Consider the following 144,179-nt stretch of genomic DNA (forward strand, 5'->3'; position numbering starts at 1 on the left):
AGCTTTACATGGGGGAAAAAGAAGCTTTATGCAGGTCCATGAGGCCGAGAGAGGAGCGGCAACTAGTCATCTAGGAGGGGAGCTGCCTGGGACTAGTCACAGCTCTCTGGCTGTCAACGTGTTCTGCAGGCTGGATTGACAGGCAGAGAGGCCACTAACAGGTAAATGGTGAGCTCACTATTTGCAATAAAATCTACCCCATTTATATATATATCTCATCCATGGACACGTTCCATTGACTTGATGACAAAATCTCTAAATAAACCATATTTTTTTTGTAAAATAGAACATCCTTGATAAGTATTTAGGATTCTCCGGCCTCTGTTGGCGGGGGCTATTTGTTATAGTGAGTATTGCAACATGAAAAGTACGTGGATTACCTCTTCATTTACAGTCCATGCATGTTCACTGTGTGTCCTCTACTGGACTCTACCCTATACTTTAGTATGGTCTTCCACAATTCTGAGCTTTATAACCCCATTTTTTACTATTGAGATTGTCTTAATTACAACCTGTCAGTCAGCGCTCAATTAAAGAGTCCAGGAAACCGAAATCTCAACCGATTGCTGGAGAAGCAGTGACTTACATGAGGAATCCCTGTTACACCTCCTTGTAGCCCCAGGGAAATTTCCCTGGCCTCATAAAACTCACCACAACACAGAGCTATTGGCGTGTAATCTAGGACACTCGCTTTTACATTACTAGACAAAAGGAATGTGATTAGTGTCTCAATAAGACAGATTTCCTAAATGTCCACCTCTAGAATTGTGTCCATAATGACCAACTCTTCTCCAGCACGACATGTAAAAATCTGCGAAACTATTAGACCTACTGATTGTTACTATCACACTGAAAACACAGGAAACTATTCCATTTTTATAACAAATACATGTGCAAATAATATATAGTGAAAAAAAGTTAGCTAACAATTGTTAAAGGGGAACTATCAGCAGTTAGACGAATCAAACCTGCTGATATGTCCCTATTGCACAGGAGATGCTGAGGAGGAGGGTATGTCTCTTACCTTCCTCCTCTGTGTCGTTAGTAGTTGCATCACAGTCCAGTAAGACCATTAGGAGCACTGCCCTCATAGTGCCGATCCGGCCCACCCCCTGTCGACCGCTCTATTGATTATAGTTAGAAAGTGGCTGGGGGCGGATTGGTGGTATGGGGACGGGCAGTGCTCCTAGCGGTCTTACTGGACAATGGAGCACATGACTAACTGGGCCAGAACAGCGCTGAGGAGGCAGATAAGAGACATACCTTCCTCCTTGGTGTCTCCTTTGCAATAATCTATTTTCCTATTCACCCAAAGTCAAGCAACATGCACAATATATGGATTGTTTCTAATATAATTACTGATGCATACAGATGAGATATACCATTAGAGCCGTAGTAGAAAAATTATGTTTTGTAACCACTTTATGTTATGCAATTTTTGAGAGAATTGATAAAAAAAAGATTAATATATTGCAGGGAGAAATAGGGAAAAAAAAAAGATACTTACCTAGCCCTGGTCCCTTGGTGCTTCCTCGAAACTCCTGTTCACCTCCTTCCACCTCCAACAGAAAATTCAACAGTTTCTCATTCGGTCCAGAAGAGTGGTGTACATTGATAAATAAGGCAGCCTAAAACCATATATAAATTTTTACACTAGGGCCACAATACCTAAAGGTTATTGTCCGGCTTGGTAAATAATTTTAAGAAGAAAAATAAACTTGCCCCTTTGCTTCCTCCTGGTCTGGCACTGCTTCTGCAGCAGTGGTGCCCCTATGACACACTGTGCACCGGATGCTTGAGTTAGTCAGTGGCCTCAGCAATCTCATGCATGAGGAATTGCAGCATTCCAAGAAGAGGGATGTCACAGAGGCCCTGAAGAGGCAAGAACTCTGGAGAGGCAAGAGCCTGACCAAAAGCAAATGGAGAGGTGAGTACTAGGGATGGTCCGAACCTGCCGAGGTTCGGGTTCGTACGAAGCCGGACTCTCAGCAATGATTCCCGCTGTCTTAATCCTCCGTGCAGAGGGTGGATACAGCGGGAGGACCGCCTGGAAAACCGGGATACAGCCACAGCCTTAGGCTGTATCCCAGTTTTCCAGGCGGTCTTCCCGCTTTATCCACCCTCTCCACGGAGGTTTAAGACAGCGGGAATCATTGCCGAGAGTCCTGGTTGTACGAACCCAAACCTCGGCAGGTTCGGACCATCCCTAGTGAGTACATTTTTCTTACTATCATAAAGTCAGAAAACTCTATTGGTAGTGAGGGAAAAGGCTGGTCCCCTTGGGCACCTCAGGGTGACGTTAATTATTAAGGTGTAAGATCAATAGAATGTATTTTACCTCTACGATGTCAGTAAGTACTGGTGCCATTTGCTTGAATATAGTGCTGATTAAAATTTATCTCTTAGCTGCAATTCACATTCCAAACTTCTGACACTGTTAGATTGTTGTTAGGACGAGGGATACATTGTACTTCTCATATATCTGTCTGTGCTTCCATTACTTTGAAGAAACTTTTATTCTCTGGTGCCAAGTATCAAAGAGGTTTTCCCAAACCCCTGAAGTGCTGAGGGCCACAATGACTTCCTCACATCCCTGCCCTGGCTTTATTGACGTGTCAGAGCTCATCTTCCAGTGCTGAACCCTGCATCCTAATCTTGTGTCGGTGCAGGATTTGGAGGCAGGGCTCAGCAACCAGCTGACTGCCATTTAAGCAGAAATAGGAAGGATGGATGGGGGACCAAGGAGGGATTTCATCCCTCAGAACTTCAGGGGCTTACAAAGAGCTCTTTGCGCTATAAATTATAAGATACAGTCTGGAAAACTGGGATATAGCCATACAGTAGGTCATATGCTGTATCCTAGTTTTCTAGGCGGCTCTCAGGCTGTATCCACCCTCTCCACAGAGTGGGCAGACAGCGGGAATCAGAAGCCGACAGTTCAGGCTCCTACGAACCCAAACCTTGTCCGACTCACACATCATATATATGTGTGTGTATATATATATATATATATATACAGGGTGGTCCAAAAGTAGGTGGACAGTATGTGTAATAGGGTTATGAAGGGGGAGATTTATCAAAAATGAAAGTGAAAAAAGTGGAACTGGCCCAAAGCACATTGTAAACATAGAGAAAAGCTTTGAGTAAAAGATCTGAGTATTGCCAAGGTCTGAATTATAGGCCAGATTAATCCCAGCAGACTACGCACTGTTAGGCCATGTTCACACGGCGTATGACACCGTCTGTTCTGTGACCCAGCCATGTCACAGAACGGCTGGTGTCAGATATAATCTTCATTTCTGTTGAATTGGGATGCGGGCACACGCGTGGGCACCCACCCGTGTGTCCGCATCCCAATTCACCATTGCACACATTGCGTACGGCCAGAACCGCATGGTCCATTGCGTGAACTGACATGTCTGTAGGGCTGCTATTCAATGAATAGTGGACGCACAAAACTGACATGTCAGTTTTTCATTCGGCCGTTTGGAATGCCGGCCGGAGGGTATACTGTTCATCCACATACAACATATCTTCTGCATACATCCGTGGCCGTGATTTATGCAAAAGATACATTTGTGTGAACATGGCCTTATGCTGCGTTTAGACGAAACGATAATTGGCCTGATCGTACGATTAACAATGTCGGAGTAACGATTTTTTTTATAACGATCAGCATTTAGACGGTACGATATATCGTACGGAAAAATCGTTTTGCGATCACGCGCCCGCACCCGGCTCCCCGCTCAACCGCAGCCCCCTGCGCCGCCCCGATCGCCACCCCCGCCGCCCCGATTGCCACCCCCGCCACCACTCCGATCGCCACCCCCCTGCCGCCGCTCCGATCGCCACCACACCGCCGCTCCGATCGTACGAGTAACGATGTCGGAGTAACGTTTTTTTTTTATAACGATCAGCGTTTAGACAGTACAATGTATATCGTACGGAAAAATCATTTTGCGATCGCGCGCCCGCACCCGGCCCCCCCGCTTGCAGCCCTGCCCCCCGCTCATCCGCAGCCCCCTGCGCCCCCCCAATCGCCGCCGCCCCCCTGCCACTCCAATCGCCACCCCCCCCCCCCGCCGCCGCCGCTCCGATCGCCACCCCACTGCCGCTTCGATTGACCCCCCCGCCGCTCCGATCGCCCCCGCTGGCCCGTCCGCTGGCATACGTTACCTGCTCCGCTCTTCAGTGCACTGATTGGCTGAAGAGGGGAGCCGGGAATTTCAAACTGCTGCCTTGCACTGATTGGCTGAAGAGTAGCCGTTTGAAATTCCCGGCTCACCTCTTCAGCCAATCAGTGCACTGAAGAGGGGAGCCGGGGATGTCGCAGACCTGCTACGTGGAGTCGGTAACGTATGGTCGCGGCCGGGCTGGCAGGGGCGATCGGAGGGGGGGGGCAACCGGAGCGTTGGGGGCGATCGGAGCGGCGGGGGTGGCGATCGAGCCGGCGCAGGGGGCTGCGGATGAGCGGGGGGCCGGGCGGCTGGACTATCGCGCGACGACTGTTTACACGGAACGATCGGCGAACTTTTTGCGAACGACGATTTGATAACATGTTGAAAGATCAAAATGAACGATTTCTCTTTCGTCGTTTGATCGTTTGCTGCGTTTACACGTACGATTATCGTTCGAATTCGATCGTATCGCGCAAAATCGCACACGAATCGTTACGTGTAAACGCAGCATTAGGCAGGACAGTAACCCATCTATGGGTTGTAATTGACAGCAGCTTTCAGATCAGGCTCATCTATATCAGCCGGCATTATTAGCTAGCATCAGGTTTTTTTTGCTATAATAAATTGATTCGAGGAGGGGGGTGATATTTGTACCCTGTTATTGAGGACAGCCAGGTATAGCATCCCCACAGAGAGAAGCAGTGAAAGAAATAATTACTGTTTGTCTTTTTAATTAGGTAAATTCTACTTTGGGAATTGGTTTATTTGCTGCTATTTTCTTTGTGGAAACCTTATGGTACCAGTACTTACTGAGTCATCTCGGAGGTAACATCTTCTGCTTTAGTAGGAGACAAACTGCTCCCCCTGGGCACAGAGCATTTTACACCGGGTAAAAAACAAAAAGAGAAGTGATCAGCGCTTAATGATCTAAAACAGAAACAATTGCAGGTGATTATGGGGAGAGATTCTGTAAAGAGCTCTTTCTCTCTTTTTCTGCTTCTTTGATGTGAAGTTCAGCCCATCTTCATCCCTCGGGCAGCCGTCCTCTGATTTATTGGGCTGTTACAGCTCAGACACTGAAATTATTTTCTTCTTCAAAGGGCTGAGAAAAGGGAGTGGGATAGACAATTGTCCGATCACTAATTGTACCTGCGGATAAAACTATATTTTAGATCATCGGATTGTGTTAATAAATTTAATCTGGCTTTGATTTCTACACTCTTGGGAAGGATGTAATGAAGAACCAATTTGTCAAGATCGGCAATGGCGTATTTCATAATAACACCTAATGTAAGTGAAAGCAAATAAATCAAATTGTAGGGTATATAATGTGCCACTGTGAAATGAAAATGATGTTCTATCTATCTATCTATCTATCTATCTATCTATCTATCTCCTATCTATCTATCTATCTATCTATCTTCTATCTCCTATCTATCTATCTATCTATCTATCTATCTATCTATCTATCTATCTATCTATCTATCTATCTATCTATCTCTATCTCTCTCTCTCTCTCTCTCTCATCCGTCTGTCTGTCTGTCTGTCTTTCTTTCTATCTATTTATCTATCTTGGTAAAAAATGAAAATAAAATTTATTCCATAACAGTTTTTCTCAAATCAAACCAGGATTAAAAATGACACAGGAAAGACTATGATGCAACTGTTCTTGGTTTTGGCTAAAAATGCTGACCAGGGAATTGAGGCTTGTTTAACACAATGTTAGTGGTGTACATTTGCCATTTGCATTGTGAAATCTCCTGACACATACGGTAAATGTAGGCCATAGAACTAATCACGTGATGGAGACTAGAAAAGTACAATTTTGGCCTCTACTAGGTGGTTTCCGTCACCCTTTGCATTTTTCTGTTGCATGATGGCTGCCAGTGCATGCTGAATTTACTACAATTTACACCTGTTTGCAGGCATATACTGTTGTTCAAATCTACACCAGCTCTCAACTGCCATACAGACAGCCTCTGATGGGCCTGGATTTATCCAGTTGATTACGCCTCTTAAGGGTACGTTCACACGTACCGGATCCGCAGCAGATTTCTCGCTGCAAATTCGCAGCGAGACCCGCTGCAGATCCCTGCCCAGTAAACTATATGGGAAGACAAACTTGCAGCAGGATGCACATCCCGCTGTGAGTAGGTCAGCAGCCCACCCCGTTACCCCCCCCCCGGCCGCCGGAGCCTATACGTCACCTGGTTCCTGCTCCGGCTTACTTCGGAGCTTCTCGGCACATCCTGCGTGGCCAATCAGTGCGCTGCCCTGCCGCAGCGCACTGATTGGCTGAGCGGGATGTGAAGACACCGGGAGGCTCCAGCGGCCGGGGGGGTTAACGGGGCGGGCTGCTGACCCACTCACAGCGGGATGTGCATCCTGCTGCGAGTTGGTCTGCCCATAGAGTTTTCTGGGCAGGGATCCACAGCGGGTCTTGCTGCGAATTCGCAGCGAGAAATCCACTGCGGATCCAGTACGTGTAAACGTACCCTAAAAGAAAATCCAGCATGAAAGTGCACTGGCAGGAATACAGTTAAAGGGTATTCCGAGATAAAATGAACCACAGGATAAGGGCCAAGTAAGAGATTGCAGGGGGTCTGCCTCCGTACCCCCTGTCGATTTGGTTTTGAATAGAACCAGTCACAACTCACAGGTAAAAGGCCTGTCCTGGTTGATGGACTGGCAGCTCAGCCAATCAGTGCTGTAGTAGTGTTTCACCCCAGCCACTAACTGGCTGAGTGGCCAGTCCATCAGCCGGGTCAAGAAGTGTCAGCGCTGAAGATCCCGGTGCCAGACGGGGGCCCTGAGGCCGGTCCTGCTGCTCACCACAGGCTTTACAATCAATCGTGTGGCCCATTTAAATGTATTATTGTCAGCCATGTGGCCAATAACCATAATTATAATGGCCATACAGGATCAGCTGATGAGTGAGTGTTTGCTGGCCCTTTTACTAGAGATGAGCGAACTTCTCAAAAGTTCGTTCCGACTGGACTTCCGGATTTTTTTAAAAAAGTTCGGTCCAACTGGATTTCTTCGGATTTCATAGTTTAAAGCATCTACATGTATTATTATTGAATTTAGGGCTCTACATGTCAGTAACATCATTATCTTTTCAATATCTCACAGGGTCTATGCAGGAAACTCACCATTACAGGGTCTATGCAGGAAACTCACCATTACAGGGTCTATGCAGGAAAATCACCATTACAGGGTCTATGCAGGAAACTCACCATTACAGGGTCTATGCAGGAAATTCACCATTACAGGGTCTATGCAGGAAAATCACCATTACAGGGTCTATGCAGGAAAATCACCATTACAGGGTCTATGCAGGAAATTCACCATTACAGGGTCTATGCAGGAAACTCACCATTACAGGGTCTATGCAGGAAATTCACCATTACAGGGTCTATGCAGGTAAAAGGTCACAAATGCAGTGAAGGAGCAGCAGTAGTCATTGAAGGCCAGTGGAGGTCTAGCAATAGTCATTTGAGGCCAGTACAGGAGCAGCAGTAGTCAACATAGAGGCCAGGCAGGAGCAGCAGTAGCCAACATGGAGTCCAGTACAGGAGCAACAGTAGTCAACATGGAGTCCAGTACAGGAGCAACAGTAGTCAATATGGAGGCCAGGCAGGAGCAACAGTAGTCAACATGGAGGACAGGCAGGAGTAACAGTAGTCAAAATGGAGGCCAGGCAGGAGCAGCAGTAGTCAACATGGAGGCCAGTCAGGGGCGGATTAACTTTACCATAGGCCCCGGGCTGTTCACCAAGCCTGGGCCCCCCCACCCCACTGTAACTATGGCAGCACTAGCCTGGCGTTCATAGTACAGAATAGATAATGTCATGATGTCCTGATTTGTGCAAAATTGCCATAAAAAAAACAGTGATTTTTTTGCAAATCATGGCGGAAGTGTAGCCAGGAGACAGTACACCACTGAAAGTATGTCTTTTTGGGTGGTCATGGGCCCCCCAGGAGCTCAGGCTGAGGCCAGTCAGGAGCAACAGTAGTAAACATGTATGCCAGGCATGAGCAACAGTAGTCAACATGTATGCCAGTCAGGAGCAACAGTAGTTAACATGGAGGCCAGATAGGAGCAACAGTAGTCAACATGTATGCCAGTCAGGAGCAACAGTAGTCAACATGGAGGCCAGACAGGAGCAATAGTAGTCAACATGGAGGCCAGGCAGGAGCAACAGTAGCCAACATGGAGGCCAGGCAGGAGCAACAGTAGTCAACATAGAGGCCAGTGAAGTCCCAGCAGTAGCCAACATGGAGGCTAGAGCAGAAACGGCAGTAGTAAACATGGAGGCCAGGCAGGAGCAACAGTGGTCAACATGGAGGCCAGTACAGGAGCAACAGTAGTCAACATGGAGGCCAGGCAGGAGCAACAGTAGTCAACATAGAGGCCAGTGAAGGCCCAGCAGTAGCCAACATGGAGGCTAGGGCAGAAACGGCAGTAGTAAACATGGCAGGGGGTCAACATGGAGGCCAGTACAGGAGCAACAGTAGTCAACATGGAGGCCAGTAAAGCCCAGCAGTAGCCAACATGGAGGCCAGGGCAGGAGCGACAGTAGTCAACATGGAGGCCAGTGAAGGCCCATCAGTAGCCAACATGGAGGCCAGGGCAGGGGCAGCAGTAGTCAACATGGAGGCCAGTACAGGAGCAACAGTAGTCAACATGGAGGCCAGTACAGGAGCAACAGTAGTCAACATGGAGGCCAGTACAAGAGCAACAGTAGTAAACATGTAGGCCAGGCATGAGCAACATGTATGCCAGGCATGAGCAACAGTAGTCAACATGTATGCCAGTCAGGAGCAACAGTAGTCAACATGGAGGCCAGGCAGGAGCAACAGTAGTCAACATGGAGGCCAGGCAGGAGCAATAGTAGTCAACATGGAGGCCAGGCAGGAGCAATAGTAGCCAACATGGAGGCCAGGCAGGAGCAACAGTAGCCAACATGGAGGCCAGGGTTGGAGTGGAATTAGTCAACATGGAGGCCAGTGAAGGCCCAGCAGTAGCCAACATGGAGACCAGGGCAGGGGCGGCAGTAGTCAACATGGAGGCCAGTACAGTAGCAACAGTAGCCCACATGGAAGCCAGGGCAGGAACGGCAGTAGTCAACATGGAGGCCAGGGCAGGAGTAGCAGTTGTAATGGGGTTACATGAGCAGTGGAAGCAGAATAATCAGGTCCAGGGACAGGCGAGAGTAGTAAGGTAGTAAGGTGAACTAGACCAGTAAGGTCTAGTTCACATATAGGCCATAATAGAAGCAGAAAAGGTCCTACATCTTGGTGACAACAGGACCAAATCCTACTCTGTGGTATCAGGAGCAGGTGCCACAAAGTCCTTGTCTATCCATGTGGCGTTCATTTTGATGAAAATCAGACGTTCCACACTATCACAGGACAATCTGGTTCTCCTGGGACTGACAATATGACCTGCTGCGCTGAAAACTCACTCGGATGACACACTGCTGACTGGACAGGAGAGTATGTCCAAAGCAAATTCAGCGAGTTGTGGCCAGACATCTAATTTTCCCACCCAGTAGTCCAGGGGTTCCGGCACGTTAGGTGGCAATGTACAGTCCAAAAACTCCTGCACTTGCTGTTTGAGGTGCCGCCATGTCCTGCTGCTGTGCTGGTGCTCCTGTTACCCTGGCTTGTGGCTGCATGAAAGCGTGCATTATGGACATCAGGCTCAGACTGGTGCCACTGCTCATGCCACCCAAGCTGCTAGAGGAGGATGTGGAGGAGGCAGCGCTGCTGGTGTGGCCCTAGTGGGAATGACGTGAATGAGAGCGCCGTGTTCCAAATGCTGCCACTAACTGTGCACCCAGCTGCTCTCTATAATAATTCATTTTTTCTTCCCGTTGGGAAGGGTGAATGAATTTACACAGCTTGTTGCGATACCGTGGGTCCAGTAGTGTGGCCAGCCAGAACTCGTCCCGTTGACGAATCCTTTGCAAGCGTGGGTCAGCCCGAAAGCATATCAACATGCGCTTAGCCATTTCCACTAGGGAGTGGGAAGGAGTCCCGGCCTCTGTCTCGACAGCATACTGCCAATGGGTACTGCCTCCATCCTCCTCATCCTCCTCATAGCCCTGCATATCCTCCTCTGGCCCCCCTCTGGTCTGGCAGGAAGGCTAATCTCTTTCTCCTCCACCCGTCTTCCCTAAGAGTTCCTGTGCGTTCAGGTCCTCCTCCTCCTCAACTTCCTCTGCCTCCTCCTCCGCCAAGCCTTCCTCCAGTGACCCAGGCTGTGACAGTGGCAGGACCTCAGCTCCAGTACATGAAGCATGGGTATGATGGAGCTCAGTCCTGTGTCTTGCCCACTGACCAGAAAGGTGGCCTCCTCAAAGGGTCATAGCAAGTGGCAGGTGTCACACATGAGCTGCCACTGCCCGAGCTCCAGGTTACACAGGGGAGTCATCATGTCCACCAGCATCAAGAGGAAATCCGTCAAGGCCTTCCTCTGCTCATAGAGCCGGTACAACATGTGGAGGGTGGAGTTCCACCGCATCGCAAATGAGACGATGGTTCGGAAGACAATTCCTCCGCTGGAGGTAGAGGAGGATGTTGTGAGAGCGACTTGAATGGCTAAAATGGTTACACAGCTTTCGAGCCTGAATACTGCTGCTTCCTGCTGCTGTTTACCGCGGGTCTGCCTGGGCCTGCTGTGACCCACTATCACCCCGTTTCTCTCAGGTGGAAAGGTGGTGGCGCTTCATATGGGCAGCCATGGCGCTGGTGTCGGGATGGCAATTCTTGCCTCTTTTCATGTGCCTGTCGCACAGGCGACAGATGACCACATATACGTATCCTCCTGGCACTTTTTAAAAAACTGCCATACAGGCGAGGTGTAGAGTCTAGTACCGACAGGCTGCAAGGATGGGCGGGCGCTGCCGATACTAGGACCTGCAGTGGAGGAGGGTTCCCCAGTGGTCATCTGCTTGTCCCAGCTTTGCTTCCGACTTGTTATTTGACTACTGTTGCCTGTCGAATAAGCCAACTCCTGCCGTGGATCCCATTTAACATCCGATGTAGCATCATCCTGTTCCAGAATTATGCTATCATCCTCATCAGGCTCCTGCCCAGCCCTCTCTCGTCTACTGCCTACTGCTCTCCTGCCAGGCCTAACATGGGCCTGCTCTGATATCGCCTCCGACACAGCTATGCCCTGCACTTGATTGTCCCCTGTCTCTTCCTCCTCGTGATCATCGTCAAAGAGCAGTTCGCTGCTCATAGACGCCAACAGTTCCCTTGCAGGCGGTGGTTCAAAAGTTAGCGGGATGTTGCTGAGGATGTCAGATGGAGGACGTGGGGGAATTGCTGCGTGCCCATGCCAAGTAAGGGTCGTGTCTGAGGTGCGCACAGATACCTGTCTGTCTGTCTCACTACTCATCCTTGTGGACGTCGAAGTGTGAGCCAGCCACTCCAGGACTGTGGAATTAGACGTGTGGACACGACCCTGGTGTGACAAAGGAAGCTCAGGCCTGCCACTGGACCCTCTTCCTGCGCTACATCCTCTTCTGCCCCTTGAGCCAGACTCTCTGCCCTCTGCCTAAAATCCTTTGTGAGGTTTCCTGCTGCCGCTCTGCCATGACTTTATATTCAAATTATGATTTCTACACTTGGTAGATGAGAACAGTATTTTCTGTAATACAGTCTATAGTACTTGGATATCTGTATATATATATGTGTGTGTCAGGAAACAACATATGTCATATACACTCTCGCAAGGGTGCCACTATAGTACTTGGATATCTGTATAGCCGTTTTTTTATAGTTTTATTCTACAGACATGCACAAGAGAAATATATTTGTGTCTCAGGAAAACACGTATGTCATATACACTCTAGCAAGAGTGCCACTATAGTACTTGGATATCTGTATAGCAGGTTTTTTTTAGTTTTATTCTATAGACATGCACAAGAGATATATATTTGTGTCTCAGGAAACAACATATGTCATATACACTCTAGCAAGAGTGCCACTATAGTACTTGGATATCTGTAAAGCAGTGTTTTTTTACTATTATACAGTCATGCACTAGAGGTATATTTGACACTAAGGTTGAGAAAACTCTTTTCTGGTTTCTATTTTCTTTCTGGTGTTTTTGTTCTGTGCACCCTTTGCTCTCATATGCTCATCTATCTATCTATCTATCTATCTATCTATCTATCTATCTCCTATCTATCTATCTATCTATCTATCTATCTATCTATCTCCTATCTATCTATCTCCTATCTATCTCCTATCTATCTATCTATCTATCTATCTATCTATCTATCTATCGCCTGGTCCCTATTTTTCTCTCTCAATCACTATATGTTTCTCCTTTCCGCTTTCCTAATAATCTTTTTGTCTTTGCGTTTGGTGAATATCTTCTGAGAACAGCAGCACGAGCAATGCGTTTTGTCACTGATGAGCTGTGTGCACTCTCCTTCCTCTCTCTCAGCAGACTGCGTCCTGCGGTTACGTGAGCGCTCCTCTTAAAGCAATACCGACGTCACAGGGGATGGGCTAGTGCAACATCCCAGCTGATTGGATGTGTTCAAGGCATCATGGGAAAGCGCTTTTCCTGCCCGGAACACTTCCTGGTTTCTAAAATGGTGGCTGCGAAATTAGAAAAAAAAAAATTCAGAGCGGACTTCCATAAATCTGAATCCGATCGGACTCGGACTTTTTGGAAAATCCGACCCGGATCCCATACCGAGCGAACCAGTTTGCTCATCTCTACCTTTTACACGGGACAATTGTTGGGGATGAGATTTCTAGCAATGCTTGTTTGCCTTTTTTTTTGGCCCATGTAAAAGCGCCTTTAATTACTGCAAAAAGAAAGGAAAGATAAAAATATGGGAAAAGAGAGCTAACTGTACTTTATGTGCCAGACACGGAAAGAAAAGGAACATTCTGCCAGCAATTTGTGTTTTTATAGCATTTTCCCCAATTATTACAGTATAGAAAAGGTCTGCATAGTAAATAAAGGTAGACCTTAAAGTAATATGAAAATTCTTAATAATTCAAAAGTACAAGATTGATAAAAGATGGTATTGATTTTGGGAATACCATTACATAGTTAAAGGGGTATTCCATTCCATATTATCAAACATAACTTTTGATGATGAGACTAATAATGAGACTAATAATTCCTATCTGAAACTTTATAGTTTCTTTGTAGTGTCGGAGGGATAATTACAGTGAGTTCATCAGCAACTTGAACTCAAATTAACCCTCCCAGCATTACAAAGGAGCTACAAAGTTTCAGATAAAGCCTGCCAGAGACTTGTTTATATCAGCTGTCTCAGAAGGGAGGGGGGAGGAGGGGGACACAGAGAGAAAAGCTCACACACAGATTTTTGTGTCTTCCGCAGAAAGCAGCAGCTCAGAACTGGGGGAAGGAGAATGGATAATAACAAGTATGGAATGATTTTTCAGTCTTACCATGGGCAGCAACATATAAAAAGTTATGTTTGAGTGGAATACCCCTTTAAAGCCCAGTTCTGTTGCCTGTGCTATGGTTGAAGTCTGGGGTTAGAAGAGGAACCCATCATTGTGGTGCATGGAGTGGCTTGTCTTCTGTAATTTGTGAGTCTCAAATGAGTGTGTTATGTCAATGTTATCGATGGATCATCTATCAGAGTTGTCTCTTGGAACCAGGTGGCTTATAGAAAACAGTCCTGGATCGATTTCTAAGTTGGTAATAACGTTAGAATGCTATACCGAATGGCAAACGTTTTTTGGACATATTGTGGGAAATTTGTTGTTGAGTCTAATAGCTGCAATGTTTCTGTCTAGTTTAACCATTGTATTTCTCCTTGTGCTTCATGAATTTATCAAAAATAGTGCACAGCATTTTTTGTCTAAGACGTAGACCAGATGTAGGTCTGTGCTAGTAAGTGCAAATTTAAAATTTTTTCACACATGATAAATAAGGTGCAGATATTTAGGTGAATACCCAAAACAGACAGATTATAAAAAAAAATAGCATCTAATAATTTTTCACATTTTGAATACTGGTTCATACCACCTAGACTGAAAAGAGGAGACAATAGCCGCTCCCTGTATAATGACCTCTTCACAGGTCACTGAGCGCGCTCAGTAATGTTTCACACTCATCTCAAGGTTACAGAGTCTGTCTATTGTTGTCTAAGTTTATTAGTCTTGCTGTAAAGCAAGTCACTAAATGCTGTTAAGAACAGCAAAGGCAATATGGCTGCCCCCATATCAATGTACAAATAGTGAAATAAATAGAAAATAAAAACAGATTAGAATAAAAGAACAAGTTTTTGTATCCAAAAAGACAAGGGGGCACTTTTTTCCAAAAAAGGATCAATCTCCAAATGTGTCAAGCTTTCTGTACCGTAAGAACGAGAAACCTGTTGAAAATAAACTCAGGAGCTGAAGAAGAGTCTTGGACGATATCTTAGAACAATATCACGCTATATTATGTATAGAATTCTTGTATTGAATATTGATCCAGTCTGATGGTCACTGTAGATCAGGAGGGAAATTTTACGGCAGATATGTTTAAGCCTTTTAGGATCAATAAGTTAAAAAACTAATTCTTAAGTAACACTTCTCCTCTTCATCTCTTTGTCCTTGGTTGAACTTAACAGACATGTCTTTTTTGTACTATGTCGCTTTAAACAATGTAAAGAAATCAGTTGTGTGATGAATCACTATTAGAGAGGAGTGAACCTCGAGCATGCTAGAGTTCATCCGAACCTAAACGTTCGGTATTTGATTAGCTGGGGCTGCTGAACTTGGATAAAGCTCTAAGGTTGTCTGGAAAACATGGATACAGCCAATGACTATATCCATGTTATCCACATAGCCTTAGGGCTTTATCCAACTTCAGCAGCCACCGCTAATCAAATGCCAAAAGTTCGGGTTCGGATGAACTCCAGCATGCTCCAGGTCCGCTTATCTCTAATTACTACACACTGCTTACTACATACTGCCTGCTTTAGTCTAGCAACTATAGAGGGAAGAAGAAGTGTAGTCAGTGGGAATTTAGTTTTTCTCCCAAGACCTTATTCACACGTCCGGTAAAGTTGCCCAATGTTAGAGCCTATTGATTTCTATTGGGCTCTTCATGCGATCTGTGCCGTGAAAGAATAGGCCATTTCCTTTTGCTGACCCTGATCACGGCATGGATCCCCATAGAAATCAATGGAATTTGTTAAAAACAGCAATACATGGCAATACAATGGCAATACATGAGCGACCTACATGTCTATATGTAATACGGACTCAAAGAAAACTCAATTTAACCCCAATATTAAAGTATTATTTTGTAAAGGGATATTCCGAGTTAGTGGTATCTAAGGACCTGTTCCATGGATAGAAATAATACATTTCATTTTGCATAACAGTATTACTACTATATGATTAGTCACGGAACATGAAACATTCTACATATATTCTAAAGAACAATTGTTCTATAATTTTCCTAGATGTATTTAGTCCAGAAATTAGTCCTAAAAGAGGTATATAGTAACATTAGAAATGATTGTTGTGTCCGGCATAAATGACACAAGGGGCATAATGTGAAGGTACATTCATGTATAAGGAAACTGACGGAAACCCTACTAAATGTCCTTTTCACTTAGCAGTATCCAGTCATAATAATAGTATGAAAACATTAAGAGATCTCTGACAAAGGCGGCCGAGACCACAGAAATGCATTAGAAGCTTGATCCTTACCAGCCAACATACCCACGAAAGGAGTGACGTCACTTAAACTTTGTGGACTGCAGGCACCATGCTGATTGTTGGCTGTAGTGGAACCTCTGGTCTGGGCCTCGCTCCCAAAACACTCCAGATTTGAGGGGACGGAGAGGACATCATACAAACAAGCCTTTGACTTCATGAAAAAAAACAAAGGTATCAGAATACGACCAAAGGATATACGCTATTGTGTTAGCACTATAGGGATCAGTGCACCGCAACTCATTGTAAGCCAACTGAAGGTGTCACTGTCATCACAAAAAACTTTTAACATGTCAGAGAGACATGTCAAAAGTTTTGATTGGTCCTGGTCTGAGTGTTCATACCCATACCGATAGATAGAATGAGCGGGAAGAGGTTGGCACTGACATGCTGTTTGCTTCAGGCTTTGTGTTAATGAGAAAAGATGTCACATGACTAATATACTTTCATTATGAGGCCATCTTATCACATGACACAGAGCCGGTAGAGGACCGATATGATTCCCGCTGTCTTAATCCTCTGTGCAGAGGGTGGATACAGCGGGAGGACCGCCTGGAAAACCGGGATACAGCCACAGCCATAGGCTGTATCCCAGTTTTCCAGGCGGTCCTCCCGCTGTATCCACCCTCTCCACAGAGGTTTAAGACAGCGGGAATCATTGCCGAGAGTCCGGGTTCGTACGAACCCGAACGTCAGCAGGTTCGGACCATCCCTACATCCCAAGTAGAATAATCCAAAAATTTACTTAGTTGTCAAGTGCAAATAGATTGTTTCATCCTGAAGTGGTTTTTATCTAGTTTACAGGCATACTTAAAAAAGACCATTTCAGGTTGAAATATTGTATTGGCACTTGGCAACTAAATAAACTTTTGGATAATTCTACTTGGGATACTTTTAAACTTTGAACTCTATTAGACATGTCAAAGGTTTTTGTAATGACAGTGCCTCCTTAAATATTGTCTAAACCTAGACAGTCTAGAAATGCCCCATCCTGCGCTGGTTAGCACATCTAGCCGTTTAACTGTAATCACTGCCAATGAGCGCTTCTTATTAAATGCGGCCCTCCAGTTAAAAGAGAGAAAAGCCAATGGCTCCCCACCCTCCCAGCTTCCAATCATTGCACCTCATTTGGCTTCAGACATCTCTATGCCCACAGTCACAACATGCTGCTGTCTTCTCCTGCAGGCGCTCCAGTGACATCACTGATTGGAAGAAAGGGAGGAAGAGAAGACACTGTTCCAGAGCCAGATGAGCAGGAGAGGTTTTCTATGTGGATTTGCTACTATTCTAAACAGTTCCTGACATGGACAGAGGTGGCAGCAGAGAGCACTGTGTCAGACTGGAGAGAATACACCACTTCCTGCAGGACATACAGCAGCTGATAAGTACTGGAAGAATGAAACATTTTTAGAAGTAAATAGAAGTAATTTACAAATTTGTAAGTACCCCTTTAATGGCAGGGCGAAAATTCTTTTGTAAACTACTGTTGTTTGATTTTACATGTGACCAGGGCCGCCATCAGGAATTTCGGGGCCCCATACAACCAAAGTGTCTGGGCCCCCCACATTAATAAAAAAAAAAAAAATTGTGTGTTCGACCCACGCCTTGCTGGGAGGTATAATTTGGTTCAGATCAATTCTAGAGAACTGGCTCATATACTCCATTTTCCCCAGTGGCTTAAAATGTAACCTCTGTTATACAGATATAAAATTGTAGAAATTAAATGTGAACAAGGTGCAATTCAAATAGACACTTACTTGTATAGCTGCCTCTTGTGCTCTGTATGCAGTGCATTATATTCACCCCTGCAACGTACAATTTATAGCGTGTCTACAAGCCCAGCGGGGCTCATTATGATGGAGACTAAAACTTATACAAGAGTGGGGTAGGGGTTCCCCTGTATTCAGAATGCTGTTGAGTACTAGGCAATACCCCGTTTGGGGTTATTGAATTTCGAGGGTCTGGGGGGGGGCTGTTTGATTTGTATATGTTCACCAATATCCCCCCCCCCCCCCCCGGTATGCTCACTAACATAGAATATGTTGATAAGGCTAATATAATGAGGCTGTTCCATGTTAGTGAGCATATACAAATCATCCCCCCCCCCCAGGCAGACTAGTTTAGCTCACCCAAGCCAGTGACAGCGGATACATGGCGGTGAGAACGCTTTCTAGGAGATCCTGTTTGTGCAGCAGAGGTGTCTTTATCCTGCTCTGCATAGACCCTCGAAATTCAATAATCCCAGATGGGGCATTGCCTAGCACTCAACAGCATTCTGAATACAGGGGAACCCCTACCCCACTCTTGTATAAGTTTTAGTCTCCATCATAATGAGCCCCGCTGGGCTTGTAGACACGCTATAAATTGTACGTTGCAAGGGTGAATATAATGCACTGCATACAGAGCACAAGAGGCAGCTATACAAGTAAGTGTCTATTTGAATTGCACCTTGTTCACATTTAATTTCTACAATTCTATAACTGTATAACAGAGGTTACATTTTAAGCCACTGGGGAAAATGGGATATATGAGCCAGTTCTCTAGAATTGATCTCACACACAGACACCAGCACACATGTATACAGACACCAGCACACATGTATACAGACACCAGCACACATGTATACACACATACAGACACCAGCACACATGTATACAGACACCAGCACACGTGTATACAGACATACAGACACCAGCACACCAGGGCACGATGAAGTTTGAACTTCTGCAACCTGGAGAAATCACCTGATATCACCTGCAGTCCTATGTAACACCACATAACACAGTGGTATCTCTGAGTACAGATAATGTAGTAGATTTCACCTGCAGTCCTATGTAACAGCACAGATAACACAGTGATATCTCTGAGTATAGATCATGTAGTAGATGTCACCTGCAGTCCTATGTAACAGCACAGATAACACAGTGATATCCCTCTGAGTACAGATAATGTAGATGTCACCTGCAGTCCTATGTAACACCACAGATAACACAGTGATATCTCTGAGTACAGATAATGTAGTAGTCACCTGCAGTCCTATGTAACACCACAAATAACACAGTGATATCTCTGAGTACAGATAATGTAGTAGCTGTCACCTGCAGTCCTATGTAACACCACAGATAACACAGTGATATCTCTGAGTACAGATAATGTAGTAGCTGTCACCTCGGGGCGCCCCTACTAAATGATGTTCTACAAAATAAGAAAAGTGTCATACAGGGACTCACAGGTGACGTCTTCTTTGATCTGAGGCGTCACTTTCCCTTTTCCTCTCCATCCGGCCCAGACCTCCATGATGAGTCCTTCCAGATACGTTTCATCCCCTTAGAACCTGCGAGACAAACAATTTAGGCTCCGCACATTTCTAGCAACTTCCTTTCCTTTCTCCCCCCTGTAGGCTCCCATAGTAACTGCGCTGTGTGGGATGCCCCCTGTATGTAGGATCCCCTGCTGGGCCCCCTGTATGTAGGATTCCCAGCTGTGCCCCCATGAGCTAATAATGCCCCTAGAGGTGGCCCCCATGAACTAATAATGCCCCCAGAGGTACCCCCATGCACTAATAATGCCCCCAGAGATGCCCCCATGAGTTAATAATGCCCCCAGAGGTGCCCCCATATACTAATAATGCCCCCAGAGGTGCCCCCATGAGCTAATAATGCCCCCAGAGGTGCCCCCATATACTAATAATGCCCCCAGAGGTGCCCCCATATACTAATAATGCCCCCAGAGGTGCCCCCATATACTAATAATGCCCCCAGAGGTGCCCCCATACATTAATAATGCCCCCAGAGGTGCCCCCATACACTAATAATGCCCCCAGAGGTGCCCCCATACACCAATAATGCCCCCAAAGGTGCCCCCATACACCAATAATGCCCCCAGAGGTGCCCCCATACACTAATAATGCCCCCAGAGGTGCCCCCATACACTAATAATGCCCCCAGAGGTGCCCCCATACGCTAATAATGCCCTCAGAGGTGCCCCCATGAGCTAATAATGCCCCCAGAGGTGCCCCCATATACTAATAATGCCCCCAGAGGTGCCCCCATACACTAATAATGCCCCCAAAGGTGCCCCCATACACTAATAATGCCCCCAGAGGTGCCCCCATACACTAATAATGCCCCCAGAGGTGCCCCCATATACTAATAATGCCCCCAGAGGTGCCCCCATACACTAATAACGCCCCCAGAGGTGCCCCCATATACTAATAATGCCCCCAGAGGTGCCCCCATACACTAATAATGCCCCCAGAGGTGCCCCCATACACTAATAATGCCCCCAGAGGTGCCCCTAAAAAAAACAAACATCCTACTCACCTACTCATCCGCGCTGTGCAGGCAGCAACTCTTCCTTCTCCTCTTCGGGCTCCATCTTGCGAGCCGCAGGGACGGGACTTCCGGCAGACGTGATGACGTCACATCATCACGCCTGCCGGAGGGGCACATGATCACGGCCCGGCCTCCCATAGGCTGCTGGTATGAAGTGCCGGCAGCCTATGGGAGAGAATACAGGAGGAGGACGCTGACAGGTCCTTCTCCTGTATTCTGATCGCTTTAATGTTCCGCCCGCTGTGCGGGCGGAACATTAAAGCGATCAGTGCATCCTGAGAAGCTGCGTGGCTGCAGCTTCTCGGGATGCTCAAAAACAGGTGGCAAGGGGGGCCGTGCGGACCCCCCTAGCGTAGCGGTCGGGGGGGGGGGGGGGGGGCGGCCGGCGGGCCCGCCGGGCCCCCCCCAGTGTCTCTTAAGGTCCGGGCCCCATACGGCAGTACCAGTTGTACTGCCCTATCGGCGGCCCTGCATGTGACAGCATGCAGAATTGTTAGCTGCATAAGGGTACAAACACACACACCGTATATGCAGCAGATCCGCAGCAGATTTGATGCTGTGCTCAGTTATTTAGATCTAATCTGCTGCATATTTGCTGCGTATCGTAGCAGTAAATATGCTGCGTATACGGTGTGTGTTTGTACCCTTAAGGTAATTTTCACATTTAGTAAAATGAACGGCCGATGTTTTACATGTTTTTGCTGCTGATACTGCCATATTGGCCGCAGGAACATCATTTTATGTTATTTGGATTGTGGTCACATTTGGGTGTGCCTGCAATCCAAATCACCATAGAACTCTATGCAATGTACAGCTGTCAAAACGTCCTTATATTGTATGAACAGAGCAGAACAGCGGCCGTTGTATACACTCTAGCGGCTGGAAATAATTGCCACGTCAATTATTTCCATTGGCCATACCAAAAAACGGCCATTGTTCAATACAGTGTTCCCATAGATTTTTAATGGCCGTTCTTGTCTTAAAAAATACACTGTGTGAACATAGCCTAAAAGGGTATTCTCATCTCAAATTTATTTATATCTATAGGATTCGACAAGTTAAATGCAGTATAATAATAAATACATCCATTTAGCAAACCTGTCTTCACCTGATATGCTGCTTTTTCCCTCCCATTGGTTACCGACCAACACTCTTCTCTAAAAGCAGTGGTCTGTCTGATATATATAGATAGATAGATAGAGCATACAGTACATATATATAAACATTATATGGTATCTCATTATACGTCAACATAACTATATAAACCAGCCAGACCACTGCTTTTAGAGCAGAGTGGTGGTCTGTAACCTAGACAACGAGCTTTCAACAATGGGAGGGAAAGAGCAGCATATCAGGAGAAGGAGGTAGGTTTGCTAAATGAATGTATATGCAAAAATATAACTATATTAGTTGAGATGAGAATACCTCTTTAAGGATTACTTGCCAGAGATTTCCTCAATAAGACAACACTCTCTCTTATTTATCTGATCATTAAATTATAGATATTACGTCATTTATTCGTGCATTAGATGACGTGTAAATATTCCTTCTACCACAAAGGTGCAAATTGCATTACATGCATGTATTATTGGCCCCTCCGGCAGTACAAGTTTGAAGGTGATCAGCCAGAATAGATTAAGAGGAAAGACCTGTAATTTGTTGTTAAAGGAGAACTATGTATGCTGTGTAATTTAGCAGATCAGTATGTCAGAGTACTTACTACAGGCATTTGCGTGTTTTCTATGATCTTTTTTGACAAAGCTATCAAACCAAGCCCTGTCTACCTGCAGGCAGGTAATAAAACAAAGATACTAGTTACCTGTTAGAGCCTTATGAGGTGTAATAAAACTAGAAGGCACATTACGTCCAAGAGTAGGCCGCCCTTACGGGGGAGTGACTTTGAGGGGGGAGTGGAGGGACTGAAGCTAATACAAGTTCTTTAAAAGCAGAGGGAGGACAAGAGAAATCCAAGAGAAACCAATCTCTGGGCTGGACTTGGCAGTGAATATCACAATGAGCCTCATTGAGTCAGACTTCTCCGATGAAGAGCAGGAGATAGAAGACGGAACGAGTGAGAGAGATGAACAATCCCTGCAAAACCTGCCTGAAAGTGAGAGTGAAGCAGAAGATGCCAAACCCAAGAAGAGGACCAGGCCGGTGAGGTCAAAGGCCAGGCGGATAGCGGCCAATGTCAGAGAAAGGAAGAGGATCCTGGACTACAATCAGGCCTTCAATGCATTACGCCTGGCCCTTAAACATGACCTGAGTGGGAAAAGGCTATCTAAGATCGCAACATTGAAGAGAGCCATCAATAGGATTTCTACTCTCTCCATGTTCCTGCATTCAGGTTCTGAGCAGAAACGGGCCTGCAACCATACTGAATGCCATCTGCAACATGAAAGGCCTAGACAGCCAGAGATCAATGACGGCAGCCCTCAGGCCTATATAACACCACCGCAATCTCATCAAGAAGTACACCCAGAGCTCACTTATGGGGAGACTGCACATCTGCAGCAATCTCATTCACCTTACTACCCTAGACATTCACCCGAGTCTACATATTTACAGTGCCAATATGGAAGCCCAACAGAGGACCACCACTCAATGCCAAGCTCCCCTTACTCCTACTACCCACATGGTGGCTACAGCATCGGAGTAAGGGGCACCTGCTTCCCCCATCAGATGGACAATTTTGCAGAGCATTCATCCGGACCATTTGCCTGGCAGTTTGGTTACTTACAAGGATCAGGCTATCAGCATTCCCTCACCATGCACTGACAAGAAGCTCTGCATCCCATTCATATGGACACAAGCCAAAACACTCCTACACAAAGAGTAGGATCTCTGGGAAATAGACTGACTTGTAATATTTGTCCAAGCAAGACGGTAATGTGAACTTGAAATGACAATCCGTTGTGTTGTGTGTGTTATTTCGAGAGACTTTTCAACTGTTTAACCCATTTTTTTCTGTTTATTGTATTGACGAAATGGGCTGCTAACGGGATTCGTGATACAACGTATGGGGTAATCGAGCGAATGTCATGAAGAATCTCTGTATTCTGGACAGACAACAAACATAAGAGTATTCTCCCCTTTCATTTGAGCCATCGGGGATATCATTCCGTTCCTAACAAGATCCTATTTACACATAAACAATTTCAAATTTGATTCGAATTTAAATACAAAGAATAACTGACAGTAACTTACAAAAATTCTGGTTATAATCTCAGCAATGGTTGACTTCACGATTTGTACCTGAACTAAACTGAGTCTTTTACTTTGACTTTTTTTTTTCCCCAGGAAAATGCTTTAGGTTTACCTGTAGCTCCCGATTGACAAACTCAGCTCTGCTGCATCGGTGTGCCTATTCTTCACTGTGTTTTTACTGTATAGTGTCTTTTATTATACAACCTGAGTAATGCTGCAATATACAGTCTGTATCAAATACAAACTTTAGTGCTGAGCCGTACAATTTATCAGTATTAGACATGCTGGTATCCCTATCTCAATCTGGTAGTCATATAATTATATGTGATCTGATATCTTTACCCACCAGCTCAGGTATCATCCATGACCCATAAGATGTTTTGGACTGACCAGCTAAGCCTGAGGTTATCGTCAATTGCTTGTCAGGTGCCTATTGACTTCTGAAACATAACACAGTATAATGGTGCATTATGATAATAAACTCCGCTCTCAATGATAAGTGGTCAGACATATACTCTATGGCAGGAGTAGGGAACCTTGGCTCTCCAGCTGTTGCAAAGCTACAACTCCCATCATGCCTGGGCAGCCAAAGACTATTCAGGCATGATGGGAGTTGTAGTTTTGCCACATCTTGAAAGCCAAGGTTCCCTACCCCTGCGTTTATGCTGTCACTGTTCTGCATTGTATCACTGTTCAATGTGCAATACGTTCCCCTGCTGCTTTCCTATGTGTTCTGTAGCTCGGCATGGACAAATAGAACATGTGCGACTCCAGGAAACTGAACGTTAATGTGAATTTATTTTGTTACTTGAAAATAAAGATTTTTTTTATATTCTTTCAATGTTTTTGCTTTTGTATGGTTTTGGGTAGGTGCTAAACCTAAGCTGCCTAATACTACTGATATACCTTTATTTTATGTGTTTTGGGCTTTAAAAAAAAAAAAAAAAAAAAAAAAGATGTTAAATGGTTAAAAAATGACCGTTCAATGGCAAAATGTTTTTAAGTTCCCACTTAGTTTAAAAATTAAAAGTGAGAAATTTTGGGTCATTTACAAAAAGCCATTTATTTGGCTATAGCTTTTAGCTAAAGTAGCTAAAAAATTGTAAAAAAAAAAAAACATTTTAACTCTCCCTGATCTCTAGTATTTCAGATTTTTGGCTTTTTTTCTCATTAACCTCTCATATATTTTTATTTTAACACTGACAGTTGAATGTGGGGGATTTTTTTTTTGAGGGATAGCTATTTGTTTTTACTGGCAAACTTTATTTTACAATATCATATATACAAAATAAAAAAAATATACAACTACTGAAATTGGTGGGGCTATATATATATTTTTTTTTTTACTGCAAGGTTAGGCTATGTTCACACACTGTTGAAATTTAGTGGATGGCCACCATTTAATGGCAAATAATTGCTGTTATTTTATAACAGATGTGGGGGACCTACGGCCGCAGGCCGCATCCTGCCCCTGAGACCTCCAGATGCGGCCTGTGGTTCTACTCTGATGCGCGCCGCTCTGGTGGGGCAGGAGCCGGCATACATAGCATCCTCCTGTGTCTGTGACAGCTTCCAGACACAGGAGGATGCTGTCTGTGCCATCTCCTTCCCCACCAGAGCGCCGCACATCTTCTGTCTCCTGCGGGCTGCACGCAATGACGTCATTTTATCGCGCGCCGCCTGCAGGAGAAGACCGGCACAGACTAGGAAAGAGAGGAGGACCTGGGCAGAGTGGGAGCGGAGAAAAGATGAGTGGGATGTTTATTTTTTTTATTTGAGACAGACACTGGGGGCTAAGTACACTACCAGGGACATGACTGGGGGGTAACTATGACCAGCAGGGGCATCAATAGGGAGTTAACTATGACCAGCAGGGACAACACTGGGGGTTAACTATGACTACCAGGGGCATCACTGGGGGGTTAACTATGACCAGCAGGGACATCACTGGGGGGTTAACTATGACCAGCAGGGAAATCACTGGGGGGTTAACTATGACTAGCAGGGACATCACTGGGGGTAAACTATGACTACCAGGGGCTTCACTGGGGGTAAACTATGACTACCAGGGGCTTCACTGGGGGTAAACTATGACTACCAGGGGCTTCACTGGGGGTAAACTATGACTACCAGGGGCTTCACTGGGGGTTACCTACGACTACCAGGGCATCATTGGGGGTTAACTATGACTACCGGGGACATCACTGGGGGTTAACTAGACTACCAGGGGCATCACTGGGGGTTAGCTAGAATACCAGGGACATCAATAAGGGGTTAACTACAGCTACCAGGGGCATCGCTGGGGGTTAACTACAATAGCAGGGGCACTAGAGGAACAATACTTTGCCTTGCCCTGGGTGCTGTGCTACCCCGCTGCCGCACACAGTATAACAATGAGTGCAGTCCTCGAATGATTTTATTAATGCCAGAATGGCCCTCGACAGGGAAAAGGTTCCCCACCCCTGTTTTATAATATCGGCCATTATTTTGAAACGGCAGTAATTATTTGTCACTGAATGACGGCCATCCACTAAATTTCAACAGTGTGTGAACATAGCCATTCTATGTTTTTAATCCACTCCTGGTTTTGGTTGCAAAATACTGACCAAAAAAACTGTATGGGAACATAGCCTAAAAGTGACATGCTAGATTTATTCTTAATGTCAGTAGTGTTCCCTCTAAGTTGCAAACTGTGGAAAAGAAAGAGTTAAAACTGGTTGGAGTTTTAAACTCCATCATGGTGGACTCAGAATAAGCCAAATAAAAAAAAAAAACATTAAAATTGGCACATGGCTTATTTCTGGCTCAAAAGCGCTTGTGGCTGGATGTTAGCTAAGAGTCACTGGGGAAATATAAAACACAATACCCATGTGAGGTTTTTTTTTTTTTTTTTTCTTTACACGTCAGTCAGCTGTTTTTCATTGCATTTGCAGTTTTGGTTAATCAGAGCAGGCTTTGTGTTTGGGCAGTTTGTCACAGAAACATTGGTGCTTTAATCATGGTCTAAAAAAGCTAGAAAAAACATCATGCCTTTATGCATCTTGGTGTTCTTTTCTGGTGTTTTTTTTTCCTCCAATACTTAAATAGAAATCATGAAAGGAAATGTAATGAAAAAAAAAACACAGGGGATAAAACAAGATAAAAACACTTATAGCTATATACACTAAAATGAGAAACTGCCAGAAAAAAAACACACATACCAAAGGGCAGGAAAAACTGTTGTCAGCGTTTGTGTTTTTTTTGGGTAGTTTTGTTTTGGGTCATATGAAATAATCTAATAAAAAAATCACTATGTTCTGACACCTGTAACTTCTTTTTCTTCCTGTTTCTTTTTTTTCCCCACCAATGGAGTTGTGTGAGGACTAGAGATGAGTGAATTTACTGTAAGCTTTGGTTTGTGAAACTCCAAATACTCAGCATTTGACTCTCAGTGGCTGAAGAAGATGGATGCAGCCCTAGGGCCATATGCCGACTGTTCAGGGTTTCGCAAACCTGAAATTACTGTAAATTTGCTCATCTCTAGTGAGGACTCACTATGCCATGATTCATCACTTTTGATCAATTTTTTCTGCAACAAGACCTGACTGAAAATCAGCAATTTTGGCATTTACCCTCTTGACTGTGCTCGATCAGGAATATTATAATTTATGGATTCAGACAGTTCTGCACACAGTGATAAAAAAAAAACCTTCCAAAAAGGTGAAAGTTTTAAACTTTTTTATTCTAAAAATATAGAGCAAAATACAGGAGTGTTTAGGGTTCTGCTTTTATTCTAATGTCCCCTTTCTGAAGCTATAGACTTCAAAATTGTCTCCTTAGGACACCCAATTTTCTAAATGTATCTTCGCCATGACCAGCTGATGGTGTGGGGAAAAGCTGGTAGCAGTAGTGACATATGGACTTCATAGCTGGCTGGCTATTTTACTCCTTATGAGTACTCATAGTTAGATGATGCTGCACTATCACTGGCAGAGCAAGGAGCCATAGGCTCCCTGCCCTGCCAATAGCTCTCTCTCTCAGAGTCCGTCCTCTCCTCCCTGAGGAGTGCAGGGCTGCAACCACATTTTTTTTAAATCACACAGGGCCTAGCTACCTGAGGAATGCCTACATGGTGGGGGACGACCTACATGGGCATTACCTACATTGTAGATATTTGGGCGGTATTTTTTACTTGGGAGTGAGTTCTACTATTATGGTGACTACCTACATTGCACATTCTATTTACTTGAGGGGCGGCGGGACTACCAAAGGAACTGTCTAGAAGGGGAAGCTAACTACCAGGGGATACTAACTACAGGGGAGCGGGTTGGTTGCTACTGTACATAGGAGATACTATCTACTTGGGGACTACCTGCACAGAGAGGCCTAACTACTATATGGGAGCACAGAGGTTACCTACTTACTATATGTGCCGGAGCAAGGAACCGAAAATGTTTATGTGGTAGATTCTGAAGAGAAAAGTTTCATGGTTTGGGCCTGATGGAAAAGAAAAAGGAAAGTGAGTTACTCTGATCAGAGAAGATATTAACTGTGAGTCGCTAGATATAAGTAACTGTTTCAAATGCCAGACCATATGAACATTTGCATGTATATACACACACAAAAAAAATCCATTATACATACAGGGTGGCCCAAAAGAAAGTAGACAGAAAGTAGGTGGATCTGTGAAACTGTCTCAGTTGCCCCTAGCAACCAATCAGATTCCACCTTTCATTTTCCAAAGAGTCTGTGAGGAATGAAAGGTGGAATCTGATTGGTTGCTAGGGGCAACTGGGCCAGTTTCACTTTACACCATGTTTGATAAATCTCCCCTTTCATAACCCTATTACACATTCTACCCACCTACTTTCTGACCAATACATACATATATATATATATATATATACTGTATATTGGTGGCAGCGACAGCAGAATGGCTTGATTTACCCCTGACAACATTATATATTAACCATTGCAATACAAGGGCCTGGTACTTCCATTCAATTTTTAGGATGGTGGTACATCCAGCATTGTTTTCCTCCATGGCACATGGATTCTGGGCTGGCAGTTCCTCCAGTGGCACTCTGCTATGGGTAATAAGTGGAACCTCCTTTATGACTTATTAAAGTAATGTCTGCTATAGGAACTACAAAGGTTCAAAATAATATATATATATATATATATATATATATATATATATATATACACTGTATATATATATATATATATATATATATATATATATATATCAATAAATGCAGTAATCCAGATGATGCTAGATGGTGCCAGCTCTTTTTTTAATCACAGGTGCCATAGCTCTATCTATCTATCTATCTATCTATCTATCTCCTATCTATCTATCTATCTATCTATCTATCTATCTATCTATCTCCTATCTATCTATCTATCTATCTATCTATCTATCTATCTATCTATCTATCTATCTATCTCCTATCTATCTATCTATCTATCGATCTCCTATCTATCTATCTCCTATCTATCTATCTCCTATCTATCTATCTCTCTATCTATCTATCTATCTATCTATCTATCTATCTATCTATCTATCTGAACTGATATAAAGGCACAAAGAGGTATAAAAGCCATCAACTCCTATATCTAAAACTGATCACAAATACCCCAGAAGTCATTTAGAAGAATGCACACAAAGATGTCCCATACCTGTAATTATACATAGATAATGTGTTTTCTGATTTACTTCAGGAAGTCAACAACCGAGACAGGATTTGTCACCTACCGGTGCGAGTGATTAGTAATGGGCCTTCTCCATACTTGTCTACCACTCTCCAGCTCACACCTCATGGAGATAAGTCATTGCTAGGATATGAAGGTGAGCATGTGTAATGTTCTTTACCTGGAGGGCAGCGTGGTCATAAAGAAGATAAGGTAGACTTACCCATGTCAAATAACCCTTTCACTGCTAGAAATTACCTTCTGACTAGTCAGTGTCTGGCCAGAGGGCGTCTCATTCCAAGAAATAACAACTGACAATTGGCTCAAAGCAAAAAAATACGACATGGTGTCCTCCCTCTGTAGACGAGAGTGGAGACACTATTCCTGAGCAGCTATGGAATGAGAGGAATGAAGCCAAGCTCAGACCAGAGGTATCACATCGGTGGAATGTGTCTAGTGACTCCCATACTGAGAGCACTATCATACACTTTATTATGGCCATCAGTGCGCCCTAAAAAGAAGCCCCCATGCTCCGAATGGGGAGGGGGCCACAGATGCCAACAGGCTAGTTGCCATGGCAGTGACCCTCATGGTGCTAGTCTACCTGTATGTCACTCGGACTGCTAGCCACTACTAGTCAGTGTGATACAAGGGCAGTCCCGTGACTGATACCAATATGGTTAACCCCGGACCATAATGAGGGGTTAACATGAGAGAATGAACAGCAAAGGAAGGGTTAATTGTTTTAAGTTTGGAGAACTGGCAGGGATTGGCCAATGACAAGTCGGTATCCATGGGAGAGGGGCTGAAAGCTCACACATGGATACGGGCTTTGGATTGGTTGTTTTAGAAAAGGATAGGGATTGGTGGATTGTCAGCCTATAGGATGTGGGTTACTGGGCTAGAGTATCATAGAGGCTACCTCAGAGACATCTGGTGATGTAGGGAGAAACCTACAAGAGGGAGGGGTTAGGAGTTAATATGAGGGGTTACCTGAAGGCAAACTGTGTCAAGTAACCCCGGAGTTAAAGGGGTACTCCAGCAAAAAGCTTTTTCCCAGTAATGGAAACACATTACAAAGTTATATAACTTTGTAATATGCTTCAATCACCTATCTGCCCCTCTTCCCTATCTCCCCCCCTCCCAATCCCCCACCAGAAATGAAGAAAACTCATTCTTATCTAATGGCTGTTGACCCCAGGCTGCTCTGTGGCAGCCATTTTGTGACAATGACATCATCAAGAGAGAGGCGGGTCTAAGCCCTGTTAAGCCAGCCTCTCTTTGTCAGATGACACAGGTTGCTCAGCTCTGATTGGCTTAATTAGTTGTAAGCCATCTAACAGTTTTAAAGAGTCAGTTAGACATCACAGGAAACAAAGTGCATCATAGGAAAGCCCAAACCAGGAAGTGAAGAAAAAGTGAAGACACAAACTGGAGCTTCAGGGACCTGCAAACAGAGGGAAATTCAAACGGAGACAGACTCAGGAGGGAGAGTAAGTGTAAAAACTATATTTGATTGATTGATTTCAGTGCCGGAGTATCCCTTAAACAAGAAGAAGAAAAGCTGCGGCCCGTCTGCTCTATTGTTCTATTGTTTGGTCTTTTGTCTATGATGCGTTCATTTGGTGCATTTGGGGTAAAGCTGTTCTTCAAAGAAAGGGGCTATCTATCCTTACATTCTGACTGGTTGATGTTATATGAGGTCTGGGCTAGAAGAATATTTTCTATATTAATATTTTATATTTACTATAAAAATATTTACTATATTTAGACGGGAGCCTATGTGTAAGTCCACACGGTCTCTGTGTATTTATTTAGTTTGTTAAGTTGGGTATGTTCTATTCCTTCATCAGAGTTGTGGCAATATGACCAAGGCATGCCCATGGCCTAGCTGTTGCTGCCCATTGCCTTATAATGTGCTGCCATGGCCATCCTGCTTCCTCCCCTGTGCCCCACAAACTCTTAATTCACACACATCAGCCATTTTTATAGTCTGATGTCACCATATCTTACAATGACATTTTGCACATCAGGGACCAGGTGCAATTAAAAGAAGACAAAGTCACAGGACAAGGGAGCACAACTTGCAACTTTTTTTTTAATTTTTCTTAGAAAGATTCTGGATATTTCAATGTTTGACCAAAAGCTTTCGGCTGAAAAACTGGCACACAGGACTTTTCTTCACATTTATTATGCATTATAGACACTTTTTCCACCCCTTTTAGACACTTTTCCACCTGGTACGAAAAAGGGTTTATGCAAAAATGGGGTGTGGTCTATTTTGCAGCAAAAAAAAAAAAGCACCTGAATCTGGCCCAAAATTCTGGAGGACTTCAAGCCAAATAATAGATGGTGTAAACTTTGCTCCAAAAAAACACATTTAAAGGGGTACTCCGGCAAATTTTTTTTCATTCAAATAAACTGGCTTCTAACAGCTGCCCCACTCCTGTCTCTCTCCCTGCCTACGCCAGAGGGAACACCTGTTTGACATTCCATTATGACAGGAATCGCCGCTCCTTTACAGCAAAATGCACCAGTTCTTACTGCTAATCCAGAGGAGGTAAGTGGTGATGCTATTGCATCACCACTTAACTCTTTACACTATGTGGGCCAGGGGCTCTGCACCTGACCCACAGAGTGTAAAAACCAATTAAACACACTTATATTGTTTACTATAGGCACACACAGCTCGGTTCTCAACCGGCTTGGTTATGGAACAGACTTCCAGAACCGATTGTATTGGAGAACATAGGTATTACTGTATATTCCTTGGCATGCTATGCTGACAGTCTATGTGCCATGTGTGGTGGTGTGCTACTGATTGATGAATGTTATCAGTAAAGATTAGCAAATACGATTCGATCGAGATGGTATTCGATCGAATATTGTGGTATTCGAAAGATTCGAATTCAATTGAGTAGTGTGGCGAATATGCGGGAAACATTCGAAAGCCCTCCATCGCAGTTGGCGCTTTTTTAAAATCCAATCACCATGCAGGGAGGCTGTGAGGGACCCTGGGAGTACGCACACAGCACGAAAACGGCGTCTGCCCTCATTGGATAGCTGAACCACATGACCTTGAATCTTAAATACTTGGCTCCCGCCTCTCGACCGCAGATGCGCTTTCAACCTAGTCAGGGAAAGATCTTGGAGCAGGGAGAGATAGGTTACATAGTTAATATGGTTGAAAAAAGACACATGTCCATCAAGTTCAACCAAGTTTAGTAGCGTTTTGGTTAGGCAGGATTACTACAGAACCCAAAAGTCCTTTTCAGGGCTAATATCCAGCGAAAAAGTCATCTTTGAATCCAAAGCACTTCTCAGTGCTAAGAAATAGATAGCTTCAGCATAAGCAGGTGTATTCATTCCAGTACCCTGTGTGTACAAGTGTCTTATAGTGTCCCTGGTTTAGCCCACTAAGGGCACATTATACCCACTAAGGGTACCTGATATATACTGTTCCAGTAGCCCAGTAAAAGGCACGTCATACATATTGTTCCAGTAGCCCAGTAAATGGCACATGATACATATTGTTCCAGTAGCCCAGTAAAAGGCATGTGATACATACTGTCCCAGTAGCCAACTAAGGGCACATGATATATACTGTTCCAGTAGCCCAGAAAAAGGCACGTCATACATACTGTTCTACTAACGTTCGTACAGCATGACGCGTGATACACACGAATAACATGACGCTCTATGGATGCACCTTTGAATCATGTATGTAACGCTGCGCAAGAAATATGAAGGAAATGTGTGAACATTGCCGTAAATGTTCGCAGGGCGTTAGCAAATATTTTTCCTTCGCAACTGTGGAGAGTGGCAATATACTGCGATTTTGGGGTGTTGGGTGCACCCATGCATGCTCTCCCTAATGTCTCAGTGTCATTCCGGAGGTGCTGGCATCATTTAGGGGGTTTCATGGGAGACTTGATGACCTCCAAGTGGTCGAATTTGGATTTCCAAGTGCCGCAATTTTTTTCCCCAATAGACTATAATGGGATCGAATATTCGTTCGAAGAGTCGAATCTCGGTGACTATTCGATTTGAATTCTTGAAAGTCGAATATTTCACTACTCGCTCATCTCTAGTTATCAGTCTTGCTGTACAGCTTAGCCACAGATGGTATTGACGTGACGCCAGTGCTAGTCCAGCACACAGGTGTGATGGTAGTACTTGCTTTGTGTTGTGGCTACCTCCCCAAAATGGTCAGTGACCTGCCGGGTTGTGATGGGTCTCTTGGGCTCTTGTCATGGTAGTTGACCCACCCGGACTATCGGTACCGCCACCCACAGAAAGATGAAAAATAACCTAAGGTGTGCAGATAGTGTGTATGGGTGCTGGAGTCCCAGTGATATAAAAATAGAACAACTTTACTGTGCAGTCTCTTAGTAGTACAATACACTTTGGTAAAATAGATAAACCTTCACAACTTTAGTGCTTTACTTGGTTGTGCTTGAGAAGGGGCTTGAAGAAGTAGAGTAGAGAGGTAGTTGCAGCGGTGCTTGAAGAGTTGAAAGTAGAGGAGAGGAGAGTCCTAACCCAATGTAGCAATGTACTCTGCCAGAACTTTAGAGAATACTTTAGAGTTAGAAGTTATTTGAACCTATGCATAGGCTTTAGTCTGACCACCTTGTGCCCTACAGTGTCAAGTGACCCGTCCTAATAGTGTGATACAAGCCCCAGTCGTGGTTATCTGGCGGAAGCTAAGCTCCCAGGGGTGTCCCAGTTACCTGCACTGTGAGATAGGATACATAGACCTTCCTTGGTAGCTTTGTCCTATCCAGGCTAGTTCCTCTTGTGTATTAGGAAACTGCCCTGCACTTTTTAGTCTGGTTCACGGCATGGGCTAAGATGTTCCTAGACTCTTCTTCCTTGGTAGTGTTTAGCACTGCATAATAGACAGAGTAGAAGTACTGGAAGAACTGGTTGTCTAGCTGCATCTGTACACACTCATGTCCTTACTGAACTCAACTTACTCCCAAACAGTCCTCAAGACCCACCAACAGGTCATGTTTTGCGGATATCCCATACAACGAACAGCTGGGGCAGTTACTGGTGCACTGACTATAATTATATCACTTGTGAAATCCTCAAAACATGACATGTTGGTGCGTCTTGAGGACTGGAGTTGAGAAACACTGCCCTACTGGGTTGTGTGTGTGGAGAGCAAGGATAGGCAGAAGAAGAGAAAGTACCTCCTATAGGTCAGCACTGAACACATGGTACAACAATAACATTTACCCATTCCTATCTTCAGCTGTGCAACCAAGAACAGAGGTGTATAATGGACACTGACACAGTATAGTGAAACTACAAAATACTACCTTCATCACCACTCAACCTGGAGTGCAAACTTTACGACAGGTGCCTAAGGCACCTAACTGTGGGACACCACACCCTGAACAAGTCTATTGACAGTTGTCCCAAAAACAAATATTCTGTATTCAACTATTATTTTGACCAGTTTAATAGCTTACCATCATTTTTTTTTGTTTGTTGTTGTTTTTTTTTTAGTTTTTTTTAGAATCAATTTTGAAAATGTCTTCCATTCTTCAAGATCTTCCCAGGTTTTGGAGGACAGCTTGAATACAGAGCCGATGATTTATTAAAGGTTTCCGACTTAAAATCCCTTGACCTTGTCTTTCAACACAGGTGACGCAGGGGACATTGTAGCCTCCAATGCTTCTTGTTTGTCTAGATGGGCCGGTTTAGGCTAATGGTTTACACTCACATATCTTGTAGCTTGTTGTGTCTGGGAAAGGCAGGAAGTGTGTGATGGAGCTGACATGGCGGCATGGTGCCTCCGGGCAGTGGAGTCCTCTCCATAACGGCACACCATGGTCATAGGGGGTGCAGCGCTGAATGCCTTATGCTACCCAGCATAGAGCCAAAGCATTTAAGTAGTAGTTCACAAAAAAATCTTTCAAATCAACTGGTGCCATAAAGTGCCAGAGATTTGTAATTTACTTCTATTAAAAAATATTCAGTCTTCCAGTACTTAGCTGCTGTATGTCCTGCAGGAAGTGGTGTATTCTCTCCAGTCTGACACAGTGCTCTCTGCTGCCACCTCTGTCCATGTCAGGAACTGTCCAGAGCAGCAGAAAATCCCCATAGAAAACCTCTCCTGCTCCACAGATTGGAAAGAATACACCACTTCCTGCGGGACATTCAGCAGCTGATTAGTACTGAAAGACTTTAGATTTTTAGAAGTAAATTAAAAATCTCTGGTAACAGTTTATTTGAGAGAATATATTGGAGGTGAACTACCCCTTTAATAGTATCTGTATATATTCACATGCAGTGAGCTGCAGCAGGGTGCACAGGGAGAGATACCGATATACTACTAGCACTGTGCAAGATTATTAATGGAACTCTGCAGAATTCAGCCAATCAGCCTTCAGCTCCAAGTGCAGTAAAAAGCGATGTGTTGGGAAGCAGAGCTTCTTAGTAGTGGCAGAATACACAGGACCTGCACCTGAAAACCAAAAATACAGTTTTTGCATTTGGTTTCCTATAATGTCAATGTATGAAAAATACTTTGTCAATGAACATTTTCCATCCAATAGAGGCCTCTTAGGGTCCTTTTAGTTTTTAACGACCAGTGCCAGGATGCTGAGACCCCCCCCCCCCCCCTCCCCAAACGAACATTAGAATGAGAAGGGAGAAGCACTTACCTGGGTGCTTCTTTCCCTAAATTCTATACAAAAGGCCCTATTCCACAGAACAATCATCGGTCATAGTCGGCCGATATCAGCCGTTACAGCCGATAATTGTCCCGTGGAATAGAAGGCAACGATCAGTCGACATCGTTCATGTCGGCTGATCGTTGCTGTCATTTGTCTTTCAACCATGTTGAAAGACAAATGACTGTGATAGCAGCAATCTGCTGCCGTCGTACCGTGGAATAGGAGCAGCAGCAGCAGATTGCCACTATCCTCTATGGGCTGCCCGGACGATCTAGCGATCACCCGGTCAGCCCCCCTTCAGCTCCCCGCGGCCCCTCCCGCACTCACCTGCTCGCTGCTGCCGCGTGTAATAGCGGTGGCAGCAAGCGGGGAACGAGGAGCTGTCAGCACTCGTTTGCTCCTCACAGTCGGCCCTTGGAATAGGGCCTAAAGTCTATGGAGCTTATGCAGCAATGAGAGAGAGATACAAAGACAGAGGGAGAAGTGCACAGCTGTGTGCTTCTCCCACCTCATTCAAGAAATTGCTTTGAAATCTCAGCAACCAGAGTTTGTCTTACCATAACTAACTTATTAAATGACAATAGTTATTTTTTTTTTTTTTTTAAATAACACTAACACTTCTGAGACTTAAAGGGGTTATCCAGCGCTATAAAAACATGGCCACTTTCCCCCTACTGTTGTCTCCAGTTTGGGTGGGGTTTTGAAACTCAGTTCCATTGAAGTAAATGGAGCTTAATTGCAAACCGCACCTGAACTGGAGACAACAGTAGGGGGAAAAGTGGCCATGTTTTTGTAGCGCTGGATAACCCCTTTAAAAACACAAGACATTATCAGATAGTCTTCTCACGGCTGTCACAGCCCATTAGTCTCCCCAGGATATAGAAGTATGAGGCTATGTGCACACTGAGCAATTCTCGAGGAATTGTAGCTGAAAGTTTTGAGGCAGAATTCAAGCAGAATTTAAGCCCCCCATTGACTTCTATAGGATTCCTCTAGCAGATCTACAGCAGAAAATTCTGCTTGGAAATTCTGCAGTGTGAACAACAGAGCAGAAAACCCATTGAACACAATGGGACTTTGCTCTGTACATATTTTACAGGAGGAATTTCAAGCTGAATTTCAAGCTGAATTCCTCGCCTTTTCCTCAGTGTGCACATACCCTCACTAGGTAAGTGTGCTGCATAGTTACCTGACACAGGTTTTTGTTAGACAAGTTTTTCTCTCTATTCTTGGCCATCACTTCTCTCCGCTACTTTAAGAACGGACCACATATTTGTTGTCAATGCAGATGTCAGCAGCATTAAGCATGCGTTCAATCACGGGGAAATGTTACTTTCTCTGTGTGCTGCTGAGTCATTGAATCTTCACTCTGTGAAATGCTGCAAAACTGCTGAAGATGATTCTAGAGGGGGAAAGAAAAACAGGAAATAAGTGAAGTTGAGCTGGTGACATTTTGGAATGTTAATAAATATAGGGCTATTATTAAAGGGGTTTTTCACCCAAAAATGTTTTTCTTTCATATCAACTGGTGCCAGAAAGTGCAAGAGATTTGTAATTTACTTCTATTAAAAAAGTCTCCAGTCTTCAAGTACTTATTAGCTGCTGTATGTCCTGCAGGAAGTGGTGTGTTCTTTCCAGTCTGACACAGTGTTCTCTGCTGCCACCTCTGTCCATGTCAGGAACTGTCCAGAGCAGCAGCAAATCCCCATAGAAAACCTCTCCTGCTGTCAAAACTGGAAATAATACCATTTCCTGCAGGGCGTACAGCAGCTGATAAGTACCGGAAGACAAGATTTTTTTGTAATAGAAGTAAATTACAAATCTCTGGCACATTCTGGCACCAGTTGATTTAAAAGAAATTGTTTTGCTGGTGAACTACCCTTTTAACCCCCACACAGCGGCCCCGCTTTGAACCGCCGGCTATTAGCGCGACCGCGGCTATTAGTGTGCCCGCTAATAAAGTATTCAGATGCAGTTGTCAAAGTTGACAGCTGCATCTGAATACTTGTAGTAAGCCTTTCCTGGTGGGTTGGATCGCTCCCCCCACGACATAGTGACGGAGGGGTGATCCTTACATCCGGCACCGGCCAGCCGAAAGCAATCCAGTGCCTATCTCATTGATCTATGCTGTATAACTATACTGCATAGATCTCAATGAGAGATCAGTGTGCACATACTAGAAGTCCACCAGGGGGGAATAACCCTAACCCCAGGGGGAATAACCCTAACCTCAGGGGGGAATAACCCTAACCCCAGGGGGAATAACCCAACCCCAGAGGGGAATAACCCTAACCCCAGAGGGGAATAACCCTAACCCCAGGGGGAATAACCCAACCCCAGTGGGGAATAACCCTAACCCCAGGGGGGAATAACCCTAACCCCAGGGGGAATAACCCTAACCCCAGGGGGAATAACCCTAACCCCAGGGGGGAATAACCCTAACCCCAGGGGGAATAACCCAACCCCAGAGGGGAATAACCCTAACCCCAGGGGGGAATAACCCTAACCCCAGGGGGGAATAACCCAACCCCAGTGGGGAATAACCCTAACCCCAGGGGGGAATAACCCTAACCCCAGGGGGAATAACCCAACCCCAGGGGGAATAACCCTAACCCCAGGGGGGAATAACCCTAACCCCAGGGGGGAATAACCCTAACCCCAGGGGGAATAACCCAACCCCAGGGGGGAATAACCCTAACCCCAGGGGGAATAACCCTAACCCCAGGGGGGCTTCTAGTAAAGTTTAAAAAAAAAATTATTGATTAAAAAGCCGCCTCCCCTAATAAAGGTTTGAATCACCCCCCTTTTCCCATGTTATAAATAAAATAAAATAAATAAACAAACATGCTTGCTATCGCCTCGTGCGTAATCGCCCGAACTATTAATTAATCACATTCCTGATCTCGCACGGTAAATGGCGTAAGCGCCAAAAAATCCCAAAGTGCAAAATTGCGCATTTTTGGTCGCATCAAATGCAGAAAAAATTGTAATAAAAAGCGATCAAAAAGTTGCATATGCGCAATCAAGGTACCGATAGAAAGATCACATCATGGCGCAAAAAATGACACCTCACACAGCCCCATAGACCAAAGGATAAAAGCGCTATAAGCCTGGGAATGGAGCGATTTTAAGGAACATATATTTGTTAACAATGGTTTGAATTTTTTACAGGCCATCAGATACAATATAAGTTATACATGTTATATATCGTTGTAATCGTAACGACTTGAGGAACATATATAACAAGACATTTTTACCCCAACAAATAAAACAAATACCCCCCCAAATAAAAAAAAAGTGTGTGGTTTTTTTTTTCAATTTTACCACACATTGAATTTTTTTTCTGGTTTTGCAGTGTAATTATGCAACAAATTCAGCCTGTCATTGCAAAGTACAATTAGTGATGCAAAAAATAAGGGCTCATGTGGGTTTCTAGGTGAAAAAATGCAAGTGCTATGGCCTTTTAGGCACAAGGAGGAAAAAAAACGGAAGTGCAAAAATTCAAATTGGCCGCTCCTCTAAGGGTTAATGGAGGTCTGGTCATGGGTCGTGGAGTTAATCTTTTTGAGTGACCTGCAGACACAGATTTTTGTATGTTATAATGCTCTGTGATTGTAGTAGTATCTCACTTCCATTAGCTGCAGTAATTTTGTAGGTGTATTGTTTATGCCACTGCAGTGTCCTGGTACTCATCTACAAGCTGCTGTGTTATAAAGGTTGTCGTGTGGATATAGAATGTATCTAGATAGCTAAATCCAGTTGTGGCAGCGGACAGCCTTCCTTAGATCTTTTGCTTAATGACACAGGCCTAGCACTAGTCCATTCAGCTGTGAAGCTGGCAGACACCCCTTTACATTTCTGTGGTCTGGGTTAAAGGGGTATTCCGCTCAAAGAAAACCTTTTCATATGTTGCTGCCCATGGTAAAACTTACAATTCCTTTTATACTTGTTATTATCTATTCAGTCTCCTTCCCCCAGTACTCAGCTGCTGGTTTCGGCTGAAAACACAACAATCTGCGTGTGAGCTTTTCTCTCCGTTTCTCCCTACTCCCCCTTCCCTTCTGAGACAGCAGATGTAAACACTAGAGATGAGTGAACCGGGTTCGGGTTCGAGTCGATCCGAACCCGAACATTTGATTAGCTGGGGCTGCTGAACTTGGATAAAGCTCTAAGGTTGTCTGGAAAACATGGATACAGCCAATGACTATATCCATGTTTTCCACATAGCCTTAGGGCTTTATCCAACCTTAGCAGCCACCGCTAATCAAATGCCGAAAGTTCGGGTTCGGATGGACTCCAGCATGCTCCAGGTTCGCTCATCTCTAGTAAACACGTCTGTCCGCAACTTTGTAATGCTGGAAAGAATATTCACAGTGACCTCAGATTAACCTCCCAGCATTGCAAAGAAACTACTAAATTGCAGATAAAGCCAGCCAGGCACTTGTTTACATTAGCCGTGTCAGAAGGGAGGTGAGAGGAAAGGGAGACAGAGAAAAAAACTCATACAGTTTTTTGTGTCTTCAGCAGAAAGCAGCTGCTCAGAACTGGGGGAAGTAGACTGAATAGATAATAACATGTATGGAAGGAATTGATAGTCTCATTATGGAAGGAATTGATAGTGTCATTATGGGCAGCAACATATCAAAAAGTTATGTTTTAGCGGAATACCCCTTTAAAGCCCAGTTCCGTTGCCTGTGCTATGGTTAAAGGAGTGAGAGCCATGTGACCATAGTTGTGATCTTGGTAAAACCTATGTAATGGTAAAACCTTAATAAAAAGTTTCAAACAAATTATGGAACTCCGGGTAGAGGTTAAAAAAAGGAAACTTCTGCAGAAGCATATAGCATTACCCACCTGTCTATCCCAGTTTTTAAACTACCAAAAATCCATTTGTTTGGGGGGGGGGGGGGGGGGGGGGGGGGAGGGGGTTTGTTCTGTATTATGTTTCTGTCCTTCCTGGTTGAGCAGTTCCCAGAATGTAATGCTTTCCCTCAGCTGATCATCACGGTTCTCTACCCATCACAATGATTAAAATTAGTGCTGCACCTGCTTTTGGCCATTTAGAGATGGGTAATCACTCAGGGGATTGGGGGATCCAGCTCCGCCTTCTGTGACATCACGCCCTGCCCCCTATCTGCATCATCAGCCTGTGCTCAGCAAACACACACAATGTGAGACAGAGGCATGGAAGATTTGTCTCCTAAGGTGGGAGAACAAAAGGAGCAGGAGACAATGTGGTTTGCACAGAGGCCATTTTTTTTTTCACTTCCTGGATTTCTATCAGCTGCCAGTGTGGCAGAACCACACAGATACGGTAATACATTGTATAGACACATCTATAGAACTTTTAATGTACTTTTAATAGAAAACAAGTTTTTCTTATCAGGAGTTCACCTTTAACCATAATAACAGGTCCATAGGGCTGTCTCTTGTCCTCATGCCATAACATAACCCCCTACATATTTTGTATCCTCATAGGGTTCTTGATATAAAGTAAATGGTACAATCTAAAACCATTGCTTATATTAAAATTGAATCTTCTCCTCCATTTTACCTAACATTTTTTTTTCTGTTTTTTGCAACATATTTTATGAAACAGTGAAAATCGTCATTACAAAGTGCAATTGTTCTTAGAAAAAATAAGACCTCATACGCGTCTGTGGATGGGATAGTAAAAAAAAGTTATAGCTTTTAAAACGTGAGCAGGAAAAGAAGAAGAATGCAATGACATGAAGGCGTTATTGGAAGTTGCTCCATTTGCTAGATATCATGTTTGTCCACTAGATGGCAGAAGACTCACCACTCGATTGCTCGGTTCCTGGTTTTGCTGCAGGCTTTTTTCAGTGGGTGACATTTTATTGTGAATAATGTTATTGTTATGCGATTTCCTATTTGATAATTGTGGATTCTTGTGAAGTTTACTTACTGCTGTGAATGCGGCAGTGTAGTTTTACTTTATTAGTATTGTAAATTATAACATTGAGTAACTTAATCTTCACTTACAGCACTGCGGTTTGGCTGTTGCATGGATAAAATCACACAGAATACAACACGCTGCGCAATATTCTCCATAGCCTATTGTTTATATCGACAACTTTTTTTTTTACAATTATTATATCTTTATTACCTTTTGTACTCTAGGCATATCCTCTTAGCATAGCTGGAGTCCTGGGTATTCTATCTTTAAGGTGGGCCCAGAGCCCACATATGTAAATATTTTGTACATGTTCCTGTTGGTGATGTTTATCTGTTTTTATTTGTAGGCACTTTGTTTTTTTTTAAAGGGATAAAGACCATGCACCATTGGCACTGACTCAATTTATTTTATATTTTATTTATATAGCGCACACAGATTCTGCAGCGCTTCACCTATCTGTATGTTTTTAGGACATCAGCAAGGCTACAGTGCTAACCACTGAGCCACCGTGCTGCCCACTGAGCCCACTGCCTGCTCTAAAGCTCATAGTGTATGTTTTATGTTAGTGCTAGTGCTGTAGTCACTAAAGGACTCTGCTGCAACAAAGATATAGAAGACACTGTTGACGGAGTTGAGTCAGACTGTGGAGAGAACCACATGGGTTGCCAGGAAAACTTGTAACTGTGGTGCATGACAACTTAAAGGGGTTGTTGACCCCCCAAAAATTTCTTTCAAATCAACTGGTGCCACGGAACGGCCGGTCTGTGCCCGGATCATTGTGGCCGGTACTTAAGTACCGGCCAGATGATCCGTTGGGCCACAGAGCTCTGATGCGGGCGCATCAGCGCGCACCCGCATCGGAGCTTCCCATAGCACAGAGTGACGCAAGAGGCCGGAGCCGCTCGCTTCACTGTGTGAACTGACAGGTCTTTCACTGAATTCCGGCCGCAGAAAACTGACATATCAGTTATTTTCGGCCCTTTATGGGATCCCGGTCGGAGCGTATACGATGTGTATACGCTCCGGCCGGGATCCCATAAAGAAACAGGCATTGTTCCACCGCGCCAAAAGTATGGCCGTTGTTGCCGTCCTTTTACGTAGTGTGAACATAGCCTAAAAGAACACAATAATCAGCCGACATGAATGATGTCTGCTGATCATTGTAGTAGTTTGTCTTTTAACATGTTGAAAGACAAACCGCTGATATAGAAGTGAATGATATAGAAGCCTATTCCACTAAACGACGGCAGCAGACCACTGCTATATGCTATGGTCTAGCAATCACCCGGAGCAAGGAGCAAGCGAGTGCTGACAGAGCTCATTTGCTCCACACAGTCGCCCTGTGTAATAGGGGCTTTGGGGTGGTTAGTCAGGTAGGGGATTAGTTCACACAACAGTCCTTTTCAGGACTAGTAGTCAGTCAGAGTGATTGAAGAAGAAAAAAAAGGCTTATGGTCCACGGAAAATTACAGATCACCAGTATGGGCCACGAGTAATAAATCCTGTTTTCCTCTCACTTCAGTAAACACAGCAACTTCAGCAATGGCAGACATACCCCAGGGGGAGAGCGAGCGTCAGCATGATCCTGGGTCATCTAGATCTTAAATGAGCGCCCCCCCCCCTAAAAGCTCCTATCCGGCTGAGGTAACAAGTATAGTCTATTGTTACCCCGGAAGAAGCTCCACGTGGCAGGTGGCAGCTTTTTTCAGATTTGCCCCTTTAAAATGACCCAGAAAGTGCCCTGAGCATATGCCAGTTCCAGCATCAGAGTGGTCCCATTTCCATACATTCTTCTATTAATCACCTTCTTATTTTTACCTCTTTATCAGTACAATGCCATATTACATCCATGTAGCCTACAGCTATGTTTACTGTTGTTACACACTCATTTCTCCGTTGTAATGTTTACTGACATTCAAAAGATATGGACTCCTGATGCGTACACTGAAGCGAAAGACATTTAGATTGTCACATACGCCACTTTGTACCTTGTTGGGATCCTGATTAAAGCGAATGTACCATGTACATTCACTTTAACACAACCCACGGATAGATCGGTGCCGGCGCAGGGAAGTCGGTGCTGCAGTCCATTTTTTCAACCGCGGCCCAGTTCCCGTGTACTGCGCCGTTCTATCCACAGGTACCGGGGCTGAAGCACTCGAGGTGGGCCGCCCCCAGAGGGAGGAATCCCCCACCCCTCTGTGACGCAGCTCCATTGATTCTAACAGATCTGCATCATAGAGGGGTGGGGGATATTCTCCCACTGGGGGCAAGCCGGCCCGCCTCCAGTGCTTCAGCTTCAGCCCGATACCCATTGATAGAACGGAGCCGTACACGGAAACCAGGCCGCGGTTAAAAAAATGGACCGCGGCACCGACTTCCCTGCACCGGCGCCGATCTATCCGTGGGTCATGTTAAAGCGAATGTCCCTGATGGTACATTTGCTTAATGGTCAATTTAGTCCATCAATTTTTCTTAGCATACAAGTGTGCCGGTCCATTGTCAGCAAAGTGCTGTATGTTCTTGCATCATATAAGAATTCAAGTCCAGCCATAGGAAACTCCTTATGTTGTCTCTGTACTCAATTTGACCCCTAAGGAATTGTTTGTAACATTTGCCTATTAAATACACAATGGTAGGGTCATTTCCCTTCAAGTCAAATTGAGACATGAGCACGGAGAGAACGGAAAGACTGTATGTAAATATTTCTCTGGCTGGATTTGAATTCGGGGCTTGAATGATGCAAAGCAACAGTGCTGACACTAATATGCTGACAATGGAGCGGCACACCTACAGGCTGAGGGCCCTATTACACGCAAGGGCGATCTTGGCATTTCTGGGGCCCCAAGCAAAATCATGTCCGCCCCCCCCCCCCCCCCCAGTAGTTCTCTTATAACCCTCCTACAACTATACAGAGATTACATATTGCCTCAAAACTGCTCTGAACAAAACAAAAAGATATCACCAATGATACCATTACATAATACTGCCACACTCTGACCCCTATCACTATAAGCCTATAACAGAGTGCAGTTACATCCAGTCACTCACAGGGGGCGTCTTCTCTGATCAGGGTCTTTTACTTCTCCATCCAGCCTGGGCCATCTTGTAGTCTTCTCCCGGCTGGGAATCTTCTCTCCAGAATCTGTTAGAGAAACATTTTAGGCTCCAACACATCCAGTAGTTAGGTCCCCTGTACCCCTCTATAGTAGTTACACCCCTCTGTGCCCCCACAGTTTTAAGGTGTCCCTGTGCCCCCACTTAATAATTAGGTATGCTCTGTGCCCCAGTATAGTAGTAAGGTATATAGGCATCTCTGTGCAGGCCCAATGTAATATAGACCGATGTGTGCTACCCTCAGTAGTATATACTGCTTGTGTGCTGCCCCCCGTTTTAAATAGACCCCTGTGTGCTCCCCTAGTTATTTATAGACCCCTGTGTGCTCCCACAGTTATTTATAGACCCCTGTGTGCTCCCCCAGTTATATATAGCCCCCTGTGTGCTCCCACACTTGTATATAGCCCCCCTGTGTGCTCCCACACTTGTATATAGACCCCCTGTGTGCTCCCACACTTGTATATAGACCCCCTGTGTGCTCCCACACTTGTATATAGACCCCCTGTGTGCTCCCACACTTGTATATAGCCGCCCTGTGTGCTCCCCCACTTGTATATAGCCCCCCTGTGTGCTCACACACTTGTATATAGCCCCCCCGTGTGCTCACACACTCACAGCCCATCTCACACTTCGGGTAAATCGGTAAAAGACGAAGCGATCAGCAAATTTTCAGTGAACGACCAACAATGATTGGAGAACTTGTTGAAAGATCACGATGAACGATTTATCATTCGTCGCTTGATCTTTCGCTGTGTTTACATGGGCTGATTATCGCTCAAATGCAATCATTATCGTGAAAATTCGAACGATAATCGTTCCGTGTAAATGCACCATAATTCTACATCGTTCCTTTATTTGCTGGGATCAGATGGAGTAACTGATTATAGTAACGATCATAACTAACGACTATCGTCCTGTGTAATATGGGAAATAATTCCATGTAAAGCATAAACAATCTCGTTTGCAATTGTTTATCGTTAATCGATAAAAATCACTTGGTCCCTATAGGCCCTACTACATGAAGCGATAATCGTTCAAAAAACGGCTAAAACGGCAGATCAGTATCGATCATTGTTAGGTGTAAACAAGCAAACTACAAACACAAAAACGTTATATTCTTGTTCATCATGATCTTTCAGCGCATTGAAAAAAAATCGTTGGTCTTTTTAATAATAATTTGCTAATCTGTTTGTGTTGTTCCTGAAAAAACCGACACAGTTTCTGCTGGAGGAAGGTCTGGTGGTAGTGATAGTGACAGCCACTGTCCATATATGGACAATTACATCATCAGAGCTTCCCTGGGGCGCCCCCTATGGGAGGCAGCTGAAAAGATTTGGGGTAAGCTTAGCTGGACATAGTATAGGAGTAGGGAACTTTGGCTCTCCAGCTGTGGCAAAACTACAACTCCCATCATGCCTGGACAGCCAAAGCTTTAGCTGTGGCTGTCCAGGCATGATGGGAGTTGTAGTTATGCAACAGCTATAGAGCCAAGGTCCCCTCCCTCTGCATTAGATGATCTGAAATCAGGCCAGTAATGTAAAATACATTCTTATTTATATTTAGTCATGATTTCCATTTCCAATATAAAATGTGACAGCAGGAATCAATTATTTAGGAGACAATTCTGTCTCAAAGAAAGGACTTGCTTGTGTCCCCTGCATTTTTCTATGTATCACAGTTATACATGAGAATATTCTTTAGGCTATGTTCTCACAACGTAAAAAAAAAACGGCCGTTATCTGACACTCAACGGCCATTGCTTCAAGGATTAATAATCAAGAATAAAAATTGCATTGAAGTCTATGGACAATAATGGACATGTTCATTATTTTGACGGCCTTAGCAAACATTGGTCGTTGTGCATTACATTTTGTGAAACAATAGCTGTTGTTTGCGTTGACTTCAATGCAAATTATTATAGTATGAGAAGAACGGCCTCTGTTTAAATTAAAAACAACGGCCGTTCTATTCATAAAAAGTACATTGTGTGAACATAGCCTTAAAATGGGCTTGCTATTTGCTGGCAGAAGCCTTGCTGACTGTGGCCGCTGCCCCAGTTGTTCCTTTTAATTATGGATTGTGTAGAACTCTTCTGCCCACCCCGTACAGAAGCATAAGGGTGGCTGACATCAGAGGAAAAATCAGCCTCAATAATTCATAAGTGGTACGAAGCATGTCTCCATTATCTTGTGGCTGCCGTCAGACATATGACCCCTGTAGGTTTTTATACACAGAGATTATTTCCTCTTGGGTTCTGTAAAAAAAAAAAAAAAGTTAATGGCACGCTCCATGTAAGTCTTTCTATGGAGACATTCTGTACTGATCGATGCAATAAGATTATGGAGAATTCTTATGGAGCGATAATTCACCCAATCGATCGTTTAACGATTTTGAACAATATGGTTTTTATGACGATCAGCGTTTAGACGAATAAATCGTTAGAAAAATTGTTAGAAAATTCGTAAGAAAAATCATTATTAAGATCGCTTAAGCCCATCTTTTACATACGGGTGAATCTTTGAAAGACTGTTTACACGAAGCGATCTGCAAATTTTTAGCGAACGACGATTTGAGAACATGTTGAAAGATCAAAATGAACGATTTTTCGCTCGTCGCCTGATCGTTCGCAGCGTTTACACGGAACGATTATTGCTGAAATGCGATCGTTATAGCGAAAATTCGAACGATAATCGTTCTGTGAAAAAGCAGCATTATATGTAATCGCCTCCTGTCTTTGGAATTTAAAGGCCCTATTACACAAAATGATTATCGGCCGTATTCGGCCATTATGGCTATAGATGATTGGAAAATCGTAGGTTCGATCGAACATTCTCGAACCTGCCGCATTTGATTGCCAATGCCTTCTTGGTCCGTCCGGAAGGATGAGAGTGCCCGGGGACCACCTGGAATTCTGGGATTTGATCGAACCTGTGATTTTCCGACATTCAATCAAGCCTAGTTATGGACAATAATCGTCTTGAAGACAACAATCATTCGACATGCACGATGTCGGCTGATCGATGCAGTGGTTTGTCTTTCAACATGTTAAAAGACAAACGACTTAAGGCCCTATTACACGGAACGATTATCGGCCGTCACGGCCGTAAATCGTCCTGTGTAATAGAAGGCAACGATCAGCTGACATGAACGAGGTTGGCTGATCATTGCTGTAGACTGTGATAGCAGTGATCAGACCACCGCTATCCTCTATGGGCTGCCCGGACAATCTAGCAATCACCCGGGCAGCCCCCGCAGCTCCCCATGGCCCCCCGCCCACTACTCAGGCGTGGAATAGCAGCGGCAGAGAGCAGGGAACGAGGAGCAAATGGGCGCTGACAGATCCTCTCCGTCGCCCTGTGTAATAGGGGCTTTAATCTTTATGCCAGGTATACGTGGTGTTTTGTTGCCTCTCCGTCTATAGGAAAGGTTTTCAGGGTGGATCATGTTTGGTCTGTCTGCTATTAGTTTGCACAGGTGCTCTGATTGTCCTCGTCTGTATTCATGAGTGCAATGTGACTCTTATATATTTGCTGGTCTCTGCAACTTTCCAGTCACTTTATATCTGTTCACTTTTCAGTTTTTCTGATCCTTTTCCTGTCAGATATTTCCTCTGTCCTGATGTTTGTTTGTTGTTTGAACAATCCTGCAAAACAACTAATATTCCCTGCAGTATTAGTTTCCATCAGTCAGTGGTATCTATGTTAAAGGGGTACCCCAGCAAAAATCTTAAATCAACTGGTTTCAGAAAGGTAAATAGATTTGTAGTTTACTTAAAAATCTCCAGTCTTCCAGTACTTATCAGCTGCTGTATGTCCTGCAGGAAGTGGTGTATTCTCTCCAATCTAACACAGTGCTCTCTGCTGCCACCTCTGTCCATGTCAGGAACTGTCCAGAGCAGTAGCAAATCTCCATAGAAAACCTCTCCTGCTCTGGACAGTTCCTGACATGGACCACTCCCTGTAGGACATACAGCAGCTGATAAGTACTGGATTTTTGAATAGAAGTAAATGACAAATCTATATAACTTTCTGAAAACAGTTTATTTGAAAGAATACCCCTTTAGGCTAAGTTAACACAATGTATGACAGCGGCTGTTCTGTGACACAGCCGTGTCACAGAACAACCGCTGTCTGTGAAGTTCAACCCGGGAAGTTCTTTGAAGTTCAACCCTGTTGAGTAATGTCTGAAAACATAACCGTATGTTATAAAATATCTTGAATGGGTTGTGCAGTCCTATGTATTTTGTTCTTTTTTCTTTTGTTTACACGCTTATTATGGTGTAAAACAACAATTTCAGTGATTCTCATATTAAACAATCCTCTGCCACTCCCGTGCCAATATTTTCCCGCTCCCCTGCCCATCTCTATTCTTTGTGTTGTCACCATATGTGGCTGCTACATTCAACCACAATAGACAGTGGCCACCTCAGGTCAATGCTACAGCAGGCGCGTGGCTTGCCAATATGTCATTTGTGGAGCAGGAGGAAGAGGCGATTGGTAAGGTATTACCCCCTTTGTTATGTTTTGCAATAAAAAAAAAAATCATGGGATGGGCAACTTATTTTTAGTGTTTTCCCATGACAAACCTAAATGGTATACCTACTGAATATGCCATAAAAGCCTGACCACTAGGGGGCCAACTACTAAGACCCCTCCTTAGTGTAACCAATTTCTAGCTTTTCTGCTGCTGTGTATTTCCTCTTTACACATAGCACCTTACATACCCATTGCACCATCCCCAAAGAACAGCTTGTGAGCTTTTCTCTCTATCTCCCCCTCCTCCCCCTCCCTTCTGAGATGGCTGATGTCCCTGACTAGCTTTATCTACAACATTGTAGCTTCTTTGTAAGGCCCCGTTCCCACTGAGCAAAACTAGTGGAATTATGTTCATTCTTCAGCGCGGACAGGGCAGGAGCGCGTGCCTCCCATAGACTCCCATTATGTGCGGGAGGCTAACGGCATTCCGCTAGTTTTGCTCAGTGGGAACGGGGCCTAATGCCGGGAGGGTTATTCTGAGGTCAAGTTGCTGATGAACTCACTGTGATTAATCCTTCCAGCAGTACAAAGTTGCAGTCAGGGACTTTTTTTACATCAGAAGGGAGGGGGGAGGAGGGGGAAACAGAGAGAAAGCTCACACACAGATTTTTGTGTGTTTTTAGCAGAAAGCAGCAGCTCAGAACTGGGGGAAGGAGACTGAATGGATAATAACAAGTATGGAAGGAATTGTTAGTCTCACCATGGCCAGCAACATATCAAAAGTTATGCCTGAGTGGAATACCCCTTTAATGGAGAAGTCCGGCAAAACTTTTTATTAAAGCATTGTATTGCCCCCCCCCCCCCCCCCCCCCCAAAGATTATACAAATCACCAATATAGTGATGTCACTTCCTGGAAAACATGGTGATGTCACTTCCTGGATAAAAAAAATGGTGATGTCACTTCCTGGATAACATGGTGATGTCACTTCCTGGATAACATGGTGATGTCACTTCCTGGATAACATGGTGATGTCACTTCCTGGATAACATGGTCATGTCACTTCCTGGATAAAATGGTGATGTCACAACCTGACTCCCAGAGCTGTACGGGCTGTGGCTGCTGGAGAGGATGATGGCAGAGGGATGCTCAGTGTCCCTCCAGTGCTCTGTGTCCCTGACATCACCATGTTATCCAGGAAGTGACATCACCATGTTATCCAGGAAGTGACCTCATCATGTTATCCAGGAAGTAAAGCCTTGATGCAGTAGTAAGTGCAGGGAAAAAAGCACTTTATAAGCATTTCCCATAATAAGTGTATATTGGGGATTTGTATAACTTTTGGGGGGCAATACAATACTTAAATAAAAAATTTCAACGGACTTCTCCTTTAAGGGTTAAATCTATAGTTACATTTTCGATCTATGGAAGACACAAACAAATATTTGCTTGTACAGCTCTTTCTCTATCTCCCTTATACTTTAATGCACAGTGACCGCACCGAGACCCCCAGGTGAATAAGCTCTACAGTAACAAGGTTTTTTTTTTGGTTTTTTTTAAATGGCAAAGATAACGAAAACTGAAACGTCTCCTATGTGCCCAATTATATGGCCTTAAATCTGGGTAAGTAGCCACAAAAGGAATAATAAATTCTCCTTCCCGCTGATTCTTATTGCTCCTTAAGCCATTGCCCTATTGAAATCCATTATCATATATAACAATGTAATTGTATGCATAAGCGAAATCTATGAACGCATCCCAAAAACGGACACAGGGGCGGCCTATAGTGTGTTCTGTAAATAGCCGTCAATTTGCTGGTTTGCATAGGAGAAAAAAGCATAATGTATATGTGAGAGCTCAGGATATGATGCAAAGATTATAAGAGGTTCTGAATATCTGTATAACATCAGACGAGAGTAAAAGCTTTTACGGCTGGAGCCAAGAGCTGAGGAATTCCACTGTTAACACCCAGGAGAATCCTGTGATGCTGTCGAAAACTGCAATAATCTGCTTGTGTCATCAGCCCAGCATCTGAGTTGGTTCGTCCTGAGAGGACGATTCCACTTGAGAAGCCTTTAGCAGAGGCTGGGGCAGGGCAGCAGCAGTCTGCAGCAAATCGACCAAAGAGCTAGAGCTTCACATAGGATCCTACACCGCCCAACTCTTCATTCAGCTCTCCTATAACTCAATAAGACCTTCCCTTTTCCATCCCATACACCACGGTTACTACTGTGCATTAGCCTCTGCATTGCTGTCTCCATGGGATTTTAGCAGCTCGGAAAGAGAAGTTTTTTTTTTTTTTTTTAGCACTTTTGTAGATCCTGCACTAGGCAGCGAGGAGACGACTTATCCCGGCCATGGCCATTAACACAGATGCCCAGTATGAGAAGACACTCAGTGGATCAGGTAACCCCCTACCTGCAGACGCTCATGAAACTGAGAAACTCCTTACGTCTGCCTCTGAGGGGAAAGAAGAGAATGGCATGAAGAAGTCTTTCTCAGTTACCATGTCCAGCGAAAAGTCTATAGGAGACCTGGACCAGAATGGGCACAGTCTGCCCTACAAGTCAGTTTCCGCAGGACAACTGGAGTCTGCTCCCCTCTCGCCTTCAAGGGGCAGCCTGGCCAGGGCTTCTTCTACAGCCACCACCACCGCCCAGGAGCAAAACAGGCCCACTGACTATCTGGTCTTGGCCATCTTATCCTGTTTTTGTCCCGTTTGGCCAGTCAACATAGTGGCTCTGGTCTTCTCCATCATGGTGAGTACAGTCCCAGATGGGAATTGCATATTTGCACTTTGCAAAAGGGTGCACTGCATGAACTGCCTTATGGACTGGGTATAGTTTTATTATACTGTCTTTTATACCATATTAACATTAGGAAACATTCGAAACGTACTTACTGCTCCTTTATGTATGAGATGCCCCACCCAATAGTAAGAGGAATGGTAATATGGAATTCTTCATAACTAAAGTGACCTGTTGTGTATCCACCAATATATACAGAAAGTACAGACAACTGCCCGGTGGTATATATGGTACATTTGCACCTGTTATCATATTTAGCAGAGCTTTCCTGGTATAGGTTGGGTTTGGCAGCATGCCCTCCATGTGCCGCTTACTGTACCATATTACAATTGCCATCTCTGTTAATGGGACAGAGCAAAATACAAACTCCTCCCTGCTGCTTCCCGCATCCAATATACTTATAACCATCTCAGCACTTGGTGATCGAGCCTGTTATTTTAATCAGACTGAAAAGCAGGGAGGGAGCCTGCGTGACAAGCCAGGGGGAGATTTATGTGTTATTGGTGGCTGATTTTCAGCATTTAACCCCTGCTTGTATGACATGGTTAGTGATAGCTCAGCATTACCGAGTCATTGTTATTGATACCGGAGTCATTGTACTTTCTTCTGCTATTCTCTCTGTAATGGATGATTGTGTCAGCCCCCCAGGGTATAGGGCACACAAAAGATATCGACTACCCCGCTGCACACTCTTCAAGTCGTGGACTGTCCTGAGACCAATGCTAATAATGCCTCAACGCCATTAACATATTGGAGACTTAAAGTGTAACTCCCTCCTTAGAACCCCATTACTTGGTCATGGAGGAGAACCACTTGTAAAAGCAAAAACTCTGATCACAAGCAATTCAGCAATAGATGTACAAGGATCTGCACATAATGCTGGAGGGTGGAGTTCCCCTGTAAGTGGTCTAGGATCACTTAAGTTTACAACACTCTATCATTCTATCCATATGATACAACACTGAAACATTCTATCCATATGATACAACACTGTATTATTGTATCCATATGATACAACACTGAAACATTCTATCCATATGATACAACACTGTATTATTTTATCCATTTGTTACAACATCGTACCATTCTATCCATATAATACAACACCATACAATTCTATCCATATGATACAACACTATAGTATTCTATCCATATGATACAACACTGAAACATTCTATCCATATAATACAACACTGTACCATTCTATCCATATGATACAACACTATCATTCTATGCATATGATACAACACTGTAACATTCTATCCATATGAATCAACACTGTAACATTCTATCCATATGATACAACACTGTACCATTCTATCCATATAATACAACACTCTATCATTCTATGAATATGATACAACACTGTAACATTCTATCCATATGATACAACACTGTATTATTCTATCCATATGATACAACACTGTACCATTCTATCCATATAATACAACACTGTATCATTCTATCCTTATGATACAACACTATCATTCTATGTATATGATACAACACTGTATCATTCTATCCATATGATACATTGTAGACTGATTATTATACTATGTCACAATGGGGAAATAATGCTGATGACTTCTGCTCCTATAATGTTGATGTCTTTATTGTTGGTTTGTCCCCCAGCCTGTAAAGGGTGGTGATGGTATATATGTATTCTATATAATATAGGGGTCACATGGAAGGGACTGTATAACAAAAGCAAATGGCCAGTCAAGTGCCTGCATGGGAGGGGCCCCTTAATGTCCTAATAAAACATTGCCATCGATTCCCAGATAGATGGGGATCAATACTCAGCTCTGGGATTTACATCAGACCTGCAGACTTGCCTGACTTCAATTTTTTTTTTTACTTTCATTCATCTATAACTCTGCCATGCAGGAACAGAAAGATTAAGCCTGGCCAAATAGCTTGCCCTGAAGGCGTTCTGGACGTATATCACAGAAATGTAGACGGCTACTGCAGTATCGCATACAATAAATGGGCTGAATGATGGCAGGAGTCTCTCCCTCTCTCTCTGAAACAGTAAGACTAGAGAGAGCCAGTGTAATAGGGAGGAGACTGCAGTATCCCTCATAGATTTATAGTATAGGAGTGGGTATAGAGTTTCTATTGAGTGATGACAGGGCATTCCCCAGGAGCTCTCCATGGTCCTACTTAACACTGTGTGAGTCATAAAGGGAGGTACAATCCGCAGTCACGTATCACAAACATTACATTATTGCAGGTGCACATCCCTAAGATGTAGCACTGATATCTTACATCTACTAAAAAAGACTATCAATTGGCCCTATTACACAGAGGGGTTATCCAAATCGGGCAGATATAGCTCCATATAATAAAGACAATGATCAGCTGAGGAGCCGATCATCGGCTGATTGTTGTCTTTCACCAACTTCAAAATCATTGTCCACCGGTCATGCATTGCTCCATGTCATAGGCGATGTGCAGCCTTCAGCCAATGAAATGTGTAGAAAATAATAAAGATGTAGTAATACTTACCTCTCCATGCTCCCTTGCTGTCCTCCTGCCTTTTCCCTACGTTCCCACCTGTCTGGATCCATCGCTAAAACTTTTGAACCCGTCTCTGCAGTGACAGACTGTTCAGCCAATAACTGAACATGGAGAAAAGGCTGGAGGACACCAGGGGAGCGTGGAGAGGTAAGTATAACTACGGCTTTATTAATTTCCATATAAAGCAAAGGCTGCACAGACTTCATTAACAATATATATATATATATATATATATATATATATATATATATATATATAATGTAGAAAGGGAAGAGACGGCACTCCGGAATAAAGTGAAGGCGTATTTTATTCACCCAACACGTGTGGCAACGTTTCGACTCTGCTCTAGATTCTTTCTCAAGCTGAGTCGTTCACCCTCAAGCTTGAAGCTTATTAACTGCAAGTCAACACAGTGCCGTTCTACCCCTTCATCTGTTTATATATATATATATATATATATATATATATATATATATATATATATATAAATATATAGCCCTTGCTGCATGATAATCAAACCATGTAATAGGCTCAGTAAGCGAGCACCGTTCTAGGAGAACAGAGCTCACTAACCCAGCATATTGGGCCGTATAATACGGCCCCCTAGTCTTGTCATGGGTTGGGGACTTTACATTTATAATGTTTCTTCTACAACTATAGTCAATTACAGCTACTCACAACAGTATTAAAAAGATTTTCCAGGGATAATAATTTATAACATATATGGCTGGGGTTAGAGTAAAAAAAAAAGTGATACTCACCTACCCTGATACCCTACAGTTCCAGTTCCAATGGCCTCTAATCCATGCTTGTCAGTGCCTCTTTCTGGTTTGTGTGATGTGTCGTCCCCTGCTCAGCCAATCACTGACCACACTGTGGTCCTGTCTCAGTTGGTCACTGACTAAGCAGGCAGACAAAAAGCATCACTGGAACCAGTAAAATGTGGTATCTGTAGGGAATTGGGACAGGTAAGTATGACTTTTTTTTTCTTTTTACACCTCCCCCAGCAAAACCAACAAACTTACACCATTTCATGTAAAAAGCTACTTGTGGTTCGCTGTCCACTTTGAACCCTATTGAGAATTACCAAAATGTTCATGAATGATTAAAATGTTTCAGGAATATTTTATGACGCTTGTGCAATTTTTAGCACCTTGTTTCCCCGCGTACACGATAATGCATTTGGCCATTACACTTCCCGATGCTACATCCTACATTTGTGGTTACAACACGAGGGACTATTCCAAGCACCGTAGCCTGCTTGTTAATACAATGCTATTTGAGTCATAGAATGTTATTCCTTTAGGTATATTATTGGTTTGTTTTATATTAGTGCGTACAAGCACATAAACCGTGTGAGCTGTAGCTGGTTAATACTAACCAGCAGACATCAGCAAAACTAACACCGTGTTATTTCTAATGAAATCTTCCAAGCTGCCTAGTAAAGCCTGTCAGATGGAACACGATTTACTCTCCCAGTGTCACAAAACAAATGGAGAACATTCATTTACACTGTGACAGAGGTCAGGAGGTCTTTGACTGACTCTTAACTAGAGCTCTGTTCACATGGAGATTTGGCATCCCCATCCGTTGTTCCATCTGTTGTTCCATCACTTTAGATGGCAATAATAGAGCAGCAACCATGGCTTTGCTTCAGAGACTTAATGGAACTCCAGTGGACTCCCATTGTGTCAGCGGAGGTCCATCAGGGCAGCATTAACTTTAAAGGGGTATTCTAGCATTACAGTAAAAAATTTAATACACTGCTACACTGTGATTGGCTGAGGCAGCAGGTTAGAAAAGATCGGGGCACCGAATGATGGTGAATGAGAGCTGCAGGAGAGCAGGAGGGGACTGGGGGTAAGTATGTTTGTTGTTTTTTGTTTTTTCTATTTTCCTCCGCCCTATATCCCTATATTTACCCAGAATTCCCTAACAATAATCATATTATATAACAGCTCTGACCAGAAATGGACACCATAAAATCTCTTAAAGGGGTTGTTCACCCTATTTTTTTTCTTTCAAATCAACTGGTCCCAGCAGGTGCCAGAGATTTGTAATTTAATTCTCTTAAAAAATCTCAAGTCTTCCAGTACTTATCAGCTGCTGTATGTCCTGCATGAATTAGTATTTCCAGTCTGGAGGGCAGGAGAGGTTTTCTATGAGGATTTGCTGCTTCTCTGGACAGTTCCTGACATGGACAGAGGTGGCAGCAGAAAGCACAGTGTCAGACTGGAAAGAATACACCCCTTCCCGCAGGACATGCAGCAGCTGATAAGTACTGGAAGGTGAGATTTTTTTTAATGGAAGTAAATTGCAAATCTCTGGCACTTGTTGGGACCAGTTCACTTGAAAAGATTATTTTTTGTGAATTACCCCTTTAAAAGGTGACTTTGGCAGCAGATCATTTGTAAGCCCTGTAAGCTCGGCCATGACCCTGTTGTCACCAGTTTTACATCCTTGGACCACATATGGAGAGTACTAACCACTGTACACCAGGAACACCACCTTCTGTTTTAGACGTACCCCAATCTTATTTTATTCTTCACAATTTGGCCCTTGTTACGATAGCTCATATCCATATGCTTATGCATTTTCCTGATTGCAACACATCTCACTTCTAAAACATTCCCCTATTTGACTGGCACCATTGTCACAGCATAGTCTATGTTATTCATTTCACCTGGAAGTGTTTAAAGGGGGTTGTCGTGCTTAGAAAAAACATCTGCTTTCTTCCAGAAACAGCACCTCTCCTGTCCTGGGTGTGCTTTTCGCAGCTCAGTTGCATTGAAGTGAATGGAGCTGAATTGTAATACCACAGACAACCTGAGGACAGGAGTGGTGCTGTTTTTGAAAGAAAGTAGCTATTTTATAATTCTGGATTTAAAATGATGGCTGCTCAGTATGTTTGTAAACTTCAAGCAAACTTCAATTTTGTTCTTTCTATTCTTTGGGGTAATGGGCATGCATCTCCATCTATGTAATGGATAAATATCAGCACTAATAATCAATGCCGGTATAATGCAAAATGAAAGCTATAGATCATTATTGATAATATGTATATAAATGCACGCTATACAAGTCTATCTATTAGAATATTCTATTAGATATAATATTTTAATATCCTAATATTCTAAAAGATATAATATTCTAATATCTGGGGGGGGGGGGGACTATTTAAAGGGGTAAGCCAGAATTAGAGAAACATGGCTGTCTTTATCCAAAAAGAGCACCAGAACCTTGCAACTTGGTTTCATTTACTTCAATAGAACTGAGCTGCAATATCACCCACAAACAAGACAAGAGGGCAAAAACGTCAACTTTTCTGAAAGAAATCAAGTTTGTTTTTCTAATCCAGGATAACCTTTTAATGGGGTATTCCAGCGGGGTGGCGGGGGGATGTAGGGCTATTTTGGGATCTGGCCAGGGAGGAGGTGGCTGAGAGAAAAGACGTCCACTCACCTCCCCGGATCCAGCAGCGCTCCGGCCCCCGGCCGCTTCCTGGTATCTGACGCAGGCTTGAGACGTGACGTCTCAAGTCCGCTCAGCCAGTCAGTGACAGAGGCGGGATCTGAGTGGACTTGAAACGGATCCCGCCTCTGTCACTGACTGGCTGAGCGCACCGTAGCGCCGCGGTACGGGACCCACCGCTGGATCCGGGGAGGTGAGTGGACTTCTTTTCTCTCAGGCACCTTCTCCCAGGCCAGATCCCAAAATAGCCCCCTACGCTAGAGTACCCCTTTAACATACTTAAATAGCAATGGTGATGGAAATCTCAGTACACTACTAAAGAGGTTTGGGCATTAGTTCTGGTTAAAGGGATTTTCCAGGGAAATTTACTGTTGGCCTCAGCTCAAGAAAGGTCCTCAAATCTGTCAGCGTCCAACACCCAGCAGCCCCACTGATCAGTTGCAGTAACCGATCTTGGCCACTACACAGTGGACGGAGCTGTCTGCTTCCTACTCTGGTCAATATGTATACCAGCTCTGGCAAACAGCTTATTTGTGGGGTGCTGGGTATCAGATCCTCACTATGATCTTATATCAGTGACCGTTCTTGAGGATAGGCCAACAATACATTTTGCCTGGAAAAAAATGGAAGGAGAGTTCCCTTCTAATACAGCTGTATTTTATATCCTTTGGAACTTTGTCCACAAACGTCCCAGTTCAGTCCCAAAATGTTTAACATATATCCTGATAAACCTGTTAAAGTGTGGACAGATCGGAGCGGCGTTCTCCATCCCCCTAGAGGCATAGTTATCTTCTAATAAGGAAATAATTTATGCAGCCATTACTGCTCACTTCTCATTATATTATCCAGGATATCTGAAATACCAATTGAAGCTTCGGAGGGATTGGTGATGATAATGTTGTGTTCCCTCTGTGTGGCAATGACTATTGCTATGCCGCCCCCGATTATACAACCAGTTCATATAAACCTTTTTACAAGATGTGTTAATTTAACATATTGCTGGCGAAACTAAAAAACGGACAAATTCTCGTGTCAGATTATAAGCGCAGAAAGCTTCACCCTGCAACACGTTACATTCTAAGTATAATATAATAGAAAGGACCAGTGATGGCATCTGATTGTATACATGTAATAGTCTGTGTATGCAGTTACACTGTGGGGGAGATTTATAAAACATGGTGTAAAGTAAAACTGGCTCAGTTGCCCCTAGCAACCAATCAGATTCCACCTCTCATTTTCCAATGAGTCTGTGAGGAATGAAAGATGGAATCTGATTGGTTGCTAGGGGCAACTGAGCCAGTTTCACTTTACACCAGTTTGATAAATCTGCCCTTATGTCTTTTCTTACTTCTAAGGGCCCTATTACACGGAGTGATAATCTGCTGAATCAGCCCGATTCAGCAGATCATCACTTTGTGTTATAAAGACAACAATCATTGGCTGATCATGTCTTTTGTTCCTGACCTAAAATCATTGGTCACCGACTATGCATCGCTACATGTAATGGACGGCATGCACGGCTGATGACTTAGCAAAGAAAAAAAAAAAAGTACATACATTAGTGTCCACGTTACCCCGTGTCTTCCTGGCTTCTGCCCACTGCCACTGCTGGAACTTCAGAGACAGTCTCTGAAGTGACAGACCGCTCAGCCAATCACTGGCCAAGATGGGACAGCGTAGTGGCCAGTGATTGGCTGAGCAGTCAGTTCTTGCTGTGGCTGCGGACAGCATGCAGAAGTCAGGAAGACACTGGGTAGCAGGCAAAAGCACCGGAGAGAGTAGAGATGTATATATTTTATTATTTAATATATATATATATATATATATATATATATACAGCCCTTGCTGCACAATAGTTGAGTCATGTAATAGGCTCAGTAAACGACTGCCGATCTAGCAGATTGGCGCTCTTTTACAGTGGTGATCGGGTAGTGTAACACGGCTCTCAGAGGGCCCAACATTAGATGTAAGCGAGTGATAATCTGCTAGATTGGTGCTCGCTTACAGAGTCAATTACACGGCTCAATGAACGTGAAACAGCTCCCTGCTCACCGCAGCCACCACTGGCATGTCTATAGCCGTCTCTGAAGTGACAGGCTGCTCAGCCGATATCTGGCCAAGATTTGGCAGATTTTTGATGTTACTTCTTTGGGCGGAAAGCGGATCTGCGGTAGAAAATTCTGCTCAGATATACTGCAGTGTGAACAACTGAGCTCTGTTCATATTTTACGGGAGGAATTTCATGCAGAAATTAAGAGCGGATTCCTCTTCAATTCCTCACCTATTACTCAGTGTACTTAAGTGTAGCATGAAGTAGTGACAGAGAAGCTGAACAGAATGATATATCACTTACATTGTTCTGTGCAGCTGATCCAGAGATATCCTCCTGAATAACCAGCACCACACACTAGTTCTCTCCATTACGTGCGTGTGCTCACTAGTCCTTGATATTCATGAGCACCTTTCCAGCAACTGCTGATTCTCCTACATATCAGCAGAACGGCTGAACAGAATGATGTAAGTAATACACTGATCTGTTTACCATTTCCGTCACTAGTTTATGCTGCCCTCAATGCCCTCAGGTAACATCAACCTAGTGACAGATTCTCCTTTAAATCAAGATTCTGTCCAGAACAAATTAAGTTGCAAGAGGAAATGGAAAAAAAATAGCAACAAAAAGTCTGTGCAGCCCTATCCTGGTTCTCTCTTTAGTTGTCTTTTACACATTTATATGAAGATATACATAAAGAAGCGGCTGTATCTACAAAGAATTATCTTTATCAGGTATCATATACTTTACTTCTATATTTTACATATTTTCAATATAATAATGTGCTGCATTGAAGTCAATGGAAAAATTGGATGTCAATGCACACACAGTATAGAAAAACGGCTGTAATTGATTACGACCATCCAAATAATGAACATGCTCATTACTTACCACCTGTTTTTGCAAAATACGAATGTGTTTTTTACCTGTTTATTTTACAGTCGTATTTAGCTTTTATTTTACTGTGTGTATGATCATAGCCTACAAATACTGACTACAAATATTCTGACCAAAATGAGCTGACAAAGATAATCATGGCTCTTACAGTGTCACCATTTCATGTCCCATACTTTATAAAACTCCATAAAACTCCCCGGACAGCAGGTAGTTCGCCATAAAGAACAGGATGCGGAGGAGGGCTGGAGATTACTTGCAGAATACAGCTTGTGTTCTTTGCAAATTAATGCAGTAGAAAAGTGCTGCTGTATTGGCAGCGTTTCCTATATCTGCAAGTAACTGGCAAAAGTAGGCTGAGATTTACAAGTGATTTGTGGGCTCCTCAATGGATTGTTATTTTATTCAAAGCCGGGAACCTATCAACATTGCTGTAGCCATAACTTAGATTTAGCTGAGGTTTCATATTTATAATAAATGGAATCACACTCCTAGCTAGGTTTTCCTTCTCCTGGGGTAAAGAATTGTTTTTCTCCTCTAGTCCTGTACCTACATAATATTTCTGGGCCATGGCATAGTTTCTTGTAGGTGCCCCCTCTAGCACCCAGTACCCAGGCACACACCCTGCCAGCCCCTCTCTAGCTTGCAGATCCCCCCTCTAGCAAGTGCCCCCTCTATCACCCAGTGCCTGCCAGCCCCTTTCTAGCTGACAGAATAGCGTGTAGGTGCCCCTCTAACACCCAGTGCCAAGGCACACACCCTGCCAGTCCCTCTTTAGCTGGCAGAGTAGCTTGTAGGTACCCCCTCTATCACTCAGTGCCTGCCAGACCCTCTCTAGCTGGCAGAAAAGCTTGTAGATGCCCCCTCTAGAACCCAGGAACACGCCTTGCCAGACCCTCTCTAGCTGGCAGAGTAGCTTGTAGGTACCAGGGCAGTTTCTAGGCCATTTTGGCAACAGGGCGAATCTGAAAAAAGCGTCCCCCCCTGGACCTCAATCAGCTTTTGTCAATATGGGGGTATGCTGAGTGAGGTGTGAGGTCCAAGGGGGGACCTAGACTGCAGAGCGCCCCTATCTGGAACATGTGTCCTGGATTCCTGGGAGGGCTGATTCTGGGGGACACTTACAGAAGGAGGCCATGTTCACATGGCGTAAGAGACCGGCCGTTCCGTGACCCGGCCGGGTCATGGAGTGGCCGGTCTGTGCAAAGATTATCCCAGATGATCTTTCCTGCCGCATCAGTGCGCGCCCGCATCAGAACTCCCCATAGCTCACTATGAGGCAAGCGGCTTGCTCAATAGTGTGCACTGACATGGGTTTCTGCGGCCGCAATTCACTGAATAGCGGTTGCAGGAAACTGACATGTCAGTTCTTTGCAGCCCTGCGAGGGGTCCTGGCCGGAGCATATTCTATGGGGGAGATTTATCAAACATGGTGTAAAGTGAAACTGGCCCAGTTGCCCCTAGCAACCAATCAGATTCCACCTTTCATTCCTCACAGACTCTTTGAAAAATGAAAGGTGGAATACAGGGAATATGCAGCCGATAGTAATGTATTTACATGGCTGTACGAACCATACAGCAGCCTGGTTGTACATGACTGCATATGGGGCATGTAAAGGGTCATTACTAATATATATGATATAGCAATATGGGCCCTATACTATGAAGATCACTTCTCTGTCTCCTGCACTTTCTCCTCACCAGACACTTATTGCAGCAAAGAGATTAAGGTTTAACCTTTACATTGCCTGCACAGGTTACTGATGTAAGGGTTAAACTCTCAGCAATAATTACAAGTGACTGATAAGGAGAAAGTACAGACTCCAGAGTGAAGCTGCCCCCCCCCCCCCCCCCCCCCACACACACACACACACTCACACACTCACACACTCACACACCTGGCCGGACACACTGCCGGCTGTCACATGGGAGCTGTCACATGGGAGCTGCTGCCTGTGTGATAATCCTTAGCAGAGCAGCCAGGAAGTATCCCGAGATCTCTGCTGCTGCCTCCTCTCTCCTCTCCCTGCAGCCTTCATCTCACAGGACGCAAAAAGAGCCCCCCAGGAGCCAGGTGCAGTGTGAGGGGCGCACAGAGGTCTATGCCCCGGCCTCTGCACAGACAATGTCAGCCACTGCTGCTGAGTGAGGAGGGCGCCCCCTAGCTGTCAGCGCCCCGTGCCATAGCCCGCCCTGCACGGTGCTAGAAACGGCCCTGGTAGGTACCCCCTCTATCACCCAGTGCCTGCCAGACCCTCTCTAGCTGGCAGAAAAGCTTGTTGATGCCCCCTCTAGCACCCAGTGCCCAGACACACGCCCTGCCAGCCCCTCTCTAGCTGGCAGAGTAGCTTGTAGGTACCCCCTCTATCACCCAGTGCCTGCCAGCCCCTCTCTAGCTGGCAGAAAAGTTTGTAGATGCCCTCTCTAGCACAAAGGGGCCCAGACACACACCCTGCCAGACCCTCTCTAGCTGGCAGAGTAGCTTGTAGGTACCCCCTCTATCACCCAGTGCCTGCCAGCCCCTCTCTAACTGGCAGAAAAGCTTGTTGATGCCCTCTCTAGCACCCAGTGCCCAGACACACGCCCTGCCAGCCCCTCTCTAGCTGGCAGAAAAGCTTGTAGATGCCCCCTCTAGCACCCAGTGCCCAGACACACGCCCTGCCAGCCCCTCTCTAGCTGTTCTCCTGATGCTAATTAGGGTAGAATGCTGAAGCATCTCAAGTAGAAATGTGCGCGGACCTTCACGGTAAGCATATAGAGACTTTAATGAGAACTTGTCATAGTGACAGATCTTTTTAATCCCCTGACTAGCCAAGGTGGAAGCCACCATTTAAATAGACCTTGTGGGGGTTTTATCACCATTAGTCTTCTGTTTCTATAATAAGTGAATTTAAAATGAAGCTGTAAAGTTAGATGAAAAATGATTACAGTGCAGTACTGTGCAAAAATACTCATTCTTCTAGATTCATTCTAGATTTCATTTAATTTGGCATGTAAATATCTCTATGAAGGGGCCCTTTATCTCTTATAACTAAGCAGTAGGAGAGAGTGGTTTCTTTTTTGTCTTTATAGCACAAGAACCACAATCACATGGCATTTTACAGCATTGGGTTCTGTGCCGGCTTCAGATACTATGGAGATTCTTAATGCATAGATATGAGTGATCGGGCACTGGCCTCTCCATGCAGATATTTACACTTAGAACTGAGAATAAAAATTAGAAAAATAATAATTGTGCACAGAGCTGCACTATAATCATTTTCCTCTAACTGTGCAGTTGTTAGAATAGTTTAAGCCTGTTATAAAAACTTTTCTATAAACTATAAATTAAAAGGAAGTAGAAAAATGAATTAATATAGGGACAATCTATCCTTCGCTCCATCCATTTTAATAGTTGACAAAGATGTACATGAAGAAGAGAGGAAAAATAAAATAAAAAATATCACTACTAGTAATGTTATACACCATTTCAGCCTCTGTAGTTGGAATTCCTGACATGTGTTAACCTTTAATGATACTGTGGCCCCTGTAAGTAGGAGAATCCCTTAGCACTTTATAAAACCTTTGTAGAAGAGAGATGGAGCTAAGCTGGGCAGGACCCCTATATCTGCATATGTATCACAACAACAGAATACAGCACATTAGAAAAAAAAAAAATATATATATAATATATATATGCAAAAAAGGGGTCCGTGGAGCCTCAGTTACAAGTCTCAAAACACGGGAATAGCCAGATATCCCTCTCTCCAGAGAAAGAAGCCCATTGCCAAGGGGTGCCTCCTAGTGGGGAGAGCACCAAACCACCCTGATACGTAGTCCCTCAGGTCCTCACTCTGTTGCGAGCTTTAGGACCTAAATAGGGAAACACCAGGGTGGCCCCTGTGAGTCAAAGTCTATCTCTGTGGCGAGTATACTGTAACGCCTGGAGTAGTGGATCCACTGGACCGTCACCAGCGATGGCACTAACCTCACCAGGGAGCGGAGTCTAAGGGGCCGCTGGTTTTCACCAGAGCCCGCCGCAAGGCGGGATGGACTTGCTGCGGCAGGCGACCCCCAGGTCTCTACCCCTGGCTTGGTTGCTGGTGACGGCAGGCGAGGCGTGGCAGGAGCAGTAGGCAGGAGAAGGCACTGGCAATGGTCTGTAGGTGAGACCGCACGTACCAGGCTGAACACAGGAACTAAAGTGTAACGGGGAAGCAGGAACCAGGAACAAGGAGAGGGGACCAGGTAGCGGACAGGAATCAGGAACAAGGACTAAGGACCAGGTAGCGGACAGGAATCAGGAACAACAGGGAGCTGGGCCAAACGCTATGGGAAGCATGTAGAGGCTCCAACACAAGGGACAGGGCATGCTGGGATTTATAGGGGAGTGATTGGTGCAACTAACCAATTAAGGGCGGACTGGCCCTTTAAATATGAGACAGCCGGCGCGCGCGCGCCCTAGGAGGCGGGGACGCGCGCGCCGGCCGGCACAGACCGAGACAGGAACGGAGGAGAGGTGAGGCGCCCCAGGGGCCGAACTAGCAGCAGCGCCGGGTCCCTACACAAGGACCCCGGCGGCTGCATGGGACAGGAACGCGGGAAGCCGCCGCGGCCGTGACAGTACCCCCCCCCCTTTGGCCTCCCCCTCTTTCTTGCCTGCAAATGGCACAGAAAGCCACAAAGTCTTTGACATCTTGGAACAAACTGGGCCACCAGTAGTGGCGGGTGATCCGTTGCCCGGTCTTTCGGACTCCAGGGTGCCCGGCCTCCAACGAGGAATGTCCCCACTTCAAAATCCCTCTTCGAAGCGCAGGGTGAACATGGGTCTTTCCGGGGGGTATTCTCTGAAGAGTAGAGGTGACGACTGGTACTAGGCGATCAGGAGGTATACTGTGGCGAGGGGATGTGGGTTTGTGGATGAGATCCTTCTGTAAGTTCTCCCGGTTGTAAGAGGACATGACCTCAGTCTCGGGTACGGAGAGAGGGTACACCCGACCTCGAGGAGAAGGAGTACCAGGAAGGAGGTCTGTGGGAAAATCGTACGCCCGGCGAGACGATAGAGAGTCCTCCTCGGCAGAGAAGGCATCCGCCAAGTCTTGGTCTTCTGCCGGTAGGCCGGATAGAGGCTTGGCGGGGTCAGGTGACGACATAGAGTACTTGGTCTGAGGTGACTTGAGACACTGGTTGGAACAGTCCTGACCCCAACTGATAATCTCCCCGGTTCTCCAGTCCAGCTTAGGAGCATGTAATTGCAGCCAAGGGAGTCCCAGGAGGATGGCGGGGGAAGAATGGGGCAGGACGTAGAAGGATATCTTTTCCTGATGTAAAGGACCCACCTGGAGGGCTAGAGGTGCGGTTTGATAATATACCTGGTCGGTAAGAATCTCGCCCGTGACCGAGGAGATAGTCAGGGGCCTGGCTAGTTGGATCACGGGTAGCCGCCATCTTTGGACCAATGTTGCCGCAATAAAACTGCCTGCTGACCCAGAATCGAGAAAGGCAGTAGTCTGGTGATTTTGTCCTGAGGGTGTCTGGATGGAAACCGGCATAGACAAACTTGGAAAGGTAGCATTCACACCTAGGGACACCTGTCCCACCGGACCTAGGTGCGAGCATTTCCCGGACGTTTGGGGACGTAGGGGACATCTCAGCCGAAAGTGATCCGAACCACCGCAGTAGAGGCAGAGATTCAGCTCCAGACGACGAATTCTTTCATCAGGCGTCAGGTGAGCCCGTTCCACCTGCATAGGAATCTCAGGAGAGGGCTGGGACACCGGAAAGTCAGGATTCTGGAAAACCGGCGCCAGCTGGTGATGGCGACGGGACAAGCCTAGTAGATGTTCATGCTGAACCTCCTGCTCCCTCTCCGAAAAACGAGTATCAACTCTGGTGGCCAGTAGGATGAGTTCGTTCAGGGAGGTGGGTAGGTCTCGGGCGGAAAGCACGTCTCTCACCCGACTAGACAGGCCCTTCTTGAAGGTGGCTATTAGAGCGGCTTCATTCCAGTCCAATTCAGCCGCCAGGGTACGGAACTGGATGGCGTAATCGCCAACAGAGGAGCTCCCTTGAGAGAGGTTGAGGAGAGCAGTTTCAGCTGAAGAAGCACGGGCAGGTTCCTCAAAGACAGAGCGAAACTTGAATAAGAAAGTTCCGAGATTGGCAGCAGCAGGGTCATCTCGGTCCCACAGCGGCGTGGCCCAGGCCAGAGCTCTACCCTCTAATAGGCTGATGATGAAAGCCACTTTAGAGCGCTCGGTGGGAAACTGACTGCTTAGAAGTTCGATATACATAGTGCATTGGGTCAGGAATCCTCTGCACAACTTGGAGTCACCAGAGTATTTGCTTGGGAGAGCCAGTAGAAGTCTCGAGGTAGCTGCAGGTGGTGATAGGCGCTGGGCTGTAGTATGCTGCTGTAGGGCGGCAGTCAATTGCTGGATTTGCTGCGACTGTTGCTGGATCTGTTGAGCGACCACTCTGGCGACGTCACGGAGATCAGGCACCTCGCCGGGATCCATGGTTGGAGCCTACTGTAACGCCTGGAGTAGTGGATCCACTGGACCGTCACCACTAACCTCACCAGGGAGCGGAGTCTAAGGGGCCGCTGGTTTTCACCAGAGCCCGCCGCAAGGCGGGATGGACTTGCTGCGGCAGGCGACCCCCAGGTCGCTACCCCTGGCTTGGTTGCTGGTGACGGCAGGCGAGGCGTGGCAGGAGCAGTAGGCAGGAGAAGGCACTGGCAATGGTCTGTAGGTGAGACCGCACGTGACAGGCTGAACACAGGAACTAAAGTGTAACGAGGAAGCAGGAACCAGGAACAAGGAGAGGGGACCAGGTAGCGGACAGGAATCAGGAACAAGGACTAAGGACCAGGTAGCGGACAGGAATCAGGAACAACAGGGAGCTGGGCCAAACGCTATGGGAAGCATGTAGAGGCTCCAACACAAGGGACAGGGCATGCTGGGATTTATAGGTGAGTGATTGGTGCAACTAACCAATTAAGGGCAGACTGGCCCTTTTAAATCTGAGACAGCCGGCGCGCGCGCGCCCTAGGAGGCGGGGACGCGCGCCGGCCGGCACAGACCGAGACAGGAACGGAGGAGAGGTGAGGCGCCCCAGGGGCCGAACTAGCAGCAGCGCCGGGTCCCTACACAAGGACCCCGGCGGCTGCATGGGACAGGAGGCGGTCGCGGCGGCGACCCGGAACGCGGGAAGCCGCCGCGGCCGTGACATATAATGACATAAGACAAGGGTTACCAAGGCTAGGCATCCATCCACAGACTGCAGTTTCGGGGTATTTGCCCCTCGTCAGTGTGGAGCAGGATTCTGGCTACTGGGGCAATGATAAATAGACCAACAAAACACAACAATCACTGAACTCAGGGAGAACAGTGAAAAATTCCAATGGAGTACTCATTTACGAGTCTCCATTGATTGTCCCATACAAAATTTAAATATGCAAAAAATATGCAAAAAATACTGCTCCACACTGACGAGGGGCAAATACCCCGAAACTGCAGTCTGTGGATGGATGCCTAGCCTTGGTAACCCTTGTCTTATGTCGTTATATTCGCCACAGAGTTAGACTTTGACTCACAGGGGCCACCCTGGTGTTTCCCTATTTAGGTCCTAAAGCTCGCAACAGAGTGAGGACCTGAGGGACTACGTATCAGGGTGGTTTGGTGCTCTCCCCACTAGGAGGCACCCCTTGGCAATGGGCTTCCTTCTCTGGAGAGAGGGATATCTGGCTATTCCCGTGTTTTGAGACTCGTAACTCAGGCTCCACGGACCCTTTTTTTGCATATTTAAATTTTGTATGGGACAATCAATGGAGACTTGTAAATGAGTACTCCATTGGAATTTTTCACTGTTCTCCCTGAGTTCAGTGATTGTTGTGTTTTGTTGGTATATATATATATATATATATATATATATATACAGTATATATATAACACATAACCTGCACAATATATATATAACCTGCATTTATTAAAGCTTTCCCATATAGGCTTTGTGTCCCTTAAATTGTTCCAGGAAAAAGAAATTGTCAACATATCCATACATTTGCAGGAGGAATAATGGAGGAATGGTCCAACAAAAAAAATGCATCAATATTTTATGGCAAATACAAGTACAGTGGTACCTTGGTTTAATATGCCTGCACTTACACTTAGCTATACACACTCCTGCTACTGTCACTGTCACTGTCCTCCAGCACAGCTCTGTGATTCTCACTTCCCGATTGGTCCATGCTGAACACACCTCCTTCCCCATTGCTGTCATGTGACCACACAGACCTCTGGCAGCCCTGCTTCTCTAGTCTAGCCTTTTGTACTACGCTACTGCATTATGGGGATCTGCAGTTCCATCCTGTATCTACAAACTGCTGCTGTGTTATTAGGGTTATGCAGTTACTATACATTATACACCACATGCTGCTATACTGTACAGTAACTTATATATCACATATCCAGCTGCTGTGTTATTAGGGTTATGCAGTTACTATACATTATACACCACATGCTGCTATACTATACAGTAACTTATAATATCACATATTCAGCTGTTTCTCATTCTTTGTTACATCTGTTTCACATGTTATACAAAATAACAAAATCATTATATTTGGGGCGTGGAACCAATTGTGTGCATTTCTATGATTTCTTATGGGAAAATTTGCTTTGGTATAAGAGTGGATTTGGATTACAAGCACGGTCCCGGAACGAATTATGTTCGTAATCCAAGGCACTACTATATTTATTAGAACAGACATGTCAGGAGAACAGGCAGGTCCCTTTATAAGAAAACCTTTCTGCCAAATATAAAATGAAAGGTGAATAAACGAAAGAAATATATACAATCTGAAATGAAAGCCAGTCAAGAACCTTAGAACCTTCCTCACGGTAAATTGTTTGTTCCCAGCCATGTACGTGAGCTTCATAATTCTGTTTTATCCGAACCCACAAGAAATTCTGACACCAGAAGGTTAAAGGGGAAACTATCAGCAGGTTTGTGCAACTTATAACTAAGCAAACAGAAGTAAGTGAGTTAGGAGTACTGGGGGTGTTCGTCCCCGAAGCACAGTTCAACCCTCCTCCATTGGTCATGCTCATGCCTACCTAAAGACTGGCCTGTTAATGCATAGTTAGCTGTGAACGAAGGAGGTGGCAAGCGGGCTGGACGGCAGTGGGGGGGGGGGGGGCAAGGAATGAATCCGGTGCTTCTAACCAAAAACAGCAGGACTGACTAAGAAAAGAAGACTGGTGCCGGAAAAATTAGGGAGCAGGGAGCTGTCAGTATGGCCCACTCTACCTAGAGATATGGATACTTATGTATCAGGTTGTGAGGCCTGTGCCCAGTTAATAACCCCCCAGGATACGACCTGCTGCTCAATTCTGCTGTTTCCCTTTCCTAAGTCTTGGTCACACGTTACCATGGTCCTTATTACAAACTAGCACTTATCTTGGTTTCCTCAGTTTGTTTTTTAATTATTGACAACTTTTAATATCTTGCTGCTGTTAAGTAGGAAACAATAAAGAGGCTATGCTTACCTATCTGCGCTCCCCCGCTGTCCAACTCTGGTCCCGGCAAGTGTCCCAGTACTGAGTGCAGCGCCTCAATTCTGAGACAAACTCATCTCAGGAGTGACAGCCCGCGCAGCCAATCACTGTCCGCTGCACTATCCCATCTCAGTCAGTGATTGGCTAGACCTTTTGTTCTAGAAGAGGTTGCGGGTGAACTAGTGTATGAGGTCTCCTAGCATATTGATTGTAGAAGAGTTAAAAGGGCTTTATAGTACTGGTCCATTGAAAGAGTCTTGGCTTGGGGTTAATTAAAGGATTTCACGATTCTCACCTTGACAATCCAGCTCCAGTTGTTGAAAATTCTTGTCTACTATACTCTGACTATTCTCTTGTTTTCAATTTTTTCCTTGTTGTGTCAGCCTGGTTCTGACTCAGCCTGTCTGACCTCCCTCATATAACATAAGCGCCATGTACTTAGTGTAGGGATGGCCATTAGTTAGGGTGAAACTTCCAGGTAGGTAGTGACAGTGTTTGGGGGGAGAGCAGGGCTGCACCGTTCCCCACTTAAGGTGACAGATCCCTTTCCACCAGAGTATATGTCTTGCCAAATAGTGTAAAAAATTAGACCTTATTGAAGATATCTCCTTCAGGTGTTATGATACCTGCATTACAGACACTTATGCTGCGTTTACACGTAACGATTATTGTGCGAATTTGCGCGATAACGGTCGAATTCGAACGATAATCGTACGTGTAAACGCAGCGAACGATCGAACGACGCACGATAAATCGTACATTTTGATCTTTCATCAGGTCATTAAATCGTCGTTCATCAAAAAATTCGCAAATCGTTCCGTGTGAACAGTCGTTCGCCGATTTAACCAATGTGTGAGATAGGCTTAAACAATCGCAAAACGATCGCAGTGCGAATTTTCGTACGATATATCGTACCATCTAAACGCTGATCGTTATAAAAAAAAAAATCGTAAATCCGACATCGCTAATCGTACGATCGGGCCAATAATCGTTACGTGTAAACGCAGCATTACATGCACTAGTTCTGCATAGATCAGGAATGGGGAACCTTGGCTTTCCAGTTGTTGCAAAAATACAATATCCATCAAGCCTCATCTGTTGAGATCACTTTTAAGCAGTCTTCTCTTTATCATCATCATCATCACGATCATCCGATTACAATAAAGTATACTCAGGGCCGGCCTTTGGGGTGTGCGACCTGTGCAATTGCACAGGGCGCATCACTCCTGGCCAGCTGGGGGGCGCTCTGACAGACAGAGAGCTGCACATATAACTTAGACATGGGAATCTCTAAGTTACATTTGCTGTGTGTCTGCCAGAGCGCCCCCCAGCTGGCCGCCTCCCCTCCTCCCATGGTGGTTGCTTTGGGGCGCTCCTGCACACAGGCAGCACATCTAGCTTAGAGATTCCTATGTCTGTTCGATGTGCAGCCAGTAGGGAGGCGCTCCCTACTTACTCGGGACCCGGTAAATTACTGTTCCGAATATGTCCCGGTAAGCCCCGCCCCTATATACAAGCCCCCCAGCGCTGACCGCGAGTGGGACACTGAGTGCAGAGTCTACATTATCCTGCTGAGAATCAGCAGGTTAGGAGAGGTAGATAAAGGAGAGAGTGGGCCTAAAGTGAGAATAGCATAGGGACATAGCAGCAGCCACATCCCTCAGTGTGCTGGGACAGATCATTGTCCATGCTATGAACCAGAACTGATACTACTGCCATATGCTGCTGGCTGGAAGGAGTCGTTCCTGGGCTAGTAAAATTATATGGCATTTGTGATTGGCAATGATTTATCGTAGTCAGTATTATGGGGGTCACCCAGCTTTCCCAGCATCTTGTATGTCAGTGTAATGGAGATCACTCAGGTTTCCCAGCATCCTGTATGTCGCTATAATGGAGGTCACCCAGCTTTCCCAGCATCTTGTAGTCAGCATAATGGAGGTCACCCAGCTTTCCTAGCATCATGTAAAGTAGTCAGTATAATGGAGGTCACCCAGCTTTCCTAGCATCATGTAAAGTAGTCAGTATAATGGAGGTCACACAGCTTTCCCAGCATCCTGTATAGTAGTCAGTATAATGGCGGTCACCGAGCTTTCCAGCACCTTGTATAGTAGTATGATGGTGGTCACCCAGCTTTCCCAGCATCCTGTATAGTAGTCAGTATAATGGCAATCACCCAGATTTCCAGCATCTTGTATAGTAGTCAGTATAATGGCGGTCACCCAGATTTCCAGCATCTTGTATAGTAGTCAGTATGATGGTGGTCACCCAGCTTTCCCGGCATTTTGTACTCAGTAGGATGGAGGTCACCCAGCTTTCACAGCATCTTGTACTCAGTATAATGGAGGTCACCCAGATTTCACAGCATCTTGTAGTCAGTATGATGGAGGTCACCCAACGATAGATAGGCATGGTAACCTGCTTATGTTCCCTATGGGTAACATAATCGGTTGGGGGCCCACTCGGAATTGCTTGCCCCTCCCTAGACTGAACAGCTAGCTACGCCCCTGTGTACAATTGTCTGCAGGGGCGCCAATCAGGAAAGCCAAGGACAGCCGCGGAGGCACCTGTCCTCCTGTGCACGGGTAAGTACCTTTATCGGGGGTCGGGTGGTTTAAAGGGCTTGGCTTTAGAAGTGGCGCTCATTGTAGTAGGATTTAGTCTATCATATCTAAATCTTTGAGCCTCCCACTACATTTGTGGTTTGATTGTGGGGGTTGTCTGGAGGGGTGGGAGGCTGTGGGATTTAGTCTATGTCACTATTATGGGGTATCAACGGGGGGGGGGGGGGGCGCCGAAAGAAAGTTTCGCACAAGGTGCCATCTACCCTGAGGCAGGCCCTGAGTATACTCCCTATATATAAATAAAAGAAAACCCACCATCCACAATAGGTGATGGTCACAAATCCCCTCCCCCTCCCCCCCTGCCTGCACAATATCCTCTACACAGGTCACAGAGCATGCCTCCTGTAGACTACTGCTTCCTCTGACTCATGAGAAATATCTCTAAATACCCTTAACAGAGCTGAAAAAAAGTGTGGGCAATATGGCGCCCCATAATAATATGGAAAAAAAAAACATAAAAAAATTACATAAAAGACATAAAACGGTTTATAAGAACTTGGTTTAGTATCTCGGTCTAGTATCTCTATAGACTCTGTAAAGTAAAGAAAAAAAAATCAAGGTGACATATTCCCTTTAAAATGGATCCAAGTTAAATAATTTACAACAATAGATTTATTTGAGGCTCATGCATAATCTGTCACATACTCAGAGTGACTTTGGAGGTGAAAAGGACATTGCTGGGAAGGACCCCACTGTAATGGTGGCAGGGCAGGAATTTATTATATATGAACATTCTGCAGTATTGCCTCCGTACCAGGGCTCCCATTATACTGTACATGGTCCTTCTATTCATTGCATATGAGACAACTATAACTCACATACACAGTGCAATCAATATCTCATTATTTCCCCATCTAAAGACATCTAATGGTAATAGAAACTCTACTTCAAAGAGCGCTCTCTCTCTCTCTTTCTCTCTCTCTCTCTCTCTCTCTCTCTCTCTCTCTTTCTCTCTCTCTCTCTTTCTCTCTCTCTCTATGTTTCACTTATGAAGAAATTCCTGAAATATTAATTAGTAATATTGATATTTTCTGGTTCTACATGTAATGTAGTATTGAAACTTTCTAGACTTCCTTTGTCTGTGTCTAATAGATGTTTTCAGGTATGGATGGAACCAGGGGCTGGCTGGCAAATTTTAGCCCGGGGGGCAAGTACACAGCACTGGCCCATGAGTAGCAGGCTGGCAGCCCATCCTTAAAGGACCACTCTGGCCTCTTACCTCTTACCTATAACATCTTCGGTCCTTCCAGTCATTTGTGACCAAATATCCTACTGTGCCCTGTGAAAGGGTCAGAACTCACTTTCCTGTATAAGTCTATGGGGCGGCTCAGTGATGACACAGAACGGTCCCATAGACAGATGCTAGGAAAGCTGGGTGACCTCTATCATACTGAGTACAAGATGCTGGAAAGCTGGGTGACCTCCATGATACTGAGTATAAGATGCTGTGAAAGCTGGGTGACCTCCATTATACTGAGTATAGGATGGTGGGAAAGCTGGGTGACCTCTATCATACTGAGTATAAGATGGTGGGAAAGCTGGGTGACCTCCATGATACTGAGTATAAGATGCTGTGAAAGCTGGGTGACCTCCATTATACTGAGTATAGGATGGTGGGAAAGCTGGGTGACCTCTATCATACTGAGTATAAGATGCTGGAAAGCTGGGTGACCTCCATCATACTGATTATAAGATGCTGGGAAAGCTGGGTGACCTCCATGATACTAAGTATAAGATGCTGTGAAAGCTGGGTGACCTCCATCATACTGAGTATAAGATACTGGGAATGCTGGGTGACCTCCATCATACTGAGTATAAGATGCTGGGAAAGCTGGGTGACCTCCATGATACTAAGTATAAGATGCTGTGAAAGCTGGGTGACCTCCATCATACTGAGTATAAGATACTGGGAATGCTGGGTGACCTCCATCATACTGAGTATAAGATGCTGGGAAAGCTGGGTGACCTCCATGATACTAAGTATAAGATGCTGTGAAAGCTGGGTGACCTCCATTATACTGAGTATAGGATGGTGGGAAAGCTGGGTAACCTCCATCATACTGACTACAAGATACTGGGAAAGCTGTGTGACCTCCATCATATTTAGTATAAGATGCTGGGAAAGCTGGGTGACCTCCATCCTACTGAGTATAAGATGGTGGAAAAGCTGGTGACCCCCATAATACTGTGTACAAGATGCTGGAAAGCTGGGTGACCTCCATCATACTAAGTATAAGATGGTGGAAAAGCTGGGTGACCCCCATAAAACTGTGTACAAGATGCTGGAATGCTGGGTGACCTCCATCATACTGAGTATAGGATGGTGAGAAAGCTGGGTGACCTCCATCATACTGAGTATAAGATGGTGGGAAAGCTGGGTGACCTCCATCATACTGAGTATAAGATGGTGGGAAAGCTGGGTGACCTCCATCATTCTGAGTATAAGATGGTGGGAAAGCTGGGTGACCTCCATTATACTGAGGATAAGATGGTGGGAAAGCTGGGTGACCTCCATCATACTGAGTATAAGATGGTGGGAAAGCTGGGTGACCTCCATCATACTGAGTATAAGATGGTGGGAAAGCTGGGTGACCTCCATTATACTGAGGATAAGATGGTGGGAAAGCTGGGTGACCTCCATTATACTGACTACAAATACAAGATGCTGGGAAAGCTGCCTGACCCTCATTATACTGACTACTACGCAAGATGCTGGGAAAGCTGGGGTTACTGTATTTTTACAATAGTTTATATCACTCGATGTACTTCTGTATATATGTCTCCTCTATGTACTCCTGTGTAGGTCTCCTCTTGTATATATGTATCATCTATATACTTCTGTATATACGTCTCCTCTATGTACTGCTGTATATATGTATCCTCTATGTCCTCCTGTATATATGCCTCCTCTATGTACTCCTGTATATATATGTATACTCTATGTACTCTTGTATATATATATATATCCTCTATGTACTACTGTATATATGCCTCCCCCTGTATATATGTATCCTCTATGTACTGCTGTATATATGCCTCCCCCTGTATATATGTATCCTCTATGTACTGCTGTATACATGTATTCTCTATTTACTGCTGTATATATGTATCCACTATGTACTCCTGTATATATGTATCCTCTATGCCCTCCTGTATATATGTATCCTCTATGTAGCAGGGACACATGCAGGCAGGGGCATTTCCGGGATAAGCGAGGGGGGGGGGGTAGCGGGACACATGGTGCCTCCATCTAGGTAGAGTGTAGTAGTGGAGGTATAGTGGATAATGGGTGTAGTAGTACAGGTAAAGATGAGGGGTGAGGTAGTACAGGTATAGATATGGGGGGTATTAGTAATACTGATGAGGGGGATTAGTAGTACAGGTATAGATGTGGGCTGTAGTAGTACAGGTAAAGATGAGGGGTGTAGTAGGAATAAAGGTATAGATGAGAGGTGACAGGGGCATACTGGGGGAAACTGGGGCAGCTGGGGATGACTGGGAGAGCTGGGGGTGTACAGGGCAAACTGGGGGGTGAGTGGGGCAGCTGGGGGTGACTGAGGGGGACTGGGGCAAACTGGGGTTGACTTAAGCGGGACTGGGGCAGTTGGAGTTGACTGAATGAGGACTAGGGCAGACTGGGGGTGACTGAAGGGGGACTGGGGCAGACTTGGGCGACTGAGGGGGGACTGGGCAGACTGTGGATGACTGAGGGGGACTGGGGGTGACTCTAGGGGGACTGGGGCAGCTGGGGGTGACAGAGGGGGACTGAGGCAGACTGGGGGTGACTCTAGAGGGATTGGGCAGCTGGGGGTGATTGGGGCAGGAGTGCACATATCCCTCCTCCTCTCACCCCGGCACACAGGTTCCCCTCCCGGCCACACGTGCAGGTCCCCGGTCTCTGCAGGAGGCCACAGGGACTGTAGAGGTGATAGCGTCACTGCCATTACTGAAGCTGTACAGCGGGATCGGGGGATGCAGATCCCGCTGTTCAGCTCCAGGACCTGAAGCAACGTTATCACCACTACAGTCCCTGCAGCCTCCTCCAGAGACCAGGGACCTGCACGTGTGGCCGGGAGGGGAGCAGGACATGATATGTATAGCTGGGGTAGGTCAGTCGCGGCTCTGTTAGGCGGACTGCCGACCGCCCTGCACCTCACCTCCGGCCCGACACTCCACGCACCGCCGCCCGCCATGCACCTCACCTCCGCGCCGCCTGCTTGACCTGCACCTCTTGCCCGGCCGCCAACCCGTCACTCTACGCTGCTCCACCTGCAGTGATTTTTTGTGAAAATTGAATTTACGGTTTTAATCGAAATTGATTCTAACCTTCTGGGCAAATTAATTTGATTAATCGCCCAGCCCTAACTCCTCTGTATGTATGTATCCTCTATGCACCCCTGTATATATGTCTCCTTCTGTATATATGTATCCTCTGTATGTCTCCTCCTGTATATATGTCTCCTCCTGTATGTATATATCCTATATGTACCCCTGTATATATGTCTCCTCCTGTATATATGTATCCTTTGTATGTCTCCTCCTGTATATAAGTCTCCTCCTGTATATATGTATCCTCTATGTACCCCTGTATATATGTCTCCTCCTGTATATATGTATCCTCTGTATGTCTCCTCCTGTATATATGTATCCTCTATGTACCCCTCTGTATGTCTCCTCCTGTATATATGTATCCTCTATGTACCCCTCTGTATGTCTCCTCCTGTATATATGTATCCTCCTGTATATATGTATCCTCTATGTACTCCTGTATATATGTATCCTCTATGTACTCCTGTATATGTCTCCTCCTGTATATATGTCCCCTCTATGTACTGCTGTGTATGTCTACTCCTGTATATATGTATCCTCTATGTACTGCTGTGTATGTCTCCTCCTGTATATATGTATCCTCTATATACTCCTCTGTATGTCTCCTCCTGTATATATGTATCCTCTATGTACCCCTCTGTATGTCTCCTCCTGTATACACATATCCTATATGTACCCCTGTATATATGTCTCCTCCTGTATATATGTATCCTCTGTATGTCTCCTCCTGTATATATGTCTCCTCCTGTATATATGTATCCTCTATGTACCCCTCTGTATGTCTCCTCCTGTATATATGTATCCTCTATGTACCCCTCTGTATGTCTCCTCCTGTATATATGTATCCTCTATGTACCCCTCTTTATGTCTCCTCCTGTATATATGTATCCTCTATGTACCCCTCTGTATGTCTCCTCCTGTATATATGTCTCCTCCTGTATATATGTATCCTCTATGTACCCCTCTGTATGTCTCCTCCTGTATATATTAATAAACAAAAGAAGAGAAAGCTGGACACTATGATACAGCGCACACCACTAGATCCAAAGATATACAAAGTTTTTATTGGAACAAACACAAAAAAGACACCACAAGAAGCAACAATAAAATCAATTAAAAAACCACAAAGGTATATGAAGAAACTAAGCAAGAGGACAATATACTCTCTTACTTTACCAAGGAAACAAACATATTAGTAATACTCCACATGGTTAGATATGAAATTCATAAAGTGCATAAAGCTGGCCGGCAATGTGAAGTGAAAATGAATATATATATACATCCAACTAAGTATACCATGTAAAAGATCCAAAGTGCTGTAGTGTAAGTGAGTAACTAAATTACATGATTATTATAAACACCAATATGAACCTCTGATATAACAAAAAATGCCCAACCAAATAAGCCACATAAAATAAATTACATGGGAGCAGAGACCCTGGTATAGACCCAACGCGAAGTCACCATGTGTGACGACACGCGTTGGGTCTATACCAGGGTCTCTGCTCCCATGTAATTTATTTTATGTGGCTTATTTGGTTGGGCATTTTTTGTTATATCAGAGGTTCATATTGGTGTTTATAATAATCATGTAATTTAGTTACTCACTTACACTACAGCACTTTGGATCTTTTACATGGTATACTTAGTTGGATGTATATATATATTCATTTTCACTTCACATTGCCGGCCAGCTTTATGCACTTTATGAATTTCATATCTAACCATGTGGAGTATTACTAATATGTTTGTTTCCTTGGTAAAGTAAGAGAGTATATTGTCCTCTTGCTTAGTTTCTTCATATACCTTTGTGGTTTTTTAATTGATTTTATTGTTGCTTCTTGTGGTGTCTTTTTTGTGTTTGTTCCAATAAAAACTTTGTATATCTTTGGATCTAGTGGTGTGCGCTGTATCATAGTGTCCAGCTTTCTCTTCTTTTGTTTATTAGGCTGTCCTTGTGGACACTTAGCTGCACCCCTTTTTTTGCTATGTAATAGTATGGTGAGCTCCCCCATATCGTAGATTGGATTCCTCCTGTATATATGTATCCTCTATGTACCCCTCTGTATGTCTCCTCCTGTATATACATATCCTATATGTACCCCTGTATATATGTCTCCTCCTGTATATATGTATCCTCTGTATGTCTCCTCCTGTATATATGTCTCCTCCTGTATATATGTATCCTCTATGTACCCCTCTGTATGTCTCCTCCTGTATATATGTATCCTCTATGTACCCCTCTGTATGTCTCCTCCTGTATATATGTATCCTCTATGTACCCCTCTGTATGTCTCCTCCTGTATATACATATCCTATATGTACCCCTGTATATATGTCTCCTCCTGTATATATGTATCCTCTGTATGTCTCCTCCTGTATATATGTCTCCTCCTGTATATATGTATCCTCTATGTACCCCTGGTAAAGTCCAAGGTTGGAACAGCGGAACCTCCCAGGGATGCACAGTCTCCGTCAGGTGGGCCCACACCTGATACTCAATAGCGAAAAAGAAATGGTGTGGAGACAGCATCCATCCAGTGAAAAAATATTTTTACTTTATTTTAAGCCATTGCATATAAAAAGATTACCGACGTTTCGGCTCTAACACTCCTGAGCCTTTCTCAAGTGTTAGAGCCGAAACGTCGGTAATCTTTTTATATTCAATGGCTTAAAATAAAGTAAAAATATTTTTTCACTGGATGGATGCTGTCTCCACACCATTTCTTTTTCTCTATGTACCCCTGTATATGTCTCCTCCTGTATATATGTATCCTATATGTACCCCTGTATATATGTATCCTCCTGTATATATGTATCCTCTATGTACCCCTGTATATATGTCTCCTCCTGTATATATGTATCCTCTATGTACCCCTGTATATATGTCTCCTCCTGTATATATGTATCCTATATGTACCCCTGTATAGATGTATCCTCCTGTATATATGTATCCTCTATGTACCCCTGTATATATGCCTCCTCCTGTATATATGTATCCTCTATGTACCCCTGTATATATGTCTCCTCCTGTATATATGTATCCTCTATATACTCCTCTGTATGTCTCCTCCTGTATATATGTATACTCTATGTACCCCTGTATATATGTCTCCTCCTGTATATATGTATACTCTATGTACCCCTGTATATATGTCTCCTCCTGTATATATGTATACTCTATGTACCCCTGTATATATGTCTCCTCCTGTATATATGTATCCTATATGTACCCCTGTATAGATGTATCCTCCTGTATATATGTATCCTCTATGTACCCCTGTATATATGCCTCCTCCTGTATATATGTATCCTCTATGTACCCCTCTGTATGTCTCCTCCTGTATATATGTATCCTATATGTACCCATGTATAGATGTATCCTCCTGTATATATGTATCCTCTATGTACCCCTGTATATATGTCTCTTCCTGTATATATGTATCCTCTATGTACCCCTCTGTATGTCTCCTCCTGTATATATGTATCCTCTATGTACCCCTGTATATGTCTCCTCCTGTATATATGTATCCTATATGTACCCCTGTATAGATGTATCCTCCTGTATATATGTATCCTCTATGTACCCCTGTATATATGCCTCCTCCTGTATATATGTATCCTCTATGTACCCCTCTGTATGTCTCCTCCTGTATATATGTATCCTATATGTACCCATGTATAGATGTATCCTCCTGTATATATGTATCCTCTATGTACCCCTGTATATATGCCTCCTCCTGTATATATGTATCCTCTATGTACCCCTGTATATATGCTTCCTCCTGTATATATGTATCCTCTATGTACCCCTGTATATATGCCTCCTCCTGTATATATGTATCCTCTATGTACCCCTGTATATATGCTTCCTCCTGTATATATGTATGCTCTATATACTCCTCTGTATGTCTCCTCCTGTATATATGTATCCTCCATGTACCCCTGTATATATGTCTCCTCCTGTATATATGTATCCTCTATATACTCCTCTGTATGTCTCCTCCTGTATATATGTATCCTCCTGTGTAGGTCTCCTGTATATATGTATCCTCCTGTGTATATGTATCCTCTATATACTCCTCTGTATGTCTCCTCCTGTATATATGTATCCTCTATGTACTCCTGTATATATGTCTCCTCCTGTATATGTATCCTCTATATACTCCTCTGTATGTCTCCTCCTGTATATATGTATACTCTATGTACCCCTGTATATATGTCTCCTCCTGTATATATGTATACTCCATGTACCCCTGTATATATGTCTCCTCCTGTATATATGTATCCTCTATATACTCCTCTGTATGTCTCCTCCTGTATATATGTATCCTCCTATGTAGGTCTCCTGTATATATGTATCCTCCTGTGTAGGTCTCCTGTATATATGTATCCTCTATGTCAGGGAGGGGGAACCTTGACTCTTCAGCTGTTGCAAAACTACAACTCCCATCATCCATGGACAGCCTATGGCTGCCCAGGTATGATGGGAGTTGTAGTTGTGCACCAGCTGGAGAGCCTTGGTCCCCTCCCCCTGCCCTATGTCCTGCTGTGTAGATCTCCTCCTGTGTAGGTACCTGGCTTCCTGCAGACACCATCTTCTCTGTCTTCAGGCTCTTCTAGCCCAGTTGCAGAAGAACCAGCTGGGAGGAGAGAGCGGCCTCTGGTGGCCGGAGGAAGATACTGCCTACAGCAGTTTGCTTTTTACCATAAGCCTCATAGGCTTATAGAAAGCATAGTGGCCATACAGGGGGAGGGGCTTACCGGAATGGGGGCGGGGCTTCAGCGGCCGCTTCCATCACAGTCCGGATCCACAGCACAGCCACAGGTAAATATGACTGAAGAGGGCGGGGCTGTAAGCAGGGGAGGCGGGGCACTGAGGACTCCAGCCAGCTGTCAGCAGCCAGGCGGCCCTGACAACTGGGGGAAGACCGGCCCGGGGGGCATGTGTCCCCCTGCCCCCCGGCCCAGCCCGCCCCTGGATGGAACCAACCTAAAGGTTAGGATTTTTAGGTTGGCTCACGTCCGCTGCCAGTTGCCAAAAATTGGTGCAGAAGAGAGATGAGCTTGATGATGAACTGGAGAATAGTACAAGGGAATGCATTATGGCCGTGACCCTTTATATGTGTGTTCTGTGCATGGCAAAGCAATTTCATAACAATCATTGCAGTAGTTAACCTGCTCTCCCATAGATATAGCAATACCAGGTGTTGTTACTGTTGCTGTTGTCTCAGGGAGATATATTAAAGATATATTTTGACAAATACAGTGGCGCTTGGATTATGAGCATAATTTGTTCCGGGACCGCGCTTATAATCCAAATCACTCTTAAACCAAAGCAAATTTACCCATAAGAAATCATAGATATACAGACAATTGGTTCCACATCCCCAAAATAATATTTTTTTTATTCTGAATAACATGAAGAACAGATGAAACAAACATTCAGAAACAGCAGAATATGTGATATTATAGGTTACTGTACAGTATAGCAATCAGCATGTGGTGTATAATGTATAGTAAGGGTATAACCCTGATAACACAGCAGCTGGATATGTGATATATAAGTTACTGTACAGTATAGCAATCAGCATGTGGTGTATAATGTATAGTAACTGTATAACCCTGATAACACAGCAGCTGGATATGTGATATATAAGTTACTGTACAGTATAGCAATCAGCATGTGGTGTATAATGTATAGTAACTGTATAACCCTGATAACACAGCAGCTGGATATGTGATATATAAGTTACTGTACAGTATAGCAGCATGTGGAGTATAATGTATAGTAACTGTATAACCCTGATAACACAGCAGCAGTTTGTAGATACAGAATGGAGCTGCAGATCCCCATAATGCAGTAGTGTAGTACAACAGGCTAGAATAGAGAAGCAGGGCTGCTGTCAGAGGTCTGTGTGGTCACATGACAGCAATGGGAAAGGGGGTGTGTGCTCAGCTTGGACCAATCAGGAAGTGAGAATCACAGAGCTGTGCAGGAGGACAGTGACAGAGGGTCCTATTACACGGAGCAATTTCTAATAATTAACTACTTTAACGATAAACGATCGTAAAATGTGAAAATTTTAGGTTCAGATCTAAATCAACGATCAATGACATACGAACGATTTTTTATTCGTTGCCAGCAATTACACAGAACGATTATCGTTTAAATTTGAACGATATAATGATTTTTCGCACGATTATCGTCCCGTGTAATAGGGCCCAGAGACTTTTGGCCTTCAGGCCGGAAGATGCGCAACTATTGTGGTAGAACCAGAGGCAGAGCACCGCGGATCAACCAATAGTCCGTTATATGTATCGGTTTTCCAATTATATCCATGTGCTGGTGTGGCATGCTTGGCCAAAAGTGAATGAGAGCAGTGCCAGGATTTTGCTAATTTATAGCTTAATTTGAAACATTTCTGAGCGCACTCTGTGATCTTTTGAACAGTTCATTCCAAAGGGAGCTGCTATGGTCTCCTCTATCTACTGGTGTCATCTGATGCTGAAATTCTGCACAGATCACTTTACAGCAGCCTCCTCTTATCACCACAGACACAACAGGAAGTCTCAGCTTAGTTTTATATACATTGTTGAGAAAAAAAATACTGCAAGATTTCAGTATAATTTTTTTATATAGATAGGAAAATTAGAAAAGACATCACCAAAAATTCTTAAAAATATGTTTAACATAACAACTTGATAAAGTCTTTTATTGATAACACATTCCCTTTTAAAGGAGTACTCCAGCAACAACAACAAAAAAATCTTTCAAATAAACTGGTGTCAGAAAAGCAAAGATTTGAAATTTACTTCCATTAAAAAAAAAATCTACAGTCTTCCAGTTCTTATCAGCTGCTGTATGTCCTGCAGGAAGTGGTATTCATTCCAGTCTGGAGAGCAGGAGAGGTTTTCTGTTTCAATATATTTTATTGAATTTTTGTCAATAAATTTTTGCAAACAAAAGTAAAGTTTGGCAAACAAAAGTACAAGAGTACATCGAAAGTACAACAGATAAAACAGTTTTCACAAATGGAATGAGAAATAGAGCTAAGGTAAAGTTAACAATAACGTAACATGTATTAAGATAGCATGTCTATCAAAATATGCATGAGGATATATTGAGTCTGTATGTGATATGATCATATATGTAATTATAGCTTATTCATAAAACAGATAAGAAAATAAACAGAAAACTTGAGGTGAAAAAAGTGGACTAGATGTCCATAATGACCGCATCTCTCTAAATTTTTTTTAATTGTATTGTTGCCATAGGCTATAGCCTCCTCGTATTTATAAGTTATATTTAATTCTTGTATTAGTTCTGTTTTAGAGCAGGAGAGGTTTTCTATGGGGATTTGCTGCAGCTCTGGACAGTCCCTGACATGGACAGAGGTGGCAGCAGAGAGCACTCTGTCAGACTGGAGAGAATACAGCCCTTCCTGCAGGACATACAGCAGATGATAAGTACTGGACGATGATATTTTTACATATCTCTGGCACTTTCTTACATCAGTTGATTTGAAAGAAATACATTCTTGCTGGAGTGACCCTTTAAATACCTGTGCTATATTTTATTCTATCGAGCTGTTTTCCTGGCTCTAGACTGTTTTTAAGAATGAACAATCTAAACCACCGAAGATAACGCAAAGGCAACCTAGGACAAGTAGTAATTCAGCGAGGTGCTGTGTGTTACTGTATACTAACACCCCCACAATTATCCCCGGGAAGATAACTGGGAGTCACTGGGGAACAGCCAGAGGTGATGAAAATATATTTTTGCACTGAAGAAAATCAGAATATTTCCCCTTAGCACAGACACGACTGACTATGAATTATAGATCTTACTTAGCACTTTTAAGAGGATCAGTCAGCTCTTTTGACCTGTCTGTTTTAGAATCTATTGTGAAAATGCTATTTAATCTACAGGCATCATGTTATAGACCAGAGCTGAGCAGATTGATATGTATCTTTGTGGGAAAAGGCTCAATCTAAAGGCCCTATTACACGAAACGATTATCGGCCGACAATCGTCTCGTTATGCTGCGTTTACACAGAGTGATTAACGTTCAAATCTGAGCAATAATCGGCTTGTGTAAACACAGCGAACGATCAAGCGACGAGCGAGAAGTCGTTCATTGTGATCTTTCAACATGTTCTCAAATCGTTGTTGGTCGTTTGCTAAAAATTCGCAGATCGCTTCGTGTAAACAGTCTTTCAAAGATTCACCCTATGTGAAAGATGGGCTTAAGCGATCTTAAAAAGGATCGCAATAACGATTTTTCTTACCAATTTTCGTACGATTTTTCTAACGATTTATTGGTCTAAGTGCTGATCGTTATAAAATACAAATTATTACTTAAAAATCGTTAAACGATCGATTGGGCAAATTATCTCTTTGTGTAAACGCAGCATAATAGATCAAGACAACAATCAGACGACGTGAACGATGTAGGCTGATCGTTGTCTGTTGTTGTCACTTGTCACTCCTTGAAATAGGAGAGGTGGCAGCAGACTGCTGCTATCTTCTATGGGCTGCCCGAACTATCTAGCGATCACCCGGGCAGCCCCTTTGTAATGCTGGGAGGGTTATTCTGAGTTAAGTTGCTGATGAACTCACTGTGATTAATCCTCCCAGCATAACAAAGTTGCTACAAAGTTACAGATAAAGCTAGTCAGGGACTTGTTTACATCAGCTGTCTCACATGGGAGGGGGGAGAAAAGCTTATACACATTTTTTTGTGTCTTCAGCAGAAAGCATCAGCTCAGAACTGAGGGAAGGAGACTGAATAAAGTTGAATACCCTGTTAAATAAGCTTCAAAAACACTTGGCAAATAAAAAAAAAAAGGTCTTTAAAATTCATGTATGTAACGTGCATGTATTTCTCTACTTCTTTTTTCCAACTTGTGACCATAACCTTTAAGATGGTAAAAAACAATACAGACAGTCAGGTTTTATTCATGTAAATGAAACCGATTATATGCAAAAATCTATCTCAATCATAGTTTGGATCAGCTGGTTCTTGGATTTTGATGCTGACTACTGATTGCAACTTAACCACAGCACAAAGGTTCTCCTATGTGCCTTCAGTAGCTATCAGCAGGGCCTGCTCTATGGTGTATGTGGACCCTTGGGGTGACTGAGCTGAAGAAAATAATAAAGTATATACATACCTCTCTACGCTCCCCGATGCTTCTGTCTGCTCCCTGTTATCTTCCTCGCTTCTGCCCACAGCCGCCAGGAGAACTGCAAAGCCCCATTCTGAAGTGACAGGCTGCTCAGCCAATCACTGGCTGTGGAATTGTCCCGTCGTGGTCACTGATTGGCTGAGCAGCCTGTCACTTCATAGACTGGCTCTGAAATTCCCCACTGCTCACAATGGAGCATGCGGCCCGAGCTGCACACTCCATAGTGTGCACTGACAGGTTCTCTGTGGCCACTATTCATTGAATAGCGGCCACAGAAAACTGACATGTCTTGCGTTGCTGGATCCTGGCCGGAGTGTATACTATGGGGGTGATTTATGAAGACCCCTTTTCCCCGGCAGGATACACTAAGAGGCACGCGCGTACAAAATCTACACCTGCTCCCAGGTGTAGATTGATTTTGATCATGATTTACGCTTGTGAGCAGGGGTAAAATCGTGATAAATGAGGCGCGGGGCCTTATCACGCCCCTGCAAGCTCCGCCAGCCCACCTATCGGGCGAGCAGGGCGTACGGGAGGCATAAACCAGGGAGAATTGGCGAATCTGCACACGTGAAGCTTACGCTTTATAAATCCCCCCTGTGTGTATGCACTCTGGCCAGGATTCCATAGAAGGCAGGACTGCATAAGTTCTGTAGCAATCACGGCCGTTGTTACAACAGCCGTGATTGCTAGGGAACTTAGGTAGTGGGTACATAGCCTAAATTTTGATGTTTCGGGGACAGATGTTTCTCTTCATGTCTGTGTATTTTGTGTCTTTTCATTTGTTGACGGCAAAGTACAAGACAACTGAAAGACGTAAAAGCTCCTGGAAATATATGAAGATTGCTTGGATCATACAGAAGCAATACACAGTGCTCTGGCTTAAAGGGCACCTGTCATCACGTTCACACTGTCTGAATCATGAGTCATTGGGGTGACCTCCAGAGACTTCTCTCTGCTCCTTCAATCAATAGATCTCTCCTTATACACAAAGAGGGATCTATCAAGGCTGGTGGCCCAGGGAGAAGATGCAGGGGACCCAAATGACTTATTCCTTTTAACTGATCTCCCATGAGTCTTTGTTGGTCTCCAGTGCGGATGATGTGTGCTGTAACTCATATATCACAAGTACATTATATAGCTCAACATTTTTTACATCAATTTACCTGTAGAGTAAAATTTTGCAGTTCTTATTCTGACCACTAAACCTAAAACTAATCCGAGACTTCCTGTTCTGTACAGATCACTTTATGGCAGTGGCCTCCTTATCATCACAAGCAGGATTACAATGAATGATGACCAGTATATAACTGAACCGCTTTAAAATCTTTTGCAGATGGTTCATGCTGTGAACAAATGGGGGTTTGTTAAAACCTCATTTACTTATATTGTGCAGTACTTTGTTGCAGAATGAGGGAATGGATTTGGTAGATGTGTGAACACAGCCTTATGATTGATTACACAAAACTGTATATGACCGTATATGATGACTGCAATCAACCACAGTCTGAAAAAAACAAAAAAAAAAACAAATCCATAATGCATCCGTATTAAATCCACAATCTGTGATTTAAAATAATTACTCCATATATCCATATATTTACAGATTAGCAGACATTATGGACATTTCTTCTGTAAAAATTATGTATCCCTAAAAATTATGAACCGTCCTATAGACTTCTATGGGAAAATTTGTGCCACAATTACAGTCCGTACTAGAGCTTGTCAGCATTTATTGCGGATTGTGGATCTGTAAATATATGGACAGTGTGAACAGCCCAATTGAAATCAATGGATCCTAAATTTGTCAGTAATTTAGGGCCCACAACTGTAGAATGTGTAAATGTAGTCTTAGGGCTTATTCCCACTGAAGTTTTGGATCATGAAGCTGCGCAGAGCTGTAAGTGTTTAAATCTTCGCTGGATTGTACTCATACGGCCAGCTAATAAGTGATTTTTCCAAAAGAAACATAAAAATGTTAGGGGAAAGACTGAAAAAAATGCAGCTTTAGGTTATGTTCACATTCCCCACCCCATGAGCCTGGCAGTCACACCCCCTGAGCCTTGCAGTCACACCCCCTGAGCCTTGCAGTCACACCCCCTGAGCCTTGCAGTCACACCCCCTGAGCCTTGCAGTCACACCCCCTGAGCCTGGCAGTCACCACCCTTTTAGATATAAAGATCACACCCACCTGACTATTCAGGGAATGGTGCAAATAGTAAAAAAATATCAAAAACTCTATATCTTGGGAATGGGGCACAACGGGCTAGAACCTGATGAAACAAAAACATTTCTATGACCACAGGTCCTCTTTAAAGCACAAAATATCTAACAATAAATACCGCACCATACACAGTCATCCCTCAACTTACAATGGCCTCCGGGTACAATATTTTCAACATACAATGCAGGGGCGTAACTAGAAATGGCTGGGCCCCATAGCAAACTTTCCAATGGGCCCCCCTCGGTCAGTCCTCTTTAATGGTGCCTGGAGCTCTGACCCTGCCCTCCAATTGTACATGCAAGTACGGCAGAGCAGAGGGCACCTGCACACGTACACCTACGTCTAGGGCCGTATTTATAGTTCCTGCACTAAACCTGAAGATGTTCCCTTTTCACTCACCAATTATCATCATGATTTACTACTTTATAAACAATCATATTGATAATTGATCCGTCTTTGGCTCTGTTCCCAGATCTGCGTTACCAAAATGCAACTCCAACCAAACCCCCCATGCAGTACCCAATAGCCGTATGGCCAATAATCCTGGTAACAGCACATGACTTCTGTGGAAGAAATGGATGCATGGTTTTGGCCACATACATTGTATAATTCTTTTTTTTCTACATGATCTGCATATTGTCTGTGGCCATCCCATCACAGGACTGGTAGGTAATATTGCACATTTAACAACGCCTTACCAGGCCTGATACCACCATACTCTGACTGGATAACACCGCCACACCAGACCTGACCAATACCACCATACTGTGACTGGATAACACTGCCATACCAGACCTGACCAATACCACCATACTGTGACTGGATAATACTGCCACACCAGACCTGACCAATACCGCCATACTGTGACTGGGTAACACTGTCATACCAGACCTGACCAATACCGCCATACTGTGACTGGGTAACACTGTCATACCAGACCTGACCAATACCGCCATACTGTGACTGGATAATACTGCCACACCAGACCTGAACAATACCGCCATACTGTGACTGGGTAACACTGTCATACCAGACCTGACCAATACCGCCATACTGTGACTGGATAACACTGTCATACCAGACCTGACCAATACCGCCATACTGTGACTGGATAACACCGCCACACCAGACCTGACCAATACCACCATACTGTGACTGGATAAAACTGCCACACCAGACCTGATATCACACAGAATCAGTACTATTTTATTTTCATACACTGGAGGTTTCCACATGAGGTGATACCTAAAGTGATTATTTATCTTTTACAATTTTGATTCCCCCCCCCCCCTTATTTACAAAAAAAAGTAAAATGTGACAATACATATTCATATACATGAATATTATGCTTAGGGATGAGCTTTTCAGTTGTGCAGGAGCTGCAGTCACAGGGAAGCTTTGTATATAGACTGTGTGGGACTACAACTCCCAGTGTGGTCTGTCTCTCTCTGCAGTTTGTGCCTCATTTGAGTCTTTGGGGGGAGTGGGGGGCAGAGACAGCAGGCCACATTGGGAGTTGTAGTCCTACACTGTCACAACTACTGTAGAAGTAAACGCCACACTTATGCTGCTGACTAGTTGTGTGTAAGGCAGCAGCCACCATCCCCCCTCCCTTATCAGTGACAGTATATCAGTATGTACTCACACAAGTTGCTGTCACTGTCTGAGGTCCGGCAGGAAGGGGTCAGAGGTCATCCATCCGGTCAGAGGATCCTCCGTGCAGACAGCAGAAGCTAAGAAGAGGAGTCTCTACTCCAATCAACGCTGCCGCACAGTGACCGGGGGAGAGAGGGAGGGGGAGCGCGGATGGTTATCTCCCCCTCTCTATGCTCTGTACAGGTGACAGTGATGCCGGGGCCCTGTGTGAGCGGCTGTGGCGCAGGCTTATGTGCGCACACTATTCTCCCCTGGTTAGCTGGTGTCAGGACAAACGTCCTAATTGGCTAACCAGGGAACATCAGGAAGGCTGACCTGACCGCCGGGCCCCTTGATGAGGCGGGCCCCGTAGCAGCGGCTACCGCTGCTACGGCGGTAGTTCCGCCATTGATACAATGGTCCTTTCTGGACCATCATAACTTGAGACCAGACTCAACATACAGTACAATGCTATGGACAGTCAGGATCTGCAGTACATGTAAATAACTAGATGATCAACCAATGAAAGTGGCCATTTTACTGATAAAACCCCAGTATTGGTGATATGCCTGCACTGGTTGGCTGTCTAGTAGTGATTCTCCAGTATATAGTGTGATACTACATGTCCTATGCTGCTCTTTACCTGGGACAGTTTTCCATCGAATTTTGGTCTCAACATACAATGGTTTCAACATACAATGGTCGTCTTGGAACCAAGAAGAATTGTTTGTACTGTATGTAGTCAGATCTTTCCCATGATTTATAATGTGAATTTCCCATGTTTGTTTTCTCCAGTCTCGGAATAGCATGCAGCAGGGTGACATGGACGGAGCCCGGAGATTGGGACGCTTGGCCAGACTACTGAGTGTTGTATCTATCTTGCTGGGAATTGTCATCATCATCCTCTTCATTCTCAGTTTAACAGGTAAGAAGCTAAATACCTTGATTTCCATTGAAGTCTACGGAAACAACGGCCATTAGTTTACACAATGCATAGAATAACAGCTGTTGTTAGGAGCGGACGTCAAATTAATGTTTAGGACCTTTATTTGTAGTCGATATTTAGTGATCAATGCCCATCAAGTTGTTTACTTTCCCGTTTTTTTCCCGTCCTTTCACCGCCTTTGCAACAAAATCCATTGGACCTTTAATAAACGCCACATCCAAGAGGCCGTTACTTTGATGAAGGCCATCCTAGTATGTTAAACAACGGCCGTTATTTTGAGTATGACATAAGTCATTAAAATTTGTTGGATGAACGCAGCCATACACATTACATTTTGTGGGATATATTTACGGCTCAAAAAAACATCAATTTTTTTCATAAGTAATTGTAAAAAAAAGAAAAAGACATTTTAACCTAAAGTACAAACGAACTCAATATTAAAAAAAAAAATAGCCCTAAAACCAATATGAAAACATAACTCTACCCAGAGAGGGAATCAACTTGAACTTTTGAGGATTTCATTGAGTATTCTCAAATTTTTCTAGCTTTGTGGACCAAACCAGGATTTTTTTCTCTGATTGATTGTAAAATGAACAAAAAACCAGACAAACTGGAATAAAATGTAACATTAGTAGTATCCTCAAATAACAACATGGACACACAGTTGTAAAAAATATCAGTATCCAGAAATGATGAATAATATATCATCACGTCACCTTAGGGATATTCGGTGTGCCCGAAAGACAATATTTCTGTTGTACATATCCCAAATGGATACAATTCAGTAGACCACTGAATAAACATATGACAGGAGATATATCGATCAAGCAGCTAGATAGATCCTTGACAGTACATGCGAAACATTGCAATATAAAAGAAACAGACCTGGGATGTACAACCTGATATCGTCTACAATATTAGATTCTCAATAGCCATGACTCCTGACCTCTCTGGGATACATGGAGGTGCTGGAAAAAGGGTCTAAATTCATGGAGGTGCTGGGGAAAAGGATCAGATTTCACGGAGGTACTGGGGAAAAGGGTCTAAATTCTTGAAGTTACTGGGAAAAGGGGGCCAAATTCATAGAGGTGCTGAGAAAGGGGTCTAAATACATGGAGGTTCACGTGAAAATGGTCTAAATTTATGAAGGTGCTGGGAAAAGGGTCTAAATTCATGGAGGTGCTGGGAAAAGGGTCTAAATTCATGGAGATTCTGGGAAAATGGGTCTAAATTCATAGAGGTGCTGAGAAAGGGGTCTAAATTCATGGAGGTTCACGTGAAAAGGGTGTAAATTCATAGAGGCGCTGGGGAAAAGGGTCTAAATTCATGAAGGTACTGGGGAAAAGGGTCAGATTTCACAGAGGTACTGGGGAAAAGGGTCTAAATTCTTGAAGGTACTGGGAAAAAGGGTCAACATTCACGGAGGTACTGGGGGAAAGGGTCTAAATTTATAGAGATACTGGAAAAAAGGTATAAATTCATGGAGTTGCTAGGAAAAGGGCCTTAATTCATGTAGGTGATGGAAAAATGATTCTAAATTCATAGAGGTGCTGGGAAAAAGGATCTAAATTCATGGGGGTGCTGGGAAAAGGGGTCTAAATTCATGGAGGTGATGGGAAAATGGGTCTAAATTCATGGAGGTGCTGGGCAAACGCGTATAAATTCATGGAGATGCTGGGGAAAAGGGTGCTTGTATGTAACAGAAAGCCATGATTTAGATCCTATTGAATAACCAGTCGCCTGAGAATAGTGTACAGGTAGATAACCAAAAAATAGGACAGGAAACACCCTGTAATCACACATTGGGATGTGAAACACTCCAAAACAAAGCTGTTTACCCACATAGATAGGAGATTGCAAATAAATATAAATACACTGCCAAGGCCAAGGAGGCATCTCCAGTGCAGGACGGCATCCCTTATAATTATCCATCCACAATCATCCCTTGAAAGAGCCTGGGAGGGCGAAACATGCTGGGAATTTGCTTGTTTGAAAAGTATTTGTGACTAATATTCCAACCTATGGTGTATGCCAGTGATTTTCAACCTTTTTTGAGCCGCGGCACACTTTTTATACTTAAAAAATCCCGGGGCACACCACCAACCAAAATGGCACAAAATGACACTAAAACAGTACATATTATACATATAGTTAATAATATAGTTTCTAAATGTATTTATACTCAGTGTGAAACCTGGGCCTGTTTTCTTCTCCCCCCTGTGATTCTCTCCTGTGCTTCTCTCCACCATACTTCTCCCCCTGCTTCTCTCCACCATACTTCTCCCCCCTGCTTCTCTCCTGTGCTTCTCTCCCCTGTGCTTCTCTCCACCATACTTCTCTCCCCCCTGCTTCTCTCCGCTGTTTCTCTCCCCCATCCCCATGTTTCTCTCCCCCATCCCCATGTTTCTCTCCCCTGTTTCTCCCCCATCCCCAGGTTTCTCTCCCCCATTGGTTTCTCCGGTTTCACAGGGGCACCATAGTTTGGGGAACTTTCCCCGCGGCACACCCGACCATGTGTCGCGGCACACTAGTGTGCCACGGCACACTGGTTGAAAATCACTGGTGTATGCTATACTGTGTTAACTTGTGTGTTTTGTTTTGTTCTTTACCTACCTACTTTGACATTTATTTTGGCTATTGGTCAGGAAATTAGTGAAAATTAGTGTAAATTTATCACCAATTCAGTTTAGAAAGAATTTAGAAATTCAAATTAGAAAAATTAGGAATTCCCTGATATTTGCTAAGAAAATACAAATTCTGTTAGTTCAATCATTCAAATGAAAGAAAATACCCAAGTATTTAAGGAGACCTCTGGGCTGGGGTAATTTTTGGCAGAGTGCTGGGGAGGATGAAAGAAGTAACAAGCTCTCACCTTCCCGCTACAGCACTAATGCCAGTATCCTACAGCTCCGATCACCTGGTCCCGGCTGCTTCTGGGTCTTAGAACGTGGAACATTACAGGCCTGCTCAGCCAGTCAGTGGCCATAGTGGGGTGCTGCCTTGGCCATGGACTGGCTAAGAGAGCCTAAGACGTCACATCCCAGCTCTCCACCCTGACCCAGAAGCGTCTGGGACCAGGGGACTGGAGCTGTGGGATACCGACATCAGCAATGGAGCGGGGAGGTGAAAACATGTTACTTCTTTCATCCTCCCTCTCCCCAGCACTCTGCCAAAAATAATCCCAGGCCAGAGTTCTCCTTAAGGGTATGTGCACATTGAGGAATAGGTGAGGAATTTGAAGCAAAATCCACTGAAAGGGTGCATTCACACTATGGAATTTTTGCAGACAACATCCCATGGATTCTGTAACTCAGAATCAGGAGCGCATGAGGGAATCCATGGGATTTTATCCGCAAGAATTTCATAGTGTGAACGCACCCTTAATTTGAGCTTGAAATTCTTCCCGTAAAATATGTACAGAGCAATGTTCTATTGTGTTCTATTTCTGCTCTGTTGTTTACACGGCAGAATTTTTAAACAGAATTTTCTGCCATGGATCTATTTTCCGTCCAAAGAATTGACATGTCAAGTCAATGGGAGGATTCCGCTAGAGGAATCCTAGAGAAGTCAATAAGGCTTGAATTCCGCTTAAATTCTGCTCCTATTCTGCCAGAGCTGAATAGTCGAGGAATTTTAAGCAAAAAACTTTCCTCCTATTCACTGGTGTTAGCCAGTTTCAAGGTCAGCCAATGTGTTAATCCGTCAGTATTTCAGAAAATAACATCTCCAAGTGAAAGAATCAAGAGAGAGTAAGGAACAGCATAGCCTCTGAATTAGCAAAATTTTCACCAAACCAGTCAATGAAATTACTGATGAAATGCCTTCCACCTGATTGTTAACCAACAACAGGTCACCCTAAAATAAACTGCCTTGGTAATGGTAACCCCAGAATCAAGTGCTCTAAAAAGGGGTCCAGAGCCTGGTTCAAAAAGCTGAGACATAGGAGCAGCCTTGTTTAGTGCTGCCCTTTATTCCAAATGGTAGAGTTATAATAGAAGGTTATAACAAAGTAAAGGGGAAGCCGAAAAGATGAACTGTCATGGCCCTTATTAGATGAGATTTATGACAGTATAATTTTTATCTTTTGTCTGTCAGGATTCCAAACTCCTGCCAATAGCAGAACGACTATTATGCATGGGGCAGGGGCGTAACTACCACAGTAGCAGCCATAGCGACTGCTATGAGGCCCACTACATTAGGGGGCCCCATTGCCTGCTCCTGCAATCACCATCTCTCTGTCATATACGCATTTAGGAAAGAATCTGGTGTATTTAGGAGGCTTCCTTGTGCTGAACAATGCCATAGGCAGAGAAGCTGACAAGGAATGAATACAGCAGCTGTTGCAGACTGTTTTACACTGTAGAGCCTGTTCTGTAGCAGCTTTGGGTGGGTCTTTTTCCTATATAGATATGGCATACTCGTATGCCAATCTTACAGGAAACCCTGCCCAGATGTACTAAGAGGCGCACTGATCGGCCCAGCGCAGGCATTGCACAACACATCTATAACCGCTCGGGAGTAGGTGTAGACTTGTGTCATGATTTACGACTGGAAGTGGGCATAAATCATGATAAATCAGGTGCAGTAGGAGGCCACGTCTGCTCCGCGCCTTGCTGTGTACCCACCCCATTTGCCCCTTTTCCGTGGTGTATGTTAACTGGGTCCCCCGCCCACCTGATGGGCGGGGGACCCAGTTAACATACACCACGGAAAAGGGGCAAATCTCGTCCCTTTTCCATGGCGTACACCAGGGGTGCATTTTCATAAATGTTCTATGGTGCACAATATGTCATATAACAGCTCTGTTTTCATCTAAGTTTTTCAGAAATACAAATATACCAAACAAGGTAGCATGAGAAACATCTGACAAATCGGGTATGCCAGAACAAATTGTTAGATGATAGATCACAGCATTAGGATTTTTTAATCATTGAATGGATATGCTGGAATATGCATCTGGATGGCACCATTTCACTCTGCATTAAGTCCAATTTAAAGGGGTACTCCAGTGAAAATATTTTTCTTTTAAATCTACTCCTTTCAGAAACTTATATAGATTTGTAATTTACTTTTTTTTTTAAATCTTAAGTTTTCCCATACTTATCAGCTGCTGTATGTGTTACAGGAAGTAGTGTATTCTTTCCAGTCTGACACAGTGCTCTCTGCTACCACCTCTGTCCATGACAGGAACTGTTCACAGCAGGAGAGGTTTTCTATAGGGATTTGATACTACTCTGGACAGTTCCTGACTTGGACAGAGGTGGCAGCAGAGAGGACTGTGTCAGACTGGAAAGAATACACCACTTCCTGCAGGACATACAGCAGCTGATAAGTACTGGAAGACTGGAGATTTTCAAATAGAAGTAAATTACAAATCTATATAACTTTCTTAAACCAGTTGATTTGAAAGAAAAAAAATTACTTGAGTACCTCTGTAAAAGGGATGTAAAAATGTATTACCATCCTCGTTACCCAGCTCGCCATGGTGTCTGTGTTTAGTGTCATATTAACTGACTGCTGAATGGGGCAGACCGAAAGACGTATGCTGATGTAATAAGAGGAGCAGACCAGACGCAGCCTGAAACACATGGTGTAAAGTGAAACTGGCTCAGTTGCCCCTAGCAACCAATCAGATTCCACCTTTCATTCCTCACAGACTCTTTGGAAAATGAAAGGTGGAATCTGATTGGTTGCTAGGGGCAACTGAGCCAGTTTCACTTTACACCATGTTTGATAAATCTCCCCCTTTTTTTTATTGCAGCTATAAAAATAAGCCTGTATTAACGTTGCCCAAAACTGTCCCTAGGCTGAGAATACTGAGGGTTCTCTAGGCAGAGGTTTCAATTTTAGGCCATTGTTTTCAATTTAAAAAAAAGTGTTGCATTGAAGTCAATGCAAACTAAGTCCGTTGTTTCCACAGCGAATGTTGTTTGATACAGCCGTGGAAATAATTGGTGTCAATTATTTCTGTCTGTTCTACATTAATTCCAATGCAATTTTTAATGCAACAAAGGCCGTTGTTCATATGTTGTGTAAACATAGGCTATGTTCACACAACGTACGGACAATGTCTATTGTTTGGCTCTCAAAAACAGCAGACATTGTCTTGAGTGTCAAACAATGGCCGTTGTTGCTTTAAAAATTGCATTGAAATCAATGCACAATGGCTGGAAATAACTGACATGTCAATTATTTCAATGGCCTGTATCATACAACAGCTGTTGTTGGATACATTGTGTGATCAATGGCTTTTTTTCTGCTATAACTTCAATGCAACACATTGTCACTATGAAAAGAACGGTCGTTGTTTTAATTGAAAACGGCTGTTTTTTGTTAGTTTTGTTTTATAAAATGTACGTTGTGTGAACATAGCCTTGAAGTGTAACTGCAAAAACTATTAAAATTTCATAGAGACAATGTCAAACATTGTGATGAGTCGGGTTTGGGTGTCCTGGCCCTCACTGATCGATTTCAATTTCCACTATGGAATATCTGTGGAATTTCCGTATCTTTACAGTCAGTTTCCAGTCCGCTGTAATTTGTCCACAGCCCAGTGTCCCATATGGATGTTTTGAGTTCAGTCATTTAAAGGGAGCGTTATTGAACTGGTAAACTAACAAAACACTGTCCGTCTAGCCGGCCAGGGTAGTGTCTGCAGTTTAGTGCTAGTTGCCAGACGGCACATGGACTTGTAGTTTCAGACAATGGTGAGTCGGGTGCCGCCCAGCAATTAAAACGCACATTCTCCAATTGGGCAGAAGGGACCATGAAGGAGCAAGTGGTTTTTCTCTGTCTGTTCCTCTGATTTTGGCTACTAATACTGACCAAAATACTAATTTCATGGAGATCATTTGTTGTCAAGGTCCAAGTGACTGTGTTATAACTGAATACTCCATAGACACCAAACTGTATCAGTACGGTTCCCCAAAGGTTTAGACTCTCCTGGCATCACATTGATACTGGATGCCGGGAGGTCTACGAGTCCATTGCCTAGCTTCACGCACTGTAGGGTCAACAAAGTGTGTGAATGACCCCTATGGCTGTGTTCCTACATGCAGAAGGAGCCATGCAGCATCTGTCAGCGGGCCGCTATTACAGACCACAGATAGCGTGGTTTGGGCCAGATGTGGTAATTGAAAATGTGTGAATGGGGCCTAAGGGTGTGTTCACATGTGCAGGTTTTTAATTGCTATAATTATATAAAAAAAAATAGGAATTGGTTTGAAGAGAAGTGTCAGCATCACAGTATGGCTATGTTCCCACTTAGGTAACATATCGGGGAAGGTAACATAGACGGCCTCTAATATTTATCATGACCATTATTGGCGGACGTCTATGTTACGAGATGGCCGTCTTCCTCCATATGTTACCTAAGTGTGAACATAGCCGTACGTGTCAGCACAGTCTATAAAGGTTATTTACTATGACTGCAACCTACTTCCCCGCTTAAGGGCCCTATTCCACCGGACGATTATCGTTTGCATAATCGTTAACGATTAACAATCTCAAACGACCGCTATTGCGAAAGACCTGAAAACGTTCACTCATTTCCATGAAACGATAATCGTTACTTATGATGGTAATTGCGATCGTTTTTCTTCGCTATTTATTTGCTATTGCGTTCGTATCTATTGCAAACGACCGAACAATGTCTTATTTAATGCGAACGATTTGCGAACGTTTTGCGAACGAGCAACAATAAAAATAGGTCCAGGTCTTATAAAGCGATCAACAATTTCTCGTTCGGTCGTTAATCGTTAACTGCATTTCAACCGAACGATTATCGTTTAGATTCGAACGATTTAACGATAATCTGAACGATAATCGTCCGGTGGAATAGGGCCTTTAGTCAGATTTCTCTGACAGATTTTGGAAGCCAAAGCCAGGAATGGATTTGAAAATAGGAGAAATCTCAGTCTTTCCTTTATGACCTTTTCTCTGTTTATAGTTTATTCTTGGCTTTGGCTTCTATAATCTGTCACATAAATCTGTCAGCGTAAATGCACCATTAGTCTATTTTGATCTTATAGTGGTATGTACAATTGAAAGGGATCCTGTCCTCACTTTTATACTGCCTGAACCAGGAGTCATTGAGGTAGTCCCTGGTGGCTTCTTTCCACCCAAACAGCCTTAGGGTATATTCACACAGGCGGGCTCGCAGCGAGATTCTCGCTGCGAGCCCGGCAGGTCCTGGCAGTTCCCATTAACTACATACTTGCTGCGGTCTAAACGACCGCAGCGAGTATGTAATTATACCGCGCTTAACCCCTTCTACTCCCGCCGGCTCCCCCGCTGTAAGCAGCATACATTACCTGTCCTTGCTGCACGGGTCCGGCGTCCTGCTCTCTCGCCCGGCCAATCAGTGGCTGCAGCTGGGCAACACACTAATTGGCCGGACGGGAGAGCAGGACGCCGGACCCGTGCAGCAAGGACAGGTAATGTATGCTGCTTACAGCGGGGGAGCCGGCGGGAGTAGAAGGGGTTAAGCGCGGTATAATTACATACTCGCTGCGGTCGTTTAGACCGCAGCAAGTATGTAGTTTATGGGAACTGCCAGGACCTGCCGGGCTCGCAGCGAGAATCTCGCTGCGAGCCCGCCCGTGTGAATATACCCTAACAGGGAGAGATCTATTAAAGCGTCACTCTCACCAGACCCATACCGATCGTGAGAATGAGCCTGGAGTAGACCGTCCTAAGCGCAGTTCTCTCCCTGCTCTGTCTTGTGATCAGACCCAGACTGATCAAAACCTTTGACATGTCTCTATTAGAGATGATCGAACTTCGGGAAATCTTAGGTTCGATCGAACTCGAACCTTCTCGAACCTTTAGCATTTTATTCCCGATGCCTTCCTATTCCGTGGGGAAGGTCGAGACTGCCCGAGTACCGCCTGGAAAACAGGGATACGGGCATCGGGAATGAAATGCTGAAGGTTCGAGAAGCTATGATTTCCCGATGTTCGATCATCTCCAGTCTCTATGACATACCATGAAACAAATTATCCAACAGCACCAATTGTAGAGGGTCACCTTCCTATCAGTAGATGTGGGATGCACACCAGAGAGTCTCAAATCCCAAGTGAAGACTGTATAACATCCAGAAAAGAAGTACTGGACAGCATCCAGCAACATACACAGAGGCAACGATAGAGGCTTGATAAAGACCCATAGCGGTCAAAACGTTGCCACTGTTTATGTTGCGTGAATAAATTTCATCACTGGATGCTGTCAGACAACTTCTTTTCTGGATGTCTCCATGACATGTCAAAGGTTTTTTATGTTGACAATGATACTTTAAGGCTGGTTGGATGGGAAGAAGCCACTGGGGACCACTCTGATGACTGATGTGATGGCGGGTTCTCTTTAAATAAAGACATCCATGGGGTAAAGCACCATGAATGAGAGTGGGGGTGCTGTAAACTCTTATTAAGCCATGAGTCTACTGGCATCGATAAGAGGTCTCTACATCAGACGCCACTGGCCTGACTGTTTATGGGCACCTTATAATTGCCCTTGTTTGATCTATCACTTCCAAATCCATAAACCTGTTTCCCAGAATACATCCCATCATCGCCCATTCAAACAATTCACATATCAATGGTGTTTTGAAACCCTTCAGAAGTACGACTAATGCATTTAGCCTAATGCGTTCTCCAGTCATTTCTCTGCTCTAATTACCACCGCTTACTTCTCTTCTAGTTTTCCACTAAGATTCGCTGATGATATGGGGCTCAGACGGAGATCCAGAAATGGCCTGCCTTATCGTTTCCTTCAGTTTTTAACCTCTTCATTGCAAAAAGGCCCTTCTATTTTGGAGGCTGGCTGGAGGAAAGAACAGGCCCAGCTCTTCCCAAGGTCCAAGGGATTGCATGCAGCACTTTACACGCCCTTGGGAATTGAGAGAGATGCAGGAGAACAGCACAAAAGGAGAAGGACTTGCAAAAGGGGAAACAGAGAGATGCCTTGATGCAACCCTCCTATCATAGAAACCTACCGATGGACAATATATGGAGGGGCATCCGGGGACTGGCAATCAGGTGATAGCACAACTCCTTTTTTATTTCCAGCTTTTGTATCAAAGGAATGAAAGCTATTGTCTGTATTAAATAATAAAGCTGAAAACTGCCATATGTAGGGTTGCGACTAGGAGAGGACTTGACTCTGCACCGTGCTGTGTGACCTCCCCCTGTTTTGGATGATGCTGCTTCCTCGCTGACAAAATGGAACAGGACTTTTAATCTCTTTTTTAGCATTTTTCATGGGTTGTTTAAAAACACAATATATACAGAAAACTGCGGCTAACCGTCTGCATGGTCGCTTGTTCTTCCTCGATCAAAAGCACCTCTTCTCCTTTGCTTTGGCAGCAGTCTGGCGCTGCGACATGCATACGAGTTCAGGGGGGTTATTGACATGGGTTGGCTTCTACTTAGCATTTGTAAGAAATCACCCAGATATATGCAGCAGCTATATATAGCCAATGCTGCAATTTATTCTTTCTGTAAAATTCAAGTCAAGATCATAGCCATTCAATATGCAAGGCTCCGAAAGATGCATCTCGGGAGACGGGAACAAAGAGGTCACAAGTTCTATTGCTTCTTTGCCTCCTCAGCTTATTAGAATACCCAACCCTGTTATGTGATGGCTTACCACTAGCCCTGTTATGTGATGGCTTACCACTAGCCCTGTTATGTGATGGCTTACCACTAGCCCTGTTATGTGATGGCTTACCACTAGCCCTGTTATGTGATGGCTAACCACTAGCCCTGTTAGGTATTGATATCATAAGAAAATATAAGCTGAATATTCCACTATTTATTAAACCTGTCAATTGCAAATTATAGCGTCCTTGGGTCTTGAAGCCAACTGTATAGTACCTATCAATTATACTAATGTGGATGTTGACATCAGATCACCTAGAAAGTATAACCTTATGGATGAGCAAATTTACAGTACTAGCAAAGTGCTTTGCTGGGCTCAGCTGTCTGCCTTTGAACTCTGTGCCGCGCCTTTTCGGGTGCCTGGGAAGCTGGATCCAGTCCTGGGAAACTAGGAGAAGTTTCCCAGGACTGGATCCAGCTTTTCCAGGCACCCGGAGTGGGGCAGGCGGACAAGCCAATGGCTGAGCCCTTCACTAGTTCTGCAGATATGCTTAATCCCTAGTTAACATAAAAGGGAATCTGTCAGCTCAGAGCTCAAGCGTAAAGGAGGCATTTCTGAGCTGCAGCATGCACGCTCCCTCCCTCCCCCACCCTCCCTACCTCGTTCGGATGATGTACATGTTTTGGCTTCCAGCACTGAGCCCTGCACATCACTCAGTCAAGTCAGGGAGGGGTGGGGGAGGGAGAAGGCCTGCATGCTGCGGCTTAGCACAGCCTTTGTGACACATGATCTCTGTACTAGAGCTGATCTAGAGCTGACAGATTCCCTTGAAATCTTTATCAATTACTTTATCAAAAGATCCATAAAATAATCTGTTAAAGAAGTTGTCTGGTATAAACTATGACTCTAAGCTGCTTCCAGGGTCCCGGGCCGCCTGTTCTCTGCTGCTCTCTGGGCTATGACATCATCCACTGGAGTGGCGTTCCCAAAGGAAATGGCTGCACAGCAGACAGTATGCAGTCTATGCTAAGCAGCCAGTTGGAGTGCCAGGTCAACGGATGTTGTCAAAGCGCTGACAGCGATAGAGGACAGGACAGGTAAGTATACCGTATTGTTATGTCCCCCGTAGCCACCGCAGCAGCCTAGGTTCATAGTTTATCCTGGACAACCCCTTCTATTTACTATTGTCCGTACCTAATATCTCAGTAATCTGGTGGATCTAAATCAGGGATGGGGATCCTTCAGCGCTCAGGCTGTTGCACAGCTACAACTCTTATCATGTTTGGACAGCTAAAGCTTTCAAAAACTCAAGATGTTCTTTGTCTTTTACCTGTTATTGACTATATTCACACAACGTACGGACAACGGCCTTGGTTTGGCACTCAAAAACAACGGACGTTGTTGCATTACAAATTGCATCGTAATCAATGCACAACGTCTTGACATGTCAATTATTTCAACGATCGTATCAAACAACGACCATTGTTCAATACACTGTGTGAACAACGGCCATTGCTTGCATTGACTTTAATGCAACACATTTCAAATTGAAAAGAATGGACGTTATTTTCATAAAACGTACGTTGTGTGAACATAACCTATAGGTGAGAATTATTTCGAGGTGCAATTATTTGTATTACATTTGATCTTGTGTTGTTACTCTTACGTTGGAGATACTTCTTACATCCGAATACCAACATTGCCAGGAAAACCATTACAGCCAGCGTACGCTATAAGTTCTCTTTAATTACTTTTTAGTCATTAAAAACACATTTCGCACTAAAGAAAAAAACATTTCACCAAGTTCTAAATATTTTATTGCCCCATCATCATTTACATTCTATTGTATCCTGCAGTGTTTGTGCAGCTGTAACACGTAACAGCACGATATATTACAGACCTTAAAGGGTGCGCTCACACATTCAGGTTTTTAAAGGTAATAAACTAATACAATGTCAGAAATGGATATTAAAAGAGGAGGGATTTCAGTCTTTCCTGTATAAAGGCCCTATTATGCCAGACGATTAACGTCCGGAGTCAATCATTTGGTGTCATGGCGCATGTTAACAGACCACGGTTAGCTCACATGACCGATGTCAGCTGATTGTGTCCTTTCAATGTATTGAAATGGCCCGATCAGGTCAGAGATGGTCTGCTGCTCGTCACTCCGTGTAATAGGAGCGGTAGCCGCCTACCGCTACTGGCTTTAATGAGCAGCCCGGACGATCTAAGGATCCCATGGGCAGGGCCCTGCAGCCTGTCCCACTCTTTCCACCTGCTGTCTGGGTGTGTAATAGCACAGACAGCGAGCGGGGAACAAAGAGGAAGTGAGCGCTGAGCTGAGAGGTCAGCACTCACCTCCTCTTCAATTTTGTACCGTGTAATACGGCACCACGGGGCCACATGAGGAGCAAACGAGCGCTGTCAGCCGCTATTCCACGCATCGGCAGCGAGCGAGTGAGTACGGGGGGGGGCGCAGGGGGGCTGCCCGGGTGATCGCTAGATCTGCTGCTGCCGCTCCTATTCCATTGGCATTGGCTGTATCCCAGTTTTCCAGGCGTTCCTTAGGAGGTATCCACCCGCTGCATGGAGCGAGCAGACAGCGGGAATCCGACGCCGATCGTTCTGGTTCTCACAAACCAGAAATCCAAAAAGTCCGCTCATCTCTAGTTAAAAGACAAAGGACAGCAACGATCAGCAACGGACAGCAACGATGTCATCCGATCCTTGCCTTCTATTACACAGCCCGATTATCGGCAGAATATGGCCGATAATTGTTCTGTGTAATAGGGCCTTTAGAGTCCTCCATGTATGATCTGTTTCTCTCTTTGTATTTCATATTTGCAGTTAAAGGCTATGTTCCCACCTAAATCTTTTTTGGGCCATTTTGTGGACTTTATTTGGTTTCCAAAATTTTTTACTAATTATAAGAATAACATTATTCTTGCAACCGTTCTTTTTTGGACGGCCTTTATGTTGGCACCTAAACGTGACGGCTTATGCAAATTATGACCATTAAAATGGCTCCAAAATTATGTCTGTCAAAAAAAAACAAAAAAAACTGCAAAATGGCCAAAAAAGAAGTTGTGTGAACATAGCCAAAAACCTGAACGTGTGAACACAACTTGAGATGCTTGAAGCCCCCTCACCCCAGTTAATCACCCTATTGTCCTTTTTGTTAGAATTTTCTTTTTTAGGCATTCACTCACTGAAAAAACTACAGTATGCATAAATTATAGTAACATACTATATGCTGAAAAAAACAATAGCCCAGACAGTCCATTAAATATAATAGATGCCTTATAACACAATAATGTTAGTGGAGTCACTTTTACAGTATTTTACATATATGTTGATCATTTTAATTTTCACTAGCTCCCCCCCCCCCCCGATGGGCAGAAACTATAATGGTGACTGGTGTGTGCCGATTAGTGACATCTATTTGGAACTCAGGTCAGGAACATGTTGCGATTTATTAGTTGTTTTCGTATATTCGATAAGCCATGGTGCTAATGGTTGCCAAATAATATGTTCACTCCATTTATGTTTCCTGTGTTTCTGTTGTTTGATTTAGATAGGTGTGTGTTCTCTATGGAGCATTCAGAATTGTCAAGACCAAGTAGGCAGTCTTCAGCAGATGTCATGGTGTAATCCATCTATGATCAGTGATCAGCAGGGGTGGGGCAGGCTCTGTTGGCTTCCAGGGCATTGGTACTTTCCCCTAGTTTAATAGTTGCTTCAGATAGTTCATAGAAAGATACTTTATAACAAATGATTGCTGTCTCTTAGCTGATGGGTGTTTGAAAAGTTAAAAAATAATGTTTTCCTTCTAAGCTCATGTGCCATAGAGTCTGTGCTGAGCTGAAGCATACATGCCTACTCCCTCCCCCACCTCTCCCTGCTCTGCACGATTGATGTACACAGCTCAGTGCAAGAAGTCAAAACCTGTACATCAATCATGCAAAGCAGAGAGGGGTGGGGGAGGGAGGTAGGAGGCATGCATGCTGCAGCTCAGCACAAACTCTATGGTAATTGAACTTGAAACGTAAACAGGATTTTATAACTTTGCAAATAGCCATCTAAAAGACGGGTATTATTTGTTTTATTTCCCACATTGCCCACATTGTTGCATGTAAGTCACACCTTCTATCCAGCTAAACTCCACCCATTTCTAGTGACGCCCCACCCCTTCCTAGTCAAGGGGCAAACAGTGTAATAATGATGAACGCCTGGCATTTTTGTGTTGCCCTTTACTCAAAGTACATAGGAGTAAGATGCCCCGAATCTAATAAGGAGCACAGACCAGTGTTGCGGAATCTCTAACTATCCCCGCACCACAATCTACGTCAGGTAGGAGCTAGTTTAGATATCTGCTATAATTCACATCCATTTCCTGTACTTAAAGGGGTTTTCCAGCATAAGAAAAACATGGCTATTTTCTTCCAGAGACAGCATCGCTCTTGTCTCCAGTTCCGGTACAGGTTTGTAATTAAACTCCATTCACTTCAATGGAACTGAGTTACAAAACCTGAGCTGTGCTGTCTCTGGAAGAAAGTGGCCATGTTTTTCTAACCCCTTTAAATATAGTAAACTTGCCAGGCTAATGGTGGTCATACCCATCTGGCTAATACTCACCCACTTGTGAGTATGGCACAAGGCGGAAAGGTTGCAATATCCTTGGGCAAACATTTGCATGGAGCTTCTCTCTATTCATATATCTTTCTTTTAATGCTCCTTGGTGGCATTTTTCTTCAGAGAAGAGCTCGGCCTTGGATCCCTTCTGCCATAGTCACCATACACTGAAGGCTGCCTGCTCGGATCTAGTTTGTGATGCCGATGCTGATGGAATATTTTGCCAAAAAAACAACAACAACGTATACAATGCTTTTGTTTCACAGCTCTATATGCAAGATGTATAAGATTTTCCATTCTTTTATGAATTAGCAGGAGCCCAGGCCACGACGTCCATTGTCAGGCACTGTAGAGGCAATGCCCTGTTCGGTAACTCCTGTAATTTCTGTAATCAGCAACTTTTTTCTTGCTGATTAGAGGAGACGTTTAATGGAGACATAGCAGGAAAGTATTTATGATGAAATGCGGTGCAATGCAGGTAGGGCATACTGCCATGAGACTAGAAGCTTCGTGGCTGTGCTCCAACTCTCGCTAAGAAGTGGCATGGCCATTAAGCATTTGCATAAAACCCCGACAATTCTCCTCTAGCGTACACAGCTGACCTTCCCTGGATAATGAGGTCCTTCCTAGAGTCTTACTGTATATCACTCAATCAACAAACAGTAGCATGCAGGAATCCCACACTGACTCCCTCTTGCCAAAAGACAAGGGCATGTTATTAGGAATATATATTATACAGAATTGGAGGAGAGGAGGTGAGGGATTGAATGCATTCCATTTTGTATTTTTTGGCATGAACGAAAATAAAGTTTGACAATGCATGGGGCTACTTGTCTGGCGTCTCGTCTTTTGCTCGCCTATAGGATGACTGCAGTAGGGAGCGTGGTATGGACGTTATTTATTCCATACCTCCGCAGGATGATGGTCTTGGCAGCTTCGCCAAGGAGAGAATGTGCATCAGGATGGAACACACTGGAAACTAGCCAGATTTACAATATATCAATGGTGAAAAATTAGATGGAACAAGGAACAGGTTGTGCTCCCAGAAGGAGAACATTCATCAAGCTGGGTTTCCTGAGGATTAGTGTTTGCGCTGCAGGTAGCTTCCAATCTCACAGAGAACTCTCGTCAGACCCAAGGAAGCTTACCGAAATATGAAATATTCTCAGCTTGGACATCATTGTTGTAAATCTAAGTGAGAAGACATAAAAGCTAGTTTTAGGGGGGGGGGATGGTGTGAAATGTGCGTAAAAAAAGGCAGAGAGTGGTAAAATGTATTAAAGGGGAACTCAGCACTTTAGACAAATCTAACCTGCTGATAGCTCCCTAGTTGGCACAGAGCGCCATTCCCTTACTAGGAGCACTGGGGGTGTGGCTATCGTTCCCTGAGCATCGAGGGGGGGGAGGGTGTTACAGCTCCTTTCAGCCTGCCCTTTCTAATGATTATCAATGGAGGGGGTGGGCCGGATCGGTGCTCGGGGAAAGCAGCCACGCCCCCAGTGCTCATAGCAGTTTACCAGGCAGAGGATTTCGGAATACACAGCACAGGAATGGCACTGAGGATGAAGGTAACAGAGATACCTTCATCCTCAGCACTTCGGCCCACTAGGATCGGATTCCCCTATAGGATAGAAACACATATCGTATCAGCAGCGGATTTCACTCTGCAAATATATAATTGCATTTAAAAATGATAGCCTTAAAGATGCAGAATATTGATGCACGTAGAGGACACACCCTCTGTAGTAAAATAACCATGGTCACATAGGGACCTATTCCACGGAGCGATAATTGGCCGAATCGGCCCAATTCAGCCGATTATTGCTCCATGGAATAGAGACAACAATCACCGATGATTGTGTCATCGGCTGATCGTTTATTTAGGTTCCAACCTAAAATCATCGGGCCCGCAGCGATGTGCAGCGGGCGACTGACGATTTCAGAAGCACCATACATTACCTACACATGTTGCAGGGCTTCTCCTGCGCTCCTTCTTACTCCCTTTCCCGCGCGCAGCAGCAGCTTCGATGCAGCCAGCCTTAGCTGACAGACCGCTCAGCCAATCACTGGCCAGGACTGCCGTGGCCAGTAATTGGCTGAGCGGTATGTCAGCTCAGACTGCCTGCAACAAAGCTGCTGCTGCGCGCGGGAAAGGGAGTAAGAAGGAGCGCAGGAGAAGCCCTGCAACATGTGTAGGTAATGTATTGTCTTTTAAAATCTAGCAGATCGGCGCTAGTTTACATTATTGATCGGGCCCCCATCGGCACATGGAATAGGACCCATAGTCCATTTTTATTGCATCATATTCAGTCATTCATGACACTACTGAAAGATCACCGCACTGAGTTTTCAGCCCAATAACATAATGATTAATAGGAATGTATACAATAAAGTGTGAGCTGAGGAAATCGCAGGAGCCGTGTGGCCAATGGACCAACACAAACTGCTGGGGACAAACTTTTTTTTAAATTTGTTTCCAATGATTTTATGGAAGTTCTAATTCTCCATCTCCTAAAAGAAATCAATGTTACTCCAACTGGCTCCGGTAATTTGTCCAACCCTGCATTGATTCCTCCCTTATAAGCTTTAAAACCTTTATTTTATTTCTAAGTTGCTATAAATTACAGGAAAAAAAAACAAAAAACGACAATTTATTCATCCCTTTTACTGTGCTCAAGTTTCTGTAGAACGTTAAAGGTTGTCGAGAGTGATGGGTAGTTTCAAGACGGGGCAAATTATTTTAATAACACTCTGTACATGGCCCTGGAAATAGCCCTGGTGACCAGAATATTGGGAATATTCCTCCTGGTATATATACATTGACAACTAGGTGAAACAATTTGACTTGTCAGTGGTGCATGTCCCAATACACTATGTATGACAGTTCCTGAATTTGTAGTTTACTTCTATTTGAAAATCTTCAGTCTTCTAGTACGTATCAGCTGCTGTATGTCCTGCAGGAAGTGGCGTTTTCTTTTCAGTCTGACACAGTGCTCTCTGCTGCCACCTCTGTCCATGTCAGGAACTGTCCAGAGCACAAGGAAATCTCCATAAAAAACCTCTCCTGCTCTGGACAGTTCTTGACATGGACAGAGGTGGCAAACAGTAAAGAATACACCACTTCTGCAGGACATACAGCAGCTGGTAAATACTGGAAATTCTTTAAATAGAAATAAATTACAAATCTCTATAAATTTCTGAAACCAGTTGATTTGAAAGAAAAAGATTTTGGCTGGACTACCCCTTTAATAGAAGTAATGACAACTGGGGTGAGGCTAAAGGCTCCTGTGTCCTGGTGCAAAAAACCTCAGCTTCAAACCATCCGGGGAAACTTCTCTTTGCTGCTGTCATCCACCACCTGCCCATCCATCACTTTCAGCTGCATTGTTCTAAGCTTTGTCTCTATTAAGTGTTGCAGTTGCTCCCTCACTATAAAGCAGCCACATACAGGGCTAAATAGGTCTAGCTCTGTGAAGGTTTTTCTACATCCCTGGGGGTCTAGGGCAATGACGGGATTAATATGTGTGGTGTATGGCAGTATGGGTATAAGTGTTATCCTCCCTGCTGATCCTGATACAATTGTGATGTCAATATTCCTTGTGGTCTATATACATAGAAAAACATATGATCATATACTCACCACACCACCTGATATTCCCTGAGTCCATCAGGGTGCACAGGAAAGCAGCAGCAAGAACATTTTCAGCATTTGGATTGCCTTTTATGTGAGATGTGTTTTAATAAAGTGGAACAATTGTTTATCCAAGATACATGATATCTTTATGAGTTTGTAAACTCCTGTGTGTGCATTGTAACATAACCTGACACACATGGGCTCAAAGGCAAGTTAGATTCAAAATTACACATTCAACACATTCAATTCTATTCACTTCAAAAAAAGTGTTAACGTGGACCTATTGGCAGGAAAACAGGAGAGTAAATACGCCCATGGCTACACAGAGCTTCTTGTCGGGATTCTGGGAATACTTTTCTTGTTTCCATACTCTTTTCCAGTGCCTATATATGTCTTTTTGTTATACTCTAAATGAGGCTGAAAAGCCCAGGGGGCGTTCCTCAGAACAGCAAGAGCCCAGGTAAATCCAGCCCATGTTTTTTTTTTTATCATTAAAAAAGAGTAGGCGGATGCAAGTGGGTACAGAGGACATGGTTTGGACTGACCTGGGTTCTTGCAATGCTGAAGAACGCCTCCTGGGCTTTTGAGCCTTATTTATATATTAATGAAAAGGCATATATCTCAGGGATGGAAAGGACTAGAGAAACAAAAAATTATGCATGAAATCCTGATAAATTTCCCTATCTAGCCATGGGCTTATTTACACACTCCAATATTCCTGTTGGCAAGTTTAACATTTAACATGCATATATTTTAAAATGGTAAAAACACTGATATATAGGTAGAATGCAAAATAAGAAACTATCCCCATTTGATCCCCAAGATCTCAAGCATGCGACAGAGAGAAAGGAGCACCTCACACCTATGGCGGACACTAATGCCTCTCGGCTACATTTAAAAACCGACGCCAGGATGTTGGTATATAATTTGATCAAACCATGTTGCCCCATGTACCACGTGCAGGTCCCCTGGTTCACATGAGTCCCTATACTAACTCACCACTGTGTCATTCAGCGACCACTAACCCTGCAAAGCGAGCACAAACATGGAAGGGAGGCCATAGAACGGCCCTGCAACCCCACTGTCACAGGACCAAACCCCAAGGACTCCCCCAAAACCCAGCAGGCACCACAGACGGGGAAAGCTGCCGCCAAGCAACACAAGTATGAATATGGTCTTACTACTCACCATTACTCCTGCAGGTATGAGGTGCAGCGCTCCTTTTTCTCCTTGTCCGTATTTAACGTTTTAACGTTACTATTTTCTTTCTGTACTAATCATAGAGATAGATGTAGAGAGACTGTAACAATATGGCTGCACAATTTTCCCTAAGAACAGACAGAGCACTCTGCCCGATCAATCGAAGGGACATTGTGATATGGGGGGGGGCAGTGGACCCCCCCCCCCGATTTAGATGTTAAATTGCACAATATTAGGGTCTGTTCACACTGTGGAATTTGCATGGAATTTCAAGCGGAGTCCACGCTGCGGACTGCACGAGCAGATTCTGTAGTGTGAACAGAGGCTTATAGTCCACCTTCTCGGTCTATGTATCAGGTTGCGTAACTTTCCAAAAAGCTTGCTCTTCTTATCGTGTATCAATTTTCAGATACAAAACCTATTTTGGGACTTGTGGGAGCTGAGCTGTTAGATCACATGGGTGAGAGCAGAGTAAAGATAGACCGCCCGAAGTCACAGTCAAGGGGAGGAAGCAGATGACATTACAGCCGTTGTATATAGGCCACTTCATTCTGCAACATTGCATTGCCAGTATTTGTTGTGCACTGTCTGACACTGTGTAGGTCTAGCCTTATGAATGTATATAGGACGGGGGCTTCACTGTCTGTCCCTCTACCCCATCACTTGACCCTGGTCACCTATCAGTGGTGTGGCGTCTGACAAGCGCTCCCTCTATTCCTGACACTCTAATGTTATGTACATCAAGCGTGACAACTCCAAACCCAGTTTCCTAGAACACATTGCATCAAGTTATTTGTCCTAGAAAAATCAAAGCTGCATTACATGGGGTTTCCCAGAAGACGGCTGTCACAATAATGGAGACACATGAATTGTTCTTTTCTTCTTATTGTCTGACTATGGTGGCTCTACAAAGATGTATTGACTCAGACGGCAGAATGAAGAGTCTCCTGGTATCATTTTTCTTGTTTGCTGAGAGAACAGAATGGGGCAAAAGTCAATATAGCAGCAATTCTTCTCAGCTATCGCACTTTTATTTATTTATTTATAATGGATGGTTATTATCCTTAAAGCATACCTGTCATTAAAGGGGTATTCTACTCAATCATAACTTTTAATATGTTGCTGCCCAGGGTGAGACTAACAATTCCCTCCATACTTTGTGAGTTTGTTTCGCAGCTTGACCTCAGAATAAACCCTCCCAGCATTACAAAGAATTTACAATGTTGCAGATAAAGCCTGCCAGGGACTTGTTTACATCAGCCATCTTAAGAGGAAGCTCACACATAATTTTTTATGTCTTCAACAGAAAGACATCCCAAATCCAAATCCCAAATCCCAAATGGATTCACAATTCTTGTACAGGAACTTTGTATTTTCTAGGGTCACTCTTTACTCTTTTGTTCTTTAGCCCTATAGACAGGTTGTAAACTGCTTGGCTCACATTTTCAGGAATAGTTATTTGATCTCAAACCTGAGCTCGGAGGAAGGAAAATACATAAACTTGTCCTATTAGTACTGCAATTCCCATCAGGACTTTGTGGATCTCAAGAATCAGAACACGGAAGTCACAGTAATCCTGGACGGACTTTGGCCCTAGTTTGTAGCTATGAGAGCCTTGTGCAACCTCTCCCCATTGGGCTGCACTTCTCCTTTCTGGAGAAGTAGGAGGTGACTTTGCCCCAGGATATCCTGGACTATAAGGGTATGGGGCATAGCCCATCTATGGGAGAGAGCGTGCTCCTCCACTTCCGCAGCTAGTCTCCGCTCAAAGAAGTGAGTTCTGTCAGATTCCGTTGCTCATACCCACTCACAGCAGCACGCATATCCGCCCATGCCATAGACACCATTCTATGTCTAGGCTGAGTCGTCAAAATGTCAATTCTTTTGGCGGACAGCGGAATCCGCCCATGGCCGTGTGTGGGTATGAGCAACGAAATCCGCCAGAACTTATCCGTGCGGATTCTGTAGTGTGAACCCACTCTGAAATGTCACTTCTCTGAGCGTAGAGCGGCGGCAGCGGGGGAGCGTGCACTCTCCCACTCTGCACTCTGTCAAGCCCTTTAACCATTAAATTCTTGATGCAGAAATGTTTCTTAAACTCTTTTGCAGAATAAAATCCTTCATCTTGTATATCAGCAATTCATCTAGGGTGCAGGAAGCAATGTGCTCCCCATGGAGAGAGAAAACCTACGTTCACACCACTCCAGAATGTTAATGTCTCAGGTCACAGAAAACACTTCGTTTGACAAAAGAAAACTCAGTGAACCTCCATGATTTAATAAACGGAGAATAGACCAGATATCTCCAAAGACCATTTTTAGAAGACCACCTGATATCAAGACTACCTGCATCTTTGTCATGAATTTTTAGTTTCAACCAACCAAAGATACCTTTGCAGTTTTAGATGGTTGTCTCAAAGATGATAAAAAATATATTTTTTTAAACAAGTCTCATAGTAAAAGTATAGTCTACTTTAAAGAAGTACTCCAGTGCTAGCAAATTATATATGTCTGGTTCCTTTGTACAAAGTAAAAGAGGTGCTCCGGGTCAAGGTTATTTTTGGTGTATGGCCGGGGAGGGGGTGGACCAGCTCCGGGTCCCGGATCACGCCGCCCTGTTCTCGCTTGCCGCTGCCGCTTCCTGGTCTGAGCTGCGGCTTGAGGCGTGAGGCAGCTCAGCCATTCAGCGGTCGTAACAGGGTAGCTATCTCAGATGACTATAGTAGATGGCCCCCTTTGCTGGTTCCCCCTATAGTAGATGGCCCCCTGACAGAGGTCAGTTGACCATGCCAGCCACCTTTGGCGGAGGAGTACACAGAGACCACCCAAGATAACATGTTAGGGTCTAGGCCTATATGGTGTAAAGTACGCAAAAGAAGAGGCCAACTAACTCGGTCAAATGAGAAAAGGCATGATGATCTCTATTCACTTCAATGGAACTGGGCTGCAAAATCTGCACCCAAACTGGAGACAAGAGCGGTGCTGTCTATGGGGAAAAAAAGGTTGCCATGTTTTAGTAGTGTTGGATAACCCCTTTAAGCAGGCTTCTAATAACACATAGGTTTTTGGTGGAGCAGAGAGGTAAGCAATGTTATATGCTTCTGTAGCATGTCTATTTTTTATCTGATGTCGGAGTACTTATTTAAGTATTAATGTGCTAGCAAGAATAGGGTCCCAAATTGTTTTCATGCCCCCCTTCCATCGTCACCATCGTCTGCTCCTTACCTCTAGTAAGTATGCTGGGACTATATTTTCAGCTGCTAAAAGGGAAAAATGACTGATTATGTACAGAGCCTATCCCCAAAAGTACAGATTAGCAGAAGCCCCCAAGGGGTACATATAAAAGCAAAAATGATGAACAGGTTATATTTTATGCTAGAAACCCTGCAAATTATTTTATAACAGCTGTTAACAGATTTTAAGGACTAAAGAAAATGATTCAAAGAATAAGCCCTTTAATGACTACAGCTGGTGCTCAGCCTATGTCCATATGGAATTTTTATCCATCATTTGCTCCTATTAAAACTCACTGTAAAATGTTGTATGAGTTAAGACTACTTCTGATCACATAGTCAGCTCTCACTCTGTTCGTCACCATGAAACAGTACATTGCCATGTGCACATATACAAAGTGGCTTTGCCAGTCCCCAGTACACTGTCATGTATCTAGCTGCATTCCTAGCATTTATTCCTGTTATTGAGTTTATAAGGTTTCTCATGTCAATGGGTTTGATAACTGTTACGTTTTCATATACAACACACAACATCCTATTTAGAGGGTATTCACAGAGCTTTATTTCATCCTGTAAATCAAGGGATCTGTCTCCACTATTTTCAGGACAGTTACCACAGCAAGGAATTGTACCCCATTAAGACAAAGCGGTGCAGCTGAAGTATCTTACTGATTAGGGCACAGCTATCCTGGGAAGTGTCGGAAAGTCTCCTACACCAGTTCTAAAGGCCTGGGGCTCGTGTTACCTAACCTTGCACTCTCTGATCTGGTTGGGCAAAAGGCTGTCAGATACAAGGTATCTATACGTGAGTACGAGTATTCATCTACACTTCTTCTACACTAATCCTGGCAGAGAACAGTACTGCATTAGACAAGGACCCCCTATACCTTCTCAAAGTCAGCTCATCTTTCTTCCATTTTCTACACTACAGTCACCTGCAACTATTAAGTCTACTATTTTGCTGTTTCTCTACACTGACACTGAAGTTTGTCAAGTAAAGTCATTTTTGGTTAAGTGCTGGTCTCTGTCTTATTTTTGTGTCACTGCACCAGCCAGTGCCCATGTGTCTGTGGGTGGGTATTACAACTCCTGGCCACCGTGACAAGAGAACCGGAGAAACACCAAGCCCACCTTATGTATAACACCACCTCAGGCGATGGCATTGCCTTGCATGGCGTCACGAACGGGATTCGTACTGTTTTTTTGCTCTCTGAAACCCTTCTACAACTGTCTAAAGTGATTTCCTATGAAAATTTGTTTCTAGATACATTTCTAGCATTTATTCCTGTTATTGAGTTTATAGGGTTTCTCATGTCACTGAGTTTAATAACTGTTGTTTGTTTGTTTGTTTTTCTTATATAAAACACACAACATCCGTTTTAGAGGGTATTCACACATGACAAAGGATTCTCCAGCTCCATAAAAATTTATCAGAGCTTTATAGCAGCAGCTGCAGCATATCATGGCAGCTATGTAAATAGGCTACAGGAAAGGGTTCTTGACAAAGGCGAGTGACAAAGGTGTAAGGAATTGTGCAGCTCAGTCATTGTCACAATGTCTATATGTATATTGCTTTGCTTATATTGCTTTTACTATATTTATTTAAAGGGGTTGATTACCATTTTTTTTAATCAGCTGGTGAAAGTTATATAGCTTTGTAATTTACTTCTATTAAAAAATCTCAAGTCTTTCTATACTTATCAGCTACCGTATGTCCTGCAGGAAGTGGTGTATTCATTCCAGTCTGACACGGTGCTCTCTGCTGCCACCTCTGTCCATGTCAGGAACTGTCCAGAGCAATACCAAATCCCTAAAAAAAACCTCTCCTGCTCTCCAAACTGGAAATAATACACCACTTCCTGCAGGACATATACTTGAGACTTGAGATTTTTTAATAGAAGTATATTACAAATCTCTGGCATTTTCTGGCACCAGTTGATTTGAAAAATAATAATAATAATAATAATAATTTGGTGAACAATCCCTTCAAACATTTACACCCATAGAGAAAGCATTATGAATTCATTGGATATATTGATTTCAGTTTCTTCAATATGTCCATATAGACAGCCTTATGAATGTGAACATGTACATAAACCTTGCATCTGGGGTCAAAGCCTCATTCTCACAAGATGTATATAATGTAGCAGAATGGATCCAACATTCACATGCAGAATAACCGATGCCCAATGTTAGTTTTTACTATGGGGAAATGGGGTATATCTATATATCTATTTGTCACCCTGTACTAGCATGCAAGTAAAGCATAGATGTCCTGTTACATACAACTAATTATAAGAAATTGGTAATGGGAGAAAGCCATTACTTGTTCTAGTCAGGGGACCATAGGCATGTGGCGGTAATGATTATAATATGATGGTGCCATAGGAGATTTATACTGTGAGATATGCAGGAAATCTGAGGCTAGCCAAGGTAACAGCATGGCAAACATTGCAAGTGGCACTGTCTTCCCATATTCTGTAGGAAAGGGATAGAAGCAGCCAGAGCTTTGGCCCGATAAATAATTAATCAAGCAGCCTGATGTGCGGATGAATAATACATGGGTGGGAAATGGCACTTGGTTCTCCTTCCTCCATCCAAGCATCATCCACTTATCCAGCACAGGACAGGAACATATTTGTTTTTCATGACTACTCTGTTGCATTATACGATAATAACGCAGCAAAACAGTGGAAGTATTAAGTCACTGAGTTGCTGGAAAATGCAATCTGGTCAAGTCCTCACATTGAAGATCAATTTTTGCCGTCAATTTTAAATTGAAATTCAGTATTGGTGACATGCACTACATATATCATCATGGCATCAGCCATTGATCCCTCCCTACTATTTCCATACAGAGTAAAAGGAGGAAATATGGCCGGACAGACATAGCAATAAGCACCAAAGCCAAGCCCTCCCTAACACATATCCATTTCTTAAAGTGTTTTTGTCATTTACCAACATTTTTGACATGTCCAAAGTTTTAATAAGTTGGCATCCCCACCAATCATTGGAATGAGCTGGGAGAAGCATGCAGCCAAGTGCTTCACTGCCCTCTTTACTGTGATCTTCATCCAGATGCAGGAGATGCGCTCCTTTATAAGTCCATAGGGCCATCTTTGTTACTGGTAAGCAGGGCTGGACTGGGACAAAAAATTAGGCCTGGAATTGAAACTACCACACCAGCCCACATAGAACTGTTGGCCTTATTGACATAGAATGTTGGCTTAGAATGTTGTCATAAATGTAGGTTTAGAATTTTGGCATAAAATGTAGGCTTAGAATGTTGACATAGAACACTGACATAGAATGTAGCCTTAGAATGATGACATAGAATGTAGCCTTAAAATGATGACATAGAATGTAGCCTTAGAATGATGACATAGAATGTAGCCTTAGAATGATGACATAGAATGTAGCCTTAGAATGATGACATAGAATGTAGGCTTAGAATGCTGACATAGAATGTAGGCTTAGAATACTGACATAGAATGTAGGCTTAGAATGCTGACATAGAATGTAGCCTTAGAATGCTGACATAAAATGTAGCCTTAGAATGCTGACATAGAATGTAGGCTTAGAATGTTGACATAGAATGTATCCTTAGAATGATGACATAGAATGTATCCTTAGAATGATGACATAGAATGTAGCCTTAGAATGATGACATAGAATGTAGCCTTAGAATGATGACATAGAATGTAGCCTTAGAATGATGACATAGAATGTAGCCTTAGAATGATGACATAGAATGTAGCCTTAGAATGATGACATAGAATGTATCCTTAGAATGATGACATAGAATGTAGCCTTAGAATGATGACATAGAATGTAGCCTTAGAATGCTGACATAGAATGTAGGCTTAGAATGCTGACATAGAATGTATCCTTAGAATGATGACATAGAATGTAGCCTTAGAATGATGACATAGAATGTAGGCTTAGAATGCTGACATAGAATGTATCCTTAGAATGATGACATAGAATGTAGCCTTAGAATAATGACATAGAATGTAGCCTTAGAATGCTGACATAGAATGTATGTTTAGAATGTAGACATTAGCCTTATTAGACTCCAGGGTCCCCCATTCCTGTTCATGGTTCCCACTCTCTCATATAAACTACTGTCTGTGGCCCTCTTTTTCAGACCCCTGCTCAGCACCCCCAACTTGTCTCTATGACCCTTTTTCCCTTTAGCAAACATTCCTTAAAGCGACTCTGTACCCACAATCTGACCCCCCCCCCCCCAAACAGCTTGTACCTTCAGATAGCTGCTTTTAATTCAAGATCTGTCCTGGGATCCTTTTGGCAGGTGATGCAGTTATTGTCCTAAAAAACAGTTTTTAAACTTGCAGCCCCGTGCCCAACGGCCGGGGCTTAGAATGTCTATGCATTAGGCTGGCACAACCTCTCTGTCCCTCCTCCCCGCCCTCCTCATCATTAGGAATGCTCCAGGCAGATTGCCTCCTATTCATCAGCTGAGTGAATACTGAACATGGGCTGGATTGTTAAGACACCTGTGCAATGTTCAGACAGGAGAAAATGTTTCAGTGACATTCCTAATGATGAGATGGGTGGGGAGGAGGGACGGAGGGGTGGTGCAAAGTTAGGGCACAGATAGTCTAAGCCCCGGCCGTTGGGCACAGGGCTGCAAGTTTAAAAGTTGTTTTTTAGGACAATAACTGCATCACCTGCCGAACGGACCCCAGGACAGATCTTGGATTAAAAGCAGCTATCTGAAGGTACAAGTGGTTTGGGGGGTCAGATTGTGGGTACAGAGTTCCTTTAAAGACTTTATTATCTCATCATCTTTCTCATGCAAAGGTCCTTAAGCTTTTAGTTGCTGATTAGCTCTGCTGAGCTCTAGCTAGTGCTCAAGAACTTTGAATGACGTCATCATAGCTTCTAGCTGCTTATAAGTCTGTGTAGTTTTTGCCATGATTTGCGCAAAATAGAAGAACAATACTTAATTCACTGGTTGGGAGAAGAAGAGTGGCCTACAGAGGGCACAGGCCCATATGGCATTTGCCAGAACTGCCAGATATCCAGTGCAGCCCTGCTGGTAAGAGATCACAGTGATCCAGGGAGTGAGGTGCTTGGCCAACATGTTTCCAGTTTGTTTGATGGGATCTAAACATCAAGACTACAACCAATCAAAATATTTGACATGCATGTAAAAACGTTATGTTTAATGGGTTGTCAAGGATTAATAAAACATGTCTGCTTACAGGAAGAAAAGTGTCTATCTGGTGCCAAAACGTCAAAAATATGGATGGAGATAGTAAAACTGCATGCAGAAATGACATCCACCACATTGTATTTTAAGAAACTCTAAGAGAAGAACAATGGAATATAGAGAACTGTATAGACAGGGCTCTTTTAATGTGTTTTAAATACTTTTGTGCCATGCTGGATGAGGAGGGAGTGGCTTCCAGGAAAGTGAGTATGACTTTGGTTTTAAAAGAGGGATGGGCCTAAAATGTAAAAAAAAAAACAACATCTTGGTGCCCCATAAGGCCTCATTCACATGTTCATTGATTTTTCAGGTCCGCTATTTGTACTCTGTGACCAGTGAAATATGTTCTGTATCTGCCTTCGGATCCACATCAGCAAATATGTTAAACTGGTAAAAAAAAAAAATTAACTAGTTTTTTTAGATTTGATACACGTTTTTCTAAGTCATAGAATGTAGGCTTAGAAAGTTGATATAGAAAGCTGACATAGAATGTAGGCTTAGAATGTTGGTATAGAACGCTGACATAGAATGTAGGCTTAGAATGTTGATATAGAACGCTGACAGAATGTAGGCTTAGAATATTGATATAGAACACTGACATAGAATGTAGGCTTAGAATGTTGATATAGAACGCTGACATAGAATGTAGGCTTAGAATGTTGATATAGAACGCTGACAGAATGTAGGCTTAGAATATTGATATAGAACACTGACATAGAATGTAGGCTTAGAATGTTGATATAGAACGCTGACATAGAATGTAGGCTTAGAATGTTGATATAGAACGCTGACAGAATGTAGGCTTAGAATATTGATATAGAACACTGACATAGAATGTAGGCTTAGAATGTTGATATAGAACGCTGACATAGAATGTAGGCTTTGAATGTTGATATAGAACGCTGACATAGAATGTAGGCTTTGAATGTTGATATAGAACGCTGACATAGAATGTAGGCTTAGAATGTTGATATAGAACGCTGAAATAGAATGTAGGCTTTGAATGTTGATATAGAACGCTGACATAGAATGTAGGCTTAGAATGTTGATATAGAACGCTGACTTGGAATGTAGGCTTAGAATGTTGATATAGAACACTGACATAGAATGTAGGCTTAGAATGTTGATATAGAACGCTGACATAGAATGTAGGCTTTGAATGTTGATATAGAACGCTGACAGAATGTAGGCTTAGAATATTGATATAGAACACTGACATAGAATGTAGGCTTAGAATGTTGATATAGAACGCTGACATAGAATGTAGGCTTTGAATGTTGATATAGAACGCTGACATAGAATGTAGGCTTAGAAAGTTGGTATAGAACGCTGACATAGAATGTAGGCTTAGAATGTTGATATAGAACGCTGACATAGAATGTAGGCTTTGAATGTTGATATAGAACGCTGACATAGAATGTAGGCTTAGAATGTTGATATAGAACGCTGAAATAGAATGTAGGCTTTGAATGTTGATATAGAACGCTGACATAGAATGTAGGCTTAGAATGTTGATATAGAACGCTGACATAGAATGTAGGCTTAGAATGTTGATATAGAACGCTGACAGAATGTAGGCTTAGAATATTGATATAGAACACTGACATAGAATGTAGGCTTAGAATGTTGATATAGAACGCTGACATAGAATGTAGGCTTAGAATGTTGATATAGAACGCTGACAGAATGTAGGCTTAGAATATTGATATAGAACACTGACATAGAATGTAGGCTTAGAATGTTGATATAGAACGCTGACATAGAATGTAGGCTTTGAATGTTGATATAGAACGCTGACATAGAATGTAGGCTTAGAATGTTGATATACAACGCTGACAGAATGTAGGCTTAGAATATTGATATAGAACACTGACATAGAATGTAGGCTTAGAATGTTGATATAGAACGCTGACATAGAATGTAGGCTTTGAATGTTGATATAGAACGCTGACATAGAATGTAGGCTTAGAATGTTGATATAGAACGCTGACATAGAATGTAGGCTTTGAATGTTGATATAGAACGCTGACATAGAATGTAGGCTTTGAATGTTGATATAGAACGCTGACATAGAATGTAGGCTTTGAATGTTGATATAGAACACTGACATAGAATGTAGGCTTTGAATGTTGATATAGAACACTGACATAGAATGTAGGCTTTGAATGTTGATATAGAACACTGACATAGAATGTAGGCTTTGAATGTTGATATAGAACGCTGACATAGAATGTAGGCTTTGAATGTTGATATAGAACGCTGACATAGAATGTAGGCTTAGAATGTTGATATAGAACGCTGACAGAATGTAGGCTTAGAATATTGATATAGAACACTGACATAGAATGTAGGCTTAGAATGTTGATATAGAACGCTGACATAGAATGTAGGCTTTGAATGTTGATATAGAATGCTGACATAGAATGTAGGCTTAGAATGTTGTCATTGAATGTATGTTTAGAATGTAGACATTAGCCTTATTAGGCTCCGGGGTCCCCCATTCCTGCTCATGGTTCCTGCTCTCTCATATAGACTACTGTCTGTGGCCCTCTCTTTCAGACCCCTGCTGTTAAACTGGTAAAAAAAATTTACTAGTTTTCTTAGATTTGATTTGCGAATGTTTTTCACCAACGTCACAGATGAAGTCCACAAAAAAAGGTATCCCAAAGACTTCTATTAGTAATCCGTACTTCAAAAAAATAGGACATGCTCTAATGCGGATTGTGATTGCGGTACACAGATCCGCAATAGAACAGACTGTTCGAATAGCCCAATGGAGCTTATTATCAGGCTCTATAGTTGGGCAGGGAGACCAGAATGGATTAAACCTGCTGCAACCGAATACTACAAAGGGAGATGAGTGTCTGACAGCGAGGATCATGGTGACCCTAAAAACGATAATTGCTCAATGTCATAGAACCCTAAGTCTTCTTATAGGGAATAAAAAGCATATAATAGTCAGCAGAATGCTCTCTCGTTGACTATAAATTAATATCTAACTAAATTCTAAAGAACATTTTTTTGCAGCTCTGCATCAGTAATGCTCAGAAATCTGCCTGCACCACCAGCACCCGCTATAAATGACCCATCCGAGACACGCTGGGGTGGAGTAATAGTTTAATTATACGACTACTGTAACAGGTTGTGACCTTTAAGATCACATTATCACTGAGTGATGTTATAGTCACAGGGAGAAGGAAGCGACAAGCTCACATTCATTGTAATGGCCAGGAGAGTGATTGTCGTCATGAATAAATTACACTGTACTGATGGCTGAGTATGATGGATCTCAGGAATGGATGAGGAAAATTTAATATGCATATGGAAATCTAATCTAGGCTAATATACCTATAATTACCTTTTACTCAGTGATTCAAGTCAGAAAAAAGCAAAAAAAAATGAGCAAATTCAGCATTTCTTAAAGTGTCCCTGTCATAACTTTCAAAATCTAAATCAACAGTAGATGTGATATAAAACAAGTTTGCAATTTATACTCTTTTTTTTCTACATTATCATGGAGAACACGGCACTTCCTGTTTTCTGACTCTTTTTTTTTTTTTCTCAGAGAGTCAGAAAACAGGAAGTCCTGTGTATCCCAGGCCATCTGAGCACTCACAGAGAGGCAGTCATGTGATTGTCGGACACATTGAGCCGTGACTCTCTGTACTGGCTGGAATTCCTTTATTTATTCAGTTTTATTTCTTTCAATGAACACAAGTCACACCTGGATACAGTAAGTATAGTTGTTGTATAGCTGCCTTCAGGAGACTGGACCTCGATTTCTGGTAAGTATAGCTGTTATATAGCTGCCTTTAGGAGACTTGGCCTAGATTTCTGGTGAGTACAGCTGTTATATAGCTGCCTTCAGGAGACTGGACCTCGATTTCTGGTTAGTAAAGCTGTTATATAGCTGCCTTCAGGAGACTGGACCTGGATACAGTAAGTATAGCTGTTACATAGCTGCCTTCAGGAGACTGGACCTGGATTCCTGGTAAGTATAGCTGTTATATAGCAGCCTTCAGGATACTGGACCTGGATACAGTAAGTATAGCTGTTATGCATCTGCCTTCAGGAGACTGGACCTGGATACAGTAAGTATAGCTGTTATGCATCTGCCTTTGGGAGACTGGACCTGGATACAGTAAGTATGGCTGTTGCATAGCAGCCTTCAGGAGACTGGAACTCAATTTCTGATAAGTATAGCTGTTATATAGCAGCCTTCAGGAGACTGGACCTGGATACAGTAAGTATAGCTGTTATATAGCAGCCTTCAGGAGAGTGGATCTGGATACAGTAAGTATAGCTGTTATGCATCTGCCTTCAGGAGACTGGACCTGGATACAGTAAGTATAGCTGTTATATAGCTGCCTTCAGGAGACTGGACCTGGATACAGTAAGTATAGCTGTTATATAGCTGCCTTCAGGAGACTGGACAACAAAATAAATAATAAATGTATATGGCAAACTTGCTTTATATGATATCTACTGTTGAATAAGATTTTGAAAGTTATAATGACAGGTACACTTTAAGGGCCTTTTATTATCGGCCAAGAACTTTGCAAGAAACGCTCCTGTGGCTGATAATAGGCCTATGTAAAAGTGACAGCAAAATGCCCGGCCACACATCTTCCTTTGTAAACAGAGGATGTGAGGCTGATTAAATAAAACTGACAGCACGGATATACAGTACATATATTAACCCTTTGAGGACCAGGCCCAAAATGACCCAGTGGACCGCGCAAATTTTGATCTTAGTGTTTTCGTTTTTCCCTCCTCCCCTTCTAAGAGCTCTGGCACTTTCAGTTTTTTATCTACAGGCCATGTAAGTGCTTGTTTGTTACAGGAATAGTTGTACTGTGTAATGGCGTCTTTCATTATCCCATAACATGTATGACGGAATCCCAAATATATTATTTATGAAGATATAAATAGGTGAAATCGCAAAAAAGAATGTAATATGGTAACGTTTGGGGGGTTCCTGTGTCTACGTAATGCACTATATGGTAAAAGTGACATGATACTATTATTCTATAGGTCAGTCCGAACACAACCATATGCAGGTTACACAGATTCTCTAATGTTATATATTTTTTTTAAATGAAATCCTTTTTTTTGGCAATTAATTATAAATAAAATGGGACTATTGTGACGCTTATAACGGTTTTATTTTTTCACCTACGGGGCTGTATGGGGTGTCATTTTTTCCACCATGATCTCTAGTTTTTATTAATACCATATTTGTGAAGATCGGACGTTTTGATCACTTTTTATTAATTTTTTTTTATATATAATGTAACATAAAATCGGGAATCCGCGCACTTTTTTCCCTCTTTTCGTGTACGCCGTTTACCGTTCGCAATAACGCTTGTTATATTTTAATAGATCGGACAATTACGCACGCTACGGTATATTATATGTTTATTTGTTTATTTATTTTTATATGTTTTATTTATATAATGGGAAAGGGGGGTGATTTAGACTTTTATTGGGGGAGGGGTTTTGGGTTTGTGTGTTAGTGTTTTTAACTTTTTTTTTTTTTTTACACATTTGAAGTCCCTTTGGGGGACTTTTACATCCAGTACTTGGATTTTTACACTGATCATTGCTATGCCATAGGCATAGCATTGATCAGTGTTATCGGCGATCTGCTCATTGAGCCTGCCTGTGCAGGCTTAGTGCAGCAGATAGCCGATCGGACCGCACGGAGGCAGGTGAGAGACCTCCGGCGGTCCGTTTTACCGATCGGGACCCCCGCAGTCACACTGCGGGGGTCCCGATCGGTAAGTGACAGGGGACTCCCCCTGTCACCTACACTTAAACGCCGCGGTCGCGCCGTTTAAGGAGTTAATGACACGCGGCAGCGCGATCGCTGCAGCGTGTCATTACCGGTGAGGTCCCGGCTGCTGATTGCAGCCGGCCCCCACCTGCTATGAAGCGCGCTCCGCTCCGGAGCACGCTTCATAGCGGGAGAAACACCCAGGGCGTACAGTTACGCCCTAGGTCGTCTGGGGACAGACTTCCATGGCGTAACTATACGCCCTGGGTCGTCTAAGGGTTAAAGTACCCAGGAGGAAGAGAAGCTTTGATCATGGACATTTGCGGACATTCGCTATAATGGAAGGCCATCACTATCTCTCTTTATTGTACTTCCAAGGGTTAACTTGCACTGTGTTGTGCACACTTGTACTGTGTTGTAGTATTGAACTTTGTTTGGTATGTAATGTCTTTTTGTTATGTTCACTGTAATAGCATTGCACCTGCACCATGCCCTGAAGGGGTTAATATAAAGCCAAGCTATGACACAAGAAGCTTAGAAGCCAGTAGTTTTTCATTGCTGCTGTGAGATAGTTTGCAGAGCTGAGTTTTTGGAGGGAAACAGACAAAAACAGACATGTTGACCTTTTAAATGTTGTTTATGTCTAGAAAGAAGCTGCTGTGTCACTCCCATAGACTTGTATGGAAACGCAATACAAGTCTATGGCAGACTAAAGTTGATACATTGTATCTGTTAGGGCTTTGCTTCTCCACCCCATCCACTAGTAGGTTCTAGTTTTCTCACAAACAATATAAAAGGAAGAGTTAGTGGCAGCTTGTTGTTCAGAAGGGCTGGAACGGGGCCGCAGGCCTGCGTGCAGGCCCGCATGACTGGGGTTTGGAGGTGGGACCTGCACGTGGGTCTGGGGCGGGGAGAACATAGGAGGCTATATTAGGGGGTGGGGGTGAGCAGGAGAACATTCTGGCAGGAGACCGTTGAGCAGTGTGAATCTCCTGTGCTGTCCTCCCCTCACCATGGCTGACGTACCAGGGGTCAGGCGGCGCCCACGGAGCCCCTCCAAGGACCCTCCTGGCCGAGCCCCACGGCCTACTGCCTGTGGCAGGCGGGCTCGGTCCGGGAGGAATCCGTACAGGCGGCCTGGCCTAGTGGTGAGGAGCAGGTCCCCTGCCGGCGTGGGGGCGAGGCCTGCCCGTCCCTCCTCAGCTCCCAATACCTACCCCGCTGCGGCGGCCTCCGGCGATGCTCCGGCCCCCTGCTTCGGGTCCCAGTACGTCCCGGCCCAGACCCGCTCAGCCGTGACCCGGCCCTACAGAGATGGCGAGGCGCCTGTCCTGGCAGCCCCTGGTCTGCAGTCGGTTGCAGCACAAGTCCCTGCAGTCCTGGCAGCGCCCACAGTCCACAGACGTGCCTCAAGCTGGGCCTCAGGTGGGGCGCTTGATGAAGACGTGGGGCACAGCCCTGCAGCCCTGACTGAGTCGGACGGTCGTCGGGTGGAGTTGCCTATGCCGGCTGGTGGGATCACAGCACCTGCGCAGCCTGGTGAGTGTTTGTCCCTGTCTTATCCTTTTCCCCCTATTCTGATGTCTCAGGGTGCTGAGGTTAGGCCTACGTTGGGTTCCCCTCTTACTCAATCAATTGGTGGGGGGAGTGGGTTGGGGGGCCAAGGGGATAGCGTTAGCGAGCTGCTGGGTAGTGTACGGGAGCTCCTGGCTAGGTGTGAGTCTGGGATGGGGTGAGTGGGGGGGGTTCCCCTATTGCGGCTTGAGTTCAGCAGCAGTCTGGGTCACTGGGGACTAGGATGGAGAGTTCGGTGGTGGGGGGGGCAGAGTTCACTACCTACTAGGGCAGTGGTGGGAGTTTTGGTGCAGACGAACAAGGAGAAGGAGGGTGATCAGGTGAGGTTGGACGATAGGGTGCGGGGGGAAGTGTACGTCTGCTTTGAAGGCCCCCTAGGTTCCCACTTGAAGAAGGAGATTAGAGAGAAAATATGGAAGGATGAATATATAGAGATATTTTCGCTCCTTCCATTGGAAAAATTCAATCTAGATAAGACCAAGAAGGATGATAGTAAAAAAGAGGATGAGGAGAAGAGGCGGTGGCGTCTGATCCCTCAGACTTTTAATAACTGGTTGCAGGCATTTGCCATCTTGGCAAGTGTTATAGGAGAAAAGGCGCCGGAACATTGTTCGGGCCTTTTCTGCTATATGGACGGTATCAGTGAAGCTCATCGGGTTTATGGGGGCCAGGCTTGGCTCCGCTATGATGAGCAGTTTCGACAGCGAAAATCGATTAGACCCTCAATTAGGTGGGATCATAAGGATATAGGCCTGTGGCTTAGAGTAATGGCTCCCACTCGTTACGGGCATTCCTTTCCAGGTGGGGCCGGTTCGGCCGGCCATGGAAATTCGGGGGGGGTAGTCCTCCGGTGGCCAGCACGCGGGACAGAAGTCCGATGTTTGTTGGCAATACAACGAAGGGCAATGTAGATGGGGGAATGATTGCAAATTCAAGCATGTTTGCTCGGTCTGTAGCAGCACCTTGCATGGGGCAGCAAAATGTTATAGAAAGGGTAGGGAGCGGGGTTCGGGGTCCGGTAATAGCCAAGGGGGAAACACCGGTGAGGCTGGTCGCGATGCTCTCGGATCTAAGTAGTTTCCCTGATAGGCGGAGAGCAGAATTATTGCTTGCAGGGTTCAGGGATGGTTTTGTTATCCCATCACCTCTGCACCATATACCCTTATCGTTGAGGAATTTAGTCTGCTTAGCAGCACCCCCAGGTTGTTATGGATAAATTGGGTAGGGAAGTGGCATTGGGTAGGTTGGCGGGTCCTTTTAGTTCCCCCCCCCATACCAGATTTGATTGTTTCTCCTCTGGGGGTCGTCCCTAAAAAAGAGCCGAATAAATTTCGGCTCATACATCACCTATCGCATCCCAGAGGTTTGTCTGTCAATGATGGTATAGACCCGGAGCTTTGTTCTGTGGTCTATACGTCGTTTGACGCAGCGCTACATTGGGTTAGGGCTTATGGGGTGGGCTCCTTGATGGCTAAGGCCGATGTGGAGGCGGCATTTCGACTCCTGCCGATCCATGCCGATAGTGTCCGGCTTCTGGGTTGCTTCTGGGATGGTGCATATTATGTGGATCGGTGTTTGCCCATGGGATGTTCCATCTCATGTGCTTACTTCAAGGCCTTTAGCTCGTTCATCGAGTGGGTGGTACGGGATGTGGCCGGTGTCCAGTCCCTCATCCACTACTTGGACGATTTTTTATGCATCGGCCCGGAGGGTTCCCCTGTATGTCGGGCGCTGCTGGACACTTTGGAAGGGGTGACATGGTCTTTTGGAGTCCCCCTTGCACCCGAAAAGACTGAGGGGCCCACTACGGTGTTGAGTTTTTTGGGAATCACGATTGATTTCATTGCCATGGAGTGCCGGCTGCCGGAGGACAAACTGTTGTCCTTGAGGCATGAGGTTGGGCGGATTAAGTTGTGCAGGAAGGTTCAGCTTAGGGTGCTGCAATCGCTGCTGGGGAAGCTGAACTTCGCCTGCAGGATCATCCCTATGGGCCGGGTGTTTTGTCGTAGGTTAGCGGCTGCTACCGCGGGCGTGCAGGCCCCCCATCATTTTATTAGGCTGACCCGGGACCATAGGGATGATCTGGCGGTGTGGGACAGTTTCTTGAAGCAATATAATGGGAGGTCTCTGGTGATGGCGGAAGTTAGGGACAATGCTGACTTTGAGCTGTTTACCGATGCTTCAGGGAGCTGGGGTTTCGGAGCTTACTGTCAGGGGCAGTGGTGCGTGGAAAGGTGGCCGGCAGAGTGGGAGGGGTCGGGGTTGCAGCGGAACCTGGCCTTTTTGGAGTTGTTTCCTGTGGTGGTTTCGGTATTTTTGTGGGGGGACAGGTTTCGGGATAGAAAGGTTAGGTTCCACTGTGATAATATGGGGGTTGTCATGGCTCTTAACAATCTGACGGCTTCTTCTCCTCCTGTGGTGCGTTTGCTGCGTTGCCTGGTGTTGGAGTGCTTGCGGTTGAATGCGTGGGTGGTTGCCGTGCATGTGCCAGGAAGTCTTAATTCAATTGCGGATTCTCTCTCCCGCACGCAGTTCGATCGCTTTCGGCAGCTGGTTCCCAACCCGGAGATCATCGGTCTGAAGTGTCCGGAGCACCTCTGGGAGCTGGGCTGCAGGCGGCTGGACAGTTGATTCGGTCTTCCTTGGCTACTGGTACGTGGGCCTCTTACGAGTCAGCGTGGCGGCTGTGGGAGGAGTAGTGTGAGAGTTTGGGGGGAGTGTCCTCAGAGGAGGGAATGAGAGTAAGCTTGCTTTGTTGGCTGGGGGACATGTTAGTTAAGGGGTGGTCGGTGTCAAGGCTTAACAGGGTGCTGGCGGCCTTGGCTTTTGGATTTAAGTTGCGTCGGTTGCCGGACGTTACAAAGGATTTTGTGGTGGCACAGGCAGTAAAGGGTTTTAGGAGGGGTAAAGCGGTTAGAGATTCGCGGCGGCCCGTCGGGTTTCAGCTGTTAGAAAGGTTGGGGGCGGTGGTGGATGAGGTATGCTGTTCTCCCTATGAGGCAGTGCTATTCAGACTGGCATTCGTGTTAGCATTTTTTGGGGCCCTCAAGATTGGTGAACTGGTGGCGCCTAGTGGTAATAGGTTGGGCGGGTTGTTGATGACTGATGTGCAGATTTTTTCGGGTCGGGTAGAGTTCTGGATTAGGAAGTCAAAAACGGACCAGTTGGGTGCAGGCCGCCGGGTGGTGCTTGGGGAAGTGGGCGGTTTGATCGTCTGTCTGGTTCGGTGTTTGGAGATGTTTTTGAGTTTGCGCCCTTCTGGTGCTCTCCCGTTATTGTGCCATGCAGATGGTAAGTACCTGTCCCGATACCAGTTTACGGTTATTTTCCGACGGTGTTTGTAATTTTTGGGGTTTGATCCGTCTTGTTTTGCGCCACATTCTTTTAGGATAGGGGCCGCGACGGAGGCGGCCGGCTGGGGTCTAGGGGCGGAGGTAGTGAAACGGATCGGGCGTTGGGACTCAGATCACTATAAAAGTTATGTTCGCCCAAATTTCAATCATAGTTGAGTGCTTATGGGTAGGCTTGGGGTGCCGGGGGGATTGCTCGGGCTTAGTAGTGAATTTTTGTTATGTGTCTTGTTTTTCCTCTTGCAGACGTACGCCCGCGCTTAGTGTGGATATTGGGGCATTCCTACGTGGTCCGGGGTGCTCGGCGTGCGGATGTCCGCCAAAACGGGAGGCAGCTTGGTTTCTCACGGGAGGTGGCGGCCATCAGATGGCTTGGTTTTAGCGGCTTGGTGTGGAGCAGAGTCTTGCCGGAGGTACATCGTTTTGTGGGGTTGGATCGTCCTCCTGAGGTGTTAGTTCTCCATGTGGGGGGAAACGATCTGGGCGCCCGCCTTATGCGGGAGCTTATCAGGGACATCAGGAACGATCTGTTCAGGCTGTGGAGGGAGTTCCCGCGTACGATCATTGTCTGGTCGGAAATTGTTCAGCGGGCAACTTGGCGCACAGCCAGATCAGTCGAGAGGTTGAACAAAGCTAGGATTAAAGTTAACCAAGCAATCTCTGGGTTTGTTACGCGTAATGGGGGAGTGGCTGTCCGTCATGTGGAGTTGGAGGGTGGCCAGGAGGGATTCTGGTTGGGGGACGGGGTACATTTGTCAGCGATTGGTATTGATATTTGGGCTCTGGCTTTGCAGGACGGAATCGAGAGGGCATTGGTGTTGGGGGGTCTCTTGCAGGCTTGGGGGGTCAAGGCCTACTCGTTTATGTCGGGGGAGTTCCTTGTAGTTAGAGGTCAAATTGGTGGGGGGATGGGGGGATCATTGTGGGGTATGACCCTCCTCCTCAATAATGATTAAGGCATTTTTGGAGGTCTGGCGCATTAAGGGGCTCTCTAACGGAAGGTGTATCACCAGAGAGCAGGAGTTGGTTTTGGTAGCCATACATGGCTTGGTGTCTCTGAGTCGGGCTGGGCGGCTGGAGGCAAAAGACTACAGAGATTAATAATTAGAAGTGGGCGTCAGATCTACGGGGTAGCTACAAGGACCTCTTCCAGGGCTATTGAACCTGTGTTAATGTTATAATAAAGTTATTGGGTTAATTGCAATAAAAGTTTGATACATTATTAAATGTTTTTGTATAAATAAACATTGGCTGCTGTGGCCATATTTAGCCAATCAATGTCTCAGTGTTTCTTGGGGGGGAAAAACGGGAGGTAAAGTGGGTGGGGGGTGTGGGGTGGTCAGGGAAGGGTTGGTGTCGTGGGGCGTGGTTTTGGGACCATACTCTACAATACCAAAGTCATGCAGATTGAGACCAGAGAGGTAAAGAGACTGCTAGACTATACAGAAGACAAAGAAGAAGACCCTGACTCTACAGACCCTGGGTCACCAGCCCTTTGGCCAGACCACAATTCTTCAGAGACCCAGAAGAAGAGTGCCAGCTTAGGCCTTTCCCTTGCACAAAAAAACTTTTTCTTCTGCTACGGGCTGGAGACTGAAGAAGCCGGCTCGGGGCTTTGTCTGTATTGTTTTGCACCTGTAATTTCTTCAGTAAAGAAGCCGCTGTTTACTGTGAACCCTGACTCTCTGGACTTATTTCCCATTGGGGTGCACCACACCTTACCATCCCCTCCAGAGAGCAGCGACACCTCAAACAGTGTCTGGGGGCCCAGCATTGAGGCCACTCGGACGCTGCACAGTGAATCCTGGTTACATAGTCTGCATGTGGACTTAGGGTCCTATTCCACGGGTCAAGCAGGGCCCGATCAACGATGTAAACGAGCGCCGATCTGCTAGATCGGCGCTCATGTATTGGGCCTATTCCACGGCCCCGATGATCGTTAAGCAAGGGCTGCAGGGACATCTTTACCGATGTCCTTGCAGCCCTTGTTTCATACATTACCTATCCGGGCTGCAGGTCTTCTTCTTCTTCCTCCCAGTCCCGCGCCGCAGCAGCTTTGGAGCGGGGCTGTCTGAACTGACAGACTGCTCAGCCAATCACTGGCCGTGGCGGTTCAGACAGCCCTGCTTCGAAGCTGCTGCGGCGCAGGACTAGGAGGAAGAAGGAGAAGACCTGCAGCGCGGACAGGTAATGTATGGTTTTGCTGAAATCGTCGGTCGCCGCCGTGCACCACTATTCCACCGTAACGATGCCTGGTGGCGAACGATGATTTTAGGTCTGAACCTAAATGAACGATCAGCCGATGACACGATCATCGGCTGATCATTCTCTCTATTCCACAGAGCGATAATCGTCCAAATCAGGGCGATTCGGCCGATTATCGCTCCTTGGAATAGGCTTACTGTGGCAAATCAGCACTATGTGGATGTAGTTCAGTCAAGTTACCTGTTATATACTGTTTTACACTGCACTAGTAACATCGCAGACATCACCACCAACCAGGTTATCATTACCCAGGGGATAGTTATTTGTCAGCAGATCCTGAGCTGCGCCCTCCTGGGGTGGAACAATACATGATTGGGGACGGGTCTTGCATTATTACAATATGAGACTGCATTTTTATCAGCCTTAAAGTTGCACATATTGGGCATATCTAATATGCGATCCCCTTACTAAGGGTTTTAGTTCTGTACGGCGTTACTGTATCACACAATGAGCCACCGCTGCCGCCTTCAGCTTTCACGCTCGGAAATTCAATTGCCCACAGGGAATCCCTTCACAATAAGGAACAATTGCAAACGTGGTCTGCATACAACTGCAGTCAGCACAAGTCTGGCCCAGGGATGGCAGCCACGGTCCTGATTCAGCATGAAGGATATTTATACACCCGCCGCACACCCTCCTGACACCCAGACTAACAATAAATACAAGTGTCAATGTCAAACACTGTGAGATATCACTCACCTGCATCATGGAGAACACAATCTACAAAAATGCCTAAAGATCGATGTGCTTTGATAACACATAAGAAACAAACATAGAAGAAAAGAAAAAGAAAGAAAGAAATAAGGAGAAGGGGTCAGTACCTGCTGGTTCAGATGCTGGATTCCATCTAAATGGGAAGAAGGATAAGAGTAATGGTGCGTTTACACAGAGAGATTCATTTGACAGATTTTGGAAGCCAAAGCCAGGAATGGATTTGGAAAGAGGCGAAAACTCAATCTTTCCTTTATGACTTGTTCTCCGTTTATAGTCTGTTCCTGGCTTTGGCTTCCAAAATCTGTCAGATAAATCTGTCTGTGTAAACACACCATAAGGGTCCATTTACACAGAAAGATTATCTGACAGATTATCTGCCAAAGATTTGAAGCCAAAGCCAGGAATGGATTTGAAAAGAGGAGAAATCTCAGGCTTTCCTTTATGACCTGATCTCGGTTTCTGGCTCTGGCTTCAAATCTTTGGCAGATAATCTGTCAGATAATCTTTCTGTGTAAATGGACCCTTAGGGTCCTATTACACGGAGCGATTTCGACATTGTTTATCGTTAACCTGAAATCGTTCACCATATTACACAGAATGATAATCGTTAGATAGGCACGTTATTACGATCGTTATTATTGCCCGTTATTAGTGCCCTTTACATTGTAAGGCTATGTTCACACAATGTAATTCCCGCGATAATCACGGCTGTTGTTACAATGGCCGTGTTTTCTGCAGTACTTACGTTGTGCTGCAGGCTGAGGGAATCCCGGCGGGAGTGTATATGCATAGTATACACTCCGGCCGGGATCCTTAGCGGCACCGCGAGAAACTAACATTCAGTTTTCAATGAATAGCGGCCGCAGAAAACCCTGTCAGTGCACACAGTGGAGCAAGCAGCTCCAGCAGCTCGCTTTATAGTGTGCAGTGGGGAGTTCTGATGTGGGCGCACACGGATGCGCCCGAATCAGGACTCAGCGGCGCTAAAGATCATCCAGCCAGTACTGCAGTACCAGTCACGATGACCTTTTCTAAGACCGGCCATTCCGTGACCCAGCTGGGCCACAGAACGGCCGGTCTCTTACAAGGTGTGAACATAGCCTAAAAGTGTACCCCACCAAATAATAGTACCCCTTTATTGACTCTCTCACAGTAATAGTGCCCCATACAACGTGCCCACTTCATACCCAACGCAGTCAAAGTGCCATCTTAGTGCCCCAAACACACAAATAAAACGTCCCCCCCAGTGCTCCACATGTAGATAAAGTGTCCATAGTGCCTCATACACAACTAAGGTGGCCCTCATACCGAGACCTCTCAGTGTCACACATACAACCTATCCCCCCCGCACAGTTAAAGTGCCCCATTGGTGCCTCTCACACAACTAAATCGACCCCTCAAAACCCTGAACAAAGTTAAAGTGCCCCACATACTGCTAAACAACCCCTTACTGCTCCACACTGGGGCACCACTGCAATCACTGACTGGCTGAGCGGGCAATTTATAATGATTAATGATCAGCTGCTGTATGTGCTCCCTGCTGCCACCTCTGTCCATGTCAGGAACTGTCCAGAGCAGGAGAGGTTTTCTATGGGAATTTGCTGCTGCTCTGGACAGTTCCTGACATGGACAGAGGTGGCAGCAGGTGAGAGCACTGTGTCAGACTGGAGAGAATACACCACTTCCTGCAGGACATGCAGCAGCTGATAAGTACTAGAAGACTGGAAATGTTTAAATAGAAGTAAATTACAAACCTATATAACTGTCTGAAACCAGTTGATTTGAAAGAGTACCCCTTTAAAAGCTCTGCATGTCTTTCCCTGGGACAAAGCTTGGCATAACTCATCACACTTAATTGTACACTGAACCTGCAGCTGCTGCTGGTAATATCTCCATTAGAATTATTGCTATTGACTCTTTGTAAGTACAGTCATTTGATAGAGTTGCTCAAAAATCAGCTGATTTTTATCCTAATGGTCTCCTCAGTGCAACAATCAGATCAGGTTAGCTGAAGAGAAAGCTCGGATACAATCTCTGGAGAGCAGGCAGCAACGTCCACTCATTTACTGAGAAGATGGGAACATTTAAAGGGACAATGGCTAAAACATTGCATAGTGGCGGGCAGTCCAATAAGATGTCATACAGAATACGTACATGATCCCTTGATATTGTCCTATGCTACTTTACATTGTCAGACAGAATCATGTACATACTGTGGGTTAATAGGCAGCACTGGGGCCCTGGGTTAGAATGTGGTTTAACAGCTACGGCCTATCAAAACTAGATTTTATGGATTAGATTTTCTGCTGAAAGACGTCATTGCCATTAAAAGGGGTAGTTCACCAAAAATGTTTTTCTTTCAAATCAACTGCTGCCAGAAAGTGCCAGAGATTTGTAATTTACTTCTATTAAAAAAAATCTCAAGTCTTCCATTACTTATTAGCTGTTGTATGTCCGGCAGGAAGTGGTATTCATTGCAGTCTGGAGAGCAGGAGAGGTTTTCTATGGGGATTTGCTGCTGCTCTGGACAGTTCCTGACATGGACAGAGGTGGCAGCAGAGAGCACTGTGTCAGACTGGAAAGAATACACTACTTCCTGCAGCAGCTGATAAGTACTGGAAAATTTAGATTATTTTTTTTTTTTTTTTTTAATAGAAGTAAATTACAAATGTCTGGCACATTCTGGCACCAGTTGATTTGTAAGAAAATGTTTTGGGGTGAACAACTCCTTTAAGGAATAACATTACCATCAAGAGATGTAGTGTACTTGGTCTACAAAATTTTGAATATGTGATATGTCTCAAAGTAAAATCCACAAGAAAGTCAGGGGGTCAATGTTTCCTAGCATCACATTGCCATTGCAGACTTACTCCCATAGTGCATTTTGGTGCCATCTCTTTCCCAAACTTCAAGACCTCCTATTTTGAAGGTTATCTAGCCATCATATTTTACCCTTTTTCCTGCTTCCAGCACATTTAAAGGGGTTGTCCAGTGTTCAGTATATTTATTTTTTATATACCGCTGCTGGTGCATATAAAAAAATAGACATCCTATACTTACCTCTCCATGCTCCCCCTGTGTCCTCCTCTGGAGTCTTTGGTGTGCCCCACTGACTGCAGAGCCTCCACCTCCGAATTGAACTCATCTCGAAAGTAACGCCTGGCTTAGCCAATCACTGGCTGAGACAGGACAGCCCCCCCAGCCAGTGATTGGCTGCTAAGGCTGTTTCTGAAGTGGAGGCTCTGCAGTTGGTAGGGGACACCAGTGACACCAGGGGAGTGTGGAGAGGTAAACATAGGATGCTTATTGTTCTATATGCAACAGCAGTGGCGTAACTACCAGGGTCGCAGCGGTAGCCGCTGCGACCCGGCCCGCCACAAGGGGGGCCCCCCATGTCCCGTCCTATGCCCGGCAGCGCGAGCATCAACTCCCTGTGTGCTTGGGGCACTGACTTCCGGACTGTGTCAGAAGTCCCAGCCCGGTCGCACGGGGAAGTCTCTGATGTGCGCGCTGCTGGGGATAGGACGGGACACTACCGGCAGCCGCACATCAGGCGGGGCCAGACCGATGCTGCAGGAGGAGAGAGGCTCGAAGGGGGAGCGCATTGTGAGGTGAGTTGTGTGTTTGTTTGTTTTTTAGTTGCACCGGGGGAGAGGGGGCCATCTTTAAGGGGGGGGGAGGGGCCATCTATACGGGGATAGAGGGGGCCATCTATAAGGCGGGAGAGAGGGGGCAATCTATAGGGGGGGAGAGGGGGCCATCTATAGGGGGGAGGGGGCCATCTATAAGGGGGGGAGAGAGGGGGCCATCTATAAGGGGGGGAGAGAGGGGGCCATCTATAAGGGGGGGAGAGAGGGAGCCATCTATAAGGAGGGGGGGAAGAGGGGGCCATCTATAAGGAGGGGGGAAGAGGGGGCTATGTATAAGGGGGGGAAGAGGGGGTCATCTATAAGGAGGCGGAAAAGGGGGCCATCTATAAGTGGGGGAGAGGGGGCCATCTATAAGGAGGGGGGGAAATAGGGGGCCATCTATAAGGGGGAAAAAAGGGGGTCATCTATAAGGGGGGAAGGGGGTCATCTATAAGGGGGGGAGAGAGGGGGCAACCTATAAGGAGGGCAAATGGGGCCATCTATAAAAGGGGGGAAGAGGGGGCCATCCACAAGAGGGGCGAAAGGGGACCATCCGCAAGGGGAGGAGAGAGGGGGCCATCTACAAGGGGGGAGTGAGGGGGCATCTACAAGGGGGAGGAGAGAGGGCCATCTACAGGGGGGGAGAGCGGGGGCCATCTACAAGGGGGGAGAGAGAGGCCATCTATAAGGGGGGGAGAGGGGGGCCATCTATAAGGAGGGGGGGGAGAGGGGGGCCATCTATAAGGGGGGGAATACAGGGGGGAGCCATCTATAAGGAGGGGAGAGAGGGGGCCATCTATAAGGGGGGAATACAGGGGGAGCCATCTATAAGAAGGGGAGAGAGGGGGGCATCTATAAGGGGGGAGAGAGGGGGGCAACATAGGGGGAGAGGGGGCCATCTATAAGAAGGCTACCTTATATCATTAGGGGGTCACATACAGTCAGTCTACCCACTAAATGAGGGTGTAAAGGACCAATACAGATGTGCAGTTTGTAGGGATGATGATGGTGCCAGTATGAGGAGCTTAATATGTTTGTCTGGCAGATTCTGTGGATTCGTGGCTCGGAGAAGTTCTTATAATGGACCAGGGCAGATGGAGAAGAAGATGAAAAGAGAAGAACTCGGATCAGAGAAGACGTCCCCTGTGGGTCACCTGATGTAACTGCACTGTAATGTATAAGGAGTACAGAACCTGTGTACAGCTGGGTCAGCCTCTATATGACTGGATGAGGTGATGGTGATCTGTGTACAGTGAATCTTATTCAGTACCAGCAGTGGTGTTAGTCAGTATGTGGTGGTATTAGTCAGTAGCAGCAGTGGTGTTATTTTTTACTTGTTATCCAGTATTGTGTTTTATTGGACTTAGTATACAGGATTTGGTCAGTAACAATATGGTGGTGATGGTAGTGGTTGTGGTGTGGCGGTAATATTTCCTTCCTATATACTGGTATTATTGGCAATATTGGTCTCAGTATACTGGATTTGGTCAGTAACAGTATAGCGGTAATATGTATGGTGATATTTTCTTTCCCTATATGCTGGTGTTATTGGTAATATCTGTCTTGGTATGTATGTATGTATGTATGTATGTATATATATATATATATATATATATATATATATATATATATCTCAATAGCATCTCTTGGTTGTGAAAGGAGAGGGGGGGGGCCCAAGTTGACCTCTCGCACCAGGGCCCAGGAGACATTAGCTACACCCCTGTGCACCAGAAGCAGTATATTAAAAAATACCATACACCGCACAAGCCCTTTAAAACTTTTGATATGTCAGAGAGAAATTTCAAAAAAATTTCCTTCCGGATTGAGTGTTTAGGCCTGTACCAATCAATAGAATGGGGGGGGACGACCATGCTGCCGTGCGGTCCACTCCCTGCTCTGTGTTAGTAAAAACAGAAGTATCCTATAGCCTTTCATTATGAGGCTTGTCTTGTCACAAGTCGAAAAAGAAATTTGCTAAGCGTGGCTTCTCCTGATCAGCCAGATTTTGAACAACGAATTGTTTTTTTATTGGTGATAGCGTCTCCTTAAAGTGGTTTTTCACCAAAATATATTTTCAAATCAACTGGTTCCAGAAAGTGCCAGAGATTTGTAATTTATCTCAATTAAAAAATCTTGTCTTCCTGTACTTTTCAGCTGCTGTGTGTCCTGCAGGAAGTGGTGTATGCTTTCCAGTCTGACACAGTGCTCTTTGCTGCCACCTCTGTCAATGTCAGGAACTGTCCAGAGCAGGAGCAAATCCCCATAAAAAACCTCTCCTGCTCGCCAGACTGGAAAGAATACATCACTTCCTGCAGGACATACAGCAGTTGCTAAGCACTGGAAGACTTGAGATTTTTTAATAGAAGTAAATTACAACTCTAATACAAAAAAAGAAAAAAGCTAGACACTATATGATAAAGCGCACACCACTGTATACCAAAGCAAGACACCAAAACAAACAGCAATTAAAACCAATTAAAAAACCACATAGATATGTAGAAGACTATACTGGACATACAGCAGCTGATAAGTACTGGAAGACTGAAGATTTTTTAATAGAAGCAAATACAAATCTCTGGCATTTTCTGACACCATTTCAAATAATTGTTGATCAGTGGGACACTACGTGGGATGGAGATTATTATGTTATCAATGCAGGTTCTGTTTTGCACTTTACAGTAAGGGTTTGGTGTCATTGCTTTTTAAGAACTTTTCTTGATACAAGCGTTGTGTAAAAATTAGCATTTTTCACTCAGAAAACCATTGTAATTCACACCTGGACTGTAAGAACCTGACGACAACCAATAATCTGCTGAATTCTCTTTTCAGAGTGCAAAATCAGCAGCAGAAACATACAAAGTATTAACAGGATGGAGGACAGCAGGAAAGTAGTGAGGGCATGGCTTCTCCTGCTCATCGGGGGTTTATTCCTCTCAGTGCATGTAATGAAATGAAACCAGATGCATGGTGTACCCCATCTGGGCTATCCTCAAGGGGCTGTGGATGATCCGGGCTCTGACATCACACAGTGACTGCAGATATACAAGTGGGACAGGGTTGCTGCTAATGTGTCCAAAGCCTAAACATCCCCACAATGTAAGACCAGGACCTGTGCAGGCATAGTAATGGTAGTTATCAGGGCTCCCATTTAATTGTCATTGGAATCTTTTGCTTAAATGACAGCATCAATGCGGTGTGGCATGGAGGCGATCAGCTGATGGCACTGCAGAGGGGTAAGTGAAGCCCAGGTTGCTTTGATATCGGCCTTCAGCTCGTCTGCATTGTTGGGTCTGGCGTCTTTCATCTTCCTCTTGACAATACCCCATAAATTCTCTATGGGGTTAAGGTCTGGCGAGTTTGTGGCCAATCAAGCACAGTGATGCTGTGGTTAGTAAACCAGGGATTGGTACTTTTGGCCGTGTGGACAGGTGCCAAATCCTGCCGGAAGATGAAAATTCTCTCTCCAAAAATCTTTTCAGCACAGGGAAGCATGAAGTGCTCGAAAATTTCCTGGTAGACGGCAGCGTTGACTTTGGTGTTGATGAAACCCAGTGAACCTACACCAGCAGATGACATGGCTTCCCAAACCATCACTGATTGTGAAAAATTCACACTAGACCTCAAGCAGCTTGAATTGTGTACAGCCTCTCCACTCTGCGGTTCTCCCGGTTGCTTGTGCCCCTTTTTCCTTCCATTCAACTTTCCATTAATATGCTTTGATACAGCACTCTGAGAACAGCCAGCTTCTTTAGCAATGAACTTTTGTGGCTTACCCTCCTTGTGGAGCGTGTAAATGACTGCCTTCTGGACATCTGTCAGCAGTCTTCCCCATGATTGTGTTGCATACTGAACCAGACAAATGGTGCGTTTACACAGACAGATTTATCTGACAGATTTGTTAAGCCAAAGCCAGGAATGGATTTAAAAAGAGGAGGAATCTCAGTCTTTCCTTTATGACCTGTTCCCTGTTTATAGTCTGTTCCTGGCTTTGGCTTTAAAGATCTGTCAGATAAATCTGTCTGTGTAAACGCACCCTTAGAGACCTTTTATAACACTTAGGAAGCCACTGCAGGTGTTTTGGGTTAATAATTGTAATTTTCTGAAATACTGACTTTTGGGTTTTTCTTGGCTGTAATCCATAATCATCAACTTTAACAGAAATAAACGCTTGAAAAAGTTCACTCTGTATGTAATGACTCTATAGAATATATGAGGTCACTTTTTGAATTGAAATACTAAAAGAAAATTTTTGTTGATATTCTAATTAATTGCAAACCACTGTGTATATGTTGAAGTGAAATGATAGAATCCAGGATTATTTCCCTGAAGAAAGTCAGTGATTTGATCAAATCACTGCCCCTTTCAGGGAAATGATGCAATGGAATTCTATAATTTCCCCTGCAACATACCTCCAGCTCCCTGCTTCCTGTGTGATGCTGCCTCCTGCTCCCCTGTCCGTCTCCAGTCCCATGTGCTGTGTGATGCTGCCTCCTGCTCCCCTGTCCACCTCAGGTCCCATGTGCTGTGTGATGCTGCCTCCTGCTCCCCTGTCCGCCTCCGGTCCCGTGTGCTGTGTCATAATTAGCATACCTCCCAACTTTGGCTGAGAGGAAAGAGGGACATGGACACGCCCCTAACCCCACCCAAAGACACACCCTATCCCCCAAGACACGCCCCTAACCCCCAAGACACGCCCCTACCGTCCCATATCACGTCTTCCACTGTAGTGCCACATTGGTTTTCTTGCAGAAATAAATGGTTTGACCAGGATGGTAAGTATAGCACTTTAACTTATATCTCTTTTCCTTCTGAGCTAACTCTTGGCTTTGGCTCATTTCCTCTGCAAAAAAAATCTTTTTAATTTCTGAAGACTTTAGCTGGCAATAAGTGATAAAACTTAGAATATAACATATTGTGGATTACATCCCTACACTTAATGGAGAGATATATACACACTCAGGAGGAAGATAAGTATATAATACACTGCTGTATACCTACACAGAATGGAGAGATATATACATACTCAGGAGGAAGATAAGTATATAATACACTGCTGTATACCTACACAGAATGGAGAAATATATACACACTCATACAGGAGGGGGATAATAAGTATATAATACACTGCTGTATACCTACACAGAATGGAGAAATATATACACACTCATACAGGAGGGGGATAATAAGTATATAATACACTGCTGTATACCTACACAGAATGGAGAGATATATACAAACTCATACAGGAGGATAATAAGTATATAATACACTGCTGTATACCTACACAGAATGGAGAGATATATACACACTCATACAGAAGGATAATAAGTATATAATACACTGCTGCCTACATAGCATGGAGAGATATATACTCACTCAGGAGGAAGATAAGTATATAATACACTGCTGATCACCAGGGCTGTATTTACAGCTTGGGCTGCCCTAGGTCTCAATACGCCCGTTGTGAAGGCCCATTTGAACACGCCAATTATCGCTATTAGCAAAAGATCTAAATATCACCAACATATATGACTAAATAATGCCACCATACAATAACTTAAAGTGACTGTACCACCAGGCCCAGGCTGAAGCGCTGGAGGCGGGCCGACCCACCCTTAGGGTACTATTACACCAACAGATCTGACGACAGATTATCTGCCAAAGATTTGAAGCCAAACCCAGGAGTGGATTTGAAAAGAGGAGAAATCCAGTCTTTCCTTTATGACCTGTTCTCTGTTTATTGTCTGTTTCTGGCTTTGGCTTCAAATCTTTGGCAGATAATCTGTCGTCAGATCTGTTGGTGTAATAGTACCCTAGTGGGAAGAAACTCCAGCCCCTCCATGACGTGACTGCATTAGAATCAATGGAACCCTATCATAGAGGGGCTAGGGTTTCCTCCCACTGGGGTTGGGTCGGCCGCCTCCAGTGCTTCAGCCTGGGCCTGGTGGTACAGTCGCTTTAATGCAGCTACTGTAGAATAACTGCATAGCATGATAACTAAAGTACCTCTAGTAATTGCCAAGTTGCATTATATAAGCAAGAAAAAAAAATCCTGTAGTGCTTCTCTAACTGTTAACTCCCCACTTTTGGCCATAAGTACCAAGGCCTATTTTTCAAATCTTTGTGAAACTTAAAGTGTACTGATCGTCTTTCTCTGGTGGCAGGATATCCTGTACATGCGCGCAGCGGAGATGGAATACTTCCGGCAGTGTCGTTGCATACAGTGCAATTGATGGTATTGTTGGACCTTCACAGGTACTGTAGCATGGTGGCAGCATTTTGACAGCGTATCCTGCCACCAGCGAAAGATGATCGTTACACTTTAAGGCTATGTTCATATGCTGTACAAACAACAACCGTTCAGCTTGAATGGCTGTTGTTTAACACAACCTACGGCTGGAGTTATTGAACACGTTCATTACTTCTGACCATAGTTAGCTGTTAGTTAGTTAACTGTTAAACAACAGTTGTTCACGTGGAACGGCCGTTGTTTGTACAGCGTATGGACATATATGTGGTCACCAGTAGCTGCGCAATCATGGCAACATTGTACATCTATTGGTGACCACATAGGGACATGGATTAAACTACATATATGGACCAGAATTGTGGGGAAACAGTATTAAAGGTGATATCCTCTCTTTTAGGAGTGATTCTCTATTATCAGGAGTGATTCTCTATTATCAGGAGGGATTCTCTATCATCAGGAGGGATTCTCTATCATCAGGAGGGATTCTCTATGATCAGGAGGGATTCTCTATTATCAGGAGGGATTCTCTATTATCAGGAGGGATTCTCTA

The 144,179-nt window shown here is 44.3% G+C and overlaps 2 protein-coding genes and 2 long non-coding RNA genes across 5 annotated transcripts; 2 read left to right on the forward strand and 2 right to left on the reverse strand.

Annotated features, from left to right (window-relative positions):
- Positions 1 to 4,884: 4,884 nt before the first annotated feature.
- Positions 4,885 to 28,129, reverse strand: LOC138767312 (uncharacterized). Its single transcript, XR_011358788.1, has 5 exons — positions 28,066 to 28,129; positions 27,846 to 27,918; positions 23,789 to 23,882; positions 15,896 to 16,055; positions 4,885 to 5,327 (listed from the first exon to the last, which is right to left on the reverse strand). It is a non-coding gene; the product is annotated as an uncharacterized lncRNA (long non-coding RNA).
- Positions 22,249 to 23,013, forward strand: BHLHA9 (basic helix-loop-helix family member a9). Its single transcript, XM_069946284.1, has one exon. It carries the CDS (start codon positions 22,249 to 22,251, stop codon positions 23,011 to 23,013), a length of 765 nt encoding a protein of 254 aa, XP_069802385.1.
- A 186-nt stretch (positions 28,130 to 28,315) lies between the features above and the next one.
- On the forward strand, positions 28,316 to 102,436 carry LOC138767311 (trafficking regulator of GLUT4 1). 2 transcript variants are annotated; one of them, XR_011358787.1, is made up of 3 exons: positions 28,316 to 28,514; positions 29,146 to 29,272; positions 91,390 to 91,469. XR_011358787.1 is itself a non-coding variant. In XM_069944768.1 (3 exons), exons 1-3 carry the CDS (start codon positions 51,670 to 51,672, stop codon positions 101,245 to 101,247), a joined length of 543 nt encoding a protein of 180 aa, XP_069800869.1. In that variant the 3' UTR covers positions 101,248 to 102,436. The 2 variants fall into 2 exon arrangements, 1 of the variants encoding a protein (XP_069800869.1); XM_069944768.1 differs by lacking the exons at positions 28,316 to 28,514; positions 29,146 to 29,272 and adding exons at positions 51,670 to 52,071; positions 101,237 to 102,436 and having other exon boundaries at positions 91,390 to 91,519.
- LOC138767313 (uncharacterized) lies at positions 34,754 to 63,146 on the reverse strand. Its single transcript, XR_011358789.1, has 3 exons — positions 62,953 to 63,146; positions 36,994 to 37,206; positions 34,754 to 35,593 (listed from the first exon to the last, which is right to left on the reverse strand). It is a non-coding gene; the product is annotated as an uncharacterized lncRNA (long non-coding RNA).
- Positions 102,437 to 144,179: the final 41,743 nt, after the last annotated feature.

The sequence above is a fragment of the Dendropsophus ebraccatus genome, chromosome 11 (assembly GCF_027789765.1).
Source record: "Dendropsophus ebraccatus isolate aDenEbr1 chromosome 11, aDenEbr1.pat, whole genome shotgun sequence".
NCBI lineage: Eukaryota > Metazoa > Chordata > Amphibia > Anura > Hylidae > Dendropsophus > Dendropsophus ebraccatus.

Bases quoted from the DNA above. Each gene is read 5' to 3' on its own strand.
- BHLHA9 (XM_069946284.1), top strand. From the start codon at position 22,249: ATGAGCCTCATTGAGTCAGACTTCTCCGATGAAGAGCAGGAGATAGAA.
- LOC138767311 (XM_069944768.1), top strand. From the start codon at position 51,670: ATGGCCATTAACACAGATGCCCAGTATGAGAAGACACTCAGTGGATCA. The intron at 52,072-91,389 runs GTGAGTACAGTC...TGTTTTCTCCAG, and splicing joins CTCTGGTCTTCTCCATCATG to TCTCGGAATAGCATGCAGCA.